Genomic DNA, 141831 nt, shown 5'->3' with positions numbered 1-141831 from the left:
CTAATACCTCGCTCTTTACACCAAGTAATTCTATTAATTTCAATTATTTATTCTACGGCCTTTGTGATTCAGGGGTCATTCTGAAAGAATTGGAGCAAAATTTAAGCAATAGTGTTAAGAGTGAGGTACTAACGAGGGGGTGAATTCCCTCATATACGTAATAAAAACATATGAATATAGAAGTTCGTTACGTAAGTTAATTCGTAAGTTGCGTATGTTTTTATTAATAAAAAAGTTGGTAAAAAATTAAAAGTTCTAGTTGTCTTTTTAAATAATCAAAGCACAGTTTTTCTGAAGTAATACATCCCTCTCCTTTACAGCCGAATTTTACTCAGCTGTAGGCAACCGGAGTTTAGGATCTTCGCTGCTTGAGTTTTCAGAAGAAGCCTGAATTGTTTAAAACCCATATTAATATCTATTAATACGGGAATAGGTATGTTCAAATAGTATTGTCAAATTGTGACATGATCAAAATAATATGGTATATAATATATATATATATATATATATATATATATATATATATATATATATATATATATATATATATATATATATATATATATATATATACTAGCTGTTGGTGTAGCTGTTGGGTCGCGCCACCCAAACACCTAGTTAGTGGGGCACTTCGCGCCCTCCTCAAGCCTCCCCCCCCCGCACGCGTAAGTGGTAACGTGCCATTATAGTTGTGTCCCTGTGTCCCACCTGTGAATAGATATATATATATATATATATATATATATATATATATATATATATATATATATATATATATATATATATATATATATATATATATATATATATATATATATATATATATATATATATATATATATATATATATGTATATATATATATATATATATATATATATATATATATATATATATATATATATATATATATATATATATATGTTTTTAACTACGTAAAACATATGAATATACAACGTTCTTCGCTGTCCCATTGTCTGTGCGTATAAATAGATTGTCAGTTTACTGACTCTTGAACATACAACATATAATTGTAAATGGGAAAAACAATCTGTATTCAGATCTATACCTCATTATTCTAATGATGTGTCCCTGTGTCCCGGTCGTCATTTATATTCCCTGTGTCCCGGTCGTCATTTATATTCCCTGTGTCCCGGTCGTCATTTGTGTCCCGAGGTCCCAGTTTGTAATTTCTCTTTGAGCGTCCCGGTCGTCATTTATATTCCTTGTGTCCCGGTGTCCCGGTCTTCATTTGTGTCGCGGTGTCCCGGTCTGTAATTTCTATTCGGACAATCCCTGTGTCCCGATTGTCATTTATATATCTCGCCTGTGCCCCCGGCGTCCCCGTTGTAGCTGTGTCCCTGTGCCCCGGTTGTCATTTATATTCCCTGTGTCCCGGTCGTGATTTGTGTCCGGGTGTCCCAGTCTGTAATTTCTCTTTGAGGTTCCCGTTCGTCATTTATATTTCCTGTGTCCTGGTGGTCATTTGTGTCCCGGTTAACCCGGTATGTAGTTTCATCAGTTGACAAACATGACGTCAGTCAACAAACAACTTCATAACGCATACAGCTCAATCCTTATAATGACGTCAGTCGACAAACATGACGTCAGTCGACACATAAACCTGACGCTACTCGACACACACACACACAGACAACTTATTTTTATATATATACTAGCTGTTGGGGTGGCGCTTCGCGCCACCCCAACACCTAGTTGGTGGGGGCGCTTCGCGCCCCCCCCAAGCCCCCCCGCGCGCGTAAGTCGTTACGCGCCATAATAGTTACGCGCCATTGTAGTTGTGTCCCTATGTTATATAAACTTGCGAATATACAACATTCTTTGCTGTCCCATTGTCTTTGCATATAAATAGATTGTCAGGTTATCCCCCTGTTTCCCCCGGTGTCCCCGTTGTAGTTGTGTCCCTGTGTCCCGGTCGTCATTTATATTCCCTGTGTCCCGGGTCCCGGTCATCATTTGTATCCCGGTGTCCCGGTCTGTATATACATTCGTTTTTTAGTTTTGTTTTTCTCCTTTATTTTTTTCCTTTTTTTTCTTTTTTAGCTTATTTAGATTTTTAGATTTTTTAGTTTTTTTTATTAGTTTTTAGTTTTTATTTCTTTTTAGTTTTTTTGTCCCGGTCGTCATTTATATCCCCCTGTTTCCCCCGGTGTCCCCGTGTAGTTGTGTCCCTGTGTCCCGGTCGTTATTTATTTTTTAGTTTTTTACCTTTTTTTAGTTTTTTTAGTTTTTTAGCTTTTTTATTTTTTTTATTAGTTTTTAGTTTTTTTGTAGTTTTTGCCTTTTTTTTAGTTTTTTTAGTTTTTTAGCTTTTTTATTAGTTTTTAGTTTTTTTTGTAGTTTTTGCCTTTTTTTAGTTTTTTTAGTTTTTTAGCTTTTTTATTTTTTTTATTAGTTTTTAGTTTTTTTGTAGTTTTTGCCTTTTTTTAGTTTTTTCAGTTTTGACGTCACCTGATCCAGTTTTTTCAGGTGACGTCACCTGATCCACGATCCACAGATCCACAGACAACTTATTTTTATATATATAGATAGTTTTTTTTTTTTTACTTATGTCCTGGTCGTCATTTATACTCCCTGTGTCCCGGTGCTTTGTTGATTGCTAATCGAACATTCCTTTTGTCCTGGTCGCTTTCTCTTTGAGTGTCGTCATTTATTAGTTTTTTCCTTTTTTTTTTTTAGTTTTTTATTGGTTTTTACCTTTATTTTAGCTTATTTTTCAGTTTTTTCCTTTTTTTTAGTTTTTTTTTATTTTTTATTTTTTTTATTTTTTTACCTTTTTTTAGTTTTTTTAGTTTTTTTAGTTTTTTAGCTTTTTTACTTTTTTTATTAGTTTTAGTTTTTTTTTGTAGTTTTTGCCTTTTTTTAGTTTTTTCAGTTTTTTTTTTAGTTTTTTATTGGTTTTTACCTTTATAGTTTTTTTAGTTTTTTAGCTTTTTTATTTTTTTTATTAGTTTTTAGTTTTTTTTTGTAGTTTTTGCCTTTTTTTAGTTTTTTCAGTTTTGACGTCACCTAATCCAGTTTTTCAGGTGACGTCACCTGACACATCCATCCACACATCCATCCACACATCCACAGACAGACAACTTATTTTTATATATATAGATAGATATATAAATATGTTGTTTGTTTGTGTGTCTGCCGACTGACGTCATGTTTGTGGGTCGACTGACGTAATGTTTCTCGACTGACGTCATTATAAGGATTGAGTTGTATGTCATCATGAAGTTGTTTGTCAACTAACTTCAGGTTTGTAGACTGACGAAATTACAGACCGGGACACCGGGACACAAATAACGACCGGGACACAGGGAATATAAATGACGACCGGGACACTCAAAGAGAAATTACAGACTCGGACTCAGGACACAAATAACAACTGGAACATATAATTGACGACCGGGACACTCGAAGATAAATTACAGACCGGGGAACTGGGAAATAAATGATGACCGGGACACCGGGACACAAGGAATATAAATGGCGACCGGGACGCTCAAAGAGAAATCACAGACTGGGACACTGGGACACAAATGACGACCGGGATACTGGGAATATAAATGAGAAACGAATAATTGAAGAAAAAACGGGTTTAATTTTTTCATAATAAAGCAGTGACAACAAAATTGAATAAAAACTACACTTTAACTAACAATAAATAAAAATACTCCGAATATTTCGGCCCCACCTCCGGGAGCCTTTCTCAACGGAAAAAAAACAAAAAAGGAGAAAATTACAACAATTTAAGACTATTTTTAAGACATTATAAAAATGCCATGACAACTAAACCAAACTAAAAATATAAACAATCAAATATAAAAGAAACAAGAACTCACATTTTAAACAAACACTCCCGCACTTGACTGTAACTTTAGAAAAAACAGCAATAATTGTTTCTATTGGCACTTTCCTCTGCCACAATCGCTGTATAAATGAGGATCTATCAAAAATGAAAAATATAAATACTTGTAACAATACGAAAAAGAGGTCACCCAACCCCCAAAACCAATCAAAATCTAATAGGTTAATGAAACACAATTATGAATTATAAATTGAATGAATTTTTTCATTTGCTATTTTAGCTGTCGTCCGTTGACTTCTTACAGTATTGACCATGCTTTGACCTCAGTTCGCAAGGTTATTACTTGTTTCAGGACAATTATGCAAATCAATACTCATTGAAGTTTTTGACTGGTCTTTGATTAAACTATTATAAATTGAATTTATTTTAAAATCCCCCTCATCTCTATTTATACTAATACGCCCATAGATAATCTTTTTTATTTCTATAATTTCTCTATATCTCTATTCTCTCTATTTCTATAATTTCAGACAAAAATTATTGATAAGTCTGTAGGACTTTTACAAAGTTTCAGAGAAATTATAGAAATAAAAAAGATTATCCATGGGGGTATTAGTATAAATAGAGATGAGGGGGATTTTAAAATAAATTCAATTTATAACAGTTTAATTAAAGATCAGTCAAAAACTTCAATGAGTATTGATTTGCATAACTGTCCTGAAACAAGTAATAACCTTGCGAACGGAGGTCAAAGCATGGTCAATGCTGTAAGAACTCAACGGACGGCAGCTAAAATAGCAAATGAAAAAATCCATTCAATTTATAATTCATAATTGTGTTTCATTAACCTATAAGATTTTGATTGGTTTTGGGGGTTGGGTTACCTCTTTTTCGTATTGTTACAAGTATTTATATTTTTCATTTTTGATAGATCCCCATTTATACAGCGATTGTGGCAGAGGAAAGTGCCAATAGAAACAATTATTGCTGTTTTTTTAAAGTTACAGTCAAGTGCGGGAGTGTTTGTTTTAAAATGTGAGTTCTTGTTTCTTTTATATTTGATTGTTTATATTTTTAGTTTGGTTTAGTTGTCATGGCATTTTTATAATGTCTTAAAATAGTCTTAAATTGTTGTAATTTTCTCCTTTTTTGTTTTTTTTCCGTTGAGAAAGGCTCCCGGAGGTGGGGCCAAAATATACGGAGTATTTTTATTGTTTGTTAGTTAAAGTGTAGTTTTTATTTTATTCTTTTGTCACTGCTTTATTATAAAAAAATTAAACCCGTTTTTTCTTCAATTATTTGTTTTGTAAATGGAAAAGCACTGTGGTCTAAGAAATTATTTAATATAAATGAGGACCGGGACAAAGGGTAACAACTACAACGGGGAAGCTGGGGGCACAGGGGGATATATAAATAACGATGGGGGCACAGGGAATGTTCGATTAGCAATCACCATCAACAAAGCTCAAGGGCAATCATTAGAATAATGAGGTATAGATCTGAATACGGATTGTTTTTCCCATGGACAATTTATATTTATTTATATGCACAGACAATGGGACATTGAAGAATTTTGTATATGCCCAAGTTTTAAATAGTTATAAACATATATATATATATATATATATATATATATATATATATATATATATATATATATATATATATATATATATATATATATATATATATATATATATATATATATATATATATATATATATATATATATATATATATATATATGTATTAACAGGTGGGACACAGGGACACAACTACAATGGCGCGTAACTAATATGGAGCGTAACGACTTACGCGCGGGGGGCTTGGGGGGAGGCACGAAGCAGCCCCACCAACTAGGTGTTGGGGTGGCGTCATTTATATGTCCCAGTCGTTATTCGTGTCTCGGTGTCCCAGTCTATAATTTATCTTTGAGTGTCCCGGTCGTCATTTATATTCCCTGTGTCCCAGTCGTTATTTGTGTCCTGGTGTCCCGGTCTGTAATTTCTGCAGTCGACAAACATGACGTCAGTCGACAAACAACTTCATGACGACACACAACTCAATCTTTATAATGACGTTAGTCGACAAACATTATTTATCCTTATAATGACGTCAGTCGACAAACCAGCAGTTGGTATATATATATATATATATATATATATATATATATATATATATATATATATATATATATATATATATATATATATATATATATATATATATATATATATATATATATATATATATATATATATATATATATATATATATATATATATCATGAAAAGAAAAATCACCAATGCAACAGCACAAACACAAAAAAAAAGAAAAAAAAGAGAGAGACTGAAGGAGAAAAGGAAGACGACTGTTTTCCTAAGTTAGTGATTAATATAAACCAACACTTTAATGAGGCCTTAACCCTACTCATCCATACAATCACATAGGTCAAACAGCAAAGCCATACACAATCAACTATAAAGAATAATCCATGGACAGGCAGTCATGTCGTCAATAAGTATAAGTCGTCATTTACCAAACAATAGAAAAAATAATAAAGACAAATAATTCAGAGGCAACAACCAAACACAAGGGCTCATCAGGAGAATACACTGGCCTATATAGGGTTTCGCCACTTTAAATTCTCAGTAAGAACCTTTTACTAGGTAAGAGGAAAGATTTCTTGATAACACTTTTTAAATTATCAAACACTACATTAAGTGATAAATTAGTATACATTGACTAGTGCAGTGGCCACTTGAGATAATCGTATTAATTTGCTGGGCATTTTCAGGCTCTGCAAATATAAAACAGGAGCTAAGAGCTCATATGGCACTTGTGACGAGGCGAGAAGAGCTAAGAGCCAAGAGATTATATGGTATGAGCTCTAACAGAATTCTATGAATCAATAGATTGATTTAAAAAGGAAAATAAGAGGCTTAATGCCGGTCAAGATTTAAAATAAGAGCTCTGAGTCACAAAGTCCTTCTAAATATCAAAATTCATTAAGATCCGATCACCAACTCGTAAGTTATAAATACTTAATTTTTTCTAATTTTTCCTCTTCCTTTTTGCCCCCAGACGGTCAAATCTGGGAAAACGACTTTATCAAGTCAAATTGTGCAGCTCCCTGACACGCCTACCAATTTTCATCGCCCTAGCAAGTCCAGAAGCGACAAACTCGCCAAATCACTGAACCCCTCCCCCCAACTCCCCAAAAGAGAGCAAATCCAGTATAATTCTGTCAATCACGTATCAAGGACATTTGTTTATTCTATCCACCAAGCTTCATCCCGATTCCTCCACTTCAAGTGTTTTTCCAAGATTTCCCCCTCCAACTCCTCCCAATGTCAAAAGATCCGGTCGGAATTTGAAATAAGAGCTCTGCGATATAAATTCCTTCTAAAATTCAAATTTCATTACGATCCGATCATCTTTTCGTAAGATAAAAATACCCCAATTTTCATGTTTTCCAAGAATTCCAGTTTCCTCCTCCAACTCCCCCGAATGTCACAGGATCTGGTCAGAATTTGAATATAGTTTTTAAAATTAAAAATACGTCATTTTTTCTTATTTTTCAGAATACCCCCCCCCCCCCCCCAATTGAGCGCATCCGTTCCAATTATGTGAATCACGTATGCAAGACTTCAGCTTAATGTTCCAGCCAATTTTCATACCAATCCCTCCAATCTAAGCGTTTTCTGTCATTTTAGGTTTCCCCACCCCAAACTTCCCCCAATGTCACCAGATCCCGTCAGGATTTAAAATAAGAGCTTTGAGACACGATATCCTTCTAAATATCAAATTTCATGGAGATCCAATCACCCGTTCGTAAGTTAAAAATACCTCATTTTTTCCAATTTTTCAGAATTAACCCCCCCCCCTCCAACTACCCCAAAGAGAGCGGATCCGTTCTGGTTTTGTCTATCATGTATCTAGGACTCGTGTTTTTTTCCACCAACTTTCATCCCGATCCCTCCACTCTATGTGTTTTCCAAGTTTTAGGTTTACCCCTCCCAACTCCCCCCAATGTCACCAGATCTGGTCGGGTTTAAAATAAGAGCTCTGAGCCACGATGTTCTTCTAAATATCAAATTTCATTGAGATCGGATCATCCGTTCGTAAGTTAAAAATACCTCATTTCTTAATTTTTCAGAAATCCCCCTCCCCAACTACCTCAAAGAGAGCGGATCCGTTCCGTTTATGTCAATCATCTATCTAGGACTTGTGTTTATTTTTCCCACCATGTTTCATCCCGATCCCTCCACTCTAAGTGTTTTCCAAGTTTTAGGTTTCCCCCTTCCAACTCCCCACCACCGTCACCAGATCCGGTCAGGATTTAAAATGAGAGCTCTAACACACGATATCCTTCTACTCATCAAATTTCATTTAGATCCAATCACCCGTTCGTAAGTTGAAAATACCTCATTTTTTTATTTTTAAGAATTACTCCCCCTCCCAACTACCCCAAAGAGATCGAATCAGTTCCGATTTTGTCAATCATGTATCTGGGACTTATGCTTATTTATCCCATCAAGTTTCATCCCGATCCCTCCACTTTAAGTGTTTTCCAAGATTTTAGGTTTCCCCCCTCGAACTCCCCCCAGTGTCATCAGATCGGGTCGGGATTTAAAATATGAGCTCTAAGACACAATATCATTTTAAACATCACATCTCATTAAGATCCAATCACCCGCTCATAAGTTAAAAATACTTCATTTTTTCTATTTTTTCCAAATTAACCGGCCCCCCCACTCCCCCCGGATGGTCAAATCGGGAAAACGACTATTTCTAATTTAATCTGGTCTGGTCCCTGATACGCTTCCCAAATTTCATCGTCCTAGATTACCTGGAAGTGCCTAAAGTAGCAAAAACCGGGACCGACAGACAGACAGACCGACAGAATTGGCGATTGCTATATGTCACTTGGTTAATACCAAGTGCCATAAAAACATATTATTTTCAAAAAAACCATTTTTTCACAACCATTCCATAAGGAAATACCATTCCTAGAAAAAATTGGGTTTTTGTTTTGTTGTAGTTAAAAAAGAAATCGTCCAATAAATGTTCGTCTTAGGTTTTAATTATTCATATGGGGTGAACCAAAATCAAAACGTGCATTAATTCAAAAACATTCAATAATTAAATAAAAAAAGTTTTTAACTGCAAGTAAGGAGTGACATTAAGACAAAACGAACAGAAATTATTCAGTATTGAAAGGGGTTGTCCCCTACTCAATGCATCACACTTTACGCTAAAGCTTTTTATTGTTTTAAACAGTAGAGTTGTGAGAAAGAGTCAAACTGTAGCGTAAAGAGCGTTGCATCGAAGAGGATACAGCACCATTCATACACAAAATAACTTCTGGTCGTTATAAGTTTTAATGTCGCTCCTTGCTTGCAGTTAAAAATAAAAAATTTTCTATTTAATAACATGATGAAATTGTACTTGAACTATAAAGCACCCCTCCTGCTTAGTTTAGTTTTTATAATTAGTACATTGTTTTTTTAGTAACTACGTATTCTGCTTATGTAATGTAAGCACGTAATGTGCTTTTTTGGCTGTGCCGAGTTTTGCTCGTCACACAATGCAACGTTTTCCGGAATCTTTAATGTCGGCTGACAGCTCTTTCAAATATAAGGATATTTGATAATCGAAAAACAGGAAAGCTTGATAGAGACAAGCGCAAACCAGAAAATCGCTAATTTCAAGTATAAAGATATATTATTTTCAAAATGCTTTTTTTCACAACCATTCTCTATGGAAATACCATTCCTAGTAAGACTTGGGCTTTTGTTTTGTTGTAGTTCACAAGGAAATCGTCCAATAAATGTTCGTCTTTGTGATCTCATTGAAAATTTGACCCAATAGCAACCCATTCACGAGAAAAAAACCACACAAATTGAAAGATTTTTTTTCAGTTTGCTGACATCCAATTACTAGCCGAAGAGGAACTGGCCATACTCAAAGAAATCTCATATACAGCAGTCATCAGTCGACTGGTCATTCACGGGATTGACATACACAACTTTGGAAGATTTAGAAGCACCACCCCTAAGCAAAGAAGACGTGGAATCGGACACATAGACCAAAAATGAACCACTGTATATTAATAAAAAAAAAATGAAATCATTTCTAAAAATTTTAACTGGCATAAAAAACTGATCTTTTTATTATTGTTTGAATAAATTGGAATTTGTTTTATATATGTTGTTCTATATTTATTTAAAAAACCTAGTCTGAGGTTTTTTTTAACACTTTATTGAAAAAATATAGAATATTATACTCACCCCGCTGCCAGCGGGGCTCATGGAGCTTCGCTGTATAGATAATGTTACCTGTAAGCAAGCCCACTTTACGCATTTTTAGTTTCATTGAAGGGGGATTTTAGAAAGGTAAAAATTAAATGCGCTTCTCTAATAATAACAGAGAAACAATATGTGATCATCAGAATCTTGCTATATAGAATCTAGCTGAAATAAACTAACGAAAGAGGGCGGGGTAGAGTCAGATAAACCACCCTGATGTTTGGAAAGACCATAAAATAATTTGTTACTTAGGCCATGTAACATACCCAATAGTCGAGCTGTTAGCTGAATGTACAAAATGACCAAACCGGTTTCATAGCCATAAGGACAAATGACGGGAGACAGAATGCATTGGACTTGTATGATTTGCGCCAAATATGTGTACATCAGGGGGGTGGGGGTAAGGTTAGGTTTTTAACCCATTTCTGAGATATATTCTCCCCCCCCCTAATTTGCAAATATATAGCTCAAATTATACTATTGTATAAACTAAAGTATTATATTTAAATCATGTTTTGGTGTATTTTATTATGATTAACGTAACCACCCTTCTTGAGTGTGTTAGGTATAATACATAAGTACCAGTAATTTTCTTCCAAAAGGCCACACACTAATAAAACCAATTCTCGTTGTTTTTTAAGTTAATCATCCCCCCCCCAGAAAACGAACCAAGAGCCTGTGTATGTACCTGCAGTCCTTTGAGTCTGCAAGCCTATCGAAATATTCAACACCCAACTTTAGAATAATATCAAAAATGATTACCTTGCCTTTTTGAATTATCGATACCGTTCTTTATAGCCTATGTAGAAATTTTTTCATAATTTCCAGTTACAATTTTATCCTTATCTTTTGACATAGATTCTTTGAATTACTTCCATTTCTGCTCATCAAATTCATAGAAAACGTTTTAAATACGTATTTAAATTGCAAATTTGAAAAGGCGGCCTTTGAAACAGGTGATCAATAACTGGGGTCCGCGTTGTCTGTTCCCAAAGGACATGGAAACTAATTAAAAGTCAATAGCTAAGTTCATGAATGTAAAATCATCATTGATGACTGTCAAAGTGTAAAAATATTTTCCCTTTACTGTGCTGACTGCATAGATGACTGGAACAGTTACATCCGCAGGACTTTGCTTCTTAGGGAATTGCAATTTCGTCAGCAATAGTTAAAGCTTAGGGGTATAAGCCTAGAGAAGGAAAGATGTTAAGAAAACATTTCATAGCTAACACCTTTTCATGGATCCCCCCATAGTTTACCACCAACCCACCTTCCCCTAAAAAGCAAATATATAGTCCAAATTATATAAAACCAATGCATTCGGTCACCCATCACTTGTTTTCCGGTTCTTCTTTTAAACAGTTAATTCAATTAATAAGTACAAGGTATGAAACGAGAGACACGCATTGGGAGAATAGAGGGGAAATATATAATTTCAACTGTATATTTACACATTAAGGGGGGGGGAGGGTAAAATATAGGGAGTTCCATGCAAAATTTGTTTGCTACAATTGTTCAATCTTTGTTTGCTACAATCTAGGAAGTGTGCTTATTTTTCCTACCAAGTTTCATCCCGATCCCTCCACTCTAAGTGTTTTCAAAATTTTAGGTCCCCCCTCAATTCCCCCCAGTGTCACCGGATCCAGTCAGGATTAAAAATAAGAGCTCTGAGACACAATATACTTCCAAACTTCAAATTTCATTAAGATCCGATCACTCCTTCGTAAGTTAAAAGTACCTCATTTTTCTAATTTGTGCAGAATTAACCCTCCGCAACTCCCCCAAAGAGAACGGATCCGTCACGGTTATGTAAATCACGTATCTAGGACTTGTGCTTATTTTTCCCACCAAGTTTCATCCCGTTTCCTCCACTCTAAGCGTTTTCCAAGAATTTAGGCCCCCCCTCAATTCCCCCCAATGTCACCAGATCTATTCCGGATTTAAAATAAGAGCTCTGAGACACGATATCCTTCCAAATTTCATTGAGATCCGACCACTCCTTCGTAAGTTACAAATACCTCATTTTTTCTATTTTTTTAAGAATTAATCTTAGCCCCCCCCCCAACTCCCCAAAACAGAGAAGATCCGTTTCTGTTATGTTAATTATTTATCTAGGACTTGTGCTTATTTTTCCCACCAAGTTTCATCCTGATCCCTCCACTCTAAGTGTTTTCCAAGTTTTAGGTTTCCCCCTCCCAACTGCCCGCCCCCGTCACCAGATCCAGTCGAGATTTAAAATAAGAGCTCTAAGACATGATATCCTTCTGAACAGCAAATTTCATTGAGATCCGATCACCCGTTCGTAAGTTGAAAATACCTAATTTTTTTAATTTTTAAGAATTACTCCCCCCCCCCCAACTACCCAAAAGAGAGTGAATCAGTTCCAATTATGTCGATCATGTATCTGGGACTTGCACTTATTTTTCCCATCAACTTTCATCCCGATCCCTCCACTCTAAGTGTTTTCGTAGATTTTAGGTTTCCCCCCTCCAACTCCCCCAATTTCATCAGATTCGGTCGGGATTTAAAATATAAGTTCTGAGACACAATATCATACCAAACATCAAATTTCATTAAGATCCAATTATTCGCTGATAAGTTAAAAATACTTCATTTTTTCTATTTTTGCGAATTAACCAGCCCCCCACTTCCCCCCAGATGGTCAAATCGTGAAAACGACTATTTCTAATTTAATCTGGTCTGGTCCCTGATACGCTTGCCAAATTTCATCGTCTTAGCCTACCTGGAAGTGCCTAAAGTAGCAAAACCGGGAGCGACAGACCGACAGACAGACAAACCGACAGACAGACAGACAGACAGACCGACAGAAATGGCGATTGCTATATGTCAGTTGGTTAATACCAAGTGCCATAAAAACAAAACAAATACATATTTTTATCGCATTTATAAAACAAGTTTATAGAAATCATATAATAGTGTCGTGTCATTTATCTAACACGGCTTTGAAGACGTTTATTAAAGAAAAAAAAAACAAGTCAGTTTTTTAACTTAAACTAAGAAGCAACATTAATATTCAAAACAAACATAAATCATTCCGTGTGTGAAGGTTTACTCCCTTCTCAATATCTTGCTCTTTACACTAAAGTTGTTAGCACTTTTAAAAAAGCTCCCTATTCTAATTAAGTGGCCCCTGTGTTTCAGTGGTCGTTCTTAAGAAATTAGGACAAACAGTCAAACTTTAGGGTAAAGAGCAAGAAATTGGGGAGGGGTCAACCCTTCATATACGGATTAATTTTTGTTTGTTTTAATTTTTGATGTCGCTCCTTACTTTCAACCAAAAAAACTGTTTTTTTTATATTTCTGATCGTTTTTCAAACAATGCCAGTAAATCTGGCCCACCCTCCATAAAATATACCCCTCACTCATGGGAAACTCCTTCGTAGAAATTTAATCCAATGTAAAGTGCATCCCCCCTCCTGTCAAATGCCCTCCAGACAATTCTATCCTCGCTGAAAATCTCCCTTTAAAAATTTCTTGCGGACGGTTCAGCCTGAATAATTCTCCTTAGCATACTTTCATTTAAAAAATACTTTAATTTCTAATCAGTTCCCCGATCACTCTTGGAAGACCCCCTGTCGTAAACAAAATTTTCCCAGAAATTCAAACACGTCGAAAATAGCCCCCAGATAACTCCTCCGGAGCACCTCCACTCAGATTGAGTTAGCAAAGAGAATGTAAGACAATTATAAAAATTTCGTAAAGTAGTTCTATCCTATCTCCCACAGTGTAAAATTTCCCACCTTCTTCCTCAAGGAGGCACACTCGTGCCTCTATAAAGAGGCGACCCACGACAATGTTACGCGATCTTCGGTTTCAGTGGTCGCAGAGGGATGGGGAGGGATGCATATCGTAGCCCAGGCTCCAACTAAGAAACCTGCCAAATTTCATCCCCCTCCAACTTTTCCTTCATGGGGAAAATCTGGCCGAAAGTTTCGACCCGTCAACCCCAGCCCCCCTTTAACGTTGTCCGATCCGGCTGAAATTCACAAGTTAAGGTCCCCTAGGGCCCAGGAGCTTATCTGCGAAATTTCAGCTCGATCCGATCACTCCTTCGCTGTTTTCCAGAAACTACGCATAGACACTTAAATTTCATTTTCTTTTTTACCTCGACGCCTAGCCTACAGGTCACAGCCGACATCGGATCTGGGTGTACGACGACTCATTCGATGTGGAATTCTCCGAGTAATTTTCCTGGAAAGTTTCGTAGGAAAATCTTAACCCCCCAAAAGTTTCGACCCCCAACCCCCCCCCCCCCACCCCCTTTTAACGTTGTCCGAGCGGGCTGAAATTCCCAAGTTAAGGTCCCCTACGGCCCAGGAGCTTATCCGCAAAATTTCAGCTCGATCCGATAACTTCTTCCCTGTTTTCCAGAAACCACGCATTAGCTACTTAATTAACGCATTTCTCTCCATAAGAGCCCATGTTAATTTGAAATTTTTAAAAATTATTGAGAGGTTATATTTACACACATGCAAGTTATTAGCTCAGTCGGTAGAGCGTGGGACTTTTAATCGTCAGGTCAAGGGTTCAAGTCCCTTACGGGCGGTTTTTTTTAACAACATCAAAATAAAAGTGTATAATTTTGATAACACCTGGACAGCTTATCAATTGAAAGATAACAGAATATTAGCTTCTTATGAGCAAAAGAAACATTTTGGTCATTCTATCTATTTTTTTTCTATTTTATACAATGATTTAAAAGCGGGGGGGGGGGCAGCAGCCACCCAAGTTCCTCTCCTAATTCCTGTAAGAGGAGTACAGGAATTATTAAATTACATCCACCATGGATTGTAGAAAAACGTACAGAAATAACATGAAAAAAACTTCGTTTTCTTAAAGAGTTAAAGAGGCTGTGTCCCAAAGTCGAACCTTAAAACGTACAGGAATTAAAAGAGGCAGTTGGGGGGCTGCCGCCCCCAAACCCCCAGCTTTTAAAGACTCTTTTGTACAGTTTTTTTTGTTTTTTTTGCTAACCCCCTACTCTTGGCTTCGGAAAGGCCCTCTTTTAATTAACAAAAAATTGAAATGAATGAATAATGGAATAACTTCGAAAAATGTTAAACACAAGAGGACAGGAGAACCATTGCGCCGAAACTAGTAATTAGTAACAATGAAGTCCCCCCACAAAAAAAAAACTGTACAAAAGAGTCATTAAAAGCTGGGTGTTTGGGGGGCGGCAGCCCCCCAACTGCCTCTTCTAATTCCTGTACGTTTTAAGGTTCAACTTTGGGACGCAGCCTCTTTAACTCTTTAAGAAAACGAAGTTTTTTTCATGTTATATCTTCTAGGACCATTATTTCGATTCGATCAACCCTGGAGAGAGAAAAAAAACAAAGACAAATAAACACGCATCAGTGATCTTTCTTCTGGCAAAAACAGCAAAATTCCACATTTTTGTAAATAGGAGCTTGAAACTTCTACTGTAGTTCTCTGGTGTGCTAAATTGATGGTGTGATTTTCTTTAAGATTCTTTGGATTTTAGGGGGCGTTTCGCCCCTATTTCAAGAACAAGGCAATTTATCTAAGGCTCGAAAGTTTTTTGGGTAATACAAAACTTGATGAGTCTTATATATTTGGAATCAGCATAATAAGCCCATTTTTTGGTGCGTTTTAGTTGCGTTTTAGAGTTTCGGTCACTATTGAGCCGAATCGCTCATTACTTAAAGTTCGTAACCACGAGCGGTTTTATTATAGCCGATGAATTTGTCGATGAATTTGTGATGAACTTCATAATAAGTTACAATTTATAAAACTGTACTGATTTGCCGAGCATTTTCAGGCTTTGTAGATTAGGAAATATGTATTTTGTCAAATTATGAAAAATGTTTGTAAGAATCGTAGTTATTGTCGAATCATTTATTTAAAACGGCTTTTGAGACGTTCAATGCTTATTGAAACAATCTACCTAGTATTGCTATTTATTAAAGCCGATGAATATGTCGACATTTTTCTGTTGCTCAGGGAATTAATCTTATCTTAATAAATTCTAAGCCTGTCTCTGATCCTATGTCCTATAAAATGACAAATAAATTAGACAAGACGTTTTAATTGATCCGGAAGAGAGATTGGGGAACGAGTTACAGCTGTTAACACCTGCTTTATCTTCTTTGTAAAGCCCATATGACTAATTCTTGAATAAAGTGATAAGGTCAGGGGATCAGTGTTTCCCCTGTCAATCAGGAGTAGTGTTTTCAATTTTGTAAAAATTTTCTATGAATCAAAGGAGGGCAAGAGCAACTAGGAAAAATTATTTTTAAATCGAATCATTACCATCATATATTCTAAAAAGTTCATTTAAGCTTTTCTAGTGGGGGGAGGGGACTTGCTCCCAACCTGAAACTATTTGAAAATAATTATTTTTTTCCCTAGCCCTTAAAGCAGCTAAAAATCTAACCCAAGCTATCATTAAAAAGAGCCTCACCCTAGTAATAACTGAAACTCTAAAAAATAAAATGTTTATGTTAATAAACAAACAAAAGAATAAGATTAGTGGGTGGATGATAAATCCTTTAAGCTTTCCCATCTAGAGTAGTGCTTTGACTTCAATTAATATCTTTAAATGCACCATTCTATCTCGTTAGGGCATATATTATTCCATCAATAATGTTGATTGTCTAAAAAGTTCATTTAAGCTTTTCTAGTGGGGGGGGGGGGACTTGCTCCCAACCTGAAACTATTTGAAAATAATTAATTTTTTCCCTAGCCCTTAAAGCAGCTAAAAATCTAACCCGAGCTGTCATTAAAAAGAGCCTCACCCTAGTAATAACTGAAACTCTAAAAAATAAAATGTTTATGTTAATAAACAAACAAAAGAATAAGATTAGTGGGTGGATGATAAATCCTTTAAGCTTTCCCATCTAGAGTAGTGCTTTGACTTCAATTAATATCTTTAAATGCACCATTCTATCTCGTTAGGGCATATATTATTCCATCAATAATATCCGTTTCTTGTCTGTGAGAGGTGGAGACAACAATAAGAAAGTATTTCCAAAATCTTTTTTGGGAATCATTAAAAATAATATAACAATTTGGTTTTTTTCCAAGGGTGATCGTATCGACCCAGTGGTCCTACATGTCGCGAGAGGGCTCATTCTAATGGAAATTGAAAGTTCTAGTACCTTTTTTAAGTGACCAAAAAATTGGAAGGCGCCTAGGCCCCCTCCCATCCTCATTTTTTCAAAAAGTAACCGAATCAAAATTCTGAATTAGCGATTTGTTCAGCATAGTCGAAAAACCTAATAATTATGTCTTTCGGGACGACTTCATCCCCCACAGTCCTCGGGGGAGGGGCTGCAAGCTACAAACTTTGACCATTGTCAAACAGTTCGTGGTAACTAACTGCAGTAATGAGCGACCCGGCTCAATAGTAACCGAAAACTCTAAAAAAACGAAATTTTGATACGAATAGTTACCTCAACAGAATCGCATTTTAATGCTGATTTTGAATATATAAGTTTCTTCAAGATCAGTTAATCCATCAAAAGTTACGAACCTGAGAAAATTGCCTCATTTTGGAAAACAGGGGGAAACACCCCCTAAAAGTCATACAATCTTAACAAAAATCTCACCATCAGCTTCAGCGTGTCAGAGAACCTTTCTGTAGAAGTTTCAAGCGCCTATCTTCAAAAATGTCGAATTTCGCATTTCTTGCCAGAAGACAGATCACGCATTTGTTTTTTTTTTTTTTTTTTTTTTTTTTGTTTTTTTTTTTTTCTTTCCAGGAGTGATCGTATCGACTGAGTGGTCCTAGAATATCACAAGAGGGCTCATTCTAACGGAAATTGAAAGTTCTAGTGCCCTTTTTAAGTGACCGAAAAAATTGGAGGGCACCTAGGGCGCCGCCCCAGGCTCATTTTTTCCCAAAAGTCACCGAATCCAAACTCTGAGATAAGCATTTTATTCACCATAGTCGAAAAACACAATAACTATGTCTTTAGGGACGAATTACTCCCCCGCAGTTCCCGTGGGAGGGGCTGCAAGTTCCAAACTTTGATCTGTGTTTACGTGTAGTAATGGTTACTGGGAAGTGTAAAGACGTTTTCAGGGGGATTTTTGGTTTAGGGGGGAAAGTTGAGAGGAAGAATACGTGGGAGGATATTTCCATGGAGGAACTTCTCATGGTGGAAAAGAATTTCAATGCAGAGGGCGCAGGATTTTCTAGCATTATTTGAAAAAACATTGAAAAAATAAATATGAAAAGTTTTTTTCTACTGAAAGTATGGAGCAGCATTAAAACTTAAAACGAACAAAAATTTTTACGCATATGAGGGGTTTACCTCCTCGTTATACCTCATTCCTTACGTTAAAGTATTTTTAGTAATTTCAACCGTTTATTCTACGGCCTTTGTGATTCAGAGGGTTTTGATTAAGCTTTAGTGTAAATAGCGAGGCATCGACGAGGGTTGAACCCCCTCATATACGCGATAAAAACATACGAATATAGAAGTTCGTTACATAAGTTATTTCGTTAGTTACGTATAATTTTTACCAATTAAAACGTTTGAAAAAAATTAAAAGTTCTAGTTGCCTTTTTAAATAATCAAAAAATTGGAGGGGAAAAAAGCCCCCTCTCTCACTCCTTTTTTCTCAATTAATATGCAATTAATTAATATTCAAATTTTGATTTAATTATTTATGTGCGGAGAGCCAAGATCAAAACATGCATTAAATCAAAAACATCAAGAAATTAAATAAAAAAAACAAGCTTTTTAAAATGAAAGTAAGGAGCAACATTAAAACTTAAAACGAACAGAAATTATTCCATATATGAAAGGGGTTTTTCCTCCTCAACGCCCCACTCTTTACGCTAAAGTTTCTTACTGTTTTAAAAAGCTGAACTAAGAGAAAGAGTCCAACTTTAGCGTAAAGAGTGGAGCGTGGAGGATGGGATAACCCCTTTCATATACGGGGTAATTTCTGTTCGTTTTAAGTTTTAATGTTGCTCCTTACTTTCATTTTGAAAAAACTTGTTTTTTTTTATTTAATTTGCCAAAAGATCAGCAGCGACAGCAAAAATAGAAAGAAAATAACAGTAATAACCATTATTACTGAAATAAACTGATAAAAGTAGACTGACTCTTGAATCTGTAATAATATTAATTCCTAAAAGTCTCAGTTAACGTCAGAAAAGAGAAAAAAATTTTATATAAATTATATAATATGTACTTATATATTTTTCATATACACATGTATAAATAAGTGTATGCAGAAAACATACATTTTTTTTTTCAAATAATCATAAATGACACTCTAGCCACTAGAAGGACTAGGGGGCGTTAGCCATACTCCTTTTAATGGTAATTTTTATGTTTTTTTCTAAGATTTGAGTTGATTATTTATTGTAATTTCTATTCGGCTTGGGTCTACTTTATTCATTGATACTAATTTCTACTCATTTTAAAATTGAAATGCAATTTGACAGTATTTCTGCCCTTCTTCAGTGTAGCTTTTGATTTCTTTTGAAAAAAAATTATTTGAAAAGAAACTTTTCTTAAAATAATTTAATAAAAACACATTTTTTCAACTGAAAGTAAGAATCAACATTAAAACTTAAAACGAATAGAAATTATTACGTTTATAAAGGGGGTTGCCCCTCATTAAAACCTCGCTCTTTACACTAAAGTTTTTAAGTACTTTCAAATGAAGTTTTGTTGCTCTAATTAAATGACCTTTGGGTTTCAGGAGTCGTTCTTAAGGAATTCGGATTCAAATTTAGCGTAAAGAGCAGGGTGTTGATGAGGGGGCAGCCTCTTTCATATATATAACAATTTCTGTTCGTTTCAAGATTTAATGCTGCCCTTTACTTTTAGTTGAAAAAACTTGTTTTTCGTTTAATTTCTGATCGTTTATAAATAATGACAAGAAATTTGGCTGCATCTCAACGGAGGAATCCCCCAAACCCCCGAAATTACCCTTTTATTATCCTCCGAAACTGAATCCCGGTGGAAATTTACCTCAAACAATTTTCCTTAACATCTCCACGCGTAAAATTGAGATGGAAAAGAGAAAGCAAGACAATAAAACAATTTTGTACTGAAATTGTGGAAAATCCCCCCCCCATAAAATATCCTCTGAAAAAATTACCCCCTGGGAACTTCTCTCCCATGAAAAATTCTCCCATGGAGAAACTTTCTAGCAGAAAATTTATCCCACCACCAGACAATGTATGAATACTTTCCAATAACTTATGCTATGCGAGAAAAATTGACGAATTTTATAACTTAAGGACCTTTCTCCTAGGGTCTTAGGGGATTCATGTTATATCCAAAGATATAGTTATTGAGCCATCTCAACTACGAAGAACATAATAGCTACCTAGAAATTTTGATCAGACGATTTGGGAAAAAAAGGTCACGGGAGGGGGCCTAGTAGCGCTCGAATTTTTCGGTCATTAAAAAAGAGCACTATATCTTTTAATTTCTGTTCGAATGAATCCCCTCCCAATATTTGAGGACCATTAGGTCGATACGATCATCCTTAGGAGAAAAAACAAAGAACGAATATTCTGGTTAAGGGTTAATTTTGACTCTATTTGTATTTTGCACACAATTATACACTATGTTTTAAGCAATTTTTTCGCTATAAGATTTTAAGTGAAAGAGAAAGGTGAACAGGTAATACCCTTAAACGTTTCTGAAATAATATAGATACACCTTTTTCAAAACCTCGATGTGCACATCGAGTCTTTTGATTTGATTCATCATCCCCATCAAAAAGCCCTGAAGGATTCGTTATCCTTCACCGCTCCAGACATACTGCTGTTAATCTCTTTTGTTAATCTGGCTGTACAGTGTATGCTGATTTTGTTCGACATGCCCTTTAATATGCCCTGAAAGTTTCAACTTAATGCCCTTCGCTGTTCTTGGGCGATTGCAGATATGTCTTTATGACAACCCAGATGGACATAGTGTCTTTTGGTTTAGTTCAACATCTCCCTCAACGTTCCCTGAAAAAATGAATCTTGAATCCTTTTACCCTTAGCCTTTTCAGACACCGAGGATCAAACATTATAATAAAACCCACATATAAACAATGGACAACATGCACAATTTACCACTGTGCCCTGTAGGCATAGTTACCAGATCTTTCGAATATTATTACCCCCATTAGGTTTGAGTGATCACTTGTGTGTCTCTTGGACACCCAATCGTTTTATCCCAAATCGACAAATAAATAGTGTGGTGTACAGGCCTTTCTCACCTGAACTAGTAAATCTCTACAAGAATTGGCTCACACATCGTGACTGGCGTGGTATTCTCTCATTGTCTGACGGTGACAAAATGGCAAGTTTATTCTGTAAGGAACTATTCGAAAAATACTGTGAAATTTTCCCACAAAAAAAAATATATGTGAAATCTAATGATAAACCATGGATTACTCAAGAGATTCGGAATCTGATAAAAGTGAGGAACGAATTGCATTTAACTGGATCCGTAAAAGATTTCAAAAGAGTAAGAAATTTAATTGTATGTAAAATAAGATGTTCTCGTAAGCAGTATGGGTCTAAAATAATAAGCAAAATATATAAATCCAACCCAAGGAAGTTCCATGACTTAATTCAGAACATTGTCGGGAAAAAAGTAACCAGAGTTGAAGTGAGAGATGTCAATGGTAAACCCATGTTACCTAGTGAAATTAATAACTTTTTTGCATCTGTTTGTAAAATTCATCCGCAACTAAGAACATTACCACCGAATGATTCAGTTTCAAATATCCCTATACTAGAGATTTGTTCAGTTGCTAAAAAGTTAAAGGCACTTGATTCTCGTAAATCTAGTTATCCTAGTGAGATACCAATTAAATTGATTATTGAGTGTGCTGATCTTTTATCTACTCCTTTAACGGCAATTTTTAACCAGTGTTTTATTGATGGTGTTTTCCCATGTATTTTTAAACAGGCATATGTAACGCCAATCCCCAAATGCAAGGCACCTAAAGATATAACCGAGATGAGGCCGATTTCGAAAACTCCAGCTCTCTCAAAAGAATTTGAAAGTTTTATTTTTGATTGTTTATTTGAGGACATAAATGATAATATTGATCCCCAACAATTTGGATTTAGATCCGGGCATAGTACTGTTCATTATTTGGTTGCATTAATGGATACTATCCTTAAGCACTTAGAGAATAATGGGGCCTATGTTGAAGCATTATTTGCAGACATAGTTAAGGCTTTTGATAGTCTTGATCATAATGTAGTTGTGGAAGAAGCAAAGGCTATGGGTGCCCGTCCATTTGTTGTACGAATGCTAGCTAGTTTTCTTTTTGAAAGATCTCAGTGTGTCCAACTTCCTGATCATGAGCCATCTGAATTTGTAAATATTTTTTGTGGTTCGCCACAAGGGACTAAATTAGGCCCGCTTTCTTTTCTTATTGTTTTTAACCGTATTTTAACAACAATACGTGAGCGTTTTAAATTTGCTGATGATTTAACTGTTTTATCACTGCGACTAAGCCCTCCGACTACTGAACAGTCTGACTTGATCAAAATCTATCATGATCTAAAAGCCCTAATTAGGAAAGGTAAAACTGGCGGTCAGTGAAACTAAGAGCTCTTATATGACATTTTCCTTCCTAAAGGGTAACAACCACTCTTCTCATAATTCCATACTGCCAACAAAGAAAACTGTTAAAATACTTGGGATTCTTTTGGACGATGATTTAAGATGGAATTCGCACGTTGACTATCTGACTAAAAAAGGCGCCTCGCTTTTACATTCATTTTCCAACCTAAAAAGATTTGGTACACCAACTGAGGTTTTAAAGTCTGTATACTGCAGCTATGTTAGACCTTCTCTTGAGTATGCATGCCCTGCTTGGCATCCGGGATTGACAAAAGATCAAACAGATAGACTTGAGACAATACAAAAAAGAGCTGTAAAAATTATACTTGGACAAAACTACTCAACTTACGAAGATGCACTGAAACAACTCAATTTGGACTCACTTGATAGTCGTAGACATGGCTTAACATATAGATTTGGACTAAATTGTTTAAATTCCCCAGCTCATTGTCGTCTACTACCCAACTTTGCGAGCCCCCCAACTGGAGGACCAGTTACTAGACTTCGACAAATAAAAAACAATTGTCCACAGTACTGACTTGCTCAGCATATAGTACTGAGAGATATCGTAAATCATTTGTTCCATATTTTACCCGTCATTTTAATAATATTGACGCGACTAATATTTAATGTTTGATTAATATATTGTTTGTTTAAATTTTCCTGTGAGTGTTTTTGAAGGTATAAATTATTTTTGTCATGACATGCTAATGCTAGCTCCGGCTATTGCAGTGAATAAATATATTCTATTCTATTCTATTCTATTATTATCGAAATGGTATCCTCGAAGTTTGGGCCGGATGGCTTTTAGGGTCGAGGGGGTTGGCAACTAAAAAATGCATGCGAGAGAAGCGAATTACCCTCCAATCACTTTTTACTGTTAAAAACAGGACCAACATTTTTAACTTCATATTGACTAAGCCCCTTTGAAATTTCACAAGCACTCTGCCATACAAAATTAAGTTACGAAAAGAAATAATAAGATAGATAATATATTAAAGCCACAAGGCTATTTACTTTGGCATTACTATTGCGTTGCCTGTGAGTAGTGGGCTTAGAAACTTAATTTCTTCTTTTTCTTTTACAAAAAGAAATGTTGGCTATGTATCAAAATTAATATCTATAAAATTGGAATCGTGTTGAAATTGGAAATACTTTTTTTTAACGCTTTCGCTTAATACAAAAAACAAAACAAATGAAGCCCAAAAATACACCATGAAATTCTGGTTGAAAGATTCTTACTGGCCCGTTGAATAACATTTTTCTATGAATATTACTAAATATAAGCTTCATGGCAATGGTGTTTTAGTATCATAAGAGGAGGGGGGTTAAGTACAATTTTTTAGATGAATATGTGGTATAATTGACAAAAATGTGATTCTACCCTAAAAATTGCATAGTTTTGAAACATTCAAAATAGAAATGTTAGAAAATAGAAGTTTTTCAGGCAAGAATACACACCTAAGATAGTTCCAAGGGGGGGGGGAGTATTTTTTTATCTACTTGGTACTTCAATGCGAATGAGAAATTGGTTCATCTTGTATTGGAAATCAAAGATTCATCTTTGTTTAAATACGATACCCAACTGTTCTGTTCGTTTCAGTAAACCACCATTTTAATAAAAAATAAAAGAATAAAATGTGCTTATAATTATTTGGGTTTTCTCTAGTCTTCCTTCATCTTCCCAATGCGAAACAAGATAACGAACATATGAACATTACCAGGACAAGAGAATGACAGTTCTCACGACAAATATTTGAACATAATTGAACATAGTTTTCCATAGGAAGTCATATTTTTTGGCTTCTTTAAAAATAGCTCTGATTTTTTCCCCCTGAGATTTGACGAAAGCTATCTGATATATAATGTTCTGATTTTGTGAAGGGCAGGGGCAATCCTCCAGCATTTTTATGGAGGGGGGGGGTAAGATGGGTCCATATCCGGATAGTCAATAGGAATATGAGATATATAATAAATATCAACATTATTGGGGGGCAACTGCCTTCCTTATCCAACCACCAAACCCAAACGATGTCCTGGTGAAGGAAAGTAAATTTCAACAAAGAGTAAAGAACGAGAAATGTTTAAGCATAAATTGAATCATAGAAGAAGTCAAACTGAAAATAGCAGAAATTACAACCTATGAAGATATAAAACATAAAAGCAAACACAAATTACAATAAATGAAAATTCTTTTTAAAACATACAGAAATTATGATTTACACAAATGGGACAACCTTTCCTAGTCCTCCTCCAATAAAGACTGAGTGCCGTCTGTACTACACTGAAAGCAACTTGTGTTTTAACATGTTCCCTTTTTTTTTTTACCAAAAGCCAAAACACGAAGAGTATTCTGAGAGAATTTCTGAGGCATTTATTTTGTTTTATCATTGTAAAATAAAATATATTTTCATCAATATGTTTATTCGTTTTTCTATAATTAAGTCTTATTAGGGGTGAACAACAACACTGTTTCTAAAGCCAATATTTCAATTAGCTAAATTGCAAATATTTCAGCACCGATATCCTTAGCAGCATGTGTAACACCAATGATACCTCCATTTTCGATTTCATCTCCCCTAGTTCCAGCAATCTCACCATTGTCTCCCTTTGACCGTTTCCAGCTTCGAGTCAAATTACTATCATCATTATCACCATAGAATTCAGTCTCAAACACTTGGCTGTGAAATGACAACTCTCTCTTCCGGTACGAGCTATTTTTAAATTATGCAAAAAAAAGGTTATTTCGCTTGCTGGATTCAAAAAGTTACCAATCGGTGGTCTAGGGGAGCCAGGCGGCAAAATTCATGTCGGGTGAAAGGCTCAGACGTGAATTTTGCATGCAAAACAGCCACAAACTTCGAGTAAAATTACTACCATCATTGTCACCATAGAATTCAGTCTCAAACACCTGGCTGTGAAATGACAACTCTCTTCCGGTACTGCCAATAACATTGTTTCCCCACCTCCTCAGTTGCAACCACTATGTCAAAAACAACCTTTACCTTAGTCGCTACCAAAATCATAAGTGATTGGAATCACATAGGGCTCTCGGGACAGAGAAAGCAAACTGGCAGGCCAAAAACAGTGACATATTTTTTATTTCTGATTAATCTTGTTTCTGGAGTGGGTTGACTGCCTACCCCAGACAGGAGGCCGATTTAATTTTTTTCTAAACCAAAGATTTCTGCAATATTTTCGATTTCAGCAAAATATGATATCTTTACTTTTCCATTGAATGTATCAAACAAGCATACCTAAGTGAATTTATGTGAATGTTAGAGACCAGAATAATTTACGAAATTAAACGATGAGTAATACGAGACACGGATAGAAGAGATGACGCCACTCGTTAAAGCATAGTAGACTCGTGTAAACGGAGTGTGGAGGAGAGGTTCGGATACTTTTTAGGGCCTTAAAGCATTTGAAATCATAGATCCTGACATCATTATAATTTCGACAAGGATTAGCTCTAAAAATGGGATAACTTATATAATCTAACATCCCTGCCCTGTGGCTCCGCATACCAAGTCGTTTTTGAAAGTATATATTTTAAGCTTTCAGACATTCTTATTAAAACTACGAGCTATTTTCAAAGCACATATTTATCCCGGGACGATCTAACTCTACGTTAGGTTTTAGTTAGGTTTCAAAGAGAGTTTTTCTTTGGGGAGAGGATGGATATTTGTCTCTAATCTATTGTGATAATGCCTGAAGACTAAAAAGCACATATATATCCCGGAACGTTCTGACTCTACGTTAGTTTTCAGTTAGATTTCAAAGAGGGTTTTTCTTGGGGGAGAGGATGGATGCTTGTCTCTAGTCTGTTGTGATAGTGCCTGAAGACTAAAAAGTACATATTTATCCCAGAACGTTCTAACTCTACGTTAGGTTTTAGCGCTCTAGTCTTCAGGCACTATCACAAGAGCTTAGAGACAAATATCCATCGTCTCCCAAAAGAAAAACCCTTTTTGAAATCTAACTGAAAACTAACGTAAAGTTAGAACGTTCCGGGATAAATATGTACTTTTTAGTCTTCAAGCACTATCACAAGAGATTAGAGACATATTTAGAATCAAACATCCGTCCTCTCTCCAAAGAAAACCCTTTTTGAAATCTAACTGAAAACTAAAGTAGAGTTAGAATGTTCCAGGATAAATGTGTACTTTTTAGTCTTCAGGCACTATCACAACATATATCCATCCTCTCCCCAAAGAAAAACCCTTTTTGAAATCTAACTGAAAACTAACGTAGAGTTAGAACGTTCCGGGATAAATATGTACTTTTTAGTCTTCAGGCACTATCACAAGAGATTAGAGACAAATATCCATCCTCTCCCAAAAGAAAAACCCTTTTTGAAATCTAACTGAAAACTAACGTAGAGTTAGAACGTTCCGGGACAAATATGTACTTTTTACGTTAGGTTTTGGGGAGAGGACGGATATTTGTCTCTAATCTCTTGTGATACTGCTTGAAGACTAAATAGTACATATTTATCCCGGAACGTTCCAACTTTACGTTAGTTTTCAGTTAGATTTCAAAGAGTGGTTTTCTTTGGGGAGAGGATGGATATTTGTCTCTTATCTCTTGTGATAGTGCCTGAAGACTAAAAAGTATATATTTATTCCAGAGAATATTACACAACCCTTCTTCTGCTCGCTTCACCATATGGGGAATTTTCGGGTTTTAACTGTCAATAGGAGATTTATCAGGTAGTATTATCCAGAGGGGGAATAAATTCAAAACTCAGGAAGTATTGTCACCGCAAGGAGGGTATATTACAATCAAAGCCAGCTATTTATATTCTTTTCTCATTGTTTTTGGAAAATAATCAATCTATTTCACAAGGATTAAATAAGTATATTACAAATAAAGTTATTTGTCGAAATTTATTTGATAATATTCTTCGTAGTCAAATTTGAAGCATTAGTCAATCAGGTTTTAAAAGGACATGGCTATTTTCTCTCTCAAACAAGAAATAAGGCAATTGGTTGCGACAATAATAATAATAATAATATTTAATAACAACTTATTGTTACCCTCTGCATACAACACAAATGCACTAAAGAGGAGTGTAAAAAAATGAAAAGAAAAACAAAAAGGACACAGAAAAAAACGAACACGCACAATTCTTGACAACTTCAGACACTTTAGAACACCTTTTTATTAAAAATAAAATATCCTCCAATCAGCTACCAAAGGGTTCTCCTTATTAAATTTTGTAATTCTAATGAAGTGTCGTGGGAAGTGCGGGTACTTGAGCTGCCTGTCCTCAGCAGTTTAAGGCCTATTGGCCGGCCGGTACCAATACAGCTCTTCAAACTCACTCAAGCTGGCGACGCTAGGCACTTGATACAAGGCAAATCAGACAAAAATCGATAATTCTGGTGCAGCGTTCGGCAAATCTGCGTGACAGTTCGTCCATTTTCTGACAAATCTCAAAAATACCATACAGTCGCAAAATATAACTATTAAGAGTCCAAATAGGGATACAAAGGAAATACTTGCAGAACCTAAAGAACAGCGATCGGATTTGATTTTTATTAGATGCAGAGAAAAATTTACTTAACAAAACCAACCAGTAGAAATAAAAGCATATTTTTTTAACACAAAATTACAGGACAGTAGTCTCTCCTTTTTCCTATAGTCAAACCACAGAGAAATTACACATATTACACTACAGACAGGAGAGGGTTTTTGCGCTCCCGTTTACATTTTCTTCCATGCCCTCAGCAAAGAACTTGAAGGTATTAGAAAGAGGGCAAACCGGTTGTTTAGGTCTGCTTATTTATTAATTGACTGCTACTGGACAGCTTATCTTATTAGCTGCTTACCTTTCTCTCATTGCGATGTTTTTGATATAGTGCCTAATATCTATTCGGGTAATAAATCTGTGAGTCAAACGCATAAGCAAAAGCCACAGCCTCTGGGATGAATCCGGGATTTTTTTTTGGGGGGGGGGGATTTGCAAAATATTAAAAAAACGATCAAAATGTGTTGGTATGATGTTTTGCTACATTTTTACGAGCCGGTCAAAATTTCGAGGGGGGAGGGGCTCAAACTTGCAACCCCCCTCCCCTGGATGTAGCCTTGTACAGCATCCTAGAGATTGTTTTCATTAGATTCTTATTACATTAAAATAAGAAACAGCAGTGCATGAATTGTCCTTTGTATGGAGTTTTTGGATGATTAAACAGTTTATCCATCTGGTGAATATACTATATACCAGGCTGAATGATTTGAAAAGGAATTCCTGCAAGGGCTTCTAAACACTAGAAAATTACTAAATCTTACCTGATGTATAATTGCAATTCCTCCATATTTAATAGCAGCTAATTGAAAAAAACGGCATATACTGAAGTGATTTTTTTATTATTCGAATGGTATAAATATTCTTCCATATTTAATTCCCCAAATTTTAGTAACAGCTTATTAAAAAAAGTATATACTGGATCGATAATTTTATTACTCAAATACATCGATTACAACGAAAATTTTGCTCAACGAAAATTACAACGAAAATAAATACAAGCACAAGTTAAAAACAACGACAATACTGTCGTTATTATAAAATAATTTGAGACTTCGAAAATTTTGCACTCCTCAAATTAAAGGCAGACTTTACCAAAATTTGATTTTTTACTAGCGTACGAGAAATGAAAGCAAATTAAATGGTAACTAGTCACTCCCAAAAATTTATTTTATTCCTTCATGAACATTAAAGTAGGTTGAAAATTACGAAAAGTACTAAGTAAATTTAATCTAAAACTATTTGCTGAAATATACTATTTACAAATATTAAATCATTTAATGCTTACAAATATTGACTTCCGAGCATTTGAAGCCAAAACTACCCAGAATCAGCAAATATAACCTGAACAAGTTCATAAAGCACATCTCTTTTATTTGTTTCATCCCAAATTCAATGCTCACACATAAAGAATTGTTATTGTCCAAGCCCATGTAATGTGAGGGCTAGGGACAGGAGCCCTCTAAATCGTCTAAATAGGTCATGCAAGCAAGGATATATGCAGGATCTTTGTTCGGGAAAGAAGTGAGGGAAAAGAACTTGTAAAAACACATCAAAATTTGTTTATATGGACTTTTGTTACGTTTTCACGAGTCAGATTTTTTGGGATGTGGGGAGGAAAGGGGGGGGGGGGTTCAACCCCGCATATGACCCTACATGTAAATTGCGTTTTTTTTTTTTCGTTGTTTAAGCTTATCACCTCCTCATTTTGAAGCTTGGCCCATCTCAAATTACATTCCTATAAACATACAAATTGTTATTTGCTGGTTTATATGTTAGACAAAACTGAAGAATTTAAAGTAGAAGCTGCAGAAGTTTAAAAAACTGAGCAACATAAAGATAGGTTAAAGAATTTGACACAGACGAAAAATAAATTTTGAGTGGTTTTGTACTATTTGGGGATATGAGATTCCATCTAGCGATTTCAAATTATGTATAAAAATATGTTTATATATTTTAGTTTAAAAATATATTTCTAACCATAGCGAATCTTTCTAATATAGAAGAAGTATCTCTAAACGATCGAATTTTAAGGGGTTCTTCTTCTTTAAAAAAAAAGAAAAAAAAAACAAAAAAAAAGAAAAAAAAACAAGGACCCTTTCACACCTTCTTCATCCCCAAAAATCCATATTTATTGTGTTAGTTGTTGGTGCGATTAGTTGACACGAAGTGTCTGCAAAAATGTCCAGCAAAAATGTCCCAAAAAGTTCGTCTTTGTGTTTTTCAAAGAGGGGAAATTTATTCCAGCTAAGAATAACTGGGACATAAAACATAGAACTGGAGTCAAATATAGAACGGCACATTTGTAAACTTGAATTCATAAATACATTTATAGAGATAAGTTATAAATCCCTAAAAGAAAGTCTCAAATCCTTAAGAGAAAGTACAAAAATATTTCTGTCCTTTTTACTTTCGTTTCTTTCAAAAATTTTATTTGTTCAAATTCTTGCATTTGGGCAGAGGAAATATTGATCAGCGTATACCAACGTAAATTTATTCCAGTCCAAATGTGGAATAAACATCTAGAAAAAACGCCAAGAGAAGGTCGCTTTTTCGTTTCTTCAAGAGAAGTTTCAATCGTTAAAATTTATGGTTTTCAAGATTAGTGGTCCGTCGTTATTATTAATGAAGTTTGTTCATTACTATAAAACAAGTGCTTAATTTAATATTTTTGAAATTTGCGATCATCATACTTTCACCAGCAAAATAGTTTTAAATGAACTTAAATTGAAGAAGAAAAAATTTTCAAAATCAATAATGTGCTTGCTTGTATAATAAAATTATGTTATTAATAAGGTACAAATAAAAAGATAAAGGATTAAAGTTCCTCCAGGGCCATTGACACCCCCTATCTAAGAGTCACATATGCATATGCATATAGAATTTAATAATAAACTAAACAGTTGAAGTAAATTAACAAAATTAAAAAACGTGCTTCTCCAAAGAAATAACAAGTCGAGGGCAAGGTAGAACAACAAGAACTAAAATACGATAATGACAAAATAACAACCTCAGGGAAGGCTAAAATACCTCAACAAAAACATCAAGAGGCCTATATCTACAAGGGTATGAATTAGGATACAAAATTTTTGTTAAATAAATTAATTTTAGTAAATAAATTAATCAAATTCAAGTAATGAGAATGTTTCTATCCTATCCAACAGACCGGACGGAAATAAACTTTCTAGAGAAATAGCCTGGATCAATGACGAGAATTTTTCCGCAATGCTTCTCTAGGAATGCATGTCATTCATGATTTAATCTTCAAGTTCTACTACGTAGGTTTCGGGGAAAATGCCAATGTTGCCTTCAAGCTCGCCGACCCACCAACCATCTTCCTGTTTATCATGAATGTTTATTATATCACCTGGAATAAATAATTGGACAACATTAAAACTATTGATGTTTACAAGTCGCAGGGATACAATACATTAGATATTCTGTCAAAACCACAATCATTTGATTTAGTCAAATCATTGAATTTATCATTGTGAGCATAAGGGCATGCTTAAGAAGCATTTTTTGGCATAGGCCTAACAATTATTTTTTTTTTATCTGTGGTAAAATAGAGTGTAATCTATTTTATAATTTATTTGATTAAATCACTAAAAAACATTGGGGTACGATAATTTTATTCATTTTATCATATCATTGTGAGTATAATGGTGTACTTTAGAATTTTTTTGTGGTCAAACAATTTAAATCTTTGGTTCGTGCTAAAATGGAGCGTAAGTTATTTGATCAAATTAGCCTTTGTCATATCACTGTGAGCTTAGATCGTGCACCTTAGAACTTTTTTTTTTTTTTTTTTTTTTTTGCAGAAGAATTTAAATCTTTGATTCGTGGTAAAATGGAGTATAAACGTCCTGTGGTGGCGCAGTGGATTTGACCTTAGCTTGGTAATACGGGACCCAGGGATCGAATCACGCTGCAGGAATGCACTGCAGGGCTGAAGCAGGGACCTTAGTAGTCAAGAAGCGCCGTTAATTCTTAAATAATAAATGGAGTATAAACATGATATTGAAGAAGAGATGACTGTATCCTACCCCACTAGCCTTGGAGTCTTACGCTTTTATATTTTGTCGCCATAGTTTTTGTTTCACGGTCTGCCACCTGTAGCGCTGCAATAATGATAATACTTTATTTTCTACCCATGAATTAACTAACTCTTAAAAAGAAGGACAAACTTCAATTAATTATTTTCACGATCTTATTTTAATGTTTGCGACCACACCACTGAAGATTAACGTTTAATTAATGCTCTACCTTATTAATAATTAGTTTTGTTTAGTACAGAAACATATCAAATAATTTTACACACACACACATATATATATATATATATATATATATATATATATATATATATATATATATATATATATATATATATATATATATATATATATATATATATATATATATATATATATATATATATATATATATATATATATATATATATATATATATATATATATATATATATATATATATATATATATATATATATATATATATATATATATATATATATATATATATATATATATATATATATATATATATATATATATATATATATATATATATACATATATATATATATATATATATATATATATATATATATATACATATATATATATATATATATATATATATATATATATATATATATATATATATATATATATATATATATATATATATATATATATATATATATATATATATATATATATATATATATATATATATATATATATAACTTTTATTTACGGCCTCCTAAGCCTTTTGAAAACAAAACTGCCTACTGAGATTTAATTATCTTCAGTAGCAGCTATTGAACTAACTGATTAAACTAGTATAAACTGATTAAATTATTAAACATATTAAACTAGTTATAATTATTAAACTAATTTCTACTTAATTTCTCTAATTCATTCAATGTAAAAAGAAAATGTACCAATCCATCTCCCAAAATTTCGTATAGAGGGCAAGTTCATACACCTAAAAAGGGCTTTTACATAATCCTAAAACGGGTTTATGCCATATTTGCCTCTCACTCACTTAGGACTATCGGTCTTGGGTTTTCTACAATTAAACGACGACCTGATGCCCGCAACTGCCTGATTTTCATTAAAATTAAGTGGTAGCGGGCATAAAGCTATGGCTAATTGTAGAAAAAGACAAGATTGATAGTTCACAGGGTGAGAAGCTAATCTGTCATAAGTCCCTTCTTAGGATTGTATAAAAATCTTGGGGGAGGGCCAATGTGACAAAAGGCACCAATAATTGACCAAATTGATAAGTCTATTTAAAGAAACGAAAAATACCGAATGAGGGTGCCAGAAAATCTTGGGGGACACAGGGTCCCCCAGTATCTGCCCCTGAATTCATATTTTATTGTGGAAATTAAATTATTTAGTTGAAAGTTCGAAGAATAAGACCATAGAATCAATTTTGCCTATAATTAATTGCGCTTTTCTAAAGGTTTTCGCAAAATTTCCATAAATATCATCTTTCTTAGATAAATTTTCGACTCTATCCATAAACCTATTAGAAAAGAATTTCCCGATTTAACACCAAGCAAGGATAACTTGATGTAATTTATCAAAGGGATAACAAGAGATCCTTGTGTATTCCTTTTGTAATGAGGTGACATTACGTGCTCTGAAAATAGACATGAGAAGCCTTTGGGGTTGGAAACCCTCAAGAAATACTATTACAAAGTTTTGATTGTAAAAGTTAGTTAAATAGTAAAGGCTAAACTTAAGAGCGTAAAGTTCTCAAGAAGAAAATGGGATTACTAAATCCCGTGTAATTGCAAACGAAAATAAATAGTAGGAATAGGATAAGGGAAAAACTGACCCCACTTTAAGCCATTGTACACACGTACGCACCCATGTAATTATAATCGAGTAAAAATGTGGTAAACAAATTGCTATAAATGATTTTTTCACTACCCATCTAAAAAATATGTGCTGATTTTGAATCCAAAAAGTCTTCCACTCTTGCTCTTTCAAATTTGCCCCATTCCTAGATTTTTGAAAATAAACTTTGCACCCTACCCCCACCCTAAGTTTGAATGAATTGATGCCAATGCTATATGGACAGAGAACTGGAACAACGCAAACACACATTGAAAAAGAAAAAAACTAAGTCAATAAATATTGATTGCGACCAAGAGCATATCCAGGGATTTTGATCAGTGGGAGGGGGGGTAACAAAAACAGATTAAAAAACGCAATAAAAACGCATCAAATTTTTTACGTTTTTACGATTTTGACAAAAATTTCGGGGGGAGGAAATCAAAACCCGTACCCCCCCCCCCACTGGATATGGCCTTACTTGCGACAAAACTACAAAGCAGATTCATCAAAACAATCCAACAAAAGGATGATGAGGACTTAACCGTAAATAGACCTTTTTAAAAACTTTGAATCTGATTTTTTTTGAAACGTCAAAATATCAGTAGCAACAAACGTTTGAACACATAGAGATCTTACGGTCTCTATGCGATCTAAGAACAAACAATAAATACCGACAATAGCGAAAATACATGACTCGTATATCTCTCGTATCTTGAGCATTAAACAAAGGTCGCAAATACAAAGATTGGTCACAAACCGTATAGAAATAGAATTAAAATGGCTACAATACGTCGAATAAAATCTAAAGGTAATACCTTACGAAACTATCGGTCATTATTTGGGACAATTTTGGCATAGCCAGCAGCGTTGCCAACACGGTATAATTGTAACATTTTTGATACAATTTGTAAGTCTTGGTACAATCAGATCTTTTTTAGTACAAAAAATTTTCAGGTACATTTGGGATTTAGTTGGTCTTTTCTGATTTGGATATCTTTTAAAGCATTAGTTTATAGATTTTTTTCTCAACGTCTGACTAAATTCACGGATACACCACCGAGTTTAAGTGTATTGCTGTGACTTTTACATGCTCTATAAACTAAACAGAAGTGTTATACCATCAAATAAACCATCCTTCTTTCTAGTACTAGAGTCTTTCCAATTACTTTGTAATGTTGCTCCCCTGTGAATAATTCTTTCTAACAAGATTTTTACCCAATAGAATTTGAGGTAAGGACAAATCACCAAGTAGCAACGAAAAAAGAAAAGAAAAATAAACTCCATTTACTTTAAAAGAAACGACAAGCTTGTCAAAAAGAAAAAAAAACTCATTCTAATTAAATGCAAAAAGAGACTTATTTGGCAATTTCATTTGATCTTTTTATGCACATCTTTTAAATTTAAAAAGAAAAATATGCGATTGTTAAATAGAGAGACCTTCCACTCATCAGCCTCTCACACAGTTCGCAGTTCGCGAGGCTTTTAACTGTCTATATTATAAATATGGTATTGTCTTGGTCTAATCTATCGCATTTAGCTTTTCTTTCCTCGCATAGTGGGTCGCTTGATACGAATACTTCAGAACTTCAGTTCGAAACTTAGCTCGAGCTACAAGTCGAATTCAGAATCACTAAATTGATTTTCACGAGAACAAAAATCACAATCAAACATTTCGTGGTAACGAACTGTAGTAAGGAGCGACCCGGCTCAATAGTAAACGAAACTCTAAATAACGGTATTTGATGCTATAAGATACATCAAAAGAATAAGATTTTCATACTGATTTTAAATATATAAGTTTCGTCAAATTTAGTCTTTGTCATCAAAAGTTACGAGCCTGAGAAAATTTGCCTTATTTTGGAAAATAGGGGGGAAAACCCCCATAAAAGTCATAGAATCTCAACGAAAATCACACCATCGCATTCAGCGTATCATAGAACCCTATATCAAAAATTCCGAGCTCCTATTTACAAAAATGTTTAGGAGGAGATAAATACCTCGCTCTTTATGCTTAAGTATTTTTAGTAATTTCAACTATTTATTCTACGGCTTTTCTGATTCAGGGGTCATTCTTAAAGAATTGGGACAAAACTTAAGATTTAGTGTAAAGAGCAAGGTATTAACGAGGAGACGAACCCCCTTATATGCATAATAAAAATGTAAGAATATAAAAGTTTGTTACGTAAGTTAATTCTTAAGTTACGTATATTTTCTACTAATAAAAACGCTCGTTGAAAATTAAAAGTTCTAGTTGCCTTTTTAAGGAAGCGAAAAATTGGAGGGCAACTAGGCCTCCTTCCCCACCCCCTATTTTTCAAAATCGTCTGATCAAAACTAAGAGAAAGCCATTTAGCCAAAAAAACAATTAATATGCCAATTTCATTTTAATAATTTATGTGCGGAGAGCCAAAATCAAACATGCATTAATTCAAAAACCTTCAGAAATTAAATAAAAAAAAACTATTTTTTTTAACTGAAAGTAAGGAGCGATATTAAAACTTAAAACGAACAGAAATTACTCCGTATATGAAATGGGTTGTCCCCTGCGCAATCCCTTGCTCTTTACGCTAAAGTTTGACTCTTTGCCACAATTCTATTTTTTAAAACAATTAAAGACTTTAGCGCAAAGAGCGAGGGATTGCGCAGGGGACAACCCATTTCATATACGGAGTAATTTCTGTTCGTTTTAAGTTTGAATGTCGCTCCTTACTTTCAGTGAAAAAAAAAGTTTTTTTTATTTAATCTCATTATCAAGCTTGAGTTCTACTCTTCAAGATATTTTTATAGATTCTAGAATTAAAAAAAAGTTACAAAGTTGCACAAGACTTTGTGAAGTTGCTTCGGAAAATCAGAGACATCTAAGTTAGGTGAAAATAGAAGTGGCCTAACTTGTTAATTCCATTAATAGAACCCCAAGGGGGACTCACTGGGTAAAGAAAACACTAAATGTAAAAAAATAAAATAAACGAAAGTCAAGAGGTACCAAATTCCAAGAACGATTTTACTGAATGCGCTGTAAAAAGGAAAAAAATAAAACATCTCAGATTTGAATCAAATATGGTTATGAGAAATAACTTAAAAATTAGAGCGTTCTGTGAAAAGTGTCGGATCTTTAAAAGTATAGGTGGAATAGGGGGACCAGCTAGTGTATCTCCCTTAAGAGAGGAAACGTAATGACGAGTTTATTAAAATTGTTTATTTTGATAAACATGTATATTTAAACTTTATTAAAGTTGATAAGAGAAAGAGAAAATTTAAAACCTCTCTCCGCAAATATTCAGGAGCTTATTTCTGGGGGAAAAGCATACATTTAAAAAAACGAAAAATGAGAAAATTATATAAAAAAAACATATAGAATAAGAATAACCCCACAAAGAGTAAGATTAACCACACAAATCTCGACATTTACAAGGAATGAGGGCCTTTTGTACACAGGCCTGACTCTTTATAAGCATTTATAATTTGGCATAGCCATCAGAGGCGGCTTTAGGGATGGGGACAGAGGGGACACTTGCCCCGGGCGCAGAAATTTTAGGGGCAAAAAGTTTCACATAAGTAATCTAACGGTTAAAATCATTTTGTAATTTTAGAAATTTTATTTTTATTGAAACAAAGTAGAGGGCACAGTTGATAAATGAAAATAATTAGCAAATCATTAAATCAACTGATGAAATAGAAAAAATTAAATAGTAATAGTTGAAATAATTAAATTCAAATAACTAATAAGAGCTGAATAATTTCAATAATAAACTAAAAAATAATCAATAAACTATTAATTAATTAAGAAATTGAAACATTAATTGAAAATTCTGCCTGAAAATTTTGTGACAGACAGGGGGGGGGTCTAATCAACATTTTTCCCGGGCCCAGGAGAGGCCAAGACTGCCACTGATAACCGTTAAGGCCAAAGTGCAATAAGAGCCCTGTTCTTATGAATACTTCTGATTTCTTTTCTTTTTTCTTGTTTGAATTCTTGATTTCTTGCTCCAGCGTGTTTCCACTGACATAGCTAATCATTATCTAAAAGGTTTGTAGAAAACAAGAGAGAACAACAGCGAAAAGAGTTCGATTTTTTTTTCAGTGGAAATATTCTTACTTCAACCGTGTGAAGATTTAGCTGGGAATTTTGAGGTTTTTAACAAAAAAAATAATTACAACTTTCCTAAGAAAGACAATTAAAATGTCCAATTAGTCCTGTTCCAATTTGACATTAGTGCTGACTTAGCTAAGGTCAAATCGGAAAGACAGTTATTCCATCTTTGCAAAAATTACTAGAAATTCCACCATCTACCCCATACATGTACATGCCAATATTAATATATTGATGTGTTTTCTTAACGCGAGTCAAGATAAATTAGCAGAGGCATTCCCCAAAAGGATGGTGCCTAAATCCAAATGAAAGACTTCTGATTTGGAGTAAATCTATAAATTATATACTGGAATAAAAGAAAATGTAGTATATCGAGTTTCAGGAATGAGTCTCAGTCAAAATTAGGGCTCGAAAAGATGTTATCCAGTACCCAACTCCACCCTTTAACTCTACCCGTCCGGGAACTGTCTTTTGACGAACTTAGAGTCAAATAACCTCTAAACGAGTTCAAAATATCAAACAGTTCGTGGTAACGAACTGTAATAAGGAGCGACCCGGCTCAATAATAACCAAAACTCTAAAAAATTGAATTTTGATATAAATAGCTACATCGAAAGAATCACATTTTAATGCTGATTTTAAATATATAAGTTTCATTAAGTTTAGTCTTACCCTTCAAAAGTTAAGAACCTGAGAAAATTTGCCTTATTTAGGAAAATAGGGGGAAACACCCCTAAAAGTCGTAGGATCTTAACGAAAATGACACCATCAGATTCAGCGTATCAGAGAACCCTACTGTAGAAGTTTCAAGCTCCTATCTACAAAAACGTGGAATTTTGTATTTTTTGCCAGAAGACAAATCACGGGTGCGTGTTTATTTGTTTTGTTTTTGTTGTTTTTTTTTTCCCAGGGATCATCGTATCGACCAAGTGGTCCTAGAATGTCGCAAGAGGGCTCATTCTAACGGAAATGAAAAGTTCTAGTGCCCTTTTTAAGTGACCAAAAAAATTGGAGGGCATCTAGGCCCCCTCCCACGCTCATTTTTTCCCAAAGTCAACGGATCAAAATTGTGAGATAGCCATTTTTTTCAGCATAGTCGAAAACCATAATAACTATGTCTTTGGGGATGACTTACTCCCCCACAATCCCTGGGGGAGGGGCTGCAAGTTACAAACTTTGACCAGTGTTTACATATAGTAATGGTTAATGGGAGTGTACAGACGTTTTCAGGGGGATTTTATTTTGTTTAGGGGTGGGGCTGAGGAGAGGGGGCTATGTTGGAGGATCTTTCCTTGGAGGAATCTGTCATGCGGGAAGAAAAATTCAATGACAAGGGCGCAGGATTCTCTAGCATTACTATAAGAAAACAATGAAAAATAAACATGAAAACGTTTTTTCAAATGAAAGGAAGAAGTAGCATTAAAACTTAAAACGAACAGAGATTATTACGCATACGATGGGTTCTAAAAATACTTTAGCATAAAGAGCGAGGTATTTAGGAGGAGATAAATACCTTGCTCTTTATGCTAAAGTATTTTTAGTAATATCAACTATTTATTCTACGGCCTTTCTGATTCAGGGGTCGTTCTTAAAGAATTGGGACAAAACTTACTATTTAGTGTAAAGAGCGAGGTATTAACGAGGGTACAAAACCCCTCGTATACATAATAAAAATATATGGTTATGAAAGTTTGTTACATAAGTTAATTCTTAAGTTACGTATATTTTTTACTAATAAAAACCTTCGTTAAAAATTAAAAGTTCTAGTTGCCTTTTTAAGTAACCGAAAAATTAGAGGGCAACTAGGCCTCCTTCTCCACCCCTTATTTCTCAAAATCGTCTGATCAAAACTAAGAGAAAGCCATTTAGCCAAAAAAGAATTAATATACAAATTACATTTTAATAATTTATGTGCGGAGAGCCAAAACCAAACATGCATTAATTCAAAAACGTTCAGAAATTAAATTAAAAAAAAAAATTTTTAGCTGAAAGTAAGGAGCGACATTAAAACTTAAAACGAACAGAAATTGCTCCGTATATGAAATCAGTTGTCCCATCCGCAATCCCTCGCTCTTTACGCTAAAGTTTGACTCTTTGCCACAATTCTACTTTTTAAAACAATTAAAAGCTTTAGCGTAAAGAGCGAGGGATTGCGGAGGGGACAACTGATTTCATATACGGAGTAATTTCTGTTCGTTTTAAGTTTTAATGTCGCTCCTTACTTTCAGCTAAAAAAAATTAGTTTTTTTTTAATTTAATTTTTCAATATAGAGCCACAGTTAGCCTGTAACATATTTTCCATATAATTGGAAGTTGATGTACTTAGATTACTAAGTTGATATTACCATAATATATAATTTGATTATAATCAAATTCAAAGGTTAATTCATAAAATGAAACAATATAAAACAATACATCTTATGAAGCCCATGCAAAGTCAAATTCATGGATTGTTATCATTACTAATTTATTTAATATTAAATAAATCGTTTATCGTTGTTAAACACCTGAAACTTTATGAGTTTGATCATTACACAAAAATTGCAAAAGAAGTAATTCAATTTGAATATAAAAATGTTGAGTTTTGACCTCAAGTAAGTGAGTTTGAAAAAAAAAAGTTCGAAAAGTTGTGCAGCCAAAAACAAGAAAAGTTGAAAAAAAATGAAAAAAGAAAAGAAAAGTTGTGAAAAAAAAAATGTAGTTCTGTACTCTCCTGTAATTTATTTGCAAACTTTAAGTGTTTGATGAAATTGATTACTTGAAACGGCAGGTCATTCATCGTTATTAGAGATTGCAAGCAAAATATCAAGAATTGGTGTTATTCATAGGGGAACGTACTACATTGGGCCGAGACCCCTCTTTAACGTCCAGATACTTGAATAGCAATATCGAAGTGGCTTTTGACCCCAAACATATAATTTAACGAGAAAACGTTATTGCATGTAACACTCAGAGGAAGAAAAAGAAGGAGAAAAAAAGAAATTACGAGAAACAGCAGGCTATTTACAACTACTTGCTTCTATTATGAATTGAATTACTTTTAAATGGGAACTTCCTGGGAGGGTGTAAAGAGAGAGGCTTTGAATAGATTGAGATTGAGGAGGAGCGTGCGTAGCTGTGTTGGCCTCAGGTAGCTTGGTGCTGCGGTGAGTTGTTTGTAGTTGTAGCAGTAGTTCCTATTGCACGACTGAACAAATGAGCTTATAGAAGATTCCCTATACCTATCAAACAGTTCCCGGTAACGAACTGCAGTAAGGAGGGACCCAGCTCAATAGTAACCAAAACTCTAAAAAAGGGAATTTTGATACCAATATATACATAAAAAGAACCAAATTTTTACACTGATTTTAAATATATAAAGTTTCATCAAGTATAGTTATACCTATCAGAAGTTACGAGCCTGAGAAAATTTGCCTTATTTTTGAGAAAAGGGGAAAACACCCCCTAAAAAACATACAATCTTAATGAAAATCACACCATCAGATTCAGCGCATCAGAGAACCCTACTATTGAGGTTTCAAGCTCCTATTCGCAAAAATGTGGAATTTTGTTGTTTTTTTTGCCAGAAGAAAGATCACGGATACGTGTTTTTTTGCTTTTCTATCCCAGGGGTGACCGTGTTGACCCAGTGGTTCTAGAATGCCACGAGAGGATTCATTCAAAGAGAAATTAAAAGTTTTAGTGCCGTTTTTAAGTGAGCAAAGAATTGGACAGAAACTAAGCCACCTCCTACGCTCAAATTTTTCCCAAATTCACTGGATCAAAATTTTGAGATAGCCAAATGGGTCAGCATAGTCAAAAATCTAGTATTTATGTTTTTGAGGACGACTTAATCCCCCACTAACCCCGGCGGGAAGGGCTACGAGTTATGAACTTTGCCCATTGTTTAAATATAGTATTGGCTATTGGGAAGTATACAGACGTTTTCAGGAGGGATTTTTTCTGGTGGTAGGGGTGTCGGGGGGAGGGGGTTACGTGAGAAGATCTTTTCATGGAGGAGTTTATCATGGGAGAAGAGAATTTCCATGAAGGGGGCGCTGGGTTTTCCAGCGTTATTAAAAAAAAATGAGAAATTTAATAAAAAAACAAGTTTTTTCCAATCAAAAGTAGGGAGCAACATTAAAACATAAAATGAACAGAAATTATTATGTATATGAGGGGCCCCGTAGTTTACGCTAAAGTTTGACTTTTTCTCACAAGTCTACTTTTTAAAACAATGAAGCCTTTAGCGTAAAAAGCTGGGCGTTGAGGAGGGACGGCCCCTTTCATATACGGAATAATTTCTGTTCGTTTTGAGCATTAATATCACTCCTTACTTTCAGTCAACAAAATTATTTATTTTTTTTTTATTTAATCATGGGTGAAAACCACAGAGTAAAGAATAGAGCTTTCCTTCGTGCATTTAATATGAAAAGCAAAAACAAAAATGAGTACTTAAATGGAACAAGCAAAAACAATATATCTCGTCAATTCGCTATGCAGTCAAATTCACAATTGGCCCTACCAGTTATTTATTATTATGAAGCTCCTGGAACTTTTAGTTTATTGAAAAAATGTAGTTCGATCCTAGTTTCTGCACAAACACTAACAAAATTTAAATTTTAAATTGATATATAAAGTGACTAGTGAAAATCAAAAAGTGAATTTTTTAGGTTGTAAAAAACTTTTCTGTAAAAAAATGTTTTTTGTACATTACTATAATATAATTGCAAAATAAGGGTGAGAGTAAAAATTAAGTTCATTCCACGGTAACTTTTTTTTTAACCGATTTCCAACCGACAATTCATTCTACGGTACCGATTTTTATTGATTTGGACACCATACATCTTCAGACCCAATCAAATTTTTATGATTTACCCATAGTTTCCGATAATGTTTGCATAATAAAAAAGAGCTACAAAAAAAAGGGCTCTGGGATTCACTTCCTAGTCTCATAAATTTCCCTTGCTTTGGAATTTCCCTAAAATCCTTCTTTCTCAAAACGCTTACCTAATCATTTTTATCAATAAAACTTTCCAAAATAATATATTTACTTCAATCCACCAATCCTTCTTATTTCCATGTAAAATACAAAAGGTTTTCCCCTATACTCCCACACATTGGGCAAAATTAAGGAGATTTTTGCTACCTAGCCTGACCCTTATATCTCTTCTTTCCCCAAGTTGTAACCCATCCCCTCTCCTGCTTAAGATGTACTGCCATTAAAAAAAGACAACAGAAAAAGATTTACCTGGATGTATTGTAAGCTCATCGTACATATTAGCTGTATACGTATACAAGGCTCTACATCGTCCGCCATTGCCTCGGGTAGAGGGAGCAATTTCTTGTTGCAAAGGGGGAGTGTTCTTCAGAGCTTTGGGGGAAAGAGAATCAGCAGCGCTGTGCGAATAATCTTCAGAATCACTTTCTGGACTGCTGAATTCATCTGAAATATTGAAGGCACCTCAGATAAAAGTCTCAGACTCAAAAAATAGGGTTTGCAATTTTTAACTAGGAACAAGCACTAATTTTCAGATTTCAAGAGTTCTGGGAGGGGGGGATTCAGATTTAGATTTTGGGTCAAGTGTAAATCGCATGACGATAAGGACTTTTATTTTAATTTTTCTGGATAATCGTTAAATACATAGTTTTACCTACAGTTTCGACCATGTTAACTCTGAAAATGAAAGACCTTTGATATTTTAATTAAATTAAAAAAAACTAATTTTTTTAGCTGAAAGTAAGGAGCGACATTAAAACTTAAAACGAACAGAAATTACTCCGTATATGAAATCAGTTGTACCCTCCGCAATCCCTCGCTCTTTACGCTAAAGCTTTTAATTGTTTTAAAAAGTAGAATTGTGGCAAAGAGTCAAACTTTAGCGTAAAGAGCGAGGGATTGCAGAGGGGACAACTGATTTCATATACGGAGTAATTTCTGTTCGTTTTAAGTTTTAATGTCGCTCCTTACTTTCAGCTAAAAAAAATTAGTTTTTTTTAATTTTAATGTATTGTTTTATATTGTTTCATTTTATGAATTAACCTTTGAATTTAATTATAATCAAATTATATATTATGGTAATATCAACTTAGTAATCTAAGTACATCAACTTCCAATTATATGGAAAATATGTTACAGGCTAACTGTGGCTCTATATTGAAAAATTAAATTAAAAAAAAACTAATTTTTTTAGCTGAAAGTAAGGAGCGGCATTAAAACTTAAAACGAACAGAAATTACTCCGTATATGAAATCAGTTGTCCCCTCCGCAATCCCTCGCTCTTTACGCTAAAGCTTTTAATTGTTTTAAAAAGTAGAATTGTGGCAAAGAGTCAAACTTTAGCATAAAGAGCGAGGGATTGCGGAGGGGACAACTGATTTCATATACGGAGTAATTGGTTAAGATCCTACGACTTTTAGGGGGTGTTCCTCCTATTTTCCTAAATAAGGCAAATTTTCTCAGGCTCGTAGCTTTTGATGGGTAAGACTAAACTTGATGAAACTTATATATTTAAAATCAGCATTAAAATGCGATTCTTTTGATGTAGCTATTTATATCAAAATTCAATTTTTTAGAGTTTTGGTTACTATTGAGCCGGGTCGCTCCTAACTACAGTTCGTTACCACGAACTGTTTGAAAAAAAGTTATTTAGAAGGATCTGGCATTAAATTTTGAGTCGAGTGCAAAGTAAAAAATAAGAAAAGAGCGGTGGTGGAATGAACCCTAATCTGGATTGGCTGTTTCTTGGATTCATTTTTCAATATCAACATTTTAATTTTTTCCTGTTCTAACCATTTCCAAATATTAAAAGAAGACTATTGTTGTGCCATAATTAAAAAACAACAACATGTTCTCATACAAGGCTCTACAATGATATCTCAATAAAAGCTTCTGCTACTAATGTCTGCAGATTTTATATTTTAAGACAATTATTTGTGATACATTCTGAGCAAAATGTAAATTCCAAAACAGGTTCAAGAGCGGTGATGGAAAAACCTGAGACTGAATTGAAATGATTTGGAGTCTCATTTGAATTCAAATCAGACTGCTTTAAACCTGAATTAATTTTTTTATTACAAAATAGCTTTTTTATAATCATCTTCTGTTGAATATGCAATTCCATTAATAAAAGTTTCAATTACCATACTGAGGAAAAGGGACGAAATAAAGAATAGAAAAAATAAAAAGATCATTTATAAACAAGTAAAACAGTCACAAAACAAATATAAATAAATAAATGATCCCAATAAATCTACCAGAGGCCCTAATTATTTGTCAGTAATTTTCCCAGATGTTTTCTATAGTTTTTCTAAAACATGTCTTGTACAAGAAGAGACTTACAAGCCGAACTTCTATCTATAGCCTCTCTACCTTGCACGCACAAGAATAATCAATAGCACTATAATAGTCTGTTATTTCTCACTATTTAAGTCTATACTCAGAAATATTCTGAACAAAATATGTATTTAAACACAGCTTTTCACATCGTTTGCAATTAATTGTTGCCTTGATTCTCTCTCACCCTTATCCCAGGGCAACGAAAATAGTTTCCAGGGACCATCTTGTAGAAATTAAAAGCGAACTTTTAAGAGATTAAAAACGAGTAATTATATAAATTATTCCTCTCGGTCTGAGGGTCTTCGCAATTACAATATTAATTTTGACAACCTTAAGATAAAATGTAAACATTTAAATGATTGATTAAAAAAAAAAACTTTCGAAAAGGAAGTTTGGCAAAGCAAAGTAAAGAGCCATTTAAAACGTAAAACCTGTCATTGCTGGTTTTAAAGCTTTCATTATTGATTCATTTTCAGAAAAAGCTCTTTGTGTGTGTGTGTGTTAAAAATTTGCGTTGCGCTCAGTTCTGCCTTTGGCACTTGCGCCAAACTTATGTCTTATCTCTATGTCTTATGTTTTGTAAAACTTTTAATATCTCTTTGTATAAATAATGTAATAAACTCTATGTACAACTTTTAAGAGATTAAAAAGAGTAATTCTACAAATTATTCCTCTCTGTCTGACACTCTTTGCACTTGCAATATCCATTTTGACAAATTTAAGATACAATGTACACATTTAAATTATTAATTTAAAAAAAAACCTTTCGAAAAGAAAGTTTGGCAAAGAAAAGTTAAGACCCATTTAAAACAAAAACGAACGTAAGTAAAGTCCTATAATAATTCAAACTTAAAACATCTAGAAATTACTGTCAATGACTAATCTCAGCAATTTAAATTTGAAGACTTCATTTAACAGTAATATATTTTATTTTTCAATATGATGTGTTATAGGTAGTTATTTGGTAGGGAAAAAAGAAGACAAGAACTGTTTTCCTACTTTAGCAATGGAAATGAACAAACACTTGTACAAGTCTCTTGACCTTACTCACCTATCCGATCCCCTAGGACAAAGAGTATAGCCCAACAGTCAACCAGGGGTGTAGCTCCAGCATTTTTATTGATGGGAGAGTGGCAAAAGGGGTCCACCCCCGGATAGTCAATGAGCATAGGCAATCCTTCGGGGGAAAGCAGTGGTGGTTCTACCCTCTTAAATTTGCGTATGCTTACAGCAAGTATTAAGTATTATTATAGAAGTATTACAGTAAGTAACTTACTGCCAACTATAACTTCTGCTTTACTTCAATAAAGATAAAATTTTAAAAACTACAAAAGGATTATAAATCTTAGATAATCTCTTTCAAACTGGCTCCCTAAAATTTCTGTACCCTGGACGAGTGCCCACTCAATCCCTCTCCTCTGAAACCACCTGTGGTGAAAGGGATGTTAGAAAACTTGTGAGAACACAAGCCTAAATGTGCTTTAAAGATGTCTGAAAATTCTTATGTTTCTGTTCTGAATTTTCTCCCGTTAGTCTAAGGGAAAATCAAGCCTCTTTGTTGAAAGGTACCATCACAAATGTAAGCGAAACCAAACCAAACCATTAATTGGATCATTAGTGTCAATCAATTTGGTGAAAGTTGTCTTCACTTTCGGTCTTGTGCTACTATAAGAAGACGTAGATAGGAATCAAATTCCTTTTCAATACCTTTTTTTCTTTTTCTAGTTTCCGTTGCTTCCTCTGATTTTATTAGTCTGTTAGAACCAATTAAAACTGATATAAACTTTATTTTTAATAACGTTTATTAATGCATTTAAGTTTAAAGTCGGGCAAAGCTGCTTCTTAAGGAACTTTTTAAGAAACGAAAAGTTTGGCCATCTCACATCACTGACCTTAAGCCCGCACTTATTCTGAATTAATATTTATAGAATATGTAGCAGCATAGCTCTCCCTATCCTGGGACCACATGAGTACTCTTCCACTTAATGGGGGTGGGGCGTACCAAGCAGTTAAAAAGTAAAGATAGCTCGTTCCTTTGCTAAGTCTTCAATAGAACATTTTTTTTGAAGCAATAACGAAGAAAAATCACTATTTAGCAAGGATACTACTCGGTTAAATTCAAAAGCATTACAGAATAAATAAATAAACACTATTTTTTTTACATGGACAGCAGTGATATATCCTCTTAATTTTCTTCGCTACTGAGGCATCGGAACATCATAGAGAGCTGTTTAGGGACTCATAAAAGATAAATCTTATATCTTAATTTTTTTATATGTCTAGAATTGGTAAGGCAATAATAAGTGCCATATGGTGCACTAAAAGAGCAATTTGTGAGATAGTTTTGGAACGGAAAAGGCTGGAGCAGACACATGGACATCATAGAAAGCTAATTATGGGCTTATTTATAACCTAATTTTTATAATTAATTACTCTTTATGAGATTTGACTTTATAAGCCAATCATATAGTGACACATGACGCCCAAAGAGTGCGCTTTGGCTTGTTTTTTTCTCATTATTTTAAAATAAAAAACAACAAAAAGTGTGCATAACAAGAACTCAGCGAACAAATTTTCCCCAACCCCAGCGGGAGTTCTCCTATATGGAATATAGGCCTCTATAAAGAGACCTATATGCCAAGCCTCTATAAAGAGACTCGGAAGCATTATGGTAGAAGCCTTACATTAATTAAAAATTACCTTGGATGCCTCTCAGATGAGAAAAATTAACACATAGAGTTTGAAGATTACCTTCCCCTCTGTATCTTTGTTTAAAAAAAAAATGAAATCTAGAAAAATTGCACAAAAGTTTTTTTGTGCTAATCAGGGTATGGGATGTATACTTTTTTGGAATGGAGTGCAAAAATGTATTGTGAAAACACGTCCAAACATGTCTGAAACATGTAAAACATGTCCATGTTTATTTATTTATTCTTTAATTTAATTTTTAATTGAAAATTTTTTAGGTCTAAAATTCCCTTTGCCATGTGAAGCTCGTTCTCTTAGTGCTGCATATTAACACTGATAACAATAGATAAAGAGTATGGGCTAATACCATTTATTTGCGAGTATAAAACTTCGAATTTGTGAGAAAAATATGCATATATTGTTCGGATTCACTTTGTCCAACTTGTAGCAGACATTTAGTACAGCTTGCTAATGCAGAGATAATTGTCCCACAAGTAGCATTGGCGTTGCGGGAAACGCGACTAATAGCGGCAATAATCCTCAGCAAATTCATGTCAAGTAGCTGGTTAAAAGAAATATTTAGAAAAGGGAAAATTACGGTAAGTCAGCATCGTATAGTACATAGAGGCAATTCTACATTTATGGGTTAGTAAGAGAATCCAAGACACAAGAAATAGGACGTTATCAGCGCTCACCAGGCGTTTCAATTACAAACAAAAAATTTTCAGCTATTTTGGAGTTTAGATTCAAATATTCGAAGTAAAAATTAAAACAATTGAATGATTCCTATAGCTGATCCCTATCCCCAACTAACTTTTATGGCTAAATTACAACCGATTTAACAGTTACGAAAACAATACGAATATTATTTTAAAACGTACAAATATTATTGAAAAACAATTTAGAATATTATTACTACAATACAAATACTATTATAAAAAGCACTAAATCTTATTTGCTTTTTCGATGATGATCTTTTTCAATGAAAAAGATTTTTTTTTCAATGATTTCTTGTTTTTTAGTGATTCCCTTTCTGTCCTGTTTGCAGACATAGAGGATGTATTCATGTCCATTTTTGAAAGGTTTAAAAGAAGAAAATCTCATATTCAACTGATAGATTTTAGTAAGTAAAAGACCCGTACTAATAAGGGGAAACAATTTGACCTGAGCAAACATGGCGCAAAGGGGTATAGTACATTTTAGCAATTTTACCATTAACTAGGCTCAGCTATTTACTTGATGATAAGGTATCGAAGGCGGTATATTTCTGTTAGTATCAATGTGGAACAAAGCTTCCCTCTTTACACCCTCCCAGGAAGGTTCCGTTTCCTTTAAATCTTTCTTTATTACAAACTCTCACCCCAACCGCGGATGACCTGATTTCTGTGTAGCCCTAGACGGTTGGTCAAAGAGAACAATCTTCGGCAATCTGTCATCCGTCATCCACAGAATGTGTCCTAGCCAATGACGACTGATTAATTTTAAAAAATCAGTTAAAAATATAGCTTTTTTTCAGCAGTAAATCTAACGGCAATTTTTCCATCAAAGCCTTGTTTTTAGTAACAGCTTAACCCCTTTGGCGAGACGTCTGGGCATCAGCACGCATCAGGAACGATCGGTGCTTCTTTTTGACGCCCTGGGCTCCTCTGGCGGCACAGGAGGAACTAAACGTCTAATTTAAGAGTACTTACCAAAATCACTATCTGGTTGTCCTTCGTCTAGAGTACCCTCGTCTATGAAATCGGGGGAGTCACTACCTGACGGTGACTCACCTTCACTGTCAAGGTCCTGGACCCAGGATGGTAACTGTAAAAATTTTAAGCTTAATTTGTAACAATATATATATATATATATATATATATATATATATATATATATATATATATATATATATATATATATATATATATATATATATATATATATACTAATATATATATGTATATTAATATAATGCAATAACTCAGTTTATGAATGTTGAACCCACTTTTGCAAGTTAAAATATATTATACTTGCCTGAAAAGATTATGTTAAACAGATGTGGTTTCCACTAAGTGCATATTATGCTGACCATAGCGGTGCAAAAAGAACGTAACGCGACATAAAATAACAGTTTGGATGGTTACTTAAAGATGTAAAAAAAAGTTCAATTCTCCACGGGCTAAGTAAAAATATAAAGCAAAATCGGGGAAAATGATTTAAACCAATGAAAATCAGGTTAGTCTTTTTGTTTCGTTTTTCCCATTTATATTTTTCTTCTCCTGATTTAGCGGATGTCTCGGCCAAAATATGTGGATTACTTTCTGGTTTTCACTGTCTGAGAATTTACAATAGATAATAATTACAGATAATTACGAAAGTGATATTTGAAAAGTACATTTTAAGTAATAATCAAAGATCACATAGATAAAAGACCAGTGCCGAGCATACCCGAAAAATATGCATGGATTTCCCCTCATTCTGAAATTGGAATATCCTGTTTTCTCGTTTATCAGACATTTTTAGACATATATTTCATTTAATTTCACCAAAACAAAAAACTTTACTACCGCTTTAAGACAAAACAAAATTCTAGCTGTGGCCATAGTCCTAACCACTATGAATTTTAACTCCTAGAATCAAAAGATTTACTGCGCGATATCTAATTAAATTCAAGCTAAAATAAACTACATAGGGACCAACTACATGGGGTAGCTCATCCGAACTCAAAGAGTGGGTCAAAAGGAAAAGGACTGAATGGACTTGACTGAAAAAACCCGCGAGAGAGAGAGAGAGAGAGAGAGAGAGAGAGAGAGAGAGAGAGAGAGAGAGAGAGAGAGAGAGAGAGAGGTGGGGAGGGGGAGGATAATTTCTAGGGGGGCAGCAAAACTGCCAAACAGATTTTTACCTTAGTTCTAATTAATCTCCTTCTCTTCAAATATATTTGGAGGACAGTCAAGGCCCTTCGGCCTTCCCTTAAATAGTGCCTCCAAAGAGATTATTTTGAACTCGAGGCGACCCTTGTAACATGCCTGGAATAATGACCCATTCCCTTGCAAAAGATTTTTTGTTATATTTTTAGAAGAGGTATGTTGACAGATTGACACAGAGCGTGTACATGACCGATTACTTGTCACAAAACACAAGAGCAAGCTCGGCTCTATTTGAACCTGAGACAGGTTGGTATTGACTTGCAATAATTTAAAACAAACAACATTAATTACTTATTAATTCTGGTTCTTGTCAATAACTGAAACAAAAAAGAACAGTGAATTTTGTTTTACAGATTTCTTCATGGCACGACAGAAAACGACTATACTCCAAACAAATTCTTTGCACGACCTTTACCTAGAAAACTGAAAATAAGGGGGGAAGTTATGAAAAATTATTTTCCTGACTTTTCTCTTTTCTTTTTTTTTGTATATTTTTTTTTTTTATCCCAGCTCCTCTGGTGCTAATTTCTTTTCATTGTATAGCCAATATTTTTCTCTGCAATGGTCAAACTCGTAAAGACATAACTAGCGAAGCATCAAACGGTAAAAAGAAAGTGAAAATGAATCGAGTAGAAAGCAGCTTAAACTTTATAGATGCAGCTTACATTTCACAGATGCAGCTAACAGCTTTCAGCTTTAAAGATGAAGAAAGCAGCTTATATTTTACATATGTAGCTTAAATTAAACAGATGCAGCTTATATTTTGCAGCTTTACAGATGAAAAAAACAGCTTAAATCTTACATTCAAAAGTTCTTGCCTTAAAAAAGTTACCAAAGGACACTTAAAACTACTACTCCAAAAGCTAAATTATAGCGTATTTGGGGATGGAAGAGGAGGGAGAAGAAGGGGACTGCGAATTAGTTCTCCCAATGGAAAATCATCACCGTACGGCCCTGTGCTTGTTTTTCAGTGTTGTAAACGGTCAACAACTCACCTTTAAGACAGATTGAATAAGTCCTTGTTTGTCTTTATGAACTTCCAAATATTTCACAAATGGACTTTCAGTTTTGGGCTTATTTTCTATGTCTGCAACCGCATTGGATACCTTGACCTTCGTTGCTTCTAGGAAAGCCAGCATTGATCGTAACTGCAAAAGACAAATAGATAAAAATAAATATTTTCCATTAAAAACTCATACAGTCACTGGTAACACAGAAAATCCTATCGAAGTTTCTATCCGTCAAATTAGGGCCTTCAAACCCATGCCTCCTCCAGATGCTAGTATTGGTTCATTTGACTCACCTATTTCCTGGGTTTCAAAAATAACACCAACCACCCCCCCCCCCCGGAAGTATATATATATATATATATATATATATATATATATATATATATATATATATATATATATATATATATATATATATATATACATAAAATGCCATTTTGATCCCACCTTTATACACCTCCCTAAACTCCAATGGCAATAAACGGGAAAAGCACTTGGCAAAATTAGATAGTTTGACAATGTTAAATTGGCTAGATTGAACCCCTCTCGGGCCATTTGTCAAATCTCAAACATCGTTCGTACAAATAAAATTTGAATTATTTTCGTCGGCAGGATTTTTCATAGAGCCGGAGTATAATTCGCCTTTGAATTTTTAATTTTTCAAATAGTCAAAAAATTCACTAATTGATTAAAACTATTTCGGAAATTTTTTTTTTTCTTTACGTTTCAAGTTTTTCCCCTCAGGAAAAACTCTCAGGGCTTATTCGAGCAACTTGGAACGTTGAATATTCAGAATACCCCGATGTTGGAATCCCATCCAGATTCCACCCTTCTCTAAGCCTTATTTCCCGTTCAACGCTGTCTCCATATATGAAAAAAACAAATATGAAATATATCCAAATACAGATAAATTTGGCATCCCCCTTTCCATCCTTTAAGGATTCATACTTACTTTGTACCTCCCCATCTCGGATATGCTTATCCAGTTTGGCACCCTGGCATCTCTAAGGAGGAGTCATATAAAATTGAATATATTAAAAAAGAACCCAACAAATTATTTCCAAGGCACCTTCTAAAAACAGATAGATTAAAACACTTGACTATATTGGTCGTGTCTTTGTTTCTTTAAAAATGCAACGAAAAACTCTAACACGGAACACATTTTCCCTAATCTCATCCAGATTCCACCCTTCTCTAGGCCTTCTCTCCCATTAAACGCTGTATCCATATATGAAAAAAACACTGTCACCTTGATTATAGAAAAATTGAACATCCCACTTTTTTTTCTTTTATTATTTGGCGTGATCCAGTATTTGCACTATTTATTATCCGACTTGATCCACTTTTACACTGAATTCTTCATTTATTGACAAAAACTCACTTCTTGATAAACCTAGCAATAAGTAAGACTCCAGAATAAGTAAGACTTCTAGCGAAAACAGAAATTGAAAGTCAATACAAAAAGAGAAAAGAACCCTAGTCACAGGGTTTTCTCGGCTATTTCAACAAGCGAAACTACAAATTTTTACTTGCTATTATTAATCAGATATAAAGATCCAGAAGTCTACTTACATGTTTCAGCTTATCTGTTATTTCCTGTCGCGATTCGTCTGTTCCAAACTTAGGATTTTCTTGTAAGGCTTTCTGAAATTTTTCAACACCAATTTTAGCTCCTTTTTCTCGCTCAATATCCTCGCAGATGAGATTTAAACATTTCTCCAGCGTCTGAAAGAATTTGATGAGCTGATAGAAGGTTTGCTCTAAACTGAGTTGGTGTTGGATTAAAAATTAAATTAAGATTTTGATGCTTTTTAAACTCTTGGTTTGGCATATAAGTTTCCGAAAGTGGCACAGGATTAGCTTCATGACTTCGCAAGACGTCAGGCAAACCGTGGATACAACTCGAGCGAGAGAAGAGCCTACAACTCTTCACAGATTTCCCAAATAATGTTTGGTAAGGCATGATAATCTAACTGCCCGCTGATAAAACCTCCACTTAAATGTGCGCAAAATTTATTTAACTTTTTAAGTTAATATTAGTAAGGGAAATGAAATGCAATACTCATAGAAGGGCATAAGCTATGATATAGCCAATCCACAAGTCAAAGATCTTTGCTTGATGACAACATGTATCATAAATAGGCCATTTGAGAGCTGGGGACATTGGACCTCTAGTGATTTGCAAAGCAATTTTGGGAGACTTTTGGGAGGGGTTACTTTTCCACTTGTCTTGAGGATTTCATGTAATAGTATATGCCTTAGCATATACTAAAATAGATGAAACCTCTCTCTTTCTCTCCTTTTATTTTAGTCTGCTCTTTGTACTTCTGTGTCTGTTTCAAATCACAAATTACTGATAATTAATTAACAGTGCCGGACAGCATTTATTTTTATTCATTGTATAAATGCAGATAACTTCAGCCCACAACGTGCTCCCAATAAGTCAAAGGTTTTTTTTCCGTAATTTTGAAATAGAATCTTAGCAAACAATTGATTATTATCAACAATTATTAGATTTTTGAAACCTATTTGAGAAATTTCATGCGTAGACTGCCATCTATTTTAGCTTGTACACAGCAAATCAAAGAGAGCACTTTGGCAGTTCGATAAAGATTCAAATAAATTTGAAAATGCAATAAAGTAGGTTGATCCGCTCAAACGTCAGCTATACAACAACAACAGTGCATTTGAGGCGTCAAATAATTTTGGTGCTAAGGCGGGCGTCAACTAATGTTAAGAATATTCTCGATCTGCTATGTAAGTGTGACAATGACGATTTGGATATTCCTTGCTACGTTATTTGTGTACCAAGGGACTACTGAAGTCCCTTATGTACCAGCGGTAACATATTCTAGACTAGCTGTGAAAGTAAATAGCTGCAAACAGATGTTTAAAGCTATATCTTCTAAAATGGTGTCTTGCGAAACCCATTTCCCATCCCTTCCGTCTCGCAACAATGAAAATCATGCCACTGTGATTATCTCCAAGGTTCCGCCTGATTTGAGCAATCCTACGAAACGCAGACAAGCTCTGGAACAAGTTTGCGGCCATAAATAGATTCTGTCGGTTAAAACTGTTGTTGACAAAATGATTGCGTCCATTGACAAAACCGCTGCACCGGAGTTTTGTGTCCTGGCCCAGTCTTTCCAACCCTCCTCAATCGTGAAAATGAAAGCTAAAAAGTACTATGGTTTAGTTAAAGGCATTGAAAGTGATTTTGAACTCACTTTTTTTAAGGAGGCCCTGGGATCATTGATGCTACTCGTCTTGGCAACACGGATTCTGTAAAGCTCTGTTATAAAAAAAAAAAAAAATACAGACCTTAAAGTGAAAGACAAACGAGGAGGGTTGATTTCCTACCTACCATCAGTTACCACCTATTAGGTTGAATGTCAAGCTCCAGAGAAAATTTTTGTAATTTGGTCCAAAAATTCAAAAATTGTGAAAATACATTAAAAACTTTGAAATAACAGACATTAAAGTGAGAGGTTATTGGGGTCTTGACTCCTCACTTCTTGCCATTTACAACAAGTTATGCAAGTATTTTGTACATTCAGAATTTCATAAGTTATTCTTACCTTTTTTCTTCTGTCTCGATTCATAACATTCGACACATGCTCGGCGTAAAAATCAGGCAAAAGTTGTTCCGATACGTTTGATCCAGCACTCCGAAGGGATACAACGGTTTGCAGGTCAGAATCGATGCTACAGCACGCTATCGGAATATTTAATCTGTCAGCAATCTGTAAAAAAAAAAAAAATTATAGATAATTACCGAAGCTGAGCCAATAAACACGACAGAAGTCACACCACAACACTGCTATCCTCTGCCAAAACCTAGTATCTAAAATAAATTGCTAAGAGCCACAATATTTATTCATTATTATTATTGAAAGTTATTTGTAGATGTTTCTCATGTTTTTTTTTGTATTATTGAATTCTATTGCTATAAATATTTTTTCTTTATTATTATTAAAGTGAGTTAAAGCCATGAAAACCTATACTAAGGCCTAGACTAATCCATACTAAATCTGTCTTTCTCTACTAATCCATTCTATACTAAGCATCGGCACTGTTTCTGTTTTCTGTTTCTGTTTCTGTTTTTTCTTACCTGTTTCTGTTTCTGTTTTTACAAAAAACAGAACTGAAAACAGAAACAGGCTACCTGTTTTTATTTGACCTGTTTCTGTTTCTGTTCTGTTTTTTTTTCGTCTGTTTTTTTCCGTTTCTGTTTTTTTTTTATCTGTTTTCTGTTTTTTTCTGTTTTTTTTTTTGAATGCCGCGCTATCTAGCGGGTATGATACCGGAATCGTCCTTTGTCAACAAGAAGAGTAATTTCTTTGATATTCAGGTGAAATCATAGCGACATCGAAACTAGAAGCTCGATTTCCATTCGTCTAATTTTGTATGCTGGAGCAAGCATCCTAAAGGTAAAAATTATGAATAGTTAAATTAGACCAGCCATGCTAGTCCATTTGAACTTTTGTATGCATGAGGGTTCTAGACTTATTGATATCAGTCAGCTCATTCCAGATACAGCTCAAGCCCATTTAACCTCTTCCTTTTTTTTTTCTTTTTTGTACTATGCTGTAACTCAGACTTATTTTATCCCTAGTACCACACAATTGGACATGCAGAATTCAAATATCACATTGATTTTTTTTTTCAATTTTTTTTTTAAAGAATCATCACAACATTGCCGATAACTACATTGTATGCAAAAATTAGTCCTTCCTTCGTCTAATTTTGTGCGTTGGAGCAAGTATCCTAAAAGTAAAAATTATGAACAGTTAAACTAGACTAGCCATGCTAGTCTATTTGAACTTTTGTAGGCGTGAGGGTTCCATGCCTATTGTTATCAGTCAGCTCATTCCAGATACAGCACAAGCCCATTTAACTTCTTCCTTTTTTTTCTTTTTTGTACTATGCTGTAACTCAGACTTATTTTATCCCTAGTACCACACAGTTCGACATGCAGAATTCAAATATCACATTGATTTTTTTTTTCATTTTTTTTTTCAAAAGAATCATCACAACATTATCGATAACTACATTGTATGCAAAAATTAGTCACCCTGACTGGGTGTATCAGTATTCTTGTAGGACAAATGCCTGTCTGTAATTAAAAAAAAAAAAAACTGATTCAAATGACTTTCAGGTACTACTGCAAAACTGTCATGGATATTTCCTCTGATGAAGAGGTAGAAGTTTTACCTAAAATCATAAGGAAAAAGCCAGTTTGGGCTAATTATGGTGTGAAAGACAAATGCAGCATCACCTGCAAGGTTTGCAAAAAGACTATCAAGGCTAGTGGAGGCTCTTATTAGTTTGGGCTAATTATGGTGTGAAAGACAAATGCAGCATCACCTGCAAGGTTTGCAAAAAGACTATCAAGGCTAGTGGAGGCTCTTCAACTAATTTTGTCAATCACCTGGAAAATGTTCATAAGATTAAGGTGAAAGTACAGTCATCTGCCTCTACTGTACCAGCACGGCAGGACATGGATAATGTTGCCAATGGCCCAGAAGCTGTTGTTTGTCGTACAGTACAGGGTTCATTGCCAGGATGTGGGATAGCTGAAGAACAGCCAAAAAACCAAAAGAGTAATTTTTCTTTCTCTAGAAAATGAACTAGAGATATCTGTTCTCTGATGTTGCGCAACCGCTCAAGTCAACTTAAATTGACAAAACAGTGTGTAAGAAAAGTACTTGCAGACAAGTTACCACTTTCCATTTTTGACGTGCAAGCCATGTGTTGACTGATACACTCCTTGACAGGTGGTATTTTGCCTCCATCGGGTCGTACCATAAAAAGGCATGTGTTTCAAGCAAAGAAAAAGAAACTATTGAAACTGAAATTGGATATGAATCAGGCACGAAAGGTATCTCTAACATTTGACTGCTGGTCATATACAGGGGGAGGATACTTGGCAGTGACAGTACATTACCCCAAGCTAGTCAGTGGAAAATGGGTAGTTCACAGTTGCATCTTGCACTTTAAGCGTCTCAAGGTTCGGCATACAGCAGCAAATATACTTGCAGCAATCATAGTAGCCATGAAGAAATTTGAACTTGAAGACAAATTGTTCTGTGTTGTAACTGATTCTGGCTCGAGCGTCGTAAAAGCTTGTCAAATTGGTGGAATTGAACGTTCATCTTGCTTTGGCCACTGCCTCCACCTCAGTGTCACCAATGGCCTCAAATTTTGGGGAGAAATGAATTTGACGTAGAGCAAACACCGGAATGTGATTCAGATGATGAAGGTGAACCCGAACAAGGGACTAGTAGAGAGCAATGTTCCTCAGAGATTGATCTGACAGAAGATGACCTTCCTGATATCATAGATTCAGACATTGTTGACACTGCTTCAGATGTATATTACTTGGAAGAGTACGACTCCGACACAGAAACTGAATGGGATGAATGGGCCACTGGTGCAAATGATTTTACTGAAATTGAAGACTCAGTCTCACTCAATGGTGCACTCAAAAAGTTGCGTCGGACACTCAAGCTGCTAAAAAAGTCAAATATTCAACACGACCTCTTTGAAGGGCTTTGCAAAGAAATAGGACTAAGTGGTCACATCCCTCATGATATGAAAGTGCGTTGGAATAGCACTTACGTGATGATTAGTTCCATGTTACACAGAAAATCTGCTCTACAGAAATTTTATGATGTAAATGTTCGCAATGCGAAAATTAGAAAACTTGAACTTACTGAGCAAGACTTGCCACTTTTAGAATGTGCAACAAGTTGTTTGAGCCCTTTTGAAGAGGCCACCGAACTGGCTAGTGGGTCCACTTACACTACTTCAAGCAAAGCATACATGGTGATCAAGGGATTGGTGAGCTTCTGTGAAGCGAGATCGAAGAGGCTGCTTGAGAATCGCCTGAAGGATCAGCTGCTTATGCAGTTAAAAAAGTATTTTGTGCAAAATCCTAGATTCAAGTTGGAGCTCTACCAGCGTCCAGCTTATCTTGATCCTTGTACATATGAAGGAATGACTTTAGAAGAAAGAGCGGCAGCAAGACAGTCCCTCATATGTTTACTTAGCCCACCAAAAGGTCGTCCCACCTAAAGGTCGTAAGTACCAGTAGCCTATAAAGAGTGGGGGCTAGAGATTTTTTGACAACCGTGGTATATAAGTCTGCTATTCTTATTGAATGTAGAAAAATCTTATTAATGTCAAGCAAGTTCGAGAAAACGAAAGAAATGTGAAAATTTTCGTCCCCGGCTTAGGCAGGGTTTAGGGAACGAAAATTTTTGTTTCTTTGCCTTACTGTTGGCTCTTACAGAAAAGCTTTCTGAATTCTATGGTTGGAGAAGTTAAGGGAAACTTGAAAATAAAACTATATGTCATTAATGTAAGAGGTCTTGCTATTTTTCCCTCTCCCCTCTCCATTCCGTTGTCCTTCTTCCTCTTGTTTTTAGCCTAATTAAGGTGATGCTTTTCTGCAAGGTAACGGATCAGTTCGACTTCTGGAGTCAGAATCGATTTTTTTTTCGACAATCTTTTATAATATATGAGTGACAAAGAATTTGAGAATAAATGCAATTCGGCCGTTAGGCCTAAGAATTTTTGGTTAAATTGCACCCGATTGGACGCATTTTATGACAAGTTTTGCCAAATTTCGCCCCCCCCCCTAAAAATACGCTAGTGTGTTGAATTACACGAAGTTGCTCATCTTTTGTATGTAACTAAAAGGATTTAACAAGAAGATGTTTTCTTTCCTATTAGAAATAGAAGAAGTAAGGAAAAAACAGGAAAAACAGCTGTTAAAACAGCTGTTTTTTTGAAAAAACAGCTGTTTTCTGTTTTTTCGAAAAACAGAACAGATTACAGAAACAGGTCACCTGTTTTTGTTTGACCTGTTTCTGTTTCTGTTCTGTTTTTTTTTCTAACTGTTTTTTTCTGTTTCTGTTTTTCTCAAAAACAGAAACAGTGCCGATGCATATTCTATACTAAAATTAATGCTAAAAGCCTTTTTTTTAATGTATCTTATTTGTAAATGTTTTTTTTTATTTTCTACTTAAAATTTTGTACCATTAAAGTGAGTAGAACCCACAAAAATCTATACCAAGATCTATACCAAATCTGTCTGTCCATACTAATCTGTTCTGTAATAAAATCAATGCTAAGAGCCATCAACTTTCATTTTTTTTTTCTATTATTGAATTTTATTTGTAAAATATTTTTTATCTTAAATCATTTATTAAAGTGAGAAAAAGCCATGAAAAAGCTATGCTATAGCTTTTTCGTGGTAACGAAATGTAAGTAAGGAGTGACCCTGGCTCTATAGTAACTGAAACTAAAAAACAGAATTTTGATATCAATAGATACACCAATAGAATCTGATTTTAATGTGGATTTCCAATATATAAGATTCATCAAGTTTAATCTTATACATCAAAAGTTACGAACCAGAGAAAAATTTGCCTTATTTTCGAAAAAAAGTAGCAACACCCCCTAAAAGTCACAGAATCTTAATGAAAATCACACCATCAGATTCAGCGTATCGGAGAACCCTATCATGGAGGTTTCAAGCTGCTATACAAAAAAAGTGGAATTTCGCAGTTTTTGCCAGAAGAAAGATCAGGGATGCGTGCTTTTTTTTTTTTTTCTTCCCAGGGTTAATCATATCGACCTAGTTGTCCTAGAATATCGCGAGAGGACTCATTCGAACGGAAATTAATAGTTCTAGCGCCCTTTTTCAATGACAAAAAAACTGAAGGGCAACTAGGCACCCTCCCACGCTCATTTTTTCTCAAAGTCAACCGATTAAAAATTGGAGAAATGAACAATTAAATGGATGAAATGAACAATTAAAAAGTTGATTATACATTTTGCAGCGAATTAACTTTATATTAAAATAACTGATTTTTTTGGACACCCAAACAAGCGCTTTACAGACACCATGCTAGCAGTATATATAATGGTAAATCTGGTATCTGGAGGAAAAATCTGGTATATGCTAGAGGGAAAAAATTGTCCTAATCATCACCCTGTCATACCTGTACAAGTTTTTGACTCAAATTTTTGACAACAGACAAATATTGTGATGCTATATCCCTCATTTGAGTCAATCGCTCTTCTTCCATGGCATGGAAGCATCTACTACCCCTATTAGTAGCAGCTTCCCAATCTAACCTGAAAAATAAAACAGTGTGAATAAATAATTGTAATACATAATAAGTAATAAATATATGAGGTGTCTATTCCTTCTTTCACTCCCTTACAGGCTATTTGATTTCAAAAAAAATACAAAAGAATTAACAACCCCAAACATTTCTATTTATACTCTTAGAAGAAACATGACTTGACTCTTCCGTTAGAACTTTCCTATTTCAGCAGCGGATAAACTGATATTTTAGATGTATTTTTGATATATTTTTATTTTTTCTTGAATTTTTTTTTCACAGAAATGTTATTTAGATACCTTTATGTTAATATATATTTTAGGTATATTTATATTTTTGAAAATATATATTTAAAGGTATTTTTAAAAAATATTAGGCATATTTCTTTAGATTTTTTTAATATTTTTATGTTTTAATTTCTTTATTTTTATATTTTGTATTCTTATTTCGGATATATATTTTAGTAATTTATATATTAATATATACCTAGGTTTATATATTTTTTAGATAAATTTTGAATATATTAGATATACTTAATTAGATATGTTTTAATACTTTGTATTTAAAATTTTTATTTTATATTCTTATTCCAGGTATATTTTCATATTTTTAAGATATTACAATTCAAAATATTTAGGGGACAAGATTATGATGGAGCCTCATCTATGAGTGGCCAGTTTCAAGGCTGCGCTCTTGTAGTCCGTGAAAGCTTTCCCCATGGAGTTTATGCTCACTGTGCAAGTCACTTCTTAAACTTAGCCCTGTGTCATTCGTACAAAATACCTGTTATAAGAAATTATCTTGGAACTTTGAAAGAAGTCATTAATTGCTTTAGAACTTTTCATAAATGCTCTGCAATTTTCAAACAAATTGTTCAAGAAAACAATCCTATCACAGGGACAAAAATAACAAGATTGAGGAAAATTTTGCGAGACTAGATGGGTAGAGAATTCTCCTATTGAGAGATGCACTGTTGTTGCAGCTATGGGTACAGTCAGTAAAGTATTTAGTCTGTCACAAAATTTGTCAAAATCTTAGCAATCAGAAACTATAGATCTTGTGTACTTTCTCAGATATGCTGACAATCCTAAGAGCAAAAAAGGTGAAATAATAAATTATTTTTATTTACTTTACCGCTTAAAACATAATGCTTTCTCAAATAAGAAACGGTTTTCTAGAATTAGTACAATGTCTTTCTATTGATTAATTTCTGTTTTCTAGTATATTATTGTAAAAAAATTTTTACAATAATGTTTGAATATTTTCCTACATATTTTTATATTTCGAAAAATATAAGATTTTCTCTTAAGATTTTTCATCAATACCTTCTTTCAAAATACAGATCTTGTGACTTACGAATAGTGCTTGGCATATGAAATGATCTTTGCTATACTCCTTACTCCCAAAAACAACAGAAACTTCAAATAGAGAGGGTTCTCAGATGTTTTCTTGATGAAACTACCAAAAGTACATTTTTGGAGTAAGTTTTTTCCCTAGCTATTTTATTAAAAAAGATCATTTCATTTGAAAAAACAATAATTATTTAGCCCAAAAAAAAGTGTCCCGGCCAAATTGATTCAAGTTTTTTCTTGAACCAGTCTTGGAGGGATTTTCTCTTGTGTGTAGTGCTCCTAATTGGGGGAGAGAGGGGATCTGTCCCTCCAAAATTTCAAAATAATTTTTTTTTGCAGTTTATTGCCATTAAAATGGCCGTTGGTATTTTCATTGAAATAAGCGAAACCCCCCCCCCCGCTTAGATCTTAAGAGCAACGTTAGAGACATGAGAAAGAGGAGTAAAGCTACGTTTCCTCTACTTTTTATTGAGCCAACTGAACTGGGTCAAGAAATCAGCATTAGAGCGCCCAGGTGAGCTCTAAAACAAACGTATAGGGATAACTACGCAACAGTGTCAGAGGATCCTGCTTCCTGTTTATCCCATTTATGTACTTTTTTTCGGCAGCTACATCAGCGATTCCTTAGTCAACAAAAAATTGCTGACTTACCTCTGTGGCGGAGAATGCAGATACAGTCGGGAAACGTGGCACCAAAATATTTCACGACGTGCTTAAAAAAATTTGATAAGAACATTTCCCAAATTACATTAATTTTGAAGATTGGTGCAACGATTCCCGTCATTTCGGCCACGTGCGAGCAATCTTTTTCTAACCTGAGAATTCTACCCTGAGGAGTGCCTCAGGTCGAGAAAGGCTTAATGGATTGGCCTTATCCATACACAGGGATGTCCCAGTCAATGCAGAAGACGTTTTTGATAAACTAGCCCACAACAACAAAAAAGGCCGCTTGATTTATTTTATAATTACATATTTGTTTACAGTGTTGTCTCAATAAAGAATTTACCTTATATTCTAAAAGCTTTATTTATCCTTTTTAACCAGTACTATAATCCCTGAGTCAATTTATCTTTACCCTCCCCCCCCCCCAATTTATCACTGGGTTGGCCCCTGTGCATCCATAATGTTAATATTTAACTGAGAAGAGGTTTCGAAGCACATATATCCACTACTCCTCCCTCAAAATGACACTGACCTTTAATGACCTTATTTTATGGTTTTGTCTTGTTTTTGTTTATTGACACTGAAATTCAAATTTGGCCCTTTGGGGGCTGCAATAGTAATTGCTTGAAATAAATGTCATATCTTAGCAATAAATATCTCCTTAACAGCCATCTAGAGCAGTGGTTCTCAACCGATTTTGGACCATGCCCGACCAAGGCATTTTTTAAATCCTCATGCCCCCCGGTGCTGCTCAAACTTTGTAATTCATCCTCTAGACATATTTTATGCTACTGAAAAATTATTCTTTGTATGCGACACCTTTAATATAATGCATAGTATCATTGCAATGCTGTCATTTATCAATTTAGCTGTTTAAATGCATCTGAGTGTGACGTCATTTACATTTTTTTTCTTTTTCAAAATTAAGACTCTAGAACATTGTCAGCCGACCTAGGTCGACTGAGGATACTCTATCAGGGATCTAGAAGTTTTTTCTCTTCCTTGATTGGAATTTCTTTCCATTTTCGCAATGTAGCATTTTCTTCTTTTTTTTTTCTTCTTCTTCTTTTTTTGGCAATGTTGAATGCTAAATTTATTCATTGTAACAAAAACTCTTTACACTTACCTAGCACATTCAGCACTGACACAATAGGTATAATATTTTACATCTGCTTTACGCAATGTTTCTTCACTTTTTCGTCGGTTCAGCTCAAGCTATAAAAAATCACAATACTAAAATATTTTACAATACATAATTCATATATTCTACAATATATATATATATATATATATATATATATATATATATATATATATATATATATATATATATATATATATATATATATATATATATATATATATATATATATATATATATATATATATATATATATATATATATATATATATATATATATATAATATAAATATTCTGCAATACATAATATTCTACATCTGCTTTCTGGAATGCTTCTTCGCTTTTCCGTTGCTTCAGCCCAAGCCATAAAAAATCACAATACTAAAATGACGACACCCAAAATTGAGAAAAAAGTTGAAGTTTGAATAGACAATTGGATAGACATCGCAGTATATTGACTACCACACTGCAAAGGGAAGTGTCGGATATGATAACTCACCATGCTTAATATTTGTTAAAATGGTTGCAAAGCCCCCCTATTAAATTCTGTATCTTCAATCGATTAGCTAAAACTGTTTTCTTTGTTCCTTAATTATCACAAAATTTACTCAAAGAATTAGAAGTTAGTTTTGTTCAAAATATTTTTCTTCCCCCCAAAAAAACTAGTTTATAGGGTGGTATGGAACATTATTTGTTAAAATTATTTTTATAACTCACCCTATTAAATTCAGTACGTTCTATCAATTTGTTCAATCTGGCTTTTATCTACATTTTATTGCAAGAATTATAATTTCATGTTTTCCAAAATGCATTCATTTCCTTTTTTCAAATGCTGAAATAGTTAGAACCTGAAGCCTTTAGTAAAGACGTTTATCTTCTATCTAGAAGGCTAGGTAAGCCTTCACTGTACACGTAGGTGTTCGTTAGTAAGAATTGAAAAATCCAAAATAATTTCTTGAGCTTTCCATTTCTTAAAAAGCGGTCAAATTTTTTTTATTAAAAGTTATTAGGAGACAATTGTATATTAGGAGACAATTGGAAAAATAAACTAATTGTGCAGTAACACATACATTTTAGATTATTTATTTCCCAAAAATCAAAACACGCGTAAAAAAGGCCCTGGATAATTCCCCCAGCATCTCCATATGACAAATTTGGCAAAGAGAATGTAAAACAACTAAAAAGAGTTTCCTATAGCAGGGTCCAATCGCCTTAGTGTAAAATTTGCCCTGAAATATTCACCCCTCTCCCCCAGAAATTTTCTTCATCATGGAAGATTCTCCCTATAGAAATCAACCTTAAGCACAGCCCACCCTCCCAAAAAGTCTACAAAATGTCTGCATACTTCCGAATTATAAAAACTATACGTAAACAAAGGGGAAATTACATAGCTTACAGGTCTCTCCCCACGAACTTTGGGGGGTCACCCAGGACATAATTATTTGATCTTTCAACTATATTGAACAAAATGGCTATCTCAAAATTTTGATCGAATATCTTTGGGGAAAAATAGGAGTTAAAGGGGGCCCAGTTGCCCTCCAAACGTGTTGGTCACTTAAAAAGAGCACTAGAACTTATATTTTCTTATCGAATCCACCCTCTTTCGATCTTTTAGAGCCATTATTTGGATACAATCACCCCTGGAAAAAAAATTCTCAAGAACCAGCATGGCTTTCATTACGCCTGTTCACCTCTCTTAATTCAAATTTCAAATGGAACTTTTTGATAATGCATTGAATAGCCCCTTGCAAAAATTAAAAAACAATAATTTGAACTAGTTTATTCTTAAGCTTCATTTATTGCAATATTTGTATTCATTTCCTCTGGTTATATCCTCAAAGTCTTCAGAGACGACACATATGAAGCAACTTCCAGTAACCTGTCACGCATAGTAGGCAACAGGTGCCTACAATAAAAGTGCGTCTTGACAGCCTAGATTTTTCGTCTACAATTTCCAAGGAGTATGAGAAACTGGCAAGACCCGGGTATTCGGCAATTTAACATGGGAAGATAAAAAAAAAACAGCAGCACTTTTACTATAGTGTATGGCGAAGTAGAAATTTTAAAAGAATTAGCAATTTGCTCTTGAGAATAGTATCAATCAGGGCCGTCTTCGGTATTTTTGTTCAGGGGAGGGGGTTACAAGAAGATATTCAAGAGGGAGGGGGGGACACAAAAATGATCAGTGACTATCAAGGTCTCTGTGCCCAAAAAAAATACTTGCATGCATTTTTGTTACTTGTGTGCGAGCCAGACAAAAAATCAGGGAGGGAGGGGGGTTGTCAAACTGGGTATCCCGCCTGGATTTGGCCACATTACCAATTAACTATTCTCAAAAAGAATAGATGAGATTATCAATCTAGAATTTAATATAATTAAAGCTAAAATTCCTCTGTAGGTAATAAATTTATGAATTTTTTTTTGTCTTCAAGAACTATTTGAACTCGAATACAGTCTGCACAAAGTCGACTTAGGTGAACCTGAGAAAATCTTGGAAGGTAAGTGGACTAGCTAACTTTGATTTGAGACTGGTTTCAGTATTTCGGGTTCTTTACCCTTCCCTATAAGTACCTGAAAAGACAAGCCAGCAGCAGTTTTGGGTATTGATCTATTTAACCTCCCAGGACCTGAGGTCAAACCGGACTTGCCATTCATATGAACCTTTATGCGTAGATTATAAAAGTCATATAATTACAACTTTTTCCGATGGCACCTCCCTTCCCCCTGTTTTTGCTTTATATATTTAGCGCATTTGACATTAAAGCCAAACCGACTAAAAGACCTGATATGTCTAGAAACTTTGATTTTGATTTATGGTAAAGTTGCAGATCGGGTACTTTTTGCTATGTACTCAAGTAATTGAGCAGTTGGTACTCAAGTAGTTAAGTTAAAAATGAGGCGTTCAGGAATGAATTTAGACACAAAATGTATCGTCGGAATGTGTTTAAATAAATAAGAAATACAGATTAAGTTAAAATTTTAGACATCCAGTTTACATCTCAGGGGCTTTACGGGACTTAATTGGCACGGGGAGAATTTTAATAGGATCGATATTTAATGCTTGTAGAAGCGTATCCAGGTTCTAAACAAAAATCTTCCAAATTTGCTTATATGCATTTTTTTTTACTTTTTTACGAGTCGGACAAAATTCAGGGAACGGGAGGGGGGTGTCAAATCAGGTGCCCCCTGGATATGGCCTTGTTATAGTGTGTAATAATTTGCTTAGCATTGATAGTCAGCTATGACATGACCAGGACAGTGTTCCAGATTTCTGGGCTAGTTATTGTCTGCGTTCTTTGTTTTATCACAATCAAGGAGTCGGTTGATGGTAAACTAAAAGATTTGGCATTAGGCAATCACAATTTTGCGGTTGTGCCTGTTGCACGACTTATCAGGTGTTAAATTAGTAATTCATAAAGAAAGTGTTCGTGAAAAGTTGGTTGCATTTAATGACGGAATTAAGTGCATGCGCACTACAGCTTTATGCACTAATGCAAGTCGACATATTAAACAGCATGGCAAAAATGGTTAAGAATAAACAGATCAATGTATTATATTTTCTATAAAAAAATTTCTCAATTTTCATATTGCTTACCAAGCAAAAATTTTAATATTGCTCCAGAGAACATGATGAGGCCAGCACCTTGTGAGTGGAGGGGGTGTAACATTGCATATGCGTGTACTATTCAGAGTAATAAAATGTCATTCGCCTTCCACCCTAGCACGGAGGTATGAAATGTGTTGCTAATTCACATAAATGTAGGGGGGCGGGGATTTATGTTTTTCTAAATGAAGATACAACTAATTTATTTTTCAAAAGCTAGGGGAAATTTTTGTTTTTTCACTTTTTCCAATGAAGATACCTAAAAGGTCGTCATGCAAGAGTTGGGAGACCCCACTACACCTCCCCCCAAATTAAACCTCCAGATACGAACGAAGCCTTAGCTGCGACCAAGAACTACAAAATTATTAAACAATTATATATATACATTACTAGAAAAGCCCATGGGAGGATTGGCATATAAAAATTGAAAATATCCAAATCTGAAAATAATTTTGATATCAACTATCCAATATAAAGTAAATCTCTCCTTATAAAGTAAGCTATAATTATCTGGGGGGCTAAATGGAGAGGAAGAAATAGAAAAAATTAAGTATTTATAACTTACGAGTGGGTGATCGGATCTTAATGAATTTTGATATTTAGAAAGACATTGTGACTCGAGCTCTTATTTTAAATCCTGACCGGCATTAAGCCGCTTATTTTCCTTTTAAAATCAATCTATTGATCCATAGAATTTTGTTAGAGCTCATACCATATGATCTCTTGGCTCTTAGCTCTTCTCGCCTCGTCACAAGTGCCATATGAGCTCTTAGCTCTTGTTTGTTTTTAGAATTTAGCCAAAGAAACATCTGTTCGTTCGTCGGGTTTGATTGCGTAAGGAAAAATCAAACGCGATTGATTGGTCTTTTGAGCTTCAAAAGCATCAATCGAAATTGGGGCTACCAGAAAGAATAAAAAGCAAAGTCAACTTTGCCACAAAACAACATTGAACGGTCATCAAAATAGTCTCAGTTCTAAAAATACTTCATGTTATCATGCACCACTTCATGTTCTGTTGGCAAAAATAGTTTTGAACCAATGACGTAGATATGAAAGCGGAGATAGGATTAAGGGAGTAGAACGTAACGATCTTTAGCTACATTTTAGCAGCAGTTTTCTTTGAGATATGACAGCTCTGTCTAACAATAGCTGACTGCTATCGGAGTTTTAGGTGTAGAATGCCGTTTTATACATTGGACCTTCAACTTTCCTTTTAGCCTCTATCTTTCAAATATATGTAATTATTTTCATAGATATATACGTTACTAGGTAGGCCAACTATAAATTTAGAACAGTTTTTTAGTATTAAAAAAAAAAATGCAATTTTGAGTAAATGCTTTTTTTGTAGTGGTTGGGCGACTAAGCATAAGAATCCTTCAGCGGTGAGATAAAGCCTGAAAACTGATGGACATGTACCTTGGACTAAAATTCAAAAATTTGACGGTAGAGAAGAAAATTCAACGGCCATAACGTTGTATAACGTTACAAATTATAAATAAATTTACTTTTCTCCCGTTGTCATACCTTGACCGTTTCCTTTTCCGATAAAGTTCTCAACCTTCCGTGCTTGGAATCGCCAAACTCAACGTCTTTCATTTTTTCATTGTCTCTGGCACACATATAACACAGTTTTTTAGCTTTAGCCTGGGCTGCACGCCATTCTGCCAATGACCTCGCTGTTTTGTCAACAGTGACTTCAACCGCCTTTCTGGTTCTATACTGAGTCTCTATGACATGTCGAAATGGCTTGACTAGATCTTCTGACAGGGAAAGTGCCAACGTCCTGGAAAAATTAAATTGAGTAAACTGAAGAAAGTGGGTAGTGACTGTCAGGGAATTTAGGCATAAGTAAGAAGTTCCCAAGACGTGAGATGGGGCGATCATCCAGATTGAGAAGACGTGGGTTGAGAGAAGGAATAATTATTCTCTAACAAAAGACAGTTTTACACTTGCTTTCGAGGATTTTTCTACGATGTAATGAGTTTTCTAGGGAGAACGGGGTGTCGCTAATCTTAGTGGTATGGATAGGGAACTCAGAGCCGAGATTGAGGAGCCAACTTTAAGGGCGTACAGTAATTGGCAAACATGATGGCTTGAAGGCAAACAGATACAATCTAAAACGAAGAGCTACCACTGACGAATTTGGGGTCACAACTTTAATCGGCAACTTGAGAAAGAACGCCAAAACGGCTAAGAGGAAATTGGTTCTTAGCCACACTTACCATTCAAAGTGGGTATTTATCAACCACTTAATTTTTTCTCGAAAACAAAATATTTAACACATGCTACAAAAAGACATTAAACAAAGCTTAGAGCAAAAATGTAGAGTTTTAATGTTGTAATACTCACTAATTCTCATAAATTTGGTTATTTGCCTACATTTTTCCCAATTTGATGATAATTGTGCAGAAGTTAGTTCATTAAACACGCTACTTAACCATATTCACAAAAATTAAATGCGAAAATGAATACAAAATTAATTTTCAACCGGTCCAGTTGTTAATTCGCTTTTTAGATTTAAATTTAAAATTTAAATTTACTCTAGGACAGCATTTTACTTCAAAGACAGAAGAGCTCACCTGGAACGAAAAAATTAATTTTTGTTAGCTTTCATCACACCTGGAACATCCTTTCAGAGTGCCAGGTTTTTTCTCGCCTTCTTCCAAAAGGGGACCACAAGAATCTTGGAATCCAATATATTTTTCTTTGAACATGCATATTCTAAATTACTTGTATTATCTTTGACAGAAAATTTAAATGCGAAAACAAATTCAAGCTAATAAGAGGATGACCATAATCATGATCAACTAATCGTGACTCAAAGAAGAATAAAAGAAAAACAATTGATTATTATTTTGGAGAATGTCAACTTTAAGAAAGGATTTCTTTTTTTAAATGAAAATAAAGTGACACATTAAAACTTAAAACTAACATCAATTGTCTTGTAGGCTATCTGGTACCTTCTGCTCTTTAAACTGAAGCTTAGCGTATGTTTTATTTAGAGCAAAATCGATATGTTATAAGGTTATGTTACTTGATATATATATGTTACTTAAGTTCTATATGTTATACTAAGTTCTATGTTACATATGTTCAACATGTTACTCAAGTGTAAATCACGATGGTTCCAGGAGGAACCAACCCACTTCATAAATAAGATAATTTGTGTTCATTTCAAATTTTAACATTGTTCTTCACTTTACGGTAAAATAATAGACTGTTTTAACTAATGAAAACTTGTTCTTTTTATTTAGTTTCTGTCGTTTCCAATATCTCCTAGATAAAAAGGGCTGTCCTAGATAAAAGTGGAGGGCATCCTCCTCCCAGCTACCATTAATGTCATTTCTTGACATTAAAGTTCAACATTTGCATATTAATTATTCAAAAGTGATAATAACCCGTGAAAAAAGGACATTCTCTTTGATTTTTTTCCAGTGGGGGGGAGGGGGTAGGGGTAGCCTATGCGATGGCCAAATAAACTTTCCTGTTATAGTTCTTAGGGTCATCGCAAAATACTGTTCCTAGGGGGTTGCCTCCCCAAACCTTTCATCTCTCTGCAGGTAAGCATACAAAAAGTCTCTTGTTTCACATTCAACGAAGTTCTGCAATAACAGAGGAGCTGTTATCCATCAGAAGAAGTACGTACGAAGGAAGGGGTGCTCTCTCCTCCCACTTAAATTCCAAAGTTTTCTTCTGGGCACTAACTCGTCGTTCAAATTGTCAAATATTTTTGTTATTGTTATTATTATTGCCCCCAAAAAAAGTTCTGTATATGTGCCGCATCAGCATCCGATAGTAGGAGCTTTATCCGAACATATTCTTCCATATTGAGAGAGTTTAGGGGGGCATTAACCCAAGACCTCGATACAGAAGATTTGGACCTAATTACACTTTTTGAAGCTCCAGTCACCTTTCCTTAAAAAAAAACAAAAAACATTTATCTCCCCCAAATGGTCGGTCTGCAATTATGTAAGACAGTATGACCTCTAATGTTACTGTCTATATGTTCTGTAACTACAGTTCATAATATGCGGGTTGCACCAAAGGGCTTGTGGTAATAAATTATAAATTAAGAGCAACCCGTGTCAACAGTAATTAAAATTAAAAAAAAATATAGTTTCGATTTTTTTTTTAAGACTAAACAATCAAAGAATATACTTTTTATGGTTATTATAGACATTTGAAACACATTAGGTTTAAATTTATCGCAAAAATTTATTAGCATAAACAATGGATAATTGAAAAAAAGGGTATAAAATACACCCAAGGGGCGGAGGACTTCAACAAAATCAAAGCAGCAAACTAAACATGCCCAAAAATTTCATATCAGTTTAAATGGGACAACAAGAATTTCACCGAGAACGTAGGTCACTGACTATAATCTTTTCTGATCCCTTTTTTCGACAGGGGTAAACGTATTGGAACACTATTGTTAACTGTAATGAGAGGGCTTATTCGAGCGGAAAGTCAAAGCTCTATTTCCCTCTCTTAAGAAATAAGAAATCTTGCTATGGAGAAGCCCCGCTTTCATTTCTCGTAGGTAATCTTGCTAAATCATTGGTCGAATTAAAATGGAAACGGGATTATTAGAACAAGATATGAAGTTCTACCGTCATTTCTAAGTTACATAGAATTCATGCCACATCAATTGGGCCGTTTCTGACGTTGTATGGCTAAAAGAAATAACTTTCGATCAAAGAAGACAATAATACTATTGCTTGAAAATTCTGAGACAGCCAATCGAACTCGAAATATTGAAAATCTGCTTGTATAGCCTTCCGGTTTCAGATACCAGAACATCAGAGTGCGGGCAGAGTGCACTCGTCCCTAAGGATACACGTGGTCTGTAAAATATAAACGATCATTTAGGCAATCATTTTACGTTTCCTTTGAAGAAGCAGATCAACTTGAGACTTCATTTGAGGGGTTGCCAACTTCCAGCCACCCGATGTACATTTTGGTACGCAATGTGTGCCGCAATGCCGCACAAAATGCTTGGTACACTCCCCAAAACGTTTGAAACTGTTCCTCCAGGCTTGGCACGCGCCACCTAGTGTACATGATTTCTGACAGTGGACAAACCCTCAACCTCATTAAATTATTAAGGAAAAAAAGGAAATAACTAAACTTAAAGTACACTGCTCTGTGACAAAACGCACGTTTTAAGCATCAACTATTAGGTGGAGTGAAAGACTATTAGTGGGTCTTTCCACGAAAGGTGGGGAGGGGTGCCTGAAATCGTCTTTAAAAAGGCCCATCCTAAGATTCTCCTGAAAACACGAAAACTGTCAAAAGTTTTTGACATTCTAGAACCTCCCTTTTGGAAATCTTTAAAGGGTCAAATTTTTTAAGGGGTGGCTACCGTTCTCAAGGCATCCTAATGAAAAAACAACCTAAGCTTAAACGTAAACAGTGGTATGAGGGTGGTATACCTCCCGCACATGCAAATTTGAGATCAGACTGATAATTATTTAGACACGAAAGAATCTGTTTTTATCCGGATTCTACATGAGCAGCATTCATTAATTTTAAATTTACCCATCAAAATTATTACCATAAACCAAAATTTGTGCAATTTTAGAAGAAAAGGGGTTAAAAATTCATGAAAGTCAATTTGAAAGTATGAGCGATTTTCATGAGAATATGTTAGAACACTAGAAAAGGGCTTCAAGTTGCTATATACAAACACAAAATTTGGCATTTTTTCCAAAAAAAGATGGTCACAGATGTTTTATACACACACATATATATATACATATATATATATATATATATATATATATATATATATATATATATATATATATATATATATATATATATATATATATATATATATATATATATATATATATATATATATATATATATATATATATATATATATATATATATATATATATATATATATATATATATATATATTTATATATATATATATATATATATATATATATATATATATATATATATTTATATATATATATATATATATATATATATATATTATATATATATATATATATATATATATATATATATATATATATATATATATATATATATATCAAACAGTTCGTGGTAACGAACTGTAGTAAGGAGCGATCCGGCTCAATAGTAACCAAAACTCTAAAAAATTCAATTTTGATATCAATAGCTACGTCAAAAGAATCGCATTTTAATGCTGATTTTAAATATATAAGTTTCATCAAGTTTAGTCTCACCCATCAAAAGTTACGAGCCTAAAAATTAAATAGTAATAGTTGAAATAATTAAATTCAAATAACTAATAAGAGCTGAATAATTTCAATAATAAACTAAAAAATAATCAATAAACTATTAATTAATTAAGAAATTGAAACATTAATTGAAAATTCTGCCTGAAAATTTTGTGACAGACAGGGGGGGGGGGTCTAATCAACATTTTGCCCGGGCCCAGGAGAGGCCAAGACTGCCACTGATAACCGTTAAGGCCAAAGTGCAATAAGAGCCCTGTTCTTATGAATACTTCTGATTTCTTTTCTTTTTTCTTGTTTGAATTCTTGATTTCTTGCTCCAGCGTGTTTCCACTGACATAGCTAATCATTATCTAAAAGGTTTGTAGAAAACAAGAGAGAACAACAGCGAAAAGAGTTCGATTTTTTTTTCAGTGGAAATATTCTTACTTCAACCGTGTGAAGATTTAGCTCGGAATTTTGAGGTTTTTAACAAAAAAAATAATTACAACTTTCCTAAGAAAGACAATTAAAATGTCCAATTAGTCCTGTTCCAATTTGACATTAGTGCTGACTTAGCTAAGGTCAAATCGGAAAGACAGTTATTCCATCTTTGCAATAATTACTAGAAATTCCACCATCTACCCCATACATGTACATGCCAATATTAATATATTGATGTGTTTTCTTAACGCGAGTCAAGATAAATTAGCAGAGGCATTCCCCAAAAGGATGGTGCCTAAATCCAAATGAAAGACTTCTGATTTGGAGTAAATCTATAAATTATATACTGGAATAAAAGAAAATGTAGTATATCGAGTTTCAGGAATGAGTCTCAGTCAAAATTAGGGCTCGAAAAGATGTTATCCAGTACCCAACTCCACCCTTTAACTCTACCCGTCCGGGAACTGTCTTTTGACGAACTTAAAGTCAAATAACCTCTAAACGAGTTCAAAATATCAAACAGTTCGTGGTAACGAACTGTAATAAGGAGCGACCCGGCTCAATAATAACCAAAATTCTAAAAAATTGAATTTTGATATAAATAGCTACATCGAAAGAATCACATTTTAATGCTGATTTTAAATATATAAGTTTCATTAAGTTTAGTCTTACCCATCAAAAGTTAAGAACTTGAGAAAATTTGCCTTATTTAGGAAAATAGGGGGAAACACCCCTAAAAGTCGTAGGATCTTAACGAAAATGACACCATCAGATTCAGCGTATCAGAGAACCCTACTGTAGAAGTTTCAAGCTCCTATCTACAAAAACGTGGAATTTTGTGTTTTTTGCCAGAAGACAAATCACGGGTGCGTGTTTATTTGTTTGTTTGTTTTTTGTTGTTTTTTTTCTTTTCCCCAGGGGTCATCGTATCGACCAAATGGTCCTAGAATGTCGCAAGAGGGCTCATTCTAACGGAAATGAAAAGTTCTAGTGCCCTTTTTAAGTGACCAAAAAAAATTGGAGGGCATCTAGGCCCCCTCCCACGCTAATTTTTTTCCCAAAGTCAACGGATCAAAATTTTGAGATAGCCATTTTGTTCAGCATAGTCGAAAACCATAATAACTATGTCTTTGGGGATGACTTACTCCCCCACAATCCCTGGGGGAGGGGCTGCAAGTTACAAACTTTGACCAGTGTTTACATATAGTAATGGTTATTGGGAAGTGTACAGACGTTTTCAGGGGGATTTTATTTTGTTTGGGGGTGGGGCTGAGGAAAGGGGGCTATGTTTGAGGATCTTTCCTTGGAGGAATCTGTCATGGAGGAAGAAAAATTCAATGAAAAGGGCGCAGGATTCTCTAGCATTACTATAAGAAAACAATGAAAAATAAAAATTAAAACTTTTTTCAAATGAAAGGAAGAAGTAGCATTGAAACTTAAAACGAACAGAGATTATTACGCATATGAGGGGTTCTAAAAATACTTTAGCATAAAGAGCGAGGCATTTAGGAGGAGAAAAATACCTTGCTCTTTATGTTAAGGTATTTTTAGTAATTTAAACTATTTATTCTACGGCCTTTCTGATTCAGGGGTCATTCTTAAAGAATTGGGACAAAACTTACGATTTAGTGTAAAGAACGAAGTATTAACGAGGGTACAAACCCCCTCACATACATAATAAAAATTAAAGAATATAAAAGTTTGTTACGTAATTTAATTCTAAAGTTACGTATATTTTTTGCTAATAAAAAAATTCGTTAAAATTAAAATTAATAGTTGCCTTTTTATGTAACCGAAAAATTGCATGGCGACTAGGCCTCCTTCCCCATCCCATATTTCTCAAAATCGTATGATCAAAACTAAGAGAAAGCCATTTAGCCAAAAAAGGAATTAATACGCAAATTTCATTTGAATAGTTTACGTGTGGAAAGTCAATTCAAACATGCATTAATTCAAAAACGTTCAGAAATTACATAAAAAAACTAGTTTTTTTTTAACTGAAAGTAAGGAGCGACATTAAAACTTAAAACGAACAGAAATTACTCCGTATATGAAATGGATTGTCCCCTCCGCAATCCCTCGCTCTTTACGCTAAAGTTTGACTCTTTGCCACAATTCTGCTTTTTAAAACAATTAAAAGCTTTAGCGTAAAGAGCGAGGGATTGCGGAGGGGACAATTCATTTCATATACGGAGTAATTTCTGTTCGCTTTAAGTTTTAATGTCACTCCTTACTTTAAGTTAAAAAAAACTAGTTTTTTTATGTAATATATATATAGCGTGAACACCCACAGATTGGTGAATGTCGACATTCACCGGTGAATGTCCGAAATACCATATTTTCTCCTTGAATTTAGTCAACGTGGCCAGTCAACTTTTTCAATTCAATGCAAGGGTCAGGTTGGGTGACAGGTTAGGTTGGGTCAGGTTAGCTTAGGTTTTTAACCCATTTCTCATAATTAGAACCAGGTTTAACCTAATCTAACCTAACCTAAACCAACATAATCTAACTAACTTTAACTTTTACCATAATAGCTTGCAAAAGGCTAGAAAAAAATAAAAGTTCAAGTATGGATAAAATCCTTTTAATCGACAGTGATAAATTTCACAAAAAATACTAGATATTTCGGTCACACATGCAGCGACCGTCATTACTACTAATGATAGTCGCTGCATATGTCACCAAAATATCTAGTATTTTTGTGAAATTTATCACTGTCGATTAAAAGGATGTTATCCCTATTTAAACTTTTCTTTATCGTCATGGAAAGGCAGTGTCGTCTTCAAAATTATCTACGTTATAATACTGGGAAAGCTTACTCTCAAAGCTAATTACATCCAAGCGCTAATTACATCCAAGCAGAGAAAAATGAATTTCGAACATTCATCGGTGAATGTCAACATTAACCAGATTTCAGATATTCACGGTTACGTATATATATATATATATATATATATATATATATATATATATATATATATATATATATATATATATATATATATATATATATATATATATATATATATATATATATTTCTAAATGTAGCCATATCGAAAAAAGATTTAAAAGAGCAAGAGCGACACATCTCAGAAAATTGCAAATTTCTACCATTTTGTCCCAATAAATGACAATTTGGGCCTAGAGAGGGCAAAGATGTTATCAAACAAAAACGAAAAGACAACAAATCGGCCTATTAAAAACCTCCAAGTTTCGGAGCTCCTTGTGACATTCCTTTTGCGCATTTCTCTGTAAACTATGTCCTCCCAGTCCCATCAGAGACACATCACGTTACCTTTGGATGACAACTTTGGCGTATCCACTGAAGCGACCCACTCCTTTCTTTGCTTCATACCCTATGGCTTTAATAATATTAGTACTAAAGTAATTAAGCTGATACTTCCTTCAAATATTTCTACCTCAACTAAACTGATAGTCTTTTTTCCATCGTGGTATTTTCTTGAATGCCTCCGAGTCACCTTACTATATAATATATCCCAATAGGTCAATATCTCAGTTATTAGAGTTTAACAAAATTTTTGAAAGGATGAGACTTTCTCGTCTTAAAAAATTTCCACCTTCTAAAGATTTTATGCATGATTCTTAACTTAGGCTTCGAATAAACCACTAAACTCGGCATATTTCGTCATTTCTATTGAACTTACTCGAAAGTGCTTGAAAATGCTACGAAGGTAAGATTTTCACCAACCACTTTCTTGGCCAGTTTGCCAATTTTTTAACAGTTTTCCCCAAATCTAACAAAACTGTCACATTCATCATTCATCGAGATTATAGTATTGACTTCAGGAAATCTTAACAATGAACAGAAGAATCAGTCGAACTATGACGAATTGAAATAAATCTAAGTGCTACATCTGAGTGAGCAGCGTTGTAAAATCATCTTACTACCACGAAATAAATTTAACAAAATTGCAATAAACGTAAACCTATTGAAATAAATTTAAGCGCTACATTTGAGTGAGCAGCGTTACAAAATCATCATTTTGCCATTAAATCTGTCACACTTCGCTGTGGATCACGCCGACTCATAGACTAAGAAATAAGTATTTGTTTGGTAATGATTCTTTAATAGGTAATGCAGCTTCACAGCCATTCTATATTAGTTAAGTTTGTTGGAATGAAAAGGCAGACTAATCAAAATTTCCGGCTTCGCGTGTCGAATCGTCAATTCAAATGAAACAGAAAAATATGGCCAGAAAAAGCTCGTAACAAATTATGTTTCAATTCGTCAACCAAATCCGGATGTGACTGAAAACAACCTGGAACTCGGCATAGAATATCGCTACGAAAAAATATTTCCACTTCGTTTTTTACATTTCAATTGATGTAAAAAGAATAGGTCAAAAAGGTAAGGAAAAAAGGCAAGCTAATTCTGGTATCAGGCTAAAGTGCATAAGCTCTAAATGAAAAACGACATTGACATTCTAATCGTCCTTCACATTGTCAATTATATGTCAAAAACGGATTGAAGTGAATTCCATGTCCAGGAGGGAACCCCATGTAGAACTGAGTAGAATTACATATTTTTTAAACTATGTTATGGCCATACCTGTCACCCTCCCACCATCCAAACGAATTCTGGATTCCAGCCCTAATCCAGACTATTCTATCTATACTAGTCCTTTGAGGAACCAGAAAATCATGAATTAAACGATTTTGCGTATATCTAACGCATAGCTTACGGTTATGACTTCGAATTCCAAAATTTCGACATAATTACAGTCTAGACACGGTAGTTTCACATCTAAATACAAATTTCCATCTAAAAGCGACTCAATGAGTCTTATAGATATTTATTTCTGGTTGATTAATAATAATGACTATGATATCATGGAACTATACACATTTTGGTGTCTTCTAATTCTTAGAAAGGTGATCGCATGTATCAAGATGTACATAACGTACTGTAGATCCTTTATCTTTTGTTTGGCTATATTGAATTTCAACCAAGCGCACAAAATATCCAGGGGAAAGGGGTCTATCTTTCACATAATTATCAACATTATCTATAGGGCAGCTACTTACGCATGGAGTGGGCATTCAATCTAGAATTAATACTATTGATTCCTGGCATACCTTCAGCACTATATGAATCGACTTACTTGTGTAGCTCTGACTCCGTCTCCATTTCTGAGCCAACAGCGTGCCATGCAGCTGCTATTGTGCCACTAGACTCTCGAGACACTTTCATCGTTTTGGCCGCTAGCTTACTCAATGCTTTTGCATAGCTTGAATCCAAATCAGACCTGGAATATATGATCAAGAAATGATTACTATGAACAGACAATTATCATATATGAACAGAATTTATTTGCAGAGAATTTAGTGACTCAAAACACTTCCTTGTTTTTAATGGCTGAATATTTCTCACGAAAGGACCAATCAGGTTCTAAAAAGGCGGAGCTATGTGTCTCTCAAGAACTTGTATTTTCTTGTCTATCTAGACTTGTCAGTTAACATAAGGGAGCTAATTTTAAAAAGGAGAGGCTATTTTTTCTTCAAAAGTAAGGAATAACGGCATTGACTTTCAAAATGCGAAACAAAATAACAGTTTCCTTTTAAACGCTATCCCTCAGTAACTTTTTGTTGTTTTTACTGGTTTAAAATTTCACACAAAAGAACCAATCAAAATTTAGGTTCTTTAGAATTCGAAATAGCAACAGAAGTAAAGACAAGAACAGGTAAAAAAGAGGCGGGGCGATTCGGCTCCTATTTCTATCAACGGCTCATGCAGCAATGTGACTGGCTCAAGGAAATATGTCCCGAAATATACCGTTGCAAGTAAATTGGTTCCTTCAAAGAGCCTTTGGGGGGATAGTAAAATGTAATATTTTATGTGTATTTCATGATGAATAAATCTCATCTTATCTTATCACCAAAGGCATTGAGGTCAGAAAACACGGCCTTTTGGATCATACGGCGAATTTAAGACATTTTTTTCGACTATCAAATGAAGTAAGATACTACAAAACCGAAAATTCAAACAAAACTTCATAACTTGACATCGAAGTTGAAAAACGAAACTATTTTAAGTATTGATGCCACAATAACGAAGAACTTCGAAAAAGATATGATAGGCGCAATTAGGGTTGGACCTTAGGAGGGAGAGTTTAGGGTATTTTTCCAGCGATAATGGTTTGGGGGAATAAAAGGCAATTCTAGGGCACCATCTTAAAACTTTCTATTTGATCCTTTGAAATAATCTTAGGGAGGGAGATGAAACTACGATTGAAAAATCGACTGTGTGAATTCAGAAGACGTTATGTAGCATTTCTAGGGAAAGCTCAATTTACACCCCAGCCCCTTAAGAAAGCAAGTTCTGTCGATTAGTTCAGTCTGTTTTCTCCTATTTGATTGGGTTCTCAATAAATTCAGAAGTTTCTCTTTTTACTAAAAGTGTTATATGCTCTTTTCTGGCTCACCGAAATAGTTAAAACTTATTTTTCAAAATTAATTTTTTCCTATAGATTCCGAGGGTAAAATGTTTGTTTTAATCATTTTATAATGCTTTAATTATTGGGCTTTTACCAGGGGCGTCAGGAGGTAAAAGGGGGGGGGGGGCAGTTGGCTCCCCAATAATGTGGACAAACAGTTATTATTTATCCCATGCCCCTTGACTATCCGGATATGGACCCCTCTTGTCCCCCAAAAAATGCTGAATATTTGCCCCTGGCCGTAACAATAGATAGATAGGCATTTATTACCAACAAAACATAGTGCTGTGGCAATAAACAATATGATCGAATAATCAATACTCTTCAAGAATAAATAAATATTTCAACAGCATATGTAAAATATAAAAAATCATACAATTTCAAATATATTCCAAGCATACACCCCCCCCCCCCCCCACGTCCTCCTTAGAAACCTTTCTGTGTGTGTCATTCCCAAATGTGTATCGTTATCTTTTTTATTGTCCAATAATTACTGGATCCCGTCATCGAAACAAACAATTCATTTGACCACACACTATTGAAACATATGCCTTTCCTTAAATCTTGTAATTTGGGGGGAAAGGCATAAGGTATTTATATTAGTGTTAATTTTTCAGCCTTTAGTTTAATCTTTGTTCATTTTTTCTTCGTTTTGTCTGTTTAATCCCCCCCCCACATCTCACAAAAATGAAGAGCATTACTCAGCTTCACAATCATTGGCTTATTAGCCCATTAATTTATTCAGTGTTTGAATCCATTTTAGTATCAGGTATTTTATTCCATAGTATTCTTATTTTTGTCATTGTATACCGTGTGCAAGAACACAAGGATCGTACTCCCCTCCACCCAAAAATTAGTCTCAAGATTCCACCCAGGAAAAATGGAGAAATGGTAGGCTAAATGCACATTTTGACTTTTTTGACATCCACAAGGAAAACCACACTGCCCCCCTTCCCCACTTAAAGTAGTGTCTAATCTATTTTTATTCTTCATTCTTATTCAAGTTTCTATTTTTGCTTTATCTTGTTCCCTTTTTAACCCACTCCCTAAAAAGAGACATTCGCCTTCTTTATAATTATATCTATATTAGTTAAGTTCTTGGTTTAATGTTGTGTCTTTTTTATTATAGAGCATTTGCAAACTTATAATGCTTTGTTATCAATGTCAGTCTTACATATTCATATTTCAGTTTTCATTTTAACATTATCTAATTCTTCTAGTTTTGTTTTTGTTTTTCCCTGCCACCCCTCCCCCCAAGAAAAAAAACATCTACCATCTTCATAATCGCAGGTTATACTATCCTTTTTTTATCAATGTTTGTACTTTCTTTTACAATGTTAGTCATGCATGACCAGTTTGATTTTAAATCTTTTTCCTCAGCTTTGAATTTTGAAGATATAGTTTAATTTCCAATTATGAATTTTTTGCCGTTATAAGTCAAAATTACTTAAAATTTCTGTTTTAGTTAATTTCAGTAAAACAAGTTTGCCTGTTAAGTCCTTCATGGTGTTTTAACCATTAATCTTTTGAATATGCTTCATTGTATGAAAGAGAAAGCCCAAAAAGTGTTGTCGCAATGAAATCCAGATGTTATAATACACCAATTAAATACTTAAAATTCGCTAGTTGAAAAAGTTTGTATGCCTTTTCAGTTGCTGGACAATGGAAGTTTCTTATCAGGGTGAGTTCTACCTCCTTCCGAATAAATATGCCTCAGTAAATGTAACTGATGGTTATAAACTCACTACGAAAAAATTACAATATAAGAAAGAATTCCGTAATGCCAAGAGGAAATTTCCTCACAATCTATCTCAATCAATGTTAAAAAATATCCCCTCGTTGGAACAAGAATTACAATCGCCTCGAATTACCAAAATACAAACTGGAGGGTGAAACCTGGCCTCTAAAAAGGGTGAAGAGAGGGTGAAAATTTTTCGGTCAAGTGCACGCAACAAGTTCAATCCACGAAAACAAACATTTTAGCTAATTGATTTCACAAAATACCCTTAGCCTTAAAAGTAGCACTAGATGATGCAGCAGTAGCATACATATAATACCTTTTGGTTGTTTCAACATCCCCCTTATCATGCACTGAAAAGTTTACCTTAATACTCTAAACTGTTCCTGAGATATAGTAGTTATTCTCTTTTCGAATTTCTCAAGCACGCAATTTAAACAGTGTATTCCGTCACCCGATAATTTTGTAGGCTCTTTTTATTAAACTTTAGAGAAAAATAAAATATATATATATATATATATATATATATATATATATATATATATATATATATATATATATATATATATATATATATATATATATATATATATAAGCAGTATGAAAATTTTAAGTACCCATTCGATCTCTTTGACAATGAAGGCATAGAATCGCACCTGCACAGACAGATCTATCAAAAAATACCCCGTCATCTCGACGTGTGAGATAAATTGTGCTGTTTTTGTCGAGCATCTTTGGAAACAAAATTTGCATGCATGGATTTGGAAACTGAATACGTGAAAGCTAGAACAAAAAGCCCAGGGGTTTGTTTACCTTTACTTAGCTCATCCAAAAAAGGATCAATACGTTTTTTGTACACGTGAGGGGTTTCTTCTTAAGATGGATTGAAGGACTGACAGGTAGTTAGGCTTTTAACGTACTGTTTTGGGTGATTTCCTACTCAAAAGGTTACTAATATATCTCTTTAAAATTACGGTTCTGTGCATTATTAAAGTATGCTGTTATTGTTCTTCTCTCTACTTGTTCTTGCGAAAGAGCCAGGTGCTTCATCTGCCTCACCTGGCACCTTAAATTCAAATATTAGCCTACTAAAAATTTGTTTAACCTCTCCAGAATGAATTGGGTGTTTTAACGCCACCGCGGTTTACCGCCACCCAGGAAATCTTACATCACCAAGAGGATTAGTTAGGTCAAACGAAAGGGTCGAATATTAGGTTAGACTAAGTTTAGTTAAGTTAGGTGGGGTTAGGTTAGCATAGGTTAGGTTTTTAACCCATTTCAGATATTTAGAACCAAATTTAACCTAATCTAAAAGGTGGCGGAAAACATATAGTGGCGTAAAACCGCGGTGGCGTTAAAACACTAATACCCTCCAGAATATTCTTGTTATAACCATTGCAAGTTATTATTATCAGGTACTTTACTCCCTCAATCTAATTATTCTAAGAAATTATTCTAAGAAAGAACGAAAAAAAAAAAACTATGACACTTAACTTATAAAAGCCTTGGCGTGTTATCCAGATCTTTTTTATGGGGAGTGGGGATTTCGCGGGAGGCAGAAATAAAAAATAGGGGAAATCCACAGAAATTAAATAAACTACATGAAACAATTCAAATTTTTTATGTTGTATTTACTCTAGCAAAATGTAGATTAACCACACATCTGGTGGCTTGGTGCTGCTATGATTTGTTGGAAGTAGTAGTAATAATAATCATACCCATACACGCGGTGGGACTCTTTTCCAGCGATAATGACAAACTTAGATAGTTAAAATACTATGCATTAAAAAACACTTTTTTAGGTTTAATTAGGTTTAATTGTGCATTAGAAAACACTTTTTTAGGTTTAATTAATCCTTCCCCTTGGGAGAAATTCTCTCTGTTGATCCCTCTTCCCTAAAGGTAAGACCAGTGATCATGTATGATGTTGATTACAGTTAGTAGCAGATTAAAAATAGGCAAATAACTTTATCCTACAGTTTTCGGTTTTTACAATTTTTCTACGGTAGGCCTACAGTTTTTCTACAATTATAACGGCATTATTCACTTATCAATTCGTTTTCCCAGCTCATTAACTTGTACTTTTGTGACCAAAGTTTTTATTCAATTTACAAGCCATTTTACGCGCATCTCAGGATGATTAATTACTCCCCATTTTTATCAGTATATGCACATCTGATGACATTGGAATAACACAACATCAAAATTTCCCCCTCTTGTATACTCTTCCTTCGTAAATAAAACAACATAAACAGGTTATTGGGTTCGAAGTACAAAACAAACGCTATTATAGAAGACTTGATAGCTCAGCGGTAATTTACGTTCGAATTTTAGGTAAGACAAGTTTTGGTCTTAGGGAAGACTAATGACATTCAATCTTGTTTCAAAAAGTTAAAAATAATACATATAGACGTGTCTTAAACTCATTTTCAAAATAAGACTAAAAAGGAGAAAATAATAATTATTATTATTAGACAAACCATGAAAAAGAGTGAAAACAAGGGAAGCAAAACGGATTGGGCTTTACATAACTTGATCTTTTTAGCTGTTTTTTTCAACTCACCAATTTATTTTTCTATTATGTATTTATAGTCAAGGTTGTATTGAAATCTATGTTCTGTAAAAATTTGCTTTCCGTCCCTCATTTTCCCTTACGTTCAAAGATTACCGAGAGAAAAATAATTTTGTCCTTATTAGTCCATTTTGAGAAAAAAGGCTACATATTTTGTATATTTCCCGGTACAATTTATCTTCCCCAATAATGTCTTAAGAGCTCTCACGGCACAACTTGGCCCGAAATAAATACAGATGCAGTAAAAGTTAAAAAAAACTATTGCATGCCTTTTATTATGTAGATTGGAACATGAATCATACATATTAAACATTATCATTTTATCAACATGAAACAATATATTTGATCACCTTTTTTGCTGCTTCAAATCTACAGCCGGTTTTCAACGAAAAATGCAAAACCAATAACATAACAAGTTAACTAGTCAAACAGGTTCTGAGAATCAGTTTGACTGAATGCTATCCCCTCATAACTTGAATTAGTTTAAATCAGTGATTCATCTTCTTTCCCAAATATATGATTATATAAATGGAAGATACATCTACCGGTACCTATATAGGTATAGATATATTTACCTATATTATAGGTAGACCGCTTCTCACTGGTTTCAGGCTATATAGTGGATAGATATATCTACCTGAATAATGGTGCCTGTAACACCAGAAAAAGCCCGTTTGCAGGAAAGCCATTTACCTGTCTCAGAAAAATAAAGGTGTAAAACGTCCTAACAGGCCTGGCTAGTTCAGTAGTAGAACACCATATCTCCGCTCTCGGGGTCATGGCAGCAAACTTGGCATCAGTGGAAATTAAAATATTGACGCTGTATTCTTTGTCACTAAAAATTGCAACTTTGGAGCAAAAACTAGATGTTAAACTATATCGAACATGGATCGAAAAACAGAATAATCTGTTTCGCCTCACGGCATAGGGACTAAATTACAACTTTCTCTTAGACTTTTATTTTTTTTGGGGGGGGGGGGGGTGGCAAATTTGAATTTTGTACTGGGGAGCATTTTTCTCGGATCATCAAAAAAGAGCATAAGCTAAGGCTTGTTTTTCGTTTTTATGCTTGTCGTCCGATGGGCCTCTCTGCTAGTTAGAAAAAAAGGTAATATTTGTAAGCTTTCAAAAAGAAGGAGATAAGTTACAAATTATAGCCTAAGGGTCACCATGCACATTTTTGGGAGAAGTGTTTTAAATCCACCCAATATAATGTTCCTATTCCACATGGTAAGAATTAGGATTTCATCTTTTTCCATTTAAGTCGCAAGTCAATTTTTTAGCAAAAAAGCAATTTTTACTTTTGGCTCATTTTTTGTATAAGCATTACTAAGAAATAATTTCTAACATTTAACGCTATGATATTTTACATAGTCATGTGCTTACTGTGTAATATCACTGTTTTAAACAGTAATAATATTTAGAATTGGGTTAGAGTTAAATTTCTAGTTTTAATGTTTCTCTATATTTACACTCCTGCTCCTGTAAGAAAGTATACAGTTAGGATTGCCATATCTTGCTGAAACACCTTTGGGAAGCTCTTACGGGGATATACGAATAAAGTAAAAACTTATTTAATCTAGTACTTTTTTATTTGAGAATTTCTCGTAGAAGGATTTAAATTGAAGAAAACAACAAAGTGCTCCCACCCCCCTAGGTTCCAAAAAATACATCGCCCACTAATTTTTTGTGAATCAGCGTAAATACTCTTTCTAAAGTTGTGGTGTGTTTGGAGATGGACAACAAGTGCTCGCAAAGTTTAAGTAATATGTATCTCTATTCAGGATTTTTGGTTTCCTTAAGTACCAAGTACATTAAAATGGACCCCCCCCCCCTCTATCATGGACCCATATTAGGTCTATACATTCCTGAAAACTATAAATTTTGTAAGTCTCAAAATGACGACATTTATCGGCCAATGTCATATTTTTGTCACTGTTCTTACGTTGAATCGTGAAAATAAATTAGCGAAAATATCAAGTTAAATTTGACAACGCTTTTTTTGTCCAAGAAAACTGGACTATTTACAATATGCTGATCCCCAAGGACAACTACCTTCAAAGAAAATCTAAATCCTCTTAAGCTGATTGGTGTTATATGTTTTTAACTTATTTTGCTGATTTTTTTACCCACGTTTCTTTTTTTAATTGGTCCCCGCTACAACCAGAAACAACATAACTGAATAGAGATGTGTTTTTCATTAAAACTTGAATTCCCGGTCTTTCTTAATTTTAAGATATTTCATTTAACCAGTTCAAACAATCAAATTTCATCGCCACTGTCCTTCGTACTTCCAGAAAGTAAATTTTTGAGGGAGTATACAGACTTCCATTCTTCCAAGTCATGCTTAGTTTTTAAATGCACATACATATCCTGCTTAAAATAATTATCGGTTGGAAAGTTCGCACCATTTTTGGACAGTATATAACAGTGTTTTTAATCGTCACCCAATATGGTGTTTAACATAACGTATTACAATCAAAAAGATGATATTTAAACAACACATTTATCTAGGTAACAAAATGCTATTGCATGAGGCAGCATTTACAACTTGCACTAAAAGATGGCGTTGCTTCAGCACTCAAGCTAAAATCGAGAACAAATCGAAACGATCCCGATACTGGGACGGAGGGCAACCCATTCTAAACATAAATTTTAAAGGAGAGGAGAGTACTGACAGACTTGTTTTTTTTTTCTTTTTTTTAATATGCCTTTGTGCGAAAAAGGATGACTACAAACACAGATAATATATCAATGACCATGAAGAAGGAAAACACTGTTGTTTATCATTCTGGGGAGACGACAAGACAAAACGGAAAAAATTAAAATTGGATTAGAAGAAACAATAAAGATTAGAGAAGATGATTACGATTGTATTCGTATTAGTATGAGAAACACATTATGAAGTTAGAAAAATTGATGGTTTAAAAAAGCCCAAACATTGAACAAAGCATGTTAATACACTAGTGGTCATGAAAAATAACATAATCTTTTTCATCCTTTTTTTGGGGGGGGAAGGGGGATGAAAAGGTTTAAAACTTCATAATTATGAATGACAATAATTGGTATTCTATTATATGAATATAATAACAAGAATATTAAAAAGCATAAAAACCGCTGTTATAAAATGGTCTAATCATTGAATAAAAAAAAAAACAGGAATATTATACTGGTGAGTCTGAAGAGGGTAGGTCTAATCTAGAGTAAAATCGTGGGGGGGGGAATGTGACAAGGGTGCCAATGAGCAAAATCTTGGGGGGGGGAATGTGACACAGGTGCCAATGATTGACCAAATTGACAAATTTAATCTAAAAAATAGTGAGAAATGAAAAAAAAACACGGAAAGAGGGAACCATAAAAAATTTGGGGGTCCAGGGCTTCCACCCACCCCCTGGACCTGCCAGTGGGTCTATATGCTATTTATGACATTCTCTTGCGTTCCTTATAATACCCTACTTTAGTTTTGCATTAGGGAGGGGGGGGGAAATAAGTAACAAAATAGAATAAAAACAGAGACACTAGATACAAATTAAACATATAAACTTAAACAAGTAATCAAATATTATACTAATATTACATTAAAATGTATATAATTAAAAACAGCTAATAATGTGAAAGTTCAAATATTTAACAAAAAAAAACAAGGCTAATGTACTTCAGAAAGGCACAAATGCTTAGTTTCTTATTGTTCTTTTTCAGGAGGGGAAAAAATAAAACAAAAATAGAAACTGGATAAACATTAAAATTGAAACTGGCAAATTAAAATCAATTGAAATCATAACGTATTATTTAAATACGAAAGCAAAATACTGACACCAGAGTCAAAATAAGGAAATAGTCCCAAATCAAAAAAGATCCGATAGTACTTTGGTATTTCTATCAAACTCATTTGTTGTTAAGGGGTTTAACACTTGGGTGCTTTGTACATACTGGAATTATGGAGGCAGGATAAAACATATTAATCGGGGCCTAAAGACATTGTCGCTAAATGGAGCCTTTGGCTACATTTTTTTACTTTGTAGACTTGTAAGGGCCAAGAAAGTAGTAAAAAAACTTGTAGTCAGAGACTCATTTCTTGTTTTCCATGCTGTTTTTAGAACACAGGCACTGAGAGTCGCCTATTTTGGGCTAGAGTCAGCCAAAAAATTGGCAGCCCTGTCCTAAAGTAAGCTCAGAGGAATGATAAACCCGTGAGGACACATAAATAAACGAAGGCACACAAAGCCGTGTATATCTAATACAAACAGTACAGCAGCCCTTATTTATTCATATAAACCCACTTTAGAATCACTGGTGGATCCAGAGGGCCGGGGGAGATTACGCCCCACAACAAGATTTTTCTGGCAACCTCATTCCTTTTTTTCTATTTTTCACTCTTTTTTAAAAATAAATGCCTTTTCTGATCAAAATCCAAAGATTTACAACAAAGAAGTTGAAAAAGACACCAACTGAGCATTCATCGTAAATTGCGGAATAGCGTTAAACCATCTGACTTATGAAATGAATTGTATAAGTAAATATGACGTTAATCTAGCATTATCTATAAGTTACAATTTGCAACGAAATAAGTTATATAAGATTAATACGAAAAGCGTTTGAATGATTTTTCTTTGTACTTATATATTACACTCACACACCCAAGAAGGGAAGTTAGGTTACTCCTAATGAAATATACCAAAATTTGATGAAAATACGATACTTTAGTAACAAAATTATAGAAACTGAAACAGAGAATTATGGGAATCAGCCCCCCAGTACTTATTATGGTACTTGTGTATTATTCAGAACACACTCAATAAGTGAAGTTAGGTTCTTTCGTGAAACAAACTACGATGCAGGTACATTTTAATTAAATATTGTATATATAAGGGTGGTAAGGTTAGGTTAAGTTAGGTATTTGATATAATGCACCCCATCCCCCCTAATATGGAAATATATAGCCCAAACTTTTGATAAAACTAATGAAACAAGACAAAATATAATGAAAATATAATACTTTATTAGGAAAATTGTAAAATTACAACTTAGAATTATGAAACATGAACACATAAATATCGTTAAGAAACTAAATTCAGTTCTGTCTTTGTGGCTATGAAACTGGATTTTCGCATCGTAGTTTGTTTCACGAAAGAACTTAACTTCACTTATTGAGTGTGTTCTGAATAATACACAAGTACCATTATTATACTAAATGGTTTCTAACCTAACAAAATTATCAACTAATATTAAATTAAAATATGCCTACCTTGCAGTTTATCTTTCTTACGCTAAGCTGATTATTATCGAGTATATACTGAAATGCAGAAAAAAACCGGTTCTGTTCAGACCAAGAGCTCGAGTGTGTTTGGTATATGATACCCTTTTTCTTTAGTTGAGCCAAGAAAAGAGCCATGCTTATAGAATGTCTCATTTGACGTCAAGGAGCGTGGGAAGGGAGGAAAGGAAAAGGGGTATTGGAAATGGTACCTTTCTTGCAGAATATTCGAAATTTGCTTTGCCATATCCTCGCCATCTTTGACGTACTTCCGTAGCTCTTCAAACGAATTTAAGCCCTAAAAAAAGATAGGAAAAATTAGAAACATTGTTATTCTTAGAATTGACGGTATTAGCTGTATAATCATGCTTTAAATCCATTTATGGGAGTTGTATTCACGCTGCATAAAAAATTTCCAAGTTTACGATTTTATATTTTGGTGTGAGAATGGGTTAAGGCGTGAATCGTTAATTCTCAGGCCTTTATAAATATCCCAAGCTTTGAAGACACTCATGGCTTTCTTAGAAATCTCTCTCTGGGTAGTCTGAATTTTGGAAGAAGAACAAGATCACTTAAACTGCTAAAGGTGGATTTTAATTTATTTGGGAAAGATCATTTTGCCTTTGAGAAGACCGGGCCCTGAGACCACATTTATATACAAACTAAGTGGCAATGTAAGAGGTAGAAATCTAGAGTCTCTCTTTTTGTTCCATCTGCTGAAAAGCCGCTATTCTCAATTTTATCCTCTTTTCCAAACACCAAAGGCAGTGTGGTCTTCGTCGCTATTTATGTCCTCTTTCCAAATATCATGGTCATTTTCATAGATGTTGCCCTAGGATATATTATAAAAAACGCTAAAACAAAGAAATTCTTACTTTTAAATGTGCAAAATTTTGGATTGACCAGAATTTCATGTTTCCTTTCGTTGCTGTCGACATTTTAAAATTATTTCAAATTTTTTATTTTCTAATAGCAGTACGGATAGAACACCTCGTAATTATAACACCCGGACTGTTTTCTTCTCGCTTACGTGAGAAGAAATCATACAGTTTCACACCGAAGCTTTTTTGTAGCCTGATATCAGGAGCCAAAAATTCATTTCTATAATGCTGAACCCAGTTATCTCGAGATATTGAGGTAAATGTTACATGAGATCTTTCTTTAAACAATGAAGACCAAAGTTTATTTGGGTAGGTAAGGATAGTCTGAGATGAAGGACGAATAATTGCACTACGGTGTAGTGAAAGTTCTTTCGCGAATTTACGTTTACTATGAATTCGAATCTTATTCACCCACCCGTCCCGTAGACAGCCAGCCTCACGCCAAACCAAAAGCCAAAATTTTGCCGAATTACACGCGTTTTGCAGATTAACATTTGCAGACCAGCCTGGTACTTCGGAACCAGGCCACACCCGTCTAGATGGTACAGCTGAATATTCAGAGAGAAGTAATACGTGTGCAAGCTCACTACAATAAATATTCAACCGAATTCGTGATTCCGCCGGATAGTTCTTTGAATTAACCACCAGCAGATCAAAAGGAACACGGATTTTTGAAGCAAGTTCGTCACAAGTCGACTGAAATGAACTCATAGACGCACGTTTCCAATCTCAAACAAAATAAGGAGGATTCTGGAGCCTTCCAGGAGGAGGCGAAAAACTAGTATTTAAATCAATATTAAAAAACAACGGAAAATCAGAAACAAGAACCTCACTTGGTGTAACTGATCGAGTGTGCATAACATGATCTAGGTTTGACATACTTCCCGAATTATGAATTAAATAAAAAAAAACTAATTTTTTTAGTTGAAAGTAAGGAGCGATATTAAAACTTAAAACGAACAGAAATTACTCCGTATATGAAATGGGTTGTCCCCTCCGCAATCCCTCGCTCTTTACGCTAAAGCTTTTAATTTCTTTAAAAAGTAGAATTGTGGCAAAGAGTCAAACTGTAGCGTAAAGAGCGAGGGATTGCGGAGGGGACAACCCATTTCATATACGGAGTAATTTCTGTTCGTTTTAAGTTTTAATATCGCTCCTTACTTTCAACTAAAAAAATTAGTTTTTTTTATTTAATTTCTGAACGTTTTTGAATTAATGCATGTTTGGTTATGGCTCTCCGCACATAAATTATTAAAATGAAATTTGTATATTAATTCTTTTTTTGGCTAAATGGCTTTCTCTTAGTTTTGATGACGATTTTGAGAAATAAGGGGTGGAGAAGGAGGCCTAGTTGCCCTCCAATTTTTTGGTTACTTAAAAAGGCAACTAGAACTTTTAATTTTTAACGAACGTTTTTATTAGTAAAAAATATACGTAACTTAAGAATTAACTTACGTAACAAACTTTCATAACCTTATATTTCTATTATGTATACGAGGGGGTTTGTACCCTCGTTAATACTTAGCTCTTTACACTAAATCGTAAGTTTTGTCCCAATTCTTTAAGAATGACCCCTGAATCAGAAAGGCCGTAGACTAAATAGTTGAAATTACTAAAAATACTTTAGCATAAAGAGCAAGGTATTTATCTCCTCCTAAATACCTCACTCTTAATGCTAAATTATTTTTAAAACCCCTCATATGCGTAATAATCTCTGTTCGTTTTAAGTTTCAATGCTACTTCTTCCTTTCATTTGAAAAAAATGTTTTCATGTTTATTTTTCATTGTTTTCTTATAGTTATGCTAGAGAATCCTGCGCCCTTGTCATTGAATTTTTCTTCCCCCATGACAGATTCCTCCAAGGAAAGATCCTCCAACATAGCCCCCTCTCCTCAGCCCCACCCCCAAACAAAATAAAATCCCCTGAAAACGTCTGTACACTTCCCAATAACCATTACTATATGCAAACACTGGTCAAAGTTTGTAACTTGCAGCCCCTCCCCCAGGGATTGTGAGGGAGTAAGTCATCCCCGAAGACATAGTTATTATGGTTTTCGACTATGTTGAACAAAATGGCTATCTCAAAATTTTGATCCGTTGACTTTGGGAAAAAAATGAGCGTGGGAGGGGGCCTAGACGCCCTCCATTTTTTTGTCACTTAAAAAGGGCACTAGAACTTTTCATTTCCGTTAGAATGAGCCCTCTTACGACATTCTAGGATCACTTGGTCGATACGATGACCCCTGGGAAAAAGAAAAAAAAAATAAAATAAAATAAACACGCACCCGTGATTTGTCTTCTGGCAAAAAATACAAAATTCCACATTTTTGTAGATAGGAGCTTGAAACTTCTACAGTAGGGTTCTTTGATATGCTGAATCTGATGGTGTCATTTTCGTTAAGATCCTACGACTTTTAGGGGGGTGTTTCCCCCTATTTTCCTAAATAAGGCAAATTTTCTCAGGCTCGTAACTTTTGATGTGTAAGATTAAACTTGATGAAACTTATATATTTAAAATCAGCATTAAAATGCGATTCTTTTGATGTAGCTATTGATATCAAAATTCAATTTTTTTGAGTTTTGGTTACTATTGAGCCGGGTCGCTCCTTACTACAGTTCGTTACCACGAACTGTTTGATATATGAAAAATTCTTATTCTTAGACGCGAGTATAAATTCATCACCTAGTATACCGAGTAACATATTAGCACGATTAGAACTTGAACCGTTGTTGACGCTCATGTTTTCAAGATCACAGTTAAAGTCACCTGTTATCGGACACAAAAGTCCATACTTTTCTATTTTATCAATACACTTCGATAGCCTTGCAATACTTATGGCAAACAGTCTATCTGATCGATCATCACAATAGTCCGTAGGGAGTTAAACATTCACTATAACCATATCTTGGATTTTGACAGCGAGAAAGTCTAATGCAGAGTCAAACATAGAAGTGGATAGAGAGGATCTAATGTAAGTCGCAAGGCCACCAGATGGCCGGCCATAAGTGCGGGAGCGTTTGGCTGCGACTGTAAAAACTTGATTGTTTGGTGACAAGTTCAATAAGGTAAGGCTGAGAGAGGTTGCAAAATGTTCTTGTAAAGACACAATATCATATCTTGAAAGAAGGTCCTCAATAAAAACATACCGGTTAAGGAGATTTCCATTTAAATTCCTTAGTACAAGCGGGTTCTAGATTCATTTTGGTAGGAAATTCATATTGATTATCGCTTTATTAGCCAGACATCTTATGTTATAGCATGTATGGCCTTTCTTTTTGCATAAGATGCAGAACATATCTTTAGTGCACATATTGTCCTTCGTGGATGTGTGATCAGAAGCACCACAACGACCACGTATAGGCGTCAATACTCAATTAGTTGCTAAATGACCAACTCTATGGCACAAATAACATCTTTTTGGGAGAAATTTGAATTCTTCAGTAGGTATCTTCTTATAACCGATTCAGGCGGAGACTGCAAGAAAGTCTTCGAGATTCTTCCTGGTCCCGAAATACAGCTTGAACACTTTGGAGCGCTCAAAGCTACCGATTTCTATTGCTTTTAATGCACTTGGAACAAGGGATTCTATATCAGTATGGGTCATACTAGGTGGAACCTGTTTCAATACATCAATAAACATTTTCTCTTTGAGCATGGCAGAGACCTCAGGCTTACTAGCTTTCATTTTCTCATCGGTCTTTTCAGCAGAAGATTTGAACTTGACGATAAATTTCCAGTCCTGTCTCACCTTTTTCACCTTTTTTAGATCGGTATTTCTACGAGTGACGTAGTTAATGTGATTCAATCTTTACACTTTCATAATAGTTTATCCTTGTAACTTGAAAAAATAATCCGTCTAATTAAGCTTATGTTCACGCTTCAAGAGCAAGGTAATATCCAGAAAAATGTTGTTTTTTTGTTCGTCTGTACTGAATGAAAGCTAGTTGAACACTATATATCAAAATTTATATATAATCAAAATTTAGCTTTTTTGATGGACTCAAACTCACAGGACATATAGGCAAGGACAAGGTAACTTCAATGAAGACAAGGATATTTTGGAGTTTGGTTGTATTTATAAGTGACAGGTGAAACTGTGCCAATAAAATTTAGCTTTTTTTGATTGGCTCAAACTCACAGGACATACAGACAAGGACAAGGGAACTTCAATGAAGACAAGGATATTTTGGAGTTTGGTTGTGTTTATAAGTGACAGGTGAAACTGTGCCAATAAAATTTAGCTTTTTTTGATTGGCTCAAACTCACAGGACATACAGACAAGAACAAGGGAACTTCAATGAAGACAAGGATATTTTGGAGTTTGGTTGTATTTATAAGTGACAGGTGAAACTGTGCCAATAAAATTTAGCTTCTTTTTATTGGCTAAAGCTCACAGGACATACAGACAAGGACAAGGGAACTTCAATGAAGACAAGGATATTTTGGAGTTTGGTTGTATTTATAAGTGACAGCTGAAACTACACCATTAAAATTTAGCTTTTTTGATTGGTCCAAACTTACAGAACATATAGACAAGGACAAGGGAACTTGAATGAAGATAAAGATATTTTGGAGTTTGGTTGTATTTATAAGAGACAGGTGAAACTGCGCCAATAAAATTTAGCTTTTTTTGATTGGCTCAAACTCACAGGACAAACAGACAAGGACAAGGGAACTTCATGAAGACAAGGATATTTTGGAGTTTGGTTGTATTTATAAGTGACAGCTGAAACTACACCATTAAAATTCATCTTTTTTTGATTGGTCCAATCTTACAGAACATACAGACAAGGCCAAGGAACTTCACTGAAGACAAGGATATTTTGGAGTTTGGTTGTATTTATAAGTGACAGCTGAAACTGTAACCATTAAAATTTAGCTTTTTTTGATTGGTCCAAACTTACAGAACATATAGACAAGGACAAGGGAACTTCAATGAAGATAAAGATATTTTGGAGTTTGGTTGCATTTATAAGTGACAGCTGAAAATGTGCCAATAAAATTAATTTTTTTTTTTATTGGCAACAAAATTTAGCTTTTTTTGATTGGCTCAAACTCACAGGACACATAGACAAGGACAAGGGAACTTCAATGAAGATAAGGATATTTTGGAGTTTGGTTGTATTTATAAGTGACAGCTGAAACTGCACCATTAAAATTTAGCTTTTTTTGATTGGTCCAAACTTACAGAACATATAGACAAGGACAAGGGAACTTGAATGAAGATAAAGATATTTTGGCATTTTGTTGTATTTATAAGTGACAGCTGAAACTGTGCCAATAAAATTTAGCTTTTTTGATTGGCTCAAAGTCAAAGGACATATAGACAAGGAAAAGGGAACTTCAATAAAGATAAGGATATTTTGGACTTTGGTTGATTTAGCTTTTTTTGATTGGTCCAAACTTACAGAACATATAGCCAAGGACAAGGGAACTTCAATAAAGATAAGGATATTTTGGAGTTTGGTTGTATTTATAAGTGACAGCTGAAACTGCACCATTAAAATTTAGCTTGTTTGATTGGCTCAAAGTCACAGGACATATAGACAAGGACAAGGGAACTTCAATAAAGATAAGAATATTTTGGACTTTGGTTGTATTTATAAGTGACAGCTGAAACTGTGCCATCAAAATTTAGCTTTTTTTGATTGGCTCAAACTGAAGGACATATAGATAAGGACAAGGGAACTTAGATAACTTCGAAGACAACACTTGAAGACAGAAAGTACACTTTAAATGTTCAGGACTTGCCACACTGTACTGTTAAGTGCTCTTGGGAATTAGCTGTTTCAGCGACAGTTTGTCTAAATCTTCTGGCACTCTCTCAACCGCCGACACAAAAGCAGGCTCTTTGACGGAAATGCTGAGCGATGGTTCGGCACGCTGAACATTTTCAACTATCTGAACTGCCGTTTTCTTGGACAAAACGTCATTAGGGCGGCGTAACTTGGCTATATTGTTTGGATTTGGACACACCTTGTCAATGAATGTTTTTCATTCATTATGATCTTCTAAGTCTTCTGGGAGATTCTTAAGTATCACAGAGTAAAGTGTTGAGGGGGTGCGGATTGAGGAGGCTAAGACTTGTCAGGGAGGCTGGCCAGGAAGCAGCTAGAATTCAACGTAAATCTGTCTAATTTTCTTGAAAGTTCGTTTACTTTCGAAACTACTGTGGCATGAACAGATGCCAATGGTAGGTACTTCACACGGAATGAAAATTACAAACTTCAGGATCAGAACATTTTGCTTTGCCGCTATGACTAGCAACTTGCACATATCAGTCATATTGTCATCATCCTTGAAATACAAAACGACCCGGGTTTGGATATCCAGCTCACAACAAAGGGTCTTCTTAGCTTGTAAAACTGCATTGTATTCAAAGTAATTAATAGCACTCTTGATGATCAAATCAAGTTTTACCCCTTCTCTGAGTGATCTACTCAAAAAGTTCAGAACAAGGCTGAACACCAATTTTTCAACTATCTTACTTCATTTTAAGCAGCCACAACCTAAATCGTAATCCATAAATCAAAGTCTAGAGACGGTCGTTTAATCCATAATGTAATGGAATTTTATTTAGGTCAAGACCTATAATCCTTTGCCAAAGATTGGAAAATCTCAAGGATTAAACTCACTTGAAAAACTTGCTGGTTTGATAATGAAATATCCAATTTAGCACAAGTGTGTTCACCATGAACTCTGAACAAACACTTATGGACTGGATGGTTGTTTACACTTCAGGTTGGATGGGGCTCATTCAATTGGAAGTCAGAAGATCTAGTACCATTTTTAACAGCCAAATGAGAAACAAGGACAACCAGCCCCTTCCCCACAATCCTATCATTCCCCCAAACACAGCCAATCAAAATTTTAAGAGAACTGTTTTGTTCATAATTATTGAAAGGTCCAGTAGCCACTTTGACTGAAAGCCATCAAGTCTGCTTAGACTGCAGAATCTTATGCAAGTTAACTTGGTAGAACTTTTGAAATTCAATGAAAGTATGTTGCATTGAATATATGTATGTTATTTGCATGAATTTGCAAAGTATGTTGCAAATTCATTGAAAGTAAAGTAATGTAACCTAATTTCATGTGACAACTTTATAGTTACATAGTACAGCAGGCAGGGTGCTATCAATGAGCATCAACTGGCAATCAATCACATTAAAATAATCATCTCGTAACCTTATCAACAACAAAGTCAAGATCCTATGGATAGAACATATGTTTCATGTGTTATTAAAAGGTGATAGATCACCTTGTATCCTAAGTTTGTCATATTTTTGGTATCATTAGTGGGTAGCAGTAGCTATTGATTGCAATTCAATTATGAAGAGTCAGAATGAGGCAGGGAGGCTGTGGAAACAGGAGAAGGCAAAGAAGTTTTAAAGAAAATAACACATAAATTGCTCTTATCTGCATAACTAACCAAGTTTTGGTAAAGATGCAGAAAACGGAAGAAAAAGGGGTTCCTGACAAAAACATCTTATTCATTGCTATAAATTATTCAGAATGTGCTCTAAAGTTGCACAGGGCTGTCTAGTAGAAGCAGGATATAAACAATTATTGTGTTACTGCGTTCCTGGCTTAATTCAGCAGCACTTCTGCACCTTTGACTGTAGGGGTCCCTAATTTGCACCTTTACCAGGTTTTCTTTGTTATTAGTAGTGTTGAAAGAATTTTGGACCCTTCTTCTCCTTGAATGTTAGATCAATTTAGGTCTTATTGTCGTCTTCTAGAATGCTCTATCCAGCATAGGAAAGCATTCAAACATAATGAACTTACGAATTGACTGTGCAAAAGACCCTTAACATACTTTATGGCACGTCCAGATTATCAGCTTTCTGGAATAATGAGATACTAAATTACTTCTGTTGCATTTTTTTTTCAAGTTAGAAGACGATTTTCTTGGGCCAAAACCCTAGCAATTCCTTAAAAATCCAGAAGACTTGTTATGATCTCTTAAAATCCCCAAATCCCTAAATGGAAAATTTAACCCCTCAAAAATCCCAATTATAGAGGGTAAATTCCTAGAATGGAAACACTGCCCTGGGGGTTGCATTGACCCTGAATTTTTTATTATTTGATGATTACACTATTTTTCAAAATTGGCTATCACAAAATTTGTATTAGATGAGTTTGGGGGAAGTAATACAACAAATTCTCTAGGGATAAAACAAGAGTTGTAAAATGTGCCCTGTGTGTATATAATTTTTAAGGGAAGGGATGGTTGTATAAACTTTGAAGGGGGCTCATTTGACTGTAAACCAGAATCTTAGTGCCCTTTTTAAGAGTCAAAAGTGATTGCTGGGCAATACCAACCTCCCACCACCCAAGGCCCTTTTCCCCCAAAAGCATCTATTCAAAATTTTTAGATAGCTATTTTGTGCAAAATAGGGGGCTCATTTGACTGTAAACCAGAATTTCTAGTGCCCTTTTTAACAGTCAGAAGTGATTGGTGGGCAATACCAACCCCCCACCACCCAATGCCCTTTTCCCCCAAATGCATCTATTCAAAATTTTTATATAGCTATTTTGTGCAAAAAATTTTAAAGATCACATAACAAAAACTCCAGGTGAACACAACCTCTCAGAGCCCAGAGACAAGTGTCATAAGCTATGCCCTAGGGGCATATAAGATTTTTTTACAAGGGGTGGTTGTATAAACTTTAGAGAGGGCTCATTTAGTTGGAAATTGAAAGTTGTAGCTACCTTTTTATGAGTCACCAAACGTGATCAGGGAGCATCCACCCCCCATGCCTTTTCCCCCTAATGCATCCAATGAAAATGATGAGATAACCATTTTTTTCAAAATAGTCCAAAATTCAAATTTACTATTACTTAGGGGTTTAGAAATCCTCCATAGCACCTAGGACAGAAACTGTAACTTATGTAAGTTTGTAACAATCAAAAGCAATCAAAAAGTAACAAGCTCCCTCCTTTTGTGCCTTTTCCCCCAAATGCATTTTGTAAAATTTTGGAATAGTCACTTTGTTCAAAACAGTCCAAAATTCAAATTACCATAACTTAGAGGCTAAGAAGGGCTAATAAATCCTCCTTAGCCCCCAGGGAAAGAATCGTAATTTATGTAAGTTGCCCATTATTAGAATATAAGGTTTTTCTGGAATGGGTGGTTGTATCAACTTTGGAGGGGGCTCATTTGACAGGATATTGGAACTACTAGCTGTTTTCTAAGAGTCAAAAATGATCAATTGGCAACTAGCCCACACCCAACTTTCCCAAAGGGCATATGGTCTAAATTTTGAGATATCAATAGTTCACAGGCTAAATAAATATGTTCAATAGTTCACAGGTAAATAAATATGTTTCCATGCTTGACCCCCCCCCAGCCCCCCAGAAAAATCTGAGTTACAGAACTTATTCACTGTTACATTGATACTTGTATTTAGAGATTTATCTGGTAACTTTGATTTACGGTGCAAGGGCAAGTTGCTTCTTGTTACTTTGATAGCTTATTTACTTTGATGCTTTCTTTACTTTGATACTAGTTTTGATACTTTGATGTTGAAACAAAACATTTTGTTTTGAAATAAAGAATCTTTTTAAACTTGAAACTTTTTGCAATAAAAAAAAACAAAAATTAATTAAAAAACCTTTCAAAAAAAGAAGTTTTCCGAAAAAAAGTAAAGGCCACATTAAACTCAAGATCAGCGGATACAAATGCCTTTTAAAATTCAAACTCAAAACAACCAGAAATTACTATTAAGAATAAATGAAATCCAAAATGGATAGAAATTAAATAAACAACCATAGCAAAAAAAACATACAACAGGTACTAACATAAATGAATAAATAAATCTTAAAACAGGTAAAGCATAAATTGAATATACAAATCAAGCTTAAAATGAACAAAAATATTTTGCTACTTAAGCACAAATGAAACCCAGAACAAAAAGAAATTAAACAAACAATCATAACAAGCAAACATACAATAGGTACTAATATAAATGAGTAAATAAATCTTAAAACGAGTGAAGCTTGAATTCGATATGCAAATCAAGCTTGAAACAAACAAAAATCTCTACAAACAGGAGTTTAGGTCTTACCTCCTTCTCTCACAGTAAAAGTCTAAAACCTACTGCAACATTGGAGCTTTACTGAAACTATTTGTGTCTTAAACAGTCTTGAAAATATAAATGAAATCAAACTGAAGGTTTGATATATAATGCTATAAATTGTTGAAAGAGCATCAGTCCAAAACTTTATTTCATTGTAATTTTATTTTCATTTTCAATGTTGCAATAACTGGAAAAGAAAATATTTGCAATATAGTCTGTTTTCAGTAAAGCAGCAAAGGCATAGTATGCTTTAGACTTTTACAGTTAGGGAAGGGGACAGTATCCAAACTTCTGTTTGTTGTGAAGCTACAGTCACCTTGAACAGTTTTGGAAATGAACCAATAAAATTAAACTGAATATTTCATATAATGACGTTAATTACTGAAAGCTCATCAGTTCAAAATTTAATTTTACTGTAATTTTATTGCTTATTTCAATGTTGTAATAAGTGCAAAAGAATTTTTTTTAATTTTATTTGTTTTTAGTAAAGTGCCAATGATGCAGTCGATTTAGACTTCTACAGTGAAAGAAGGAGGAAAACCCTAACTCTTGTTTGCAAAGATTTTTGTTTCTTTCAAGCTTGATCTGCTGATTCAATCTAAGTTTTGCTTGTTTTAAGATTGAATTACTCATTTATATTAGTACCTATTGTATGTTTGTTTGCTGTGATTGTTTATTTAATTTCTCTTTGTTTTGTGTTTCATTTATGCTTCAATAGCAAAATATTTTTTTTTTATTTTAAGCTTGGTTTGCATATGCAATTCAACCTTAAATTGTTTTAAGACTTATTGATTCTTTATATTAATTAATTTATATTAATATTACCTGCTGAATGTTTTATTGCTATGATTAATCCTTATATCACTCCAAGCTGCGATTTAAGGTAATTTAAGGTAAGGTAATGATTGTTTGTTTAATTTCTGTCCATTTTGGGTTTCATTTATTCTTTAATAGTAATTTCTGGTTGTTTTAAGTTTAAATTTTAGCAGGTATTTGCATCTACTGATCTTAAGTTTAATATGGCCTTTACTTTTCTTTGAAAATTTCTTTTTTCAAATTTTAAGAAAACTGGGTAAAATTCTATACAAGTTACTTTATGCTATCTTATACAGGAGTAAGGTTAGGAAAATGAAACTTTTAGGGATGGATCTGCAGACTAAAGTTTGACCCTGGAAGGTTTTTTCTCCTTCTCTCTCTAAAGGGCACTGACCTATGATGACCTACAAAAATCTTAGCATCATAAAAGTGAAACCTTGCAAAACAGATCCTGTAAAATAAAGTATAAGAAAAGCATTTTTAGTCTTACAATTTTATTTAGTCCCAACCCATGATGTTTCAAAGATCTGCAAATACAATTCCTAAATTTGAAAAAATACATATTAATGTCTTAAAATTCTATAGTGAAATACTAGTTTTGCTACTTTTTGCTATCTTGGAAAGTGTTTAGGTTAGGAAAATGAGACTTTCAACAATGAATCCTGGGTCAAAAACAGGCTCAGGGAAGATATCACCAAACTTCTATGTTAACCCTTATCTGAGTTCTATGTCTTAGAAATTTGCCTACTTGACAGGTCTTTAACTATTATAATTTTGACAAAAAAAAATTTACTGTAATTTTCAGTTTCTTTTTCATGTTATTTGAGCAGAATTTTAAGCCATGTAAATGTTGTTGTTTTTAATCTAGGAAATGTAATTGCAGATCTTTGAAATCTCATAAATTAAGATTGAACAAAGTTTTCAACCTGAAAACAGCTTTCTTGTACTTCATTTAAGTAAAAGACATGTTTTCCAAGGTACCACTTTCATAACACATAGAGTTCCCTCTAGAGAGAAAGGAGCAGAGGTAAACACTTCAAAATAGCTTTTGGGGGCAGACTTTAGTCTGTAGAAAGTTCCCAAAAGTTTAATTTTCCAAACCTAACCCTTTTCTAATGTAGCAAAATGCAGCTAAACCAGAATTTTACCAATTCTATGCAAAAAACAGGAATTACACTTTCAAAACTAAAACCAGAGTAAAACAAAATTAAAAACTAATGTATAATGTTGTTTTTTTAGAATTCCAAATGGTCAAGTGACCTATTATAGTCAAGTAGACAAATTTCTGAGACTTAGAAATCAAAATAGGGTTGACACAGTAGCTTGGCAATACCTTCTGGACTATATTTTCCTAGCCTAACCCCTTTCCAAGATAGCCAAAAGTAGCCTGTCTAGAATTTTACCAAAAACTGTAAGATAAATCACTTTTAAAGTCAGAATAATATTATTTGGTACTGCTAGTTGGTTGATTGCCAAAGAATCTCATGGAAAATGCAGTAGTAGGCTAGTACTAGGCTACCAAGACCTCAATTTAGAAAATTAAACTAACAGTAATATAATAGGCCTAATTAGGTAGCCTATAATTCTAGCTTAGCTACTTTCTGCTATCTTGGAAAGGTGTTAGGTTAGGAAAATGAAACTTTCAGAAATGAATCCAGGGCTAAAAACTGTTGTTTTGTCAAAATTATAATAGGTATAGACCTGTCATGTAGACAAACTTCAGTGCCCTCTGGAAGGAGAAGGAGTGGAGGTGGGTACTTTAATTACTTCCCAGAAATGTATTTGCATATCTTTAAAGCCTTATAAATTGGGATTGATCAGAGTTGTGAAGCAGAAAACAATTTTGTTGTACTTTATTCAAGCAGAAGATCTATTTTGCAAGGTTTAACTATGATAACCCACATATTTTTAAAGGTCATCAAAGGTCAAGACCCTCTAGAGGAAGAGGGAGTGGAGGTAGGTACTTCAAAATACCTTTCCAGGTATGCTTCAGTCTGTAGACCCATCCCTGAAAGTTTCATTTTCCTAACATAACCCATTCCCAAGATAGCAAGAAGTCACAAAACTAGAATTTTACTGTGTGGGTAGGCTAAGTGTTCTGGGAAGGTATTGCCAAGCTTCTAGGTTAACCCTTTCTGATTTCTTCATCTTAGAAATTTGTCTACTGAACAGATTTATAGGCTACCTATTAAAATTTTAATAAAAAAGCATTTAACCCTAATTTTCAGTTTCTTTTTCTCTCATTTTAGTTCTGAAAAGACAATTCTGTTATTTAAGTAGAATTTTAGCCATATCAATATATATCTTCTAAATTTAGGAATTGTAGGCCATATTTGCAGATATTTGAACCTCATAAAATTAGATTGAGGAAACTTGTGAAGCTGAAAGCAGGTTTACTGCACTTCATTTCAGCAGAAAATCTTATTTGTATGGTTTCATGTTCATAGCACAAATATTTTACAGGTGATCAAAGGTCACAGCTCTCTTGAGGGAGAAGTAACAGAGGTAAGAACTCCTAAATAACTTCCCTGGACATGCCTTGGGTGGTAGACCCATCCCTGGATATTTTATTTTCCTAACCTAACTCCTTCCAAAGATAACAAAACATAGCTGAACTAGAGTTTTACCAATAATTGCAACGAATTCAACCTTTGAAGATTTCCAATGTAAAACAGTAGAAGTCTCGGGGATACTCTGTAAGGATGGCTTAAAGTAATATTTTAATTTGAATTTAGATGACATGATTTACTACTTTAAATATTTGCGCTAAACATCTAATGACATGGAAATCACTAATGTAATTTTTCGATCGTCCACGTGTTTTGCGTAGTGAAAAAAATTTCGTTCTGCCCGTAACACAACACGCAAAAAATAGATATAATAATGATATAGTATATATAATAGATATAATAGATATGATATATAATCTAAATAGTATAATGTTTTGATCAGTGGTACATTTTCCGATCGTCCACGTGTTTTGCGTAGTGAAAAAAAAATTTTGTCCTGCCCGTAACACAACACGCAAAAAAATAGATATAATAATGAAATAGTTTATATAATACATATAATAGATATAATAGATATGAAATATGATAGATATACTATAATATTTTGATCAGTGGTACGTTTTTCGGTCGTCCACGTGTTTTGCAAAGTGAAAAAAAAATTTCGTCCTGCACAACACTTAAAAATAGATATGGTTTTGAACAGTGTTAAAATTTTAGAGCGTTATATAGCATTTTTTCTTCCTAAGTGTTGGCAACGCTAGTGAGTGGAAGATTTCAAATAGCCTGCTGGATAAGGCCTAGTCGTATCTGTATATTTATAGCATTTAAAGGTGAAGTCTCTTTGTAAGTAATAAATAACCATTTGATTAAAGGCTCTTTTCCTATTTCAAAAGTTTTAGTTTTCGGGGGTAATAGTTACGTCCGTGGAAAAAATGAAGATATTAGACTATTTTATGATTGCACTTGGTAAAGAATGTGATTAAAGGCTCATTTTCCTATTTCAAAAGTTTTAGTTTTCGGGGATAATAGCTACGTCCGTGGAAAAAATGAAGATATTAGACTATTTTATGATTGCAAATGGTAAATAATGTGATTAAAGGCTCTTTTCCTATTTCAAAAGTTTTAGTTTTCGGGGGTAATAGCTATGTCTGTGAAAAACTGAAGATATTGGACTATTTTATGATCGCACATGGTAAAGAATGTGATTAAAGGCTCATTTTCCTATTTTAAAAGTTTTAGTTTTCGGGGGTAATAGCTACGTCTGTGGAAAAAATGAAGATATTAGACTATTTTATGGTTGCAAATGGTAAAGAATGTGATTAGAGGCTCTTTTCCTATTTCAAAAGTTTTAGTTTTCGGGGGTAATAGCTACGTCCGTGGAAAAAATGAAGATATCAGACTATTTTATGATTGCACATGGTAAAGAATGTGATTAAAGGCTCTTTTCCTATTTCAAAAGTTTTAGTTTTCGGGGGTAATAGCTACGTCCGTGGAAAAAATGAAGATATTAAACTATTTCATGATTGCACATGGTAAAGAATATGAGTAAAGGCTCTTTTCTAATTTCAAAAGTTTTAGTTTTCGGGGGTAATAGCTACGTCCGTGGAAAGATTGAAGAAATTAGACTATTTTATGATTGCACATGGTAAAGAATGCGATTAAAGGCTCTTTTCCTATTTCAAAAGTTTTAGTTTACGGGGGTAATAGCTATGTCTATGGAAAAAATGAAGATATTAGACTATTTTATGATTGCACATGGTAAAGAATGTGATTAAAGGCTCTTTTCCTATTTCAAAAGTTTTAGTTTTCGGGGGTAATAGCTAAGTCTGTGGAAAAAATGAAGATATTAGGCTATTTTACGATTGCGCATGGTAAAGAATATTATTAAAGGCTCTTTTCCTATTTAAAAAGTTTTAGTTTTCGCGGGTAATAGTTACGTCTGTTGAAAAAATGAAGATTTTAGACTATTTTATGATTGCAAATGGTAAAGAATGTGATTAAAGGTTCTTTTCCTATTTCAAAAGTTTTAGTTTTCGGGGGTAATAGCTACGCCTGTGGAAAAAATGAAGATACTCTGTAAGGATGGCTTTAAGTAATTTTTTAATCTGAATTTAGGTGACATGATTTGCTACTTTAAATATTTCTGCTAAACATCTCATGACATGGAAATCACTAATGTAATTTTCCATCGTCCACGTGTTTTCCCGTAACACAACACGCAAAAAAATAGATATAATAATGATATAGTATATATAATAGATATAATAAATATGATATATGATCTATCTAGTATAATGTTTTGATCAGTGGTACATTTTCCGATCGTCCACGTGTTTTGCGTAGTGAAAAAATTTTGTCCTGCCCGTAACACAACACGCAAAAAAATGGATATAATAATGAAATAGTATATATAATACCTATAATAGATATGAAATATAATAGATATACTATAATAATTTGATCAGTGGTACGTTTTTGGATCGTCCGCGTGTTTTGCGCAGTGAAAAAAAAATTTCGTCCTGCACAATACGCAAAAAATAGATATGGTTTTGATCAGTGGTACAATTTTAGAGCGTTATATAGCATTTTTTCTTCCTAAGTGTTGGCAATACTAGTAAGTGGAAGATTTCAAATAGCCTGCTGGACAAAGCCTAGTCGTATCTGTATATTTATAGCATTTAAAGGTGAAGTCTCTTTGTAAGTAATAAATAACCATTTGATTTAAGGCTCTTTTCCTATTTCAAAAATTTTAGTTTTCGGGGGTAATAGCTACGTCTGTGGAAAAAAATGAAGATATTAGACTATTTTATGATTGCGCATGGTAAAGAATGTGATTAAAGGCTCTTTTCCTATATCAAAAGTTTTAGTTTTCGGGGGTTATAGCTACGTCTGTGGAAAAAATGAAGATATTAGACTATTTTATGATTGCAAATGGTAAAGAATGTGATTAAAGGCTCTTTTCCTATTTCAAAAGTTTTAGATTTCGGGGGTAATAAGTAGGTAGGTAGGTAAGTTTTATTTTATTCACAATAAAAATATAAATAAAAATGACAACACTAAAAAATTATTGCTGAAAAAAGAAAGTCCTTAGGACTTGTGCTGCAATTTCATATTATGATATACATCTTTAAAATAAATATCTAAACATCTCATGATTAACCACCTAGCTTATCTTATTTGTAAAAAATAACAACACATACACATGAACAAAATGCAACAAAATAATCATATTAAATATCATTTACCGGTATTCAGCCCCCACCCCACATCAATAAACTGCAAAAAACAGACATCAAAAACCTCCTGCCCTTCAAAATCTATTACTTAAATAAAATGTTTTCAATTTATTTTTAAACCCATATAAAGTGACAGACTCCCTGATGCCAGCCGGCAAACTATTCCAAACAGAAGGCCCCAGATTACGAACCACATATGATGATCGAACTGTTTTTCTTTGTTCATGGATTAAAAGTTGTGAATTTCTTGTATCATAATTATGGTACTCCTGATTCATGGAAAAATAATCATGAAAATACTCAGGGAATATATGTTTCATTCTCTGGAACACAAAAATTGATGCCTGGTAGTCACGAATCTGACCAAAATTTAGAACATTACACTGGGAAAAGCTAGCATTTATTTTGGATTCAACCTGGTCTTTTATGTCCGCAATCAATCGAATGCTTTTATTTTGCAAAATCTGGATCCTTTTATAATTAGAGAAGAAATTGCTAGCCCAATGAACACAACCACAATCTATATAAGGATGAACAAGGGAAAAATAAATGATTTTTAAAATCTTGAACGGAAAAGTTTTTTTTACACGTTTCAAAATTCCTAGACCATTTTAGCACCAATAACACTACAATGCTTTTTCCAACTAATATTATTATCTAAATAAAACCCCAAATACCTAATTTCAAAAACTTGTTTAATGGGTAAATGTCAAAAAAAATGTTAATATTATCATTAAGTAAACTACCTGTTCTACTAAATATAATGTAATTTGTTTTAGATGCATTAACTACTAGGGAATTGCCTACTGTAAAACTGCGCAAACGCTCAAGTGTCAAATTAGCCTTATGTGCAACCTGCACCAAACAACTACCAATTACTGTTATCGCAGTGTCGTCCGCGAAAGAGGTCAGTGCTTCAACTCCAACATATGAAGCCAATGAATTAACATAAATAATATAAAGTAGAGGTCCCAGCACAGAACCTTGAGGCACTCCACACTTAACAACGAACTCTCTGCTTGATATATCTGATAAAGCAACTTTGATATTCCGGCCATGCAATAACGATGAAAATCACTTTACACAAGAACTACCTGACCCAAGCCCACTTAGTCTACTAAGAAGAATATTAAAATCAACAGTGTCAAAAGCCTTACGGAAATCTACAAAAACAGTTAAAGGAACCATATTATTTTCAAGCGCAATATAAACAAAACTTAAAAGATGGTGTACTGCATGACTAGTGGAATGTTTACTTCTGAAACCAAACTGTCCATTATACAAAATTTTCTTCGAATCCAAAAACATACAATCGTTTATAAATAACTTTTTCATAAGTTTTACTAAACAAAGGTAAAATGGAAATTGGTCGCCAATTACAGGGGTCTGAGGGGTCCCCACATTTATGTAAAGGTATGATTTTAGATTGTTTTTGTTCCGACGGAAAATGCCCTTTAACCATTGAGAGATTAATTAAATGAACCATTACTGGTAAAACATACACCGACACATAATTAAAAGCCTTTAGGTTCAATCCATCTACACCAGAAGAATTTGATTTAAGGCTACCAACAATTTTTTCAACTTCTTCTACATTACATGGTACAAATTCAAACCCATTCTGCATGCTTGAAGGATTTGCGTTAATAATGACGGCACAACCACCTCTAGACACTTCATTCTGTATAACACTACCAATTTTCGAAAAATAATCACCCCTGTAATTTGCTATTTCCAACTTATCATGGATAATTCTATTACTAGTTTTTAAATTGGTTATACACTTATATTTTTTTTTCACATACTATCACTTCACGGACAATTCCCCAAGTATCTTTTATATTACCTTCCTTAATCTTCAAACGGTTTAAATAATACTCGTTCTTTGCATTTCTTTTTGAATTATTTACATAATTTCTCAACTCTTTAAACTCATTTAAAATCATTTCAGATGGATTATCAAGATATTGACAATACAACTTATTTCTTTGTCTTATTAAACTCAAAATTTTATCATTTATCCACGGTTTTCTCGGTTTAGCTTTCTTGCAATTAATTTTATTCAATGGGCAATTTTTCTCAAACATAGGGTAAAGAATATCTGAAAAAATATTAAAAGCTTTTGAAGCATCATCCTTTTCATTGTAAACCACCTCCCAATCCAACGTACTAACTTCATTTTTAAATTTAGCCAGATTAACTTCTTTCATATCACGCCGAAGAATCTTATTTTTTCTTTTAATTTTACAATGTGATAACTTCTGCAACAAACAAAGAAGCGGTAAGTGGTCCGAACCAGAATGGATTAATACATCACACATGCTATATTCCACCATAACTTCACTGACGAAAACATTATTAATCAAAGTTGCAGAATGGTCTGTTAATCGGGATGGGATAGAATTTAATGGGAAAAGACCAAATGAAAGCATGACATTAAGGAAATTCAAATTTTTGGCTTGAAGATCTAATAAATTAAAATTAAAATCACCTATGTTTACAATTTTATCAAAATTTCGATTTATTTCAGATATTAAAATTTCGAATTCCTCTAGGAAAAAATCTGGGCTAGCACCAGGGGGTCTATACACCGATGAAATAAGAAGCGGATTATTACTCGTCACTATTTCAATAGCAAAAGTTTCAATATTACCTTCAATCCATAAAGATAAATCTTCCCTTACTTTAAATTTTATATCATCCTTGATTATGAATGCTAAACCTCCCCTTCGCATCAATGACCGGGTCTTGGAAGTAAGTGTGTAACCTGGAAAACTAAATAACGAAGCAGGACACTGTCCACTAGTAAATGATTCACAGATACCTATCATTTGCACCTCACTGTCAAGTTTGTTATTTATATCAACTACATCTTCATGTGAAGTAGTTAAATGACAATTCCAGTGGAGAATCTGGAATCCGGACAGCATAACGGGTGCACTCCCATCATCTACTGCAACATATTTACTAAGCCTTGCAGGCTGTTGATCCGAAAATTCCGACCGGCTACCAACATCACTCGACAAAATATTATCCAATGAAAAGCGATTATTTTCTAACTGTAGTAATCGTGAAAACATTCATAAATAAATTATCTTACTTCCTATTAAAGAACTATTACTACGAAAGAATGTAAATACTGAAGTACACATTTATAACTACTAAAACGAAAAAAAAATTCAGATTAGATGTCGTCACAACTCCACAGTCGGCGTGTCCGAGCGTCATTTCCAGATCGAGCGAAAATACGGCCGTGATCGGACCATACGTTGTGGTTACCTAACCTATCACGAGCCAGTTGCAAAATTTCTCGTCGCTTCTTAGTTAAACTTTCTGACACAATTATACCAGATTTGGCCAGTTTGCTATTAGCAGTAAATACCTTTCTAGCCACATCCTTAGACGAAAACTGGGCGAGTAGCGGGGCAATCATATCAGGCCGCGTAGGATTCGCTGGTGGGGTAAATCTATGCACTTTAGTTAGTTCCGAAACATTAACCTGTACGCCCATCTTGTCCGAGATGATATTATTAATACACGATTTTACATCAGCACCCGGAGCTTGTTTGACACCACTGAAAATAAATGAATCCAGCCTATCTTCCTGCTCAACATCGTCAAGTCTACTTTCAATCCTTTTCACTCGCTCTTCGAGTATCATGAAGCTGTTTTTTAGCGATTTTAGTTGCTTTTCGATAAAATCAAATTTTTGCGAGTATTCGACCATCAAAGAATCATACACGTCAGATATAATTGATTCAGCCGAGTGCGGGAGTTGATTTTTATGCGATCAGAAACTTTACGTGAGATTTCATCCCTGAGATTCACTTTTACAGCTTCCAATTTTTGTTGGGTCTGAGTTAGTCTTATGCTAAGGTCAGAAGATTGGTTGCCTATATTCGGGCTTGGATTTGACGGATGATTTTTCGAAAGATGTCCTGGTTGGTCGGTGCTGTTAGAAACAGTGCCCTTGCGCTTAGCACGAAAATTTTCCCAGTATGGCTGGTAGATTTCTGGGTCATTGTCCATTTCGTAGAAAGCAAGCTTGGCGTCGTTAGTAGTTTTTTGCAGTGCCTCTGTTCTCTTTAATTTGACGTCGTGGAGGCTTTGGGTAGAGACTGTTTGAAAATCATGCGACCCGTAGCAGAAAACGGTGTATTTTGCTGGACCTGACGCTTGCTTGACTTCACCGATAATTTTAACTGGCCACAAGGGATAACCTTGAAACTTAGCAACCGCAACATCTCCGATTTTCCAAGACGACATCGTAAACAGCTACGTCCGTGGAAAAAATGAAGATATTACACTATTTTGTGATTTCATATGGTAAGGAATGTGATTAAAGGCTCATTTTCCTATTTCAAAAGTTTTAATTTTCAGGGGTAATAGCTACGTCTGTGGAAAAAATGAAGATATTAGACTATTTTATGATTGCAAATGGTAAAGAATGTGATTAAAGGCTCTTTTTCTATTTCAAAAGTTTTAGTTTTCGGGGGTAATAGCTACGTCTGTGGAAAAAATGAAGATATTAGACTATTTTATGATTGCACATGGTAAAGAATGTGATTGAAGGCTCTTTTCTATTTCAAAAGTTTTAGTTTTTGGGGGTAATAGCTAAGTCTGTGGAAAAAATGAAGATATTAGACTATTTTATGATTGCGCATGGTAAAGAATGTGATTAAAGGCTCTTTTCCTATTTCAAAAGTTTTAGTTTTCGGGGGTAATAGCTATGTCTGTGGAAAAAATGAAGATATTAGACTATTTTATGATTGCACATGGTAAGGAATGTGATTAAAGGCTCTTTTCCTATTTCAAAAGATTTAGTTTTTGGGGGGTAATAGCTACATCCGTGGAAAAAATGAAGATATTAAACTATTTCATGATTGCACTTGGTAAAGAATGTGATTAAAGGCTCTTTTCCTAATTCAAAAGTTTTAGTTTTCGGGTTTAATAGCTACGTCCGTGGAAAAAAATGAAGATAATAGACTTTTTTATGATTGCACATGGTAAAGAATGTGATAAAAGGCTCTTTTCTTATATCAAAAGTTATAGTTTTCGGGTGTAATAGCTACGTCTGTGGAAAAATTGAAGATATTAGACTATTTTATGATTGGAAGTGGTGAAGAATGTGATTAAAGGCTCTTTTCCTATTTCAAAAGTTTTAGTTTTCGAGGGTAATAGCTACGTCCGTGGAAAAAATTAAGATATTAGACTATTTTATAATTCCACATGGTAAAGAATGTGATTAAAGGTTCTTTTCCTATTTCAAAAGTTTTAGTTTTCGGGGGTAATAGCTAAGTCTGTGGAAAAAATGAAGATATTAGACTATTTTATAATTGCACATGGTAAAGAATGTGATTAAAGGCTCTTTTCCTATTTCAAAAGTTTTAGTTTTTGGGGGTAATAGCTAAGTCTGTGGAAAAAATTAAGATATTAGACTATTTTATGATTGTAAATGGTAAAGAATGTGATTAAAGGCTCTTTTCCTATTTCAAAAGTTTTATTTTTTGGGGGTAATAGCTACGTCCGTGGAAAAAATGAAGATATTAGACTATTTTATGATTGCGCATGGTAAAGAATGTGATTAAAGGCTCTTTTCCTATTTCTAAAGTTTTAGTTTTCGGGGGTAATAGCTATGTCTGTGGAAAAAATGAAGATATTAGACTATTTTATGATTGCACATGGTAAAGAATGTGATTGAAGGCTCTTTTCCTATTTCAAAAGTTTTAGTTTTCGAGGGTAATAGCTATGTCTGTGGAAAAAATGAAGATAGACTATTTTATGATTGCAAATGGTAAGGAATGTGATTAAAGGCTTTTTTCTTATATCAAAAGTTTTAGTTTTCGGGGGTAATAGCTACGTCTGAGGAAAAATTGAAGATATTAGACTATTTTATGATTGGAAATGGTGAAGAATGTGATTAGAGGCTCTTTTCCTATTTCAAAAGTTTTAGTTTTCGGGGTAATAGCTACGTCCGTGGAAAAAATGAAGATATTAGACTATTTTATAATTGCACATGGTAAAGAATGTGACTAAAGGCTCTTTTCCTATTTCAAAAGTTTTATTTTTCGGGGGTAATAGCTAAGTCTGTGGAAAAAATGAAGATATTAGACTATTTTACGATTGCGCATGGTAAAGAATGTGATTAAAGGCTCTTTTCCTATTTCAAAAGTTTTAGTTTTCGGGGGTAATAGCTACGTCTGTGGAAAAAATGAAGATAGACTATTTTATGATTGCAAATGGTAAAGAATGTGATTAAAGGCTCTTTTCCTATTTCAAAAGTTTTAGTTTTCGAGGGTATTAGCTATGTCTGTGGAAAAAAGAAGATATTAGACTATCTTAAGATTGCAAATGGTAAAGAATGTGATTAAAGGCTCTTTTGATATTTCAAAAGTTTTAGTTTTCTGGGGTAATAGCTACGTCCGTGGAAAAAATGAAGATATTAGACTATTTTATGATTGCTCATGGTAAAGAATGTGATTAAAAGCTCTTTTCCTATTTTAAAAGTTTTAGATTTCGAGGGCAATAGCTATGTCTGTGGAAAAAATGAAGATATTAGACTATCTTATGATTGCACATGGTAAAGAATGTGATTAAAGGCTCTTTTCCTATTTCAAAAGTTTTAGTTTTCGAGGGTAATAGCTACGTCCGTGGAAAAAATGAAGATATTAGACAATTTTGTGATTGCACATGGTAAAGAATGTGATTAAAAGCTCTTTTTCTATTTCAAAAGTTTTAGTTTTCGGGGGTAATAGCTACGTCTGTGGAAAAAATGAAGATATTAGACTATTTTATGATTGCAAATGGTAAAGAATGTGATTGAAGGCTCATTTCCTATTTCAAAAGTTTTAGTTTTCGGGTTAATAGCTACGTCCGTGGAAAAAAATGAAGATATTAAACTATTTCATGATTGCACATGGTAAAGAATGTGATTAAAGGCTCTTCTCCTATTTCAAAAGTTTTAGTTTTCAGGGGTAATGGCTACGTCTTTGGAAAAAATGAAGATATTAGACTATTTTCTAGGTCAGTTGTAACCTAGCTTTCAGAGTGAGAACATCTCAAATAACTGGATTATATTGACTCGGAGTTCAAAGTAAAAGGATTTGGTTTGAATTGGATATTTATGAACTGTGAGTAAAACCAGTCTACTTTAGTGTGACGAAAATAACGAATTCAGTTACTTTGAAAAGGATTATTTTGAAACTAATTTTATCGGATGTTAGCTGTTTGACAGCATGGTGAGTAATAATTTGATTTGATTTTGGACTTTGGCTAATTGTCCATATTTGTTGGTTATACCATTATGACGGAATATGGACATTCGTCGGTGTTGAATTTCGTGCAATCAAATCTTAAAAAAGGAGTAAGTGATGAAGTTATTGCTAACCATGCTGTTGGGTTTTTCGATGAGAAGTCTATTATGGCGGCTAAAATAGAACTTTGGTCTCATGTTTACGAGGGTGAACGTGTGCAAAGACGCCAAGGCGATCAAGCTAATTACCGTCACATTAAGGACATGATGGAAATCTTCCAGAAATGCGACAGCGAAAATTTGCCTTTGCCTACATACGTGATTATTTTACCTACCGAGGTTCCTGTTATTCCTGCTGTGGCTTATTCTAGCTTCGCCTCAAAGCTTGTAAGCATTTATTCGGAACTTAAGCAAATCCGTGAGAAGATTTCGTCGTATGATCTTAAATTCCCCCCTCTTAGCAGCCCTGGCGCTCAGTCATTGAATCCCGATCTGACGACCGTTGTTATTTCTAAAGTCCCATCAGAATTAGATAATCCTGCCAAGCGTCGCAAAATAATAGACTCTATTCCAGGTCATGAATGTATTCACAGCATTAAGCCCTCTGGCGATAAGCTAGTGGTACGAATTGACAAGATTGCTGCAAGGAACTTTTGCAATGCCGTTCCAAATGTAATGAGAGATTGTGACGTCAAAGTAAAAGAAACGAAATATATTAGAATCATTAAAGGTATACCGACCAATTTTGATGAGGAAATGTTAATTGATTGCAATAATATTACTCATGCGAAGCGAATAGGCAATTCTTTGGCTGTTAGAGTGTTTTTTGAAAACGCTGTTGCGCTGGCTAATGCACTTCGACTTGGTATAAAGATTGGCTATGAGATATATCGAGTTTACGAATACCAACGCCCACCCAAATGCTGTTATAATTGCCAATCACCAAATCACTTAAAATCAAATTGTGATAAAGAAAAATGCTGCTCCCGTTGCGCAGGGCAACATGAATCCTCGCCTGATTCTCCGTGCCAGGCTACACCAAAATGTGCGAACTGTCAAGGCAATCATGTGTCATTTTCAATGAAATGCCCAATTCTTCGTGAACTTCTGTCGAAACGATCGTTCTATACTAGAAAATGAGTGCTAAGACTAATTTCACTATATGTTCGTTCAATATTAACGGTACTAAGGATAAAGACGTTTCTTTAGATCAGAAATTAGAAAATTTTGATGTTTTATTCCTCCAGGAGCATCTCCTACCTTTAGTGAGCTTAAACTCCCTACAGAGAAGTAACGAACACTCAGTTTTTTCTAAAAGTGCACGCAAAACCTCTGGCAGACCATCAGGTGGCCTAGCATGTTTAATAAAAAAGACGCTGTTTTCACCACCCCCTTTATTCTATCACGAGAGTGATTGTTATATTGCTATTCGTCTTGCCAACCTTGTCCTCATTAATGTTTATCTCCCCTGCGATCAGAAATCCCTCCGAAGTTTAACTAAATTTACAAAATTTTGCGCATTAATAAAAAGTCTTTTGAATGGCATTGAGAGTAGTGGACTGGATTGGTTATTAATCGGTGATCTGAACTGTAACATTCACTCTTCATCAGTGCGGACTGAGCTTCTGTTAGATTCCTTACCGAATAGTTACAAAATTTTGAAGAAAGATGCCTCCCATTCCTATGTCCATAATAGTGGCTCACTTTCAGACATTGACCATTGTATCGTTTCTTCTGGTCTCGTCTGTGGCGAAGTCCATGTTGATCAGGATGAGCGTGATTACGACCATCTCCCCCTATCCCTCACTGTTACCCTTAATGCTACTGCGGAGAAGAACCTTCGTCCCAATTCTAGAAAATGGATTTCTAAAAGAGAATGGAACAAAGCTGACTGGCCTCTTTATTTTTCTACGCTTGTTAGCCTTCTATCAACGATTAAAGTCCCTTTTAATCTATTTTGTACAAGTGTTGGGTCCCCACAAGCCAGAATTCAGCTTAATATTTATTATAGCCACATTGTATCGTGCTTAAAGAGGTCTGAAGAAGTAGCTGTTCCCCTATGTCGCTTTAGAGCAAAAACAAGAAGTTCAATTTGGAAGAATGACCCAGAGCTCAAAACAATAAAAAATCGGGCTAAGTTGTGGCTAAAAATTTGGATAGCTTGCGGCCGCCCCTTAAGGGGTAGTGTTTTCGATATTAAACAAAAAACAAAACTTGATTTTAAACGCTACCTTCGAAAAATTAGGTACAATGGTGCTGAATTTCCTAAGTCTCCTAGCCAGTGGAAAAAAGTGATCAATGCCGCGAAGTTTGATAGATCGCCTACGGCTGACCGAATCCCTAATATATCATGGATCAATAATTATAGTAAAATTTTCGATACAGTGATATATGCGGTTCATTTTCGTTTTGCCAAGCTCTGTTCTAATCTGTTGCCTAACAAAATCATTCAAGGTCATGTACCTCCCGTTAGTGTTGACCGTGTCAAAAGAAGTGAAGAGAGACTTAAATCGAAATCTTATGATATAGACGGGATCAGTGCTTTTCACCTCAACACCGATTCGGAGGAATTAGTTTATCACTTGCAGTTACTTTTTCAGATGTGTTTATGCTCTTCTTTAGTCCCTGATTCTTTTTTAGTTGGTAACATTACGTCAATTTTGAAACGCGGTAAGGACCCAACTAGTTGCGCTTTGTATAGGCCTATTACGGTTGCTTGTACTTTAAGTAAAGTATTTGAATATGTTTTGCTCCCTGATCTCCTGTCTAATGTAGATTATATGTCTAATCAGTTTGGCTTTAAGCCGTATATAGGATGCCAACATGCTCATCGTGCTATAGTTTCGCTATTACTTGAAGCGCATAAAAATGGTTTTGAGGTTCATTTTTGTGCACTCGATGTTTCAGAAGCTTTTGATTCAATTTGTCATAACCAACTTTGGTATTCTTTAATCCAACTTGGTGCAAATGTGTCTATTATATCAACTCTTCGTTTTTGGTATGCTAATTCATATGTTCGACTCAAGTCAGGTGACACCTACGTTGGTAATATCCCCATCCGTTCTGGTCTTAGGCAAGGAGGAGTCTTATCCCCTTATCTTTTTAATGCTTGTCTTTATTCTGTTTTGCCACGTATTAATCCATCATGTTTTTTAGGCCTAACTAATCTTTCGTACATTGCATATGCAGATGATTTACTTTCGATCAGCCACACTAAATCTAGCCTAATTAAGTCGACCCAGCTTGTTTCTAAGTCTTTTGAGGAAATCGGCCTCAAACTTAATACTGAAAAATGTGAATATTTAGTTTTTAATGCTAAGCATCAAAGTAGTGATCTTGATTGTGGTTATTTTTCAGTTAAGCTCGTTTCTTCGATTCGGTGGCTTGGTATTAATATTTGTTCATCTTTATCAGCTTTTCGATCCTGTGGGCTAAATGATATTAAAAGTAAACTTAAAAAAGGGTACGCGAAAATTGTCCCGAACCGAGGCAGATTTTCACTAAAGGCTTTATCCAGACTTTATTCTACATATTGCGATCATTCTATATTGTTTCTTTCCGGTTTGCGCCCGTTGTTTAATAATCAAGATTTGCAGGGCATAAGAGTTATGTATTTTCGTTATTGTAAATATTTATTGTATCTGCCGCGTTCTTATAGAAATCAGAAGATTATCAGAAAGTTTTGTGCCACTGATATTATTTTCGTTTATAAAAAACTCTATGCTAGATTAGGTGCTGAGGCCTGTCAACGCTTGGGCCCTTACCACCCTTTGATTAGACTGTATTAATTGTATTGTTTGTGTTATATCGTTTTTCTTTCCTTAATGTTTTTACTCCGTTTAATTTGTCAAAACAAGCGGGTTACAGATAAATTATTATTATTATTATTATTATTATTTTATGATTGCAAATAGTAAAGAATGTGATCGAAGGTTCTTTTCCTATTTCAAAAGTTTTAGTTTTCGGGGATAATAGCTACGTCCGTGGAAAAAAATGAAGATATTAGACTATTTTATGATTGCACATGGTAAAGAATGTGATGAAAGGCTCGTTTCCTATTTCAAAAGTTTTAGTTTTTGAGGAAAATAGCTATTTTGGTGGAAAAAATGAAGATATTAGACTATTTTATGATTGCAAATGGTAAAGAATGTGATTAAAGGCTCTTTTCCTATTTCAAAAGTTTTAGTTTTCAGGGGTAATAGCTACGTCTCAAGAAAAAATGAAGATATTAGAATATTTTATGATTGCAAATGGTAAAGAATGTGATTAAAGGCTCTTTTCCTATTTCAAAAGTTTTAGTTTTCGAGGGTAATACCTACGGCCGTGGAAAAAATGAAGATATTAGACTATTTTATGATTGCAAATGGTAAAGAATGTGATTAAAGGCTATTTTCCTATTTCAAAAGCTTTAGTTTTCGGGGGTAATAGCTACGTCCGTGGAAAAAATGAAGATATTAGACTATTTTATGATTGCACATGGTAAATAATGTGATTGAAGGCTCTTTTCCAATTTCAAAGGTTTTAGTTTTCGGGGGTGATAGCTACGTCTGTGGAAAAAATGAAGATATTAGACTATTTTATGATTGCACATGGTAAAGAATGTGATTAAAGGCTCTTTTTCTATTTCAAAAGTTTTAGTTTTCGGGGGTAATAGCTATGTCTTTGGAAAAAATGAAGATATTAAACTCCATTATGATAGCACATGGTAAAGAATGTGATTAAAGGCTCTTTTCCTATTTAAAAATTTTTAGTTTTAGGGGGTAATAGCTACGTCTGTGGAAAAAATGAAGATATTAGACTATTTTATGATTGCACTTGGTAAAGAATGTGATTAAAGGCTCTTTTTCTATTTCAAAAGTTTTAGTTTTCGGGGGTAATAGCTATGTCTGTGGAAAAAATGAAGATATTAAACTATTTCATGATTGCACATGGTAAAGAATGTGATTAAAGGCTCTTTTCCTATTTCAAAAGTTTTAGTTTTCGGGGGTAATAGCTACGTCTGTGGAAAAAATTAAGATATTGGACTATTTTATGATTGCGCATGGTAAAGAATGTGATTAAAGGCTCTTATCCTATTTCAAAAGTTTTAGTTTTCGGGGATAATAGCTACGTCCGTGAAAAAAAATGAAGATATTAGACTATTTTATGATTGCACATGGTGAAGAATTTGATTAAAGGCTCGTTTCCTATTTCAAAAGTTTTAGTTTTCGAGGATAATAGCTACGTCCGTGGAAAAAAAATGAAGATATTAGACTATTTTATGATTGCACATGGTAAAGAATGTGATTAAAGGCTCTTTTCCTATTTCAAAAGTTTTAGTTTTCGGGGGTAATTGCTACGTGTGTGGAAAAAATGAATATATTAGACTATTTTATGATTGCAAATGGTAAAGAATGTGATTAAAGGCTCTTTTCCTATTTCCAAAGTTTTAGTTTTCGGGGATAATAGCTACGTGCGTGGAAAAAATGAAGATATTAGAATATTTTATGATTGCACATGGTAAAGAATGTGATTAAAGGCTCGTTTCCTATTTCAAAAGTTTTAGTTTTCGAGGACAATAGCTATGTTTGTGGAAAAATGAAGATATTAGACTATTTTATGATTGCAAATGGTAAAGAATGTGATTAAAGGCTCTTTTCCTATTTCAAAAGTTTTAATTTTCGCGGGTAATAACTACGTCCGTGGAAAAAATGAAGATATTAGACTATTTTATGATTGCAAATGGTAAAGAATGTGATTAAAGGCTCTTTTCCTATTTCAAAAGTTTTAGTTTTCGAGGGTAATAGCTATGTCTGTGGAAAAAAAGAAGATATTAGACTATCTTATGATTGCAAAAGGTGAAGAATGTGATTAAAGACTCTTTTCCGATTACAAAAGTTTTAGTTTTCGGGGGTAATATCTACGGCCGTGGAAAAAATGAAGATATTAGATTATTTTATGATTGCAAATGGTAAAGAATGTGATTAAAGGCTCTTTTCCTATTTCAAAAACTTGAGTTTTCGGGGGTTATAGATACATCCGTGGAAAAAATGAAGATATTAGACTATTTTATGATTGCACATGGTAAAGAATGTGATTGAAGACTCTTTTCCTATTTCAAAAGTCTTAGTTTTCGGGGGTAATAGCTACGTCTGTGGAAAAAATGAAGATATTAGACTATTTTATGATTGCACATGGTAAAGAATGTGATTAAAGGGTCTTTTTCTATTTCAAAAATTTTAGTGTTCGGGGGTAATAGCTATGTCTGTGGAAAAAATGAAGATATTAGACTCTATTATGATTGCAAATGGTAAAGAATGTGAATAAAGGCTCTTTTCCTATTTCAAAAGTTTTAGTTTTTGGGGGTAATAGCTATGTCTATGGAAAAAATTAAGATATTAGATTATTTTATGATTGCACTTGGTAAAGAATGTGATTAAAGGCTCTTTTTCTATTTCAAAAGTTTTAGTTTTCGGGGCTAATAGCTATGTCTGTGGAAAAAATGAAAATATTAGACTATTTTATGATTGCACATGGTAAAGAATGTGATTAAAGGCTCTTTTCCTATTTCAAAAGTTTTTGTTTTCGGGGGTAATAGTTACTTCTGTGGAAAAAATGAATATATTAGACTGTTTTATGATTGCACATGGTAAAGAATGTGATTAAAGGCTCTTTTGCGATTTCAAAAGTTCTAGTTTTCGGGGGTAATAGCTACGTCCGTGGAAAAAATGAAGATATTAGACTATTTTATGATTGCACATGGTAAAGAATGTGATTAAAGGCTCTTTTTCTATTTCAAAAAGTCTTAGTTTTCGAAGGCAATAGCTATGTCTGTAGAAAAAATGAAGATATTAGACTATTTTATGATTGCAAATGGTAAAGATTGTGATTAAAGGCTCTTTTTCTATCTCAAAAGTTTTAGTTTTCGGGGGTAATAGCTACGAACGTGGAAAAAAATGAAGATATTAGACCTTTTATGATTGCGTATGGTAAAGAATGTGATTAAAGGCTCCTTTCCTATTTCAAAAGTTTTAGTTTTCGAGGGTAATAGCTATGTCTGTGGAAAAAATGAAGTTATTAGACTATTTTATGATTGCACAAGGTAAAGAGTGTGATTAAAGGCTCTTTTCCTATTTCAAAAGTTTTAGTTTTCAGGGGTAATAGCTACGTCTGTGAAAAAAATGAAGATATTGGACTATTTTATGATTGCACCTGGTAAAGAATATGATTAAAGGCTCTTTTCCTATTTCAAAAGTTTTAGTTTTCGAGGGTAATAGCTACGTGTGTGGAAAAAATGAAGATATTAGACTATTTTATGATTGCAAATGGTAAAGAATGTGATTGAAGGCTCTTTTCCTATTTCAAAAGTTTTAGTTTTCAGGGGTAATAGCTACGTCTGTAGAAAAAATGAAGATATTAGACAATTTTATGATTGCAAATGGTAAAGAATGTGATTAAAGGCTCTTTTCCTATTTCAAAAGTTTTAGTTTTCGAGGGTAATACCTACGGCCGTGGAAAAAATGAAGATATTAGACTATTTTATGATTGCAAATGGTAAAGAATGTGATTAAAGGCTCTTTTCCTATTTCAAAAGATTTAGTTTTCGGGGGTAATAGCTACGTCCGTGGAAAAAATGAAGATATTAGACTATTTTGTGATTGTGCATGGTAAAGAATGTGATTGAAGGCTCTTTTCCAATTTCAAAGGTTTTAGTTTTCGGTGGTGATAGCTACGTCTGTGGAAAAATGAAGATATTAGACTATTTTATGATTGCACATGGTAAAGAATGTGATTAAAGGCTCTTTTTCTATTTCAAAAGTTTTAGTTTTCGGGGGTAATAGCTATGTCTTTGGAAAAAATGAAGATATTAAACTCCATTATGATAGCACATGGTAAAGAATGTGATTAAAGGCTCTTTTCCTATTTAAAAATTTTTAGTTTTAGGGGGTAATAGCTACGTCTGTGGAAAAAATGAAGATATTAGACTATTTTATGATTGCGCTTGGTAAAGAATGTGATTAAAGGCTCTTTTTCTATTTCAAAAGTTTTAGTTTTCGGGGGTAATAGCTATGTCTGTGGAAAAAATGAAGATATTAAACTATTTCATGATTGCATATGGTAAGGAATGTGATTAAAGGCTCTTTTTCTATTTCAAAAGTTTTAGTTTTCGGGGGTAATAGCTATGTCTATGGAAAAAATTAAGATATTAGACTATTTTATGATTGCGCATGGTAAAGAATGTGATTAAAGGCTCTTATCCTATTTCAAAAGTTATAGTTTTCGGGGATAATAGCTACGTCCGTGGAAAAAATGAAGATATTAGACTATTTTGTGATTGCACATGGTAAAGAATGTGATTGAAGGCTCTTTTCCAATTTCAAAGGTTTTAGTTTTCGGTGGTGATAGCTACGTCTTTGGAAAAAATGAAGATATTAGACTATTTTATGATTGCACATGGTAAAGAATGTGATTAAAGGCTCTTTTTCTATTTCAAAAGTTTTAGTTTTCGGGGGTAATAGCTATGTCTTTGGAAAAAATGAAGATATTAAACTGAATTGTGATAGCACATGGTAAAGAATGTGATTAAAGGCTCTTTTCCTATTTAAAAATTTTTAGTTTTAAGGGGTAATAGCTACGTCTGTGGAAAAAATGAAGATATTAGACTATTTTATGATTGCACTTGGTAAAGAATGTGATTAAAGGCTCTTTTTCTATTTCAAAAGTTTTAGTTTTCGGGGGTAATAGCTATGTCTGTGGAAAAAATGAAGATATTAAACTCTTTCATGATTGCACAAGGTAAAGAGTGTGATTAAAGGCTCTTTTCCTATTTCAAAAGTTTTAGTTTTCAGGGGTAATAGGTACGTCTGTGAAAAAAATGAGGATATTGGACTATTTTATGATTGCACCTGGTAAAGAATATGATTAAAGGCTCTTTTCCTATTTCAAAAGTTTTAGTTTTCGAGGGTAATAGCTACGTGTGTGGAAAAAATGAAGATATTAGACTATTTTATGATTGCAAATGGTAAAGAATGTGATTGAAGGCTCTTTTCCTATTTCAAAAGTTTTAGTTTTCAGGGGTAATAGCTACGTCTGTTGATAAAATGAAGATATTAGACTATTTTATGATTGCAAATGGTAAAGAATGTGATTAAAGGCTCTTTTCCTATTTCAAAAGTTTTAGTTTTCGAGGGTAATACCTACGGCCGTGGAAAAAATGAAGATATTAGACTATTTTATGATTGCAAATGGTAAAGAATGTGATTAAAGGCTCTTTTCCTATTTCAAAAGATTTAGTTTTCGGGGGTAATAGCTACGTCCGAGGAAAAAATGAAGATATTAGACTATTTTGTGATTGCACATGGTAAAGAATGTGATTGAAGGCTCTTTTCCAATTTCAAAGGTTTTAGTTTTCGGTGGTGATAGCTACGTCTGTGGAAAAAATGAAGATATTAGACTATTTTATGATTGCACATGGTAAAGAATGTGATTAAAGGCTCTTTTTCTATTTCAAAAGTTTTAGTTTTCGGGGGTAATAGCTATGTCTTTGGAAAAAATGAAGATATGAAACTCCATTATGATAGCACATGGTAAAGAATGTGATTAAAGGCTCTTTTCCTATTTAAAAATTTTTAGTTTTAGGGGGTAATAGCTACGTCTGTGGAAAAAATGAAGATATTAGACTATTTTATGATTGCACTTGGTAAAGAATGTGATTAAAGGCTCTTTTTCTATTTCAAAAGTTTTAGTTTTTGGGGGTAATAGCTATGTCTGTGGAAAAAATGAAGATATTAAACTATTTCATGATTGCACATGGTAAAGAATGTGAGTAAAGGCTCTTTTCCTATTTAAAAAGTTTTAGTTCTCGGGGGTAATAGCTACGTCTGTGGAAAAAATGAAGATATTAGAATATTTTAGAATTGCGCATGGTAAAGAATGTGATTAAAGGCTCTTATCCTATTTCAAAAGTTTTAGTTTTCGGGGATAATAGCTACGTCCGTGGAAAAAATGAAGATATTAGACTATTTTATGATTGCACATGGTGAAGAATTTGATTAAAGGCTCGTTTCCTATTTCAAAAGTTTTAGTTTTCGAGGATAATAGCTACGTCCGTGGAAAAAAATGAAGATATTAGACTATTTTATGATTGCACATGGTAAAGAATGTGATTAAAGGCTCTTTTCCTATTTCAAAAGTTTTAGCTTTCGGGGGTAATAGCTACGTGTGTGGAAAAAATGAAGATATTAGACTATTTTATGATTGCAAATGGTAAAGAATGTGATTAAAGGCTCTTTTCCTATTTCAAAAGTTTTAGTTTTCGGGGGTAATAGCTACGTGCGTGGAAAAAATGAAGATATTAGAATATTTTATGATTGCAAATGGTAAAGAATGTGATTAAAGGCTCTTTTCCTATTTCTAAAGCTTTAGTTTTCGGGGGTAATAGCTACGTCTGTGGAAAAAATGAAGATATTAGACTATTTTATGATTGCAAATGGTAAAGAATGTGATTAAAGGCTCTTTTCCTATTTCAAAAGTTTTAATTTTCGCGGGTAATAGCTACGTCCGTGGAAAAATTAAGATATTAGACTATTTTATGATTGCAAATGGTAAAGAATGTGATTAAAGGCTCTTTTCCTATTTCAAAAGTTTTAGTTTTCGAGGGTAATAGCTATGTCTGTGGAAAAAAAGAAGATATTAGACTATCTTATGATTGCAAAAGGTAAAGAATGTGATTAAAGACTCTTTTCCTATTTCAAAAGTTTTAGTTTTCGGGGGTAATATCTACGGCCGTGGAAAAAATGAAGATATTAGATTATTTTATGATTGCAAATGGTAAAGAATGTGATTAAAGGCTCTTTTCCTATTTCAAAAGCTTTAGTTTTCGGGGGTAATAGATACGTCCGTGGAAAAAATGAAGATATTAGACTATTTTATGATTGCACATGGTAAAGAATGTGATTGAAGGCTCTTTTCCTATTTCAAAAGTTTTAGTTTTCGGGGGTAATATCTACGTCTGTGGAAAAAATGAAGATATTAGACTATTTTATGATTGCACATGGTAAAGAATGTGATTAAAGGGTCTTTTTCTATTTCAAAAATTTTAGTGTTCGGGGGTAATAGCTATGTCTGTGGAAAAAATGAAGATATTAGACTCTATTATGATTGCAAATGGTAAAGAATGTGAATAAAGGCTCTTTTCCTATTTCAAAAGTTTTAGTTTTTGGGGGTAATAGCTATGTCTATGGAAAAAATTAAGATATTAGATTATTTTATGATTGCACTTGGTAAAGAATGTGATTAAAGGCTCTTTTTCTATTTCAAAAGTTTTAGTTTTCGGGGCTAATAGCTATGTCTGTGGAAAAAATGAAAATATTAGACTATTTTATGATTGCACATGGTAAAGAATGTGATTAAAGGCTCTTTTCCTATTTCAAAAGTTTTTGTTTTCGGGGTTAATAGTTACTTCTGTGGAAAAAATGAATATATTTGACTGTTTTATGATTGCACATGGTAAAGAATGTGATTAAAGGCTCTTTTGCTATTTCAAAAGTTCTAGTTTTCGGGGGTAATAGCTAAGTCCGTGGAAAAAATGAAGATATTAGACTATTTTATGATTGCACATGGTAAAGAATGTGATTAAAGGCTCTTTTTCTATTTCAAAAAGTCTTAGTTTTCGAAGGCAATAGCTATGTCTGTAGAAAAAATGAAGATATTAGACTATTTTATGATTGCAAATGGTAAAGAATGTGATTAAAGGCTCTTTTTCTATATCAAAAGTTTTAGTTTTCGGGGGTAATAGCTACGTACGTGGAAAAAAAATGAAGATATTAGACCTTTTATGATGGCATATGGTAAAGAATGTGATTAAAGGCTCTTTTCCTATTTCAAAAGTTTTAGTTTTCGAGGGTAATAGCTATGTCTTTGGAAAAAATGAAGTTATTAGACTATTTTATGATTGCACAAGGTAAAGAGTGTGATTAAAGGCTCTTTTCCTATTTCAAAAGTTTTAGTTTTCAGGGGTAATAGCTACGTCTGTGAAAAAAATGAAGATATTGGACTATTTTATGATTGCACCTGGTAAAGAATATGATTAAAGGCTCTTTTCCTATTTCAAAAGTTTTAGTTTTCGAGGGTAATAGCTACGTGTGTGGAAAAAATGAAGATATTAGACTATTTTATGATTGCAAATGGTAAAGAATGTGATTAAAGGGTCTTTTCCTATTTCAAAAGCTTTAGTTTTCGGGGGTAATAGCTAAGTGCGTGGAAAAAATGAACATATTAGACTATTTTATGATTGCACATAGTAAAGAATGTGATTAAAGGCTCTTTTCCTATTTCAAAATCTTTAGTTTTCGGGGGTAATTGCTACGTCCGTGGAAAAAATGAAGATATTAGACTATTTTATGATTGCACATAGTAAAGAATGTGATTAAAGAAACGTTTCCTATTTCAAAAGTTGTCGTTTTCGAGGACAATAGCTTTGTTTGTGAAAAAATGAAGATATTAGACTATTTTATGATTGCAAATGGTAAAGAATGTGATTAAAGGCTCTTTTCCTATTTCAAAAGTTTTAGTTTTCGCGGGTAATAGCTACGTCCGTGGAAAAAATGAAGATATTAGACTATTTTATGATTGCAAATGGTAAAGAATGTGATTAAAGGCTCTTTTCCTATTTCAAAAGTTTTAGTTTTCGAGGGTAATAGCTATGTCCGTGGAAAAAAAGAAGATATTAGACTATCTTATGATTGCAAAAGGTAAAGAATGTGATTAAAGACTCTTTTCCTATTTCAAAAGTTTTAGTTTTCGGGCGTAATAGCTACGGCCGTGGAAAAATGAAGATATTAGACTATTTAATGATTGCAAACGGTTAAGAATGTGATTAAAGGCTCTTTTTCTATCTCAAAAGTTTTAGTTTTCGGGAGTAATAGCTACTTACGTGGAAAAAAAATGAAGATATTAGACCTTTTATGATTGCATATGGAAAAGAATGTGATTAAAGGCTCTTTTCCTATTTCAAAAGTTTTAGTTTTTGAGGGTAATAGCTATTTCTGTGGAAAAAATGAAGTTATTAGACTATTTTATGATTGCACATGGTAAAGAATATGATTAAAGGCTCTTTTCCTATTTCAAAAGTTTTAGTTTTCAGGGGTAATAGCTATGTCTGTGAAAAAAATGAAGATATTAGACTATTTTATGATTGCACATGGTAAAGAATGTGATTAAAGGCTCTTTTCCTATTTCAAAAGTTTTAGTTTTCGGGGGTAATAGCTACGTGTGTGGAAAAAATGAAGATATTAGACTATTTTATGATTGCAAATGGTAAAGAATGTGATTGAAGGCTCTTTTCCTATTTCAAAAGTTTTAGTTTTCAGGGGTAATAGCTACGTCTGTAGAAAAAATGAAGATATTAGACTATTTTATGATTGCAAATGGTAAAGAATGTGATTAAAGGCTCTTTTCCTATTTCAAAAGTTTTAGTTTTCGAGGGTAATACCTATGGCCGTGGAAAAAATGAAGATATTAGACTATTTTATGATTGCAAATGGTAAAGAATGTGATTAAAGGCTCTTTTCCTATTTCAAAAGATTTAGTTTTCGGGGGTAATAGCTACGTCTGTGGAAAAAATGAAGATGTTAGACTATTTTATGATTGCACTTGGTAAAGAATGTGATTAAAGGCTCTTTTTCTATTTCAAAAGTTTTAGTTTTCGGGGGTAATAGCTATGTCTGTGGAAAAAATGAAGATATTAAACTATTTCATGATTGCACATGGTAAAGAATGTGATTAAAGGCTCTTTTCCTTTTTCAAGAGTTTTAGTTTTCGGGGGTAATAGCTATGTCTGTGGAAAAAATTAAGATATTAGACTATTTTATGATTGCGCATGGTAAAGAATGTGATTAAAGGCTCTTATCCTATTTCAAAAGTTTTAGTTTTCGGTGGTGATAGCTACGTCTGTGGAAAAAATGAAGATATTAGACTATTTTATGATTGCACATGGTAAAGAATGTGATTAAAGGCTCTTTTTCTATTTCAAAAGTTTTAGTTTTCGGGGGTAATAGCTATGTCTTTGGAAAAAATGAAGATATTAAACTCCATTATGATAGCACATGGTAAAGAATGTGATTAAAGGCTCTTTTTCTATTTAAAAATTTTTAGTTTTAGGGGGTAATAGCTATGTCTGTGGAAAAAATGAAGATATTAGACTATTTTATGATTGCACATGGTAAAGAATGTGATTAAAGGCTCTTTTCCTATTTCAAAAGTTTTAGTTTTCAGGTTAGGTTAGGTTAGGTTAGGTTAGGTTTAGGTTAGGTTAGGTTAGGTTAGGTTAGGTTAGGTTAGGTTAGGTTAGGTTAGGTTAGGTTAGGTTAGGTTAGGTTAGGTTAGGTTAGGTTAGGTTAGGTTAGGTTAGGTTAGGTTAGGTTAGGTTAGGTTAGGTTAGGTTAGGTTAGGTTAGGTTAGGTTAGGTTAGGTTAGGTTAGGTTAGGTTAGGTTAGGTTAGGTTAGGTTAGGTTAGGTTAGGTTAGGTTAGGTTAGGTTAGGTTAGGTTAGGTTAGGTTAGGTTAGGTTAGGTTAGGTTAGGTTAGGTTAGGTTAGGTTAGGTTAGGTTAGGTTAGGTTAGGTTAGGTTAGGTTAGGTTAGGTTAGGTTAGGTTAGGTTAGGTTAGGTTAGGTTAGGTTAGGTTAGGTTAGGTTAGGTTAGGTTAGGTTAGGTTAGGTTAGGTTAGGTTAGGTTAGGTTAGGTTAGGTTAGGTTAGGTTAGGTTAGGTTAGGTTAGGTTAGGTTAGGTTAGGTTAGGTTAGGTTAGGTTAGGTTAGGTTAGGTTAGGTTAGGTTAGGTTAGGTTAGGTTAGGTTAGGTTAGGTTAGGTTAGGTTAGGTTAGGTTAGGTTAGGTTAGGTTAGGTTAGGTTAGGTTAGGTTAGGTTAGGTTAGGTTAGGTTAGGTTAGGTTAGGTTAGGTTAGGTTAGGTTAGGTTAGGTTAGGTTAGGTTAGGTTAGGTTAGGTTAGGTTAGGTTAGGTTAGGTTAGGTTAGGTTAGGTTAGGTTAGGTTAGGTTAGGTTAGGTTAGGTTAGGTTAGGTTAGGTTAGGTTAGGTTAGGTTAGGTTAGGTTAGGTTAGGTTAGGTTAGGTTAGGTTAGGTTAGGTTAGGTTAGGTTAGGTTAGGTTAGGTTAGGTTAGGTTAGGTTAGGTTAGGTTAGGTTAGGTTAGGTTAGGTTAGGTTAGGTTAGGTTAGGTTAGGTTAGGTTAGGTTAGGTTAGGTTAGGTTAGGTTAGGTTAGGTTAGGTTAGGTTAGGTTAGGTTAGGTTAGGTTAGGTTAGGTTAGGTTAGGTTAGGTTAGGTTAGGTTAGGTTAGGTTAGGTTAGGTTAGGTTAGGTTAGGTTAGGTTAGGTTAGGTTAGGTTAGGTTAGGTTAGGTTAGGTTAGGTTAGGTTAGGTTAGGTTAGGTTAGGTTAGGTTAGGGTCTCCCTTGGTCATACACGCAGGTTCTGGCAAGTATACTTGAAAATTTCAAGTATACTTGAAAATTTTCCAGTATATCTGAAAATTTTCCGATATATCTGAAAAATTTTTATTACTGTATTAGACATTAGAAAATTTTCCAGTATATCTGAAAATTTTCAAGTATATATTATCAAGTATTTCAAGCTGGACTTTTACTTGAAAATGCATTTTAATTTGTTTAATACTTGAATATATCAAAGTAATACTGAAATATGTTAAAATTTAATTAAGTAAGTATAACACAAAATTTTCAAGTACACATTTACATGTATTTATTAAATATAGTAGGACTTGTGCTTAAAAATGCATTTTAATGTGTTTTATACCTGTATATATTTAATTTATACTTAGACATATTGCTATTTATTTAATTAACTGCAACTTATTTTGCTAACTTGAAATTTTACAAGTGTCCTTTTTCAAGTATTTTTCAAGAAAAGTAGGACTTGTCCTTAAAAATGGATTTTAATGTGTTTTTTGCTTGAATATATTTAAAGTATGTATATATAATTTTTTGGTATATTTACTTAATTAATTTTTAATATATTTCAATAGAACTTTGATATATACTTTTTTCAGGTATACTTGAAAAATTTAGAGAGAACTGCTAGGTTCTCCCTAAAAGTTGACGATATCTCACGATATCTGAAAATTTTCAAGTATACATTTTCAAGTATTTCAAGCTGGACTTGTACTTGAAAATGCATTTTATTTTGTTTTACACTTGTATATATCAAACTAATACTGAAATATATTAAAATTTAATTAAGTAAGTATAACAGAAAATTTTCAAGTACGCATTTACATGTATTTATTAAATATAGTAGGACTTGTGCTTAAAATGCATTTTAATGTGTTTTATACTTGTATATATTTAAATTATACTTAGACATATTGCTATTTATTTATCTAACTGTAACTTATTTTACTAACTTGAAATTTTTCAAGTGTCCTGTTTCAAGTCCTTTTCAAGAAAAGTTGGACTTGTATTTAAAAATGGATTTTAATCTTTTTTTTGCTTGAATTCAAATTTAATTGCAAAAGAACCGTGTTTAACTGGTAATTTACATGTTATTCACAATATTTTTCCAGTATATTCGAAAAACGACCAAGTTCTCACGCTGTTTTAGGGGACATCAGTACCAGTCCTGGTCCCAATCCCCCTAGTCCTAGTCCTCAAAGGTCAAAAGCCAAAGTCAAAAGGTCAAAGGTCTATAGGCACTCTATGGTTCCTAGAGCAGGGCTGCCTTAGAAGCCTCCTTGTCCTAGTGCCCCTGGTCCCGGGTACCAGTCCTGGTTCCAATGCCCCTAGTCCTCAAAGGCCAAAGTCAAAAGGTAAAAGGTACTTAGGCACTCAAATGGTCCTAGAGCCGGGCTGCCTTTGAAGCCTCCTAGTCCTAGTACCCCTAAGGCGACTTAGTTCTAGGGGAACTCAGCACCAGTCCTAGTCCTAGTTTCCCTATTCTAAGTCCTAAGGGCACCTAGGACCGCTCTAGAAGCACTTGAGCGGTTTCGGGGCCCCATGAATTCCCTAAAGTGATCCAAGGGGGCCTGGAATGGCCCTAGGGCCCTGGGGTTGCTTAAAGGGAAACTAGGATCACTCTACGAGAACCCTATGGTGGTCCCAGGACACTCAAAAGGCCCTAGATTGGGGCTGCCTTTGAGGCATGTTAGTCCTAGTCCTGGATCTAAGGAAACCCAGGACCTGTACTAGTCCTAGTTTCCTTAGTCCTAGTATTAAGGGTACTTAGGACCACCTTAAGAGAATATGAGTGGCGCCGGGGCCCCCAAACTTCCCAAAAGTGGTACCAGAGGGGCCTGAAATGGCCCTAGGGCCCTGGAGCTGCTTTAGGGAAAACTAGACCCACTCAAGGGGAACCTTACGGTGGTCCCAGGGCACTCAAAAAGGCCCTAGAGTGGGGTTGCCTTTTAGGCTTGTTAGTCATAGTCCTGGATCTAGGGAAACCCAGGACCAGTCCTAGTCTTAGTTTCTCTAGTCTTAGTCTTAAAGATACCTAGGACCTCTTTAGGAGCACTTGAGTGGTGCTGAAATTCCTTAAGGCGGTCCCAAGGAGACCTGGCATTGCCCTAAGGCACTGGGAATGCTTCGGAGAAACTAGTACCACTCTAGGGGAACTCTACGGAAGTCCTGGGAAACTCAAAAAGGTCCTAGATATTGGCTACATTTGAGGCATGTTAGTCCTAGTCCTGGTGCTAGGGGAAACTAGGACCAGTCCTAGTCCTAGTTTCCCTAGTCTTAGTCCTAATGGCACCTAGGACCACTCTAGGGAATTAAATGGTGCCGGGGCCCACTACAATCCCCTAAAGTGGTCAAAGGGGAACCTGGAATGATCCTAGGGCCCTGGGGTTGCATTTGGGGAAATTAGGATCACTCTAGGGGAACCCTATGGAGGTCCCATGGCATTCAAAAAGGCCCTAGAGTGGGGCTGCATTTAAGGCGTTAGTCCTAGTCCTGGGGCTAGGGTAACCGAGGACCAGTCCTAGTCCTAGTTACTAGTCCTAGTCCTAGTCCCAGTCCCGGTCAAACAGCGTGAGTCCCTGTCTATTTTCAGATATACATGAAAATTTAGATAGGTCCCCCTGTCACACGGCGTGAGAACCTGCCCATTTTTCAGGTATATTTGAAAGTTTAGATTGGTCCCCCCGGTCAAACAGCGTGAGAACCTGTCCATTTTCAGGTATACATGAAAATTTAGATAGGTCCCCCTGTCACATTGCGTGAGAACCTGCCCATTTTTCAGGTATATTTGAAAGTTTAGATAGGTCCCCCCGGTCAAACAGCGTGAGAACCTGTCCATTTTCAGGTATACATGAAAATTTAGATAGGTCCCCCTGTCAATCGGCGTAAGAGGTCCCCCTGTCACAGTAGTAGTAGTAGTAGTAGTAGTTTTACAAATACTACTTAACTGGTAATTTAACTGTTAATTTACCAGTTATTCACAATATTTTTCCAGTATATTCGAAAAACGACCAAGTTCTCACGCTACTTTACAAGTATACTTGAAAAATAACCAAGTTCTCACGATCAAAAATAATTTTTCTCTTAAGGACCCGGAAGAACACAACACTTAGTAAAGAGATATAGTATGACATTAAACACCAACAGGAATAGCTGTTTTCAAATGTAATTGCAAAAGAACCGTGTTTAACTGGTAATTTACCAGTTATTCACGATATTTTTCCAGTATATTTGAAAAACGACCAAGTTCTCACGCTTCTTTACAAGTATACTTGAAAATTAACCAGGTTCTCACGATCAAAAAATGAAAATACTATTTCAAATACTAAGAAAGCTATAAAGTGTTGCATATTCTTTCCTATGATTCTATATGTCTCCTGGAACTCAATTCTATGAGCACAAGCCTAAAGAAAAAAGTTTTTTTTTGTTCATGTTTTAAACTTCAGTGCCTAGTTGTTCTACACAGCAGCTAGTCTGTTTTTTGCATGGTTATAACTTTAAAAAATATTAAACTAATTTTTTTTTAAGGACCAGGAAGAACGCAACACTCAGTAAAGAGTTATAGTTTGACATTAAACACCAACAGGAATAGCTGTTTTCAAATGTAATTGCAAAAGAACCGTGTTTAACTGGTAATTTACCAGTTATTCACGATATTTTTCCAGTATATTTGAAAAACGACCAAGTTCTCACGCTTCTTTACAAGTATACTTGAAAAATAACCAGGTTCTCACGATCAAAAAATGAAAATACTATTTCAAATACTAAGAAAGCTATAAAGTGTTGCATATTCTTTCCTATGATTCTATATGTCTCCTGGAACTCAATTCTATGAGCACAAGCCTAAAGAAAAAAGTTTTTTTTTGTTCATGTTTTTAAACTTCAGTGCCTAGTTGTTCTACACAGCAGCTAGTCGGTTTTTCGCATGGTTATAACTTTAAAAAATATTAAACTAATTTTTTTTTAAGGACCAGAAAGAACGCAACACTCAGTAAAGAGTTATAGTTTGACATTAAACACCAACAGGAATAGCTGTTTTCAAATGTAATTGCAAAAGAACCGTGTTTAACTGGTAATTTACCAGTTATTCACGATATTTTTCCAGTATATTTGAAAAACGACCAAGTTCTCACGCTGTTTTACAAGTATACTTGAAAAATAACCAAGTTCTCACGATCAAAAATAATTTTTCTCTTAAGGACCCAGAAGAAAACAACACTTAGTAAAGAGATATAGTATGACATTAAACACCAACAGGAATAGCTGTTTTCAAATGTAATTGCAAAAGAACCGTGTTTAACTGGTAATTTACCAGTTATTCACGATATTTTTCCAGTATATTCGAAAAACGACCAAGTTCTCACGCTACTTTACAAGTATACTTGAAAAATAACCAAGTTCTCACGATCAAAAATAATTTTTCTCTTAAGGACCCGGAAGAACACAACACTTAGTAAAGAGATATAGTATGACATTAAACACCAACAGGAATAGCTGTTTTCAAATGTAATTGCAAAAGAACCGTGTTTAACTGGTAATTTACCTGTTATTCACGATATTTTTCCAGTATATTTGAAAAACGACCAAGTTCTCACGCTTCTTTACAAGCATACTTGAAAATTAGCCAGGTTCTCACGATCAAAAAATGAAAATACTATTTCAAATACTAAGAAAGCTATAAAGTGTTGCATATTCTTTCCTATGATTCTATATGTCTCCTGGAACTCAATTCTATGAGCACAAGCCTAAAGAAAAAAGTTTTTTTTTGTTCATGTTTTAAACTTCAGTGCCTAGTTGTTCTACACAGCAGCTAGTCGGTTTTTCGCATGGTTATAACTTTAAAAAATATTAAACTAATTTTTTTTTAAGGACCAGGAAGAACGCAACACTCAGTAAAGAGTTATAGTTTGACATTAAACACCAACAGGAATAGCTGTTTTCAAATGTAATTGCAAAAGAACCGTGTTTAACTGGTAATTTACCAGTTATTCACGATATTTTTCCAGTATATTTGAAAAACGACCAAGTTCTCACGCTTCTTTACAAGTATACTTGAAAAATAACCAAGTTCTCACGATCAAAAAATGAAAATACAATTTCAAATACTAAAAAAGCTATAAAGTGTTGCATATTCTTTCCTATGATTCTATATGTCTCCTGGAACTCAATTCTATGAGCACAAGCCTAAAGAAAAAAGTTTTTTTTTGTTCATGTTTTAAACTTCAGTGCCTAGTTGTTCTACACAGCAGCTAGTCTGTTTTTTGCATGGTTATAACTTTAAAAAATATTAAACTAATTTTTTTTTAAGGACCAGGAAGAACGCAACACTCAGTAAAGAGTTATAGTTTGACATTAAACACCAACAGGAATAGCTGTTTTCTAATGTAATTGCAAAAGAACCGTGTTTAACTGGTAATTTACCAGTTATTCACGATATTTTTCCAGTATATTTGAAAAACGACCAAGTTCTCACGCTTCTTTACAAGTATACTTGAAAAATAACCAGGTTCTCACGATCAAAAAATGAAAATACTATTTCAAATACTAAGAAAGCTATAAAGTGTTGCATATTCTTTCCTATGATTCTATATGTCTCCTGGAACTCAATTCTATGAGCACAAGCCTAAAGAAAAAAGTTTTTTTTTGTTCATGTTTTTAAACTTCAGTGCCTAGTTGTTCTACACAGCAGCTAGTCGGTTTTTCGCATGGTTATAACTTTAAAAAATATTAAACTAATTTTTTTTTAAGGACCAGAAAGAACGCAACACTCAGTAAAGAGTTATAGTTTGACATTAAACACCAACAGGAATAGCTGTTTTCAAATGTAATTGCAAAAGAACCGTGTTTAACTGGTAATTTACCAGTTATTCACGATATTTTTCCAGTATATTTGAAAAACGACCAAGTTCTCACGCTGTTTTACAAGTATACTTGAAAAATAACCAAGTTCTCACGATCAAAAATAATTTTTCTCTTAAGGACCCAGAAGAAAACAACACTTAGTAAAGAGATATAGTATGACATTAAACACCAACAGGAATAGCTGTTTTCAAATGTAATTGCAAAAGAACCGTGTTTAACTGGTAATTTACCAGTTATTCACGATATTTTTCCAGTATATTCGAAAAACGACCAAGTTCTCACGCTACTTTACAAGTATACTTGAAAAATAACCAAGTTCTCACGATCAAAAATAATTTTTCTCTTAAGGACCCGGAAGAACACAACACTTAGTAAAGAGATATAGTATGACATTAAACACCAACAGGAATAGCTGTTTTCAAATGTAATTGCAAAAGAACCGTGTTTAACTGGTAATTTACCTGTTATTCACGATATTTTTCCAGTATATTTGAAAAACGACCAAGTTCTCACGCTTCTTTACAAGCATACTTGAAAATTAGCCAGGTTCTCACGATCAAAAAATGAAAATACTATTTCAAATACTAAGAAAGCTATAAAGTGTTGCATATTCTTTCCTATGATTCTATATGTCTCCTGGAACTCAATTCTATGAGCACAAGCCTAAAGAAAAAAGTTTTTTTTTGTTCATGTTTTAAACTTCAGTGCCTAGTTGTTCTACACAGCAGCTAGTCGGTTTTTCGCATGGTTATAACTTTAAAAAATATTAAACTAATTTTTTTTAAGGACCAGGAAGAACGCAACACTCGGTAAAGAGTTATAGTTTGACATTAAACACCAACAGGAATAGCTGTTTTCAAATGTAATTGCAAAAGAACCGTGTTTAACTGGTAATTTACCAGTTATTCGCGATATTTTTCCAGTATATTTGAAAAACGACCAAGTTCTCACGCTGTTTTACAAGTATACTTGAAAAATAACCAAGTTCTCACGATCAAAAATAATTTTTCTCTTAAGGACCCAGAAGAACAAAACACTTAGTAAAGAGATATAGTATGACATTAAACACCAACAGGAATAGCTGTTTTCAAATGTAATTGCAAAAGAACCGTGTTTAACTGGTAATTTACCAGTTATTCACGATATTTTTCCAGTATATTCGAAAAACGACCAAGTTCTCACGCTGCTTTACAAGTATACTTGAAAAATAACCAAGTTCTCACGATCAAAAATAATTTTTCTCTTAAGGACCCGGAAGATCACAACACTTAGTAAAGAGATATAGTATGACATTAAACACCAACAGGAATAGCTGTTTTCAAATGTAATTGCAAAAGAACCGTGTTTAACTGGTAATTTACCAGTTATTCACGATATTTTTCCAGTATATTTGAAAAACGACCAAGTTCTCACGCTTCTTTACAAGTATACTTGAAAAATAACCAAGTTCTCACGATCAAAAAATGAAAATACTATTTCAAATACTAAAAAAGCTATAAAGTGTTGCATATTCTTTCCTATGATTCTATATGTCTCCTGGAACTCAATTCTATGAGCACAAGCCTAAAGAAAAAAGTTTTTTTTTGTTCATGTTTTAAACTTCAGTGCCTAGTTGTTCTACACAGCAGCTAGTCTGTTTTTTGCATGGTTATAACTTTAAAAAATATTAAACTAATTTTTTTTTAAGGACCAGGAAGAACGCAACACTCAGTAAAGAGTTATAGTTTGACATTAAACACCAACAGGAATAGCTGTTTTCAAATGTAATTGCAAAAGAACCGTGTTTAACTGGTAATTTACCAGTTATTCACGATATTTTTCCAGTATATTTGAAAAACGACCAAGTTCTCACGCTTCTTTACAAGTATACTTGAAAAATAACCAGGTTCTCACGATCAAAAAATGAAAATACTATTTCAAATACTAAGAAAGCTATAAAGTGTTGCATATTCTTTCCTATGATTCTATATGTCTCCTGGAATTCAATTCTATGAGCACAAGCCTAAAGAAAAAAGTTTTTTTTTGTTCATGTTTTTAAACTTCAGTGCCTAGTTGTTCTACACAGCAGCTAGTCGGTTTTTCGCATGGTTATAACTTTAAAAAATATTAAACTAATTTTTTTTTAAGGACCGGGAAGAACGCAACACTCAGTAAAGAGTTAGAGTTTGACATTAAACACCAACAGGAATAGCTGTTTTCAAATGTAATTGCAAAAGAACCGTGTTTAACTGGTAATTTACCAGTTATTCACGATATTTTTCCAGTATATTTGAAAAACGACCAAGTTCTCACGCTGTTTTACAAGTATACTTGAAAAATAACCAAGTTCTCACGATCAAAAATAATTTTTCTCTTAAGGACCCAGAAGAACAAAACACTTAGTAAAGAGATATAGTATGACATTAAACACCAACAGGAATAGCTGTTTTCAAATGTAATTGCAAAAGAACCGTGTTTAACTGGTAATTTACCAGTTATTCACGATATTTTTCCATTATATTTGAAAAACGACCAAGTTCTCAAGCTTCTTTACAAGTATACTTGAAAAATAACCAGGTTCTCACGATCAAAAAATGAAAATACTATTTCAAATACTAAGAAAGCTATAAAGTGTTGCATATTCTTTCCTATGATTCTATATGTCTCCTGGAACTCAATTCTATGAGCACAAGCCTAAAGAAAAAAGTTTTTTTTTGTTCATGTTTTAAACTTCAGTGCCTAGTTGTTCTACACAGCAGCTAGTCGGTTTTTCGCATGGTTATAACTTTAAAAAATATTAAACTAATTTTTTTTTTAAGGACCAGAAAGAACGCAACATTCAGTAAAGAGTTATAGTTTGACATTAAACACCAACAGGAATAGCTGTTTTCAAATGTAATTGCAAAAGAACCGTGTTTAACTGGTAATTTACCAGTCATTCACGATATTTTTCCAGTATATTTGAAAAACGACCAAGTTCTCACGCTGTTTTACAAGTATACTTGAAAAATAACCAAGTTCTCACGATCAAAAATAATTTTTCTCTTAAGGACCCAGAAGAACAAAACACTTAGTAAAGAGATATAGTATGACATTAAACACCAACAGGAATAGCTGTTTTCAAATGTAATTACAAAAGAACCGTGTTTAACTGGTAATTTACCAGTTATTCACGATATTTTTCCAGTATATTCGAAAAACGACCAAGTTCTCACGCTGCTTTACAAGTATACTTGAAAAATAACCAAGTTCTCACGATCAAAAATAATTTTTCTCTTAAGGACCCGGAAGAACACAACACTTAGTAAAGAGATATAGTATGACATTAAACACCAACAGGAATAGCTGTTTTCAAATGTAATTGCAAAAGAACCGTGTTTAACTGGTAATTTACCAGTTATTCACGATATTTTTCCAGTATATTTGAAAAACGACCAAGTTCTCACGCTGTTTTACAAGTATACTTGAAAAATAACCAAGTTCTCACGATCAAAAATAATTTTTCTCTTAAGGACCCAGAAGAACAAAACACTTAGTAAAGAGATATAGTATGACATTAAACACCAACAGGAATAGCTGTTTTCAAATGTAATTGCAAAAGAACCGTGTTTAACTGGTAATTTACCAGTTATTCACGTTATTTTTCCAGTATATTCGAAAAACGACCAAGTTCTCACGCTGTTTTACAAGTATACTTGAAAAATAACCAAGTTCTCACGATCAAAAATAATTTTTCTCTTAAGGACCCGGAAGAACACAACACTTAGTAAAGAGATATAGTATGACATTAAACACCAACAGGAAAAGCTGTTTTCAAATGTAATTGCAAAAGAACCGTGTTTAACTGGTAATTTACCAGTTAGTCACGATATTTTTCCAGTATATTTGAAAAACGACCAAGTTCTCACGCTGTTTTACAAGTATACTTGAAAAATAACCAAGTTCTCACGATCAAAAATAATTTTTCTCTTAAGGACCCAGAAGAACAAAACACTTAGTAAAGAGATATAGTATGACATTAAACACCAACAGGAATAGCTGTTTTCAAATGTAATTGCAAAAGAACCGTGTTTAACTGGTAATTTACCAGTTATTCACAATATTTTCCCAGTATATTCGAAAAACGACCAAGTTCTCACGCTGTTTTACAAGTATACTTGAAAAATAACCAAGTTCTCACGATCAAAATTAATTTTTTTCTTAAAAAATTAACCAGTTATTCACAATAACTTTCCAGTATATTCGAAAAACGACCAAGTTCTCACGCTTCTTTACAAGTATACTTGAAAAATAACCAGGTTCTCACGATCAAAAAATGAAAATACTATTTCAAATACTAAGAAAGCTATAAAGTGTTGCATATTCTTTCATATTCATTCAAAATAACCAAGTTCTCACGATCAAAATTAATTTTTTTCTTTAGGACCCGGAAGAACACAACACTTAGTAAAGAGATATAGTATGACATTAAACACCAACTGGAATAGCTGTTTTCAAATGTAATTGCAAAAGAACCGTGTTTAACTGGTTATTTACCAGTTATTCACAATATTTTTCCAGTATATTCGAAAAACGACCAAGTTCTCACGCTGTTTTACAAGTATACTTGAAAAATAACCAAGTTCTCACGATCAAAAAATGAAAATACTATTTCAAATACTAAGAAAGCTAGAAAGTGTTGCAGATTCTTTCCTATGATTCTATGTGTCTCCTGGAACTCAATTCTAAGAGTACAAGCTTAAAGAAAAAAGTTTTTTTTGTTCATGTTTTAAACTTCAGTGTCTAGTTGTTCTAAACAGCAGCTAGTCGGTCTTTCGCAGGGTTATAACTTTAAAAAATATTAAACTAATTTTTTTAAGCACCCGGAAGAACGCAACACTTAGTAAAGAGTTATAGTATGACACTAAACACCAACAGGAATAGCTGTTTTCAAATATAATTGCAAAAGAACCGTGTTTAACCGGTAATTTACCAGTTATTCACAATATTTTTCCAGTAATTTCGAAAAACGACCAAGGTCTCACGCTATTTTACAAGTACACTT

At 34.0% G+C, this 141831-nt stretch overlaps 2 protein-coding genes across 2 annotated transcripts; one reads left to right on the top strand and one right to left on the bottom strand.

The window, feature by feature from the left end:
* Positions 1-21260: 21260 nt before the first annotated feature.
* LOC136042336 (uncharacterized) lies at positions 21261-23229 on the top strand (the record flags this gene model as incomplete). The annotated part of the gene is made up of 2 exons (XM_065727298.1): positions 21261-22465; positions 23158-23229. Coding segments are annotated over 2 exons (1277 nt in total), but the record flags the coding sequence as incomplete, so codon positions are not given.
* Positions 23230-29160: 5931 nt separating this feature from the next.
* LOC136042337 (nostrin-like) lies at positions 29161-105259 on the bottom strand. Its single transcript, XM_065727299.1, has 12 exons — positions 105141-105259; positions 90927-91012; positions 79819-79962; positions 69560-69818; positions 64417-64505; positions 61150-61285; positions 55717-55881; positions 53711-53863; positions 52124-52276; positions 49908-50022; positions 43441-43635; positions 29161-31611 (listed from the first exon to the last, which is right to left on the bottom strand). Exons 1-12 carry the CDS (start codon positions 105231-105233, stop codon positions 31502-31504), a joined length of 1698 nt encoding a protein of 565 aa, XP_065583371.1. The 5' UTR covers positions 105234-105259; the 3' UTR covers positions 29161-31501.
* Between the last annotated feature and the right edge of the window lie 36572 nt (positions 105260-141831).

Source organism: Artemia franciscana, unplaced genomic scaffold (assembly GCF_032884065.1).
Source record: "Artemia franciscana unplaced genomic scaffold, ASM3288406v1 Scaffold_1123, whole genome shotgun sequence".
In the NCBI taxonomy this organism is placed as follows: domain Eukaryota; kingdom Metazoa; phylum Arthropoda; class Branchiopoda; order Anostraca; family Artemiidae; genus Artemia; species Artemia franciscana.
This window is presented reverse-complemented; position numbering and strand designations above follow the sequence as displayed.

What these genes read in the sequence shown, in the direction of transcription:
- LOC136042337 (XM_065727299.1), bottom strand. Translation starts at nt 105,233, where the DNA reads ATGTCATCTAAATTCAAATTAAAATATTACTTTAAGCCATCCTTACAG. An exon ending in ACAACCAGATAGTGATTTTG is followed by an intron (nt 43,636 to 49,907) that starts GTAAGTACTCTT and finishes TCAATATTTCAG; the next exon opens with ATGAATTCAGCAGTCCAGAA. An exon ending in TGAGCTTACAATACATCCAG is followed by an intron (nt 31,612 to 43,440) that starts GTAAATCTTTTT and finishes TATTTATTCCAG; the next exon opens with GTGATATAATAAACATTCAT.